Source organism: Zalophus californianus, chromosome 6 (assembly GCF_009762305.2).
Source record: "Zalophus californianus isolate mZalCal1 chromosome 6, mZalCal1.pri.v2, whole genome shotgun sequence".
Lineage (NCBI taxonomy): Eukaryota > Metazoa > Chordata > Mammalia > Carnivora > Otariidae > Zalophus > Zalophus californianus.
Genome location: NC_045600.1, coordinates 31208449 through 31350553, shown reverse-complemented (window position 1 = coordinate 31350553; position 142105 = coordinate 31208449). Strand labels below are relative to the sequence as shown.

General features: G+C 47.3%; 2 protein-coding genes, 1 long non-coding RNA gene and 1 other non-coding gene across 8 annotated transcripts; 1 reads left to right on the top strand and 3 right to left on the bottom strand.

The window, feature by feature from the left end:
• Positions 1–541: 541 nt before the first annotated feature.
• Positions 542–9746, bottom strand: CCDC177 (coiled-coil domain containing 177). The gene is made up of 2 exons (XM_027568770.2): positions 9446–9746; positions 542–8503 (listed from the first exon to the last, which is right to left on the bottom strand). The coding sequence occupies exon 2, from the start codon at positions 8473–8475 to the stop codon at positions 6364–6366; it is 2112 nt and encodes a 703-aa protein (XP_027424571.1). The 5' UTR covers positions 8476–8503; positions 9446–9746; the 3' UTR covers positions 542–6363.
• Positions 9747–33313: 23567 nt separating this feature from the next.
• Positions 33314–39095, bottom strand: LOC113908654. The gene is made up of 3 exons (XR_003515569.1): positions 39016–39095; positions 38311–38383; positions 33314–33434 (listed from the first exon to the last, which is right to left on the bottom strand). It is a non-coding gene; the product is annotated as an uncharacterized LOC113908654 (long non-coding RNA).
• A 114-nt stretch (positions 39096–39209) lies between these two features.
• SUSD6 (sushi domain containing 6) lies at positions 39210–132449 on the top strand. Of its 5 annotated transcripts, none has more exons than XM_027571784.2 (6): positions 39210–39445; positions 81754–81958; positions 120975–121172; positions 122170–122308; positions 125798–126222; positions 128372–132449. In XM_027571784.2, the coding sequence occupies exons 2-6, from the start codon at positions 81838–81840 to the stop codon at positions 128395–128397; spliced, it is 909 nt and encodes a 302-aa protein (XP_027427585.1). In that variant the 5' UTR covers positions 39210–39445; positions 81754–81837; the 3' UTR covers positions 128398–132449. The 5 variants fall into 5 exon arrangements, with proteins under 5 accessions (XP_027427585.1, XP_027427587.1, XP_027427586.1 ...); XM_027571786.2 differs by lacking the exon at positions 39210–39445 and adding an exon at positions 39716–39838; XM_027571785.2 differs by lacking the exon at positions 39210–39445 and adding an exon at positions 81336–81473.
• On the bottom strand, positions 71034–71140 carry LOC113910639. The gene has a single exon (XR_003516149.1). It is a non-coding gene; the product is annotated as a U6 spliceosomal RNA (small nuclear RNA).
• Positions 132450–142105: the final 9656 nt, after the last annotated feature.

Below are 142105 nucleotides of genomic sequence, written 5' to 3'. Positions count from 1 at the left end.
GGGACTTGACTTCTACAAGCCCAGCTGTGCAGCCATCCCCCAGGCAGCTGTGTGCAGGGCCAGTGGGGCAGGGAAGAATAGCATTTTTCTGAGCCTTCTTAGGAAAAGTCATTTGTTGAGGATGAAGTGATGCGAGTATACACCCACCTCTCTCCTTCTGCTCCCACATCTGTTCCTACAATGAGCCATCAGCACTTTCCCAGGCTGAGCCTGTCGCAGACCCTGTTTCTCATTCCCACATGGCCATAGCAGAGACGGCAGCCCACCCCGGATTTCCGCCAGGCATCACAGCCTGCAGTACCAGCACACCTCCCACAACTTCTTCTGTGTGGTTCTGCTGAAGATACTACTATAGAATTTGGTGGCACGACTGAAATGTCCTCTTCCCCAAGAAAGGTATACACATTTTAAAACATTCGGTCATCTTAGCCATCATTTAGGAAGTCTTAAAATAAAATTTTGAGAATTACCACCAGATGTCAATTTTATTGCCAAACATTTGGTAAACAAGGTAATCCCTCCCTCCCCAACCCCAGGCTAAAGCACATCACTAGGGGAAAATACTCCAGAGCCCCTTCCTTTGGGTTGGCTGGGGGGTTGCCACACAGCAAGAGATACAGACAACTGCAAAGGGCTACCATCGGCGCCTGGTGTCCACTAGGACCAACTGGCTGACATTCAACCTACCTCATTCCTTCCTTTTCCACCCAAGTTCAGAATAACAATATCCATGAATCGAGCGCTATTTCTAGGGACTGAGCTGCTTTCCAAGCATTAACCCATTTAACAACTGCCTACCATGTAGGATCTGTTGTCCTCCTTTTACAGATGACAAGAGGAGCCCACAGAACAGTAGGTAACAGTCTGAATAAGTCAAGATCCTTGCTTCTTTGCCAAACTCTTTGCCTTGAAGCTATGGCAGCCGCATGGACTGGATGTTCAGACCTTTGTAGATGTTTGTCATTCCATCATGCTGAGATGCTCCGAATGTCAACCTTTGGGCATCCAAATTCCATTTCCCAGCCAGTCTGTCACATTGAGAAGGGGAAAGGAGAAGTGTAGTGGCAGTATGAAGACCCTTTGTCACCCGCATGGCTCATTGCTGGGTTTGGGAAATATGGACACTATGCTTACAGGCCAGAGCCTGAAGCAGCTCTGGAGCTGGAGGTAGGTGGCATCAGTGGACTCCTCCCAAAGGGCAGCTAAGTTTCCTCAGAGCTTACCCTTCCCTGGAAGAATACAACCACAATTTCCCTCCCTCTGAAAGAACGCTGATGCTGGAACTGGTAGGAGTGTGTGTGCGTGTGTGTGCACGTGCACGCGCGCATACAGACACTCAAACACAGGAGTAGATATGGGTCTACTGTCTGACAGTCCTATGAATTGTGCAAGTGTCTGACACAAAAACATGCTACCACTACTGTACTAGTGGAGAGGAAGAAAGGCATGAAGACTTCAAAATGGCAGCTAATTTAAAAATCACTTTGGACCAAGTCTTTGTTCATATGGGACATGACAGTATTTGATGAATCAAGAAGTAACAACAGTGCAAACAATGATCATCACTATTCCTCAAAAGGAAACCACCCTCCCCTCTATGTCCTAACATCTGCTACTAACTCCACCCTCTGTCCCAGCCCTGAATTTTTGAAGCCCTAGCAGCACCAGGGCCCAGCCTGAAGGGACATGTGAACGGACGCATTGGGCTGGGAGGAGGTGCACCTAGAGAGAGCACCAGAACTCCGTGGAACAGCGGACAAAGGTGAGCAGACCAGGTGCTCTTCTATACAATTAGGTAATTAAAGCACGTGATTGGTCAGAATACAGCAGGTGCTGCATCAGACAACCGAAGCCAAATGTGTACCACATATAGGGCCTAAACAACATTTCTAGAACCGAGAGCTATCTGCTGGGTCCCTGAAAGCTGCTTTCCAGGCTGTGTCAAGAAATGCCAGGTTTCCTTGTGTTCATCTGCCAAATGTTTCCCTGGGACATGCAGGGTGGAGACAGCAGTCGTATGGTGGAGAAAAGGCAAGTCTACAGAGCAACCTACGGGCAACCTCAATCACCTGGAAGTCTTAAGAAGAATATTTGCTTCACTAACCTTTCTCATCAATTTAGTATTGATCAGAAATCTCTTTCTGTTGAAACTTTTAAGCTGGAATTGCTTTTTTAAGCTGGAATGTTGAGCTTCTTGTCTCAGCATGAACAGTTGAATGATGAAGCTGGTACCCTGTTTTAGTGATCTGGGACTCTGCATGGCCTGAGGCTCATTCTTTGGGTTGATGATCATTACCTTTCTTTTTTGACGATCATTATTTATGCTGCCTTTGTTAATGTCATGGCAAATAACACCCTTGAAGGTAATCTTACTCTCTCTTTTTACTGTAATTTAAAACTGATTAAGTACATGACCTTATGAATTTGACCTGATTAATCAAGGCTCCTGGCTAATCAAGGGAAAGGGAACAACAGGGACTGAATGATGGTTTGTTGGCAGATGGCGTGTCCCCAGGAAACTAAAAAGGCTTGAAGTTAGTGCCTGAAGGACCATCAGATCTACCTGTGGATGGATACCAGGGTAGGAAGGTAGTTTAGCCCAAAGGGGACATACAGATGTCTGTTCATGACAATGAAGCATCAACAGTGCCCAGGGTCAGTGATCGGACTTTGTCTTCCCAGCATCAAAAGCAGTACTTGGCACACAGCAGATGTTCAATACAAATTTGTCAAATGAAAGGAGGTTTGCCTACCCGATCTATCCTTCACAGATTTCATCAGATCACCAGTCAGTTGTCCACGAGCCATCCACCATCTATCCCTCTCTCCATCTAGTATTTATATGCAAACCATATGTGAGGTGCTAAACTGTGATCTATAGGGGATTCGAGGCTAAATAATATACAGCTCCTTATGCAAAGTCAGGCATCCCTCTGTTTCAAGGGACTTTTTAAAGGAGAAGGAATGATAACTGGTGGACTTTACAGAGTAGCTTGAACACAAACTGCATTCTGATATGACATGCCTTCACTCCTCCATCCACTCTTCACCTTTGGCAAATCCCTTGAAGGTTCAGTCTGTGAGCTTCTGAAGGGAAACTTCTGTCTTCTTGTCCAGATGTGGTGTAGGCACTGGTCATTGCCTAAGCAGGACGCTGGGCTAGCTTCACCGATAATTCCACCTGAAACAGCTTTGTCCTGCTTGTTTCCTTGGTAATGAACCAAACAAAAGCTTCTTCCAACCCTTCCCACCCCTCCTTACTCCATTTCACGTTCTCTCTTTTCGGAGTCCGGGGATGCTCCAAGAGGGCAAATGTGAAGGTCTGAGACCACTTCAGGGCTGCAATTTCCTGGATGGTAAGAAAACTTCCAGCATGGTGCTCTGAGGCCGATTCTGGGCACTTGTTAGAATGTTTACATCAGGAGAAGTACGCCTTTCTCCACCCACTATCCCCAATGCCCCCAAACCCGCCAACTGTCTCTTGCTGCAGTTCAGAATAGGAACCACTTCTCTCTGGTATCACGTCAAAGAGAATATAAATGAAGAGTCCAACAAAGGATTCTGGAAATTGCCCCTCCTCAAAGGGCAACATGACCACTTATCCTAGGATGTAGCAATGGGTCTATATTCTAGAGGATGATCTGAAATTTAGAACCATTCTTTATGATGACTAGGTTTGGCTTCTGTCTTTGCTTTAATTTTACTTAGCTATATGGATCTCTCTCTCTCTCTTTTGGAATCCAAGTTTTTTTTTTTTGTTTTTTGTTTTTTTTTTTCCTTTACACAGTGCTTTTCTCTAAGTGCAAACCTCTAATTTGGTGACATTCAGATTCAGACCTGGGCCTTTGCATCACACGTGACACTATGATCGGCAATGTGCTTTTCTTTTTTAAGCTTTATTTAAATTCCAGGTAGCTGCAATGTGCTTTTTGAGACCATTCCTTTCGGCCCTAGATCACAACAGTACATTATACTCTCTGGGCATAGTCCGGTCACATGATCCTTTCTGTTTATGCCCCTTGCACCTGCAGTTCTGAAGTCATAGGGCTGAGAAACCACTTTGATTCTGATTCATCTTCACAGTGCTGAGGAAGGCCAAAGTCACAATCCCTATTCCACAGGTGGGGAACCAAGGCACAGAGAGGTGATCTACCCAAAGTCACTCAGTAAGTCAGAAAACAAACTGAACAGAGGGCAAGGTAAGATCACCTGTGTACCTTCCAGTGCGTTATCCAGAAAACCAGATTGCAGTCCTTCTCAAATGAATGTAGGTACTTTGGAAGAAAGTAGTTTTACGTGGAATTTCCTATTCACGTTTCAAAAGCTCTCTAGGAAATCAGGAGCCACAAGGTAAGAACCAGTAAGTATCAAATTAACCTTTTAGTCAAATGCCCCGACTCACAGACAATACCCTTTATTCCAGCTAGCTCACTGATAACCTGGTTACCGGCAAGAAGAAAATTAGAGGGAAAAATTCATCCATTCAAGAAATAAACCTTGGCACAGCTCCTGTGTAACACCTAAGTATTGCTCCCTTCCACACAATGCTTTTGTACCTGCTGGCATGCAATGGGGGGGGGGGGGTGTACGGATGGAGTGTGCATATATATATGTGTGTGTGTAATACCAGACATTTTAGGGACAATTCTGCCCAGCAGAATATACATGAAACATGTCTAATATAGTAGTTCTCTACCCTGATTCTTTTTTTCTTTTTTGGTAACTTTTATTTCCTGATCCTGATTTAATGTAAAATGTAATGTTTTCCGTGATGAAGGCAGAGTCAGTGGGTGGATATGGCCAGGGGGCTGATTTCAGCTTCATGGGAAGAAAGAACTCTAGGCATTAAAGTTGCCCAAAGACAACTGAATGGGACTTTTGGGACCAGGGAGTGGCCTGGTCTTGCAAGTATTTTCCCCCAGAAGCTAAATGATTATCTGCTGCAATGCACTGCCCCTTCCAATGCCCAGGAATCAATATTCCCAGAAACCAATTAGGCCAACAGCAGCCCTCCTGCTTCTCTACTCCAGGTCAAGAAAGGCACAAAGAAGACCAACAAATAATACTGAGGCGGTGCTTTGGATCCGGAAGACCTTGAGGTACCAAGAGAAGATACTGATGGCCCCGTCTGGCCAGTGGGAAAGGTGAGGCACGGAGAGAATGATTCAACACTTCCAGCAAAGGTGAGGGGGAACCAGGAACTTAAGGGGGAACATTCGCTTTTTTCCTCATGTGAGGGAGGAGGGGAAGCTACAGAACCAACAATAGCGACCACAACTCTCCACAGCAAAGCAGCCCCCACAGGAGATGACCCTCAGGGCAGCTGGGACAGTTCCTTCCCCGAGGGAATCCTAGCTCCAGACTCACTGGGCCCACCCTCAGGGACAGCATCCAGGGCTGGAGATTTAGGCAGGATCAGCCTGGGCAGGCACATAAGGTAGCTCTGCTTCGTAAGGCATGGCTGATGTCTTTCGAGGAGTGGGCTCCACACTGGGAGGTGGGCATCAGACACGGCCTCCCCCCAAAGCTACCCTGCAAGAAAGCAGAATCCGGCGGAACAATGCTGCCTAGGGAACTCATCTCCCCCAGGGGCTGGGGGCTTCCACTAAAGCGAAACAGCATCACCAAACCAACCGATTTCTTGTGTCGTTTGGGAGAATGAGAGGAAAAAAAGACAAATTGATCATTATTTGCAGATGATTGTCTAACTAGAAAGCCTATGGGAATCAACCAAAAAAAACTACCTTAACTAAGACCAGAATTTGCTCAAGTGGCAGTTTAAAAGTCAAGCGTACAAAAACCAATCGCTTTTGGGGTCCCTTGGCGTGGTCTAACACCTTGGAAGAGCTGTGCTTTTGTGCGAGTCCTCTGAGCTTTGTGCAACTTGCCATTATTTAAAAAGATGGAGGTGAGCCAAGGCGACGCCTCCTCAGCTGCAGTAACCAATGTCACCTCAGACACCCACATGCGGAAGGTGCCTGGGCTGACTGCTGCAGAAGGGGGCGGCCACTGCTGCACCCTCTCCTACGGGGGCCCTGCAACAGTCCCGACTCAGGCCCCCTCTCCCCGCTCTTTTTCTATTCCACCCCCAAAGACACATTGGGAAGCTTGGCGAGGGCCGCTGCGGGAGCCACCAAGGGGATGTGGTTAAAGATTGTGCTATGTCATTTCCAAATGAAGTCCGATTTTTAAAAGGCCGTGGGCTGACAGCTCTCCTATCTGTCCTCTCATTGCCTCATTGGTCGGGAGCCTGGCGAGGCCGCGGCGCTGGGCCCCGACGGCAGACTTCCACAGTCTGGTCATAAAGGCCAAGGGAGGCCGCGCAGGGTTGAGCGGGGCCGCCTGGCCAGCTCAGGGCCGCGGTCATTTGCGGTCCAGGCTGGCGTGCAGCTGGGCTTCCCGCACCATGCGGTCGAAGGAGCGCGTGTTGGTCTCCTCGCGTACCTTCTCCCGCACGTGGAAGGAGGCTCGGGCTGTGGAGCGGGCGGTCTCCAGCGCGCTCCGCCGCTCCCGGGACAGCTGCTCGCTCCGCTCCAGCTTGCGCCCGATGGCCTGCAGCAGCTCCTGCCGGCGGCAGTCTTCATCCCTCTCCACCTTCTGCTTATTGGCGCGCTGGGCCCGCTCCTTCTCCAACCGGCTCTGGCCCACGCGCCGCGCCTTCTGCTGCACGGCTTCTTCGGCTGCCTGCGTCGCGTGCTGCAGCCGCCGCTCCCCCGCCCGGGCCAGCGCCTCCAGGTGCGCCTGGTGCTCGCGCTCTTTGCGCTCGGCCACCTCCTTGGCCCGCCGGCCCTGCAGCTCCTCCCGCCGGGCCCGCTCCCGCAGCTCGCGGGCGCGCTGCTCCACCAGCTGCTCGTAGTTCTCCTGCGCGCGGCCCAAGCTGGCCTCCAGGGAGCTCCGCAAGCCCTCTCGCTCCGCGCGCTCCTGCCGGGCCCGGCCTTGCAGCAGCGCCTCGTGGCGCGCCCGCTCCGCCCGGCTCAGCTCCCGCTTCTCCCGCTGCAGCTGGCCCTCCTGCCGCTGCTTGGTGCGGGCCGCGCGCTGGGCGCGCTCCCTGCGGACCAGCTCGGCCCGCTCGCGCCCTTCCTGTAGGCCCTCCTCCCGCTGCTTCAGGTTCTGCTCCTGCTGCAGCTTGCGCAGCCGGTCCTCCTGGGCCGCGCGCTCGACCCGCTCCCGCCGCAGCAGGCCCTGGCGTTCGGCCAGCTCCCGCCGCCGCTCCTCGCTGCGCTCGCACTGCCGCTGCCGCCGCCGCGCCTCCTCGCGCTCCTCGCGCCCCCGACGGCCGCGCCGCTCCTCCACCTGCGCGGCCCAGGCCCGACGGCCCTGCTCCAGCGCGCGCTGCTTCTCCCGCTCCTCGCGCTCCCGCCGCTGCTCGGCGCGCACGCGCTGCTGCTCCCACTGGCCGTGGGCCGCGGCGCGCTGCTCCAGCAGCAGGCGTTCCTCCTGGTGGCGCGCCAGCATCAGCGCCGCGATCTTTCGGTCGCGATCCGGCACCCCGCGCAGGCCCCGCTCGGCGCGCACTTGGCGCACGATGCGCTCCACGTGCTGAGCCGTCTGCGGAGAGTGGCTCAGGTCACCCAGGCTGAAGCTGCGGCCGGTGAGCGGCACCAAGGCCAGGGCGGAAGGGCGGCCCAGGGGGTTGGGGGCGGAGGACGCGGAGCCCGCGGGGCAGCTGTTCCTGGCCGAGGCCCGCGGAGGCCAGCGCAGCTCCCTCAGGCTCTCCCCGCTGTAGGACGACGACGACGCGCCAGACTCGGAACTGAGGGCGCCCTCGCGCCGGCGGGACAGCGAATCCAGCGAATGGCTCTTCCTACCTGCCCGCGACGCCGCGGGCGGTGGTTGCGTCCGGGCCGGAGACCGGCTGGAAGAGGCCTTGCGGGCCGCACGCGGCGCGGGCGAGGCTGGGAGGCTGGCGCTGCTGCAGCTGCTGCTGCTGCCTCCGCCCGCGCTGGACACCGAGGCGGCGGTGGCCGCGGGCCCCAGCGGCGTGAAGAGGCGCCGCTTCTCCTCGCGTACGATGCGCTCTCGCTCGGCCCGGCACTGCTGCAGCTTGGCGCGCCGCTCCGCCTCGTAGGCCTCGTACAGGCCGGTGGCCACCCGCATGGAGCGGCCCGGAGCCTCGCGCACCAGGTCTGCCAGGGCCCGTGGCAGCAGCTCCACTGGCTTGACGGCGCAGCGCGCGCAGGCCTCCAGCGAGCGGGGACTGGTCAGCACGTAGCGGCTACCCTCAGCCTCCGGACAGTCGAAGTTGAAAAGGTCGAGGTGCAGCAGCGGAGACTGCTCCCGCCGCCCGCCTTCTTCCGCTGCGTTCGGGACTTCAGTGTTGCGGGGCGCCGCCGCCGAGGCCGAGGTGGAGGCCGAGGAAGCGTTGGGCTGCTGGGCGCCCTGTGCGTCGGGGGGCACAGATGCGGCGGCTGCGTCCCCTTCCGAACCTTCAGGCTCGGCTCCGGCCTTTTCCTCTTCCGGCACCGGGTCCACCATGGCTGAGCCCTGTCCTTTTGTGGAGTCCCTGCGGAGGACAAGGTAGGGACACCGAGGAATACATGAGAGCAGTTCCCCCCGCCCCATTCATATACACCCCCTCCCAATTTAATCAGCTTTGGGATTAGGCTCAGAGGCCCGGTGGAACGCAAATCATAATACCAATGCCCTGAAAACCCAGGCGGGGGGCGGGAGGAGGGGGCGGGGAGTGGTGCAAAGAGAAAAAGCCTCAACCTCCCTCAGCCCGGGTGTGCCGGCCAGGGGCCTGGGGCCCGGCTTCCCAGGGCGTCTGGCCCGCTGGAGGCATCTCTTTCCCGCTGCAAGTTAGGATGAAAAGATCGCGGTGCAGGCAGTAGCCGGCCGGGGAGGCGGTGGAGGATTCCCGGTAGGATTAGTGTATTTGTTTGTAGCTTAGGCGGGGACCGGGGGTGCAGCTTTGCAGGAACAAAAAAAGAAGAGGCCTGTTCATCCTCAAAGTGCATTGCTGCGAGGACCCCATTTGCCTAGGGACGAAGTTTATTTGGGATTAGGCTCAGAGGCCCTGTGATTTGTATGATTAAATTTACATGATGCATATTATATGATTGCCCCCTGCCAAAGGAGACCCGGGCCCGGGGCTGATGGAAGGGCTGAAAGAAATGCCTTAATTATAAAAGGCCTCCCCGGGAGGGGTGTTCGATTCTTGTTCTGTCTTTTGGGCAGGGCTTGCTGGGAGCTATGCCGGTCCCCCCTACCCCCACCCCCGGTGTTGGCTGGGGATGAAGGCGCCTGTGTCCTCTCAAATGCACCCGATCCCCTCCAAGTCTGAACGTGCTAAAGGCACCATCCACCCCGATCTAGCCTCGGACACCTGCCCCTGGATGCCCTCCGAGTCCCCGTACGGTATCCCAGCGAGGTGGGCTCTGGGGATTCAGTTAGCCCGGCCACGCCAGTGCCCGCCGCTCCCGGGTCTCCGGGCGGGGTCACTCACCGCACGTCCCGGGCTTGGGCCCCGCGCCGAGGGCTTTTGTTCGCAGCTCGCCGCTCTCCCTTGCGCGTCTTCAATCCCCGCGCCCGCGGGGTCCGATTACTGCCGGCTGCAGCCGCGGTAGGAGCCCCGGCTGCCACCGCAGCCACGGCCAGCGTCTCTCCATGGGGCCCGCACACATCCCAGACGCTACCTACACGCGGGAGGGGGAGTGGGACAAGGGCTCCCTAAAATCCCGCGGCTCTGCTCCCTTCGCTCACGCTGATTCTTGAAAAAGGAAGCCGGGTTCCATCGCTACTGCATCCCTCGCGGTCTCTCCAATGGTGAAGGTACAGCAGGTCTGGCGACGCCCCCGGCGCCTCCTGGTGGACGTTCAAGGGTGTGGGTTTGTTTGCTTAGAGGGCGAAGAAGAGAAATACATTATATATTTGGTGGAGATGGATATATATGTGTTTGGTGGAGATGGAGATCTATCCATCTCCATATATATATATATATATATATATATATATATATATATATATTTGGGGAGGTGGATCTATATATATTTGGAGGGAGATGGGTATATATGTATTTGGTGGATATGGAGATATATATATTTGGAGATGGATATACACACACGCACACACACACTTGATGGATATATCCACTGAGAAACCCTATTCCATAAGCACCTTAACTGCCTAGAATGAAGGAATAGCTTGGCTTGTTTCTCAAGGGGACCCTGAGAAACATATAAAGTTGATAGTGAATAATTGGATAGAAATAGGGTTCCTAATCCAAACTATGATTTTATTTTTTTAAGAAAAACTAAGAACAGATAGGTTTGAGGCAGGCAGAAAATGTGTGACTAGTGTTTAATGCAAATTTATAGGACTTCCCGGTCCCAGGTTACACACATTAGAACCAATTAGTGCCCTTTAATGAGTGTTATTTTGAGATACCTCCTCCCCACCTTTTTTCCGTTTGGAGTGGGAGGGGCCACAGAAGATAGATGGGTGGAGGACTGGAGGGAGGAGCTTGGCAGGTGGGTGGGACATTAGAGAACATGGCGAGCTATGTTGTTGATAACCTTGATGCTATCAGATAGGCCGTGGGGAGCAAATGAAGGATTGAAAACAGGAAAACGACATGATTGGGTTTCTATTTTTGGAACATAATGCTAGCAACAATGGAGTGAAGGCTTTAGGGGGGTCAACAGGAGGCAGGAAGCCCTGTTAGCTGGACACTACAGTCACCCAACGCAGGGAAGATTAGGACTTGAGGGGGGAAGAGTAGCAGGAGTGGGCCTGGTTGGCCTGGGCCGTGTACAGAAATGTATACCTGAAATAGAAAAAGAATATTCAAAGATAGCTTGGCCCTGGGGGTGTGAGAAGCAGTGAAGGGTCAGAGATGACTTCCTGGAGCAGTGAGGTAGCTGGGTGCACCCAGTGAGAGCATGGAGCCAGGAGGGAGGGTTAGGTGATGTGGAGGGTCTGGGAAGGAGGGGTTCCTTCTTGGACCGCTTGAGTGTGAGGTGGAGCTGGTCAGCAGGTGGAGCTAGAGTTCAGGACATCATCCCTATACACAAGGTTGCTACAACCAGGGGAGGGAGTGAGATCACCCAGGAGGGGCAGGAGGAGCCGCAAGGGAGGCAAGAAGGGCACTGATGAGGCTGATAAAGGAAAAGGAATCCATGAAGGGGACCAATAAGGGCAAGCATGAAAGCCATGGTGACAACAACAAAAACAGCTTCAGTATGGGACTGGGGTTTGATGCCAAACTGCAGGAGGTTGAGGTTAGGGGGAGGTGGGAAAATGAGCATTACTGACGCTTTTGACATTCAGATGAGAGTGCTAGGAACTGTAAAGGGCTTGGGATCTCATCCTACTTACATTCTAACGTGTTAGCCTGCCAGGTTCCTAGATGTTGGCAGAAGACAAGCATGGTCAGAAACAAAGGAGTTTGGTATTACCGGCACAGCAGACAGCATGAGGTTCATGTTTCTGTTGGCTCCCCTTGTGCCCAAATCCCAGGGGGTAATGGAGAGATGGGCCCTGATTTTACATATAATGGGTTTGTGTCACAGGTGAATGACCCTACTAAGCTTCGTAAATCTTAATCTTTTAGTGGGGGCTACTAGCAAACATGTTCAACCTTTGCCCCAGAGGGAGGACAATAGCTTCATCATCCTAGACAGAAAGCAAGTCTTCTCTGACTTGGAGGGAAACTCTATCTTCCAGGAATGTTTGCTGTACACACTTCATTGGAAGAAATGGTCCAGAATAAAAGCCTTTACAAGACATCCAGAAATGCCATGGGGAATTGCTCTTGATAGGGTAAAGGAGCAATTGGTCAGGTGACTAGTAGGAGGTAGGGCTGGGATTTGGACCTGGCTCTGTCTGATCCTGAAATGGATGCCATGCTTTGTGTTTCCACGAGTAAAGTATCTAGAGATGTGGATTTAGGTGCAGATGAGTGGGCAAGCCCACCTCTCCAAACCTTGGTTTTCTCCTTTTTACATAGAATCCCATTCCATTGCCTACCTCAAAGATTAATAATGTCTGCTACGTAAATGTCACCTTTGTCATTGAGTGGGGACAATAATAGCTACCTTCCAGGATTGTCGTCAAACTGGAAAGATATATGCACAGTACCTAGACCAATGTACTGTCAATAAGCAGTAATAAAATAGTTACCATTCATTTTGATAAACCTCATCTTATAGGCGTGGTCAAAATCAAGAAGGAAACAGCTATAGCGTCTGTAAGTTTTAAGGGGAAGCCCCACAAATGTTCCACCTTTGATTAAGGAATAATTCGTCAACTGGGAAGGTCATGGAAGGAGAGGGCATGGGAAGGGGACCCTGAAATAGGACACTGATTTCTAGCCAGCCACTTCAGCAGAACTGACTTGGCAAACAGTGGGGGCACCACTGAATGGCCAGATATCGCTCCCCTCTCATCTCTAAGTGCCTTGGGCATTTCAGAAGATGGGTTTCAAACAGGTTAAGTGCTGATTTCCTTCTGGTTGGGAGTCCTAGCCTGCCAAAGATCAAATGTTAAATCCAAGTTTATTATGGTACCCAGTAAAGACAGGAGCCCAGGTTGGGAACATGCACCTGCCCCTTGTGGGTGAGGTAGTGGACATGATGGTGAGGAAGGTGGGCTTAAGAGTCATGCAGAGTACTCGTTCAAATGCCAGCTCCGCCAGGCTATATGAGTTGAGACAAGTTTCTTAGCTCCTCTGAGCCTCAACTTCCTCAAGAGAGGAGGCCACAGTATGGACTTATTTTGCCTTGCACAGGCCTTTAGAGATGATAATTTGTTAAGTACCCTGTTCCATCCTTTAATATCCTAGCTCACTGGCCGTCTGGGGAACTATGCCAAATTACCATGTACTGGGTGGCTTGAACAACAAACATTTCTCACAGTTATGGAGACTGGGAGGTCCGAGATCAGGGTGTTGGTAGATATGATGTTTGGTGGAGGACCCCTCTTCCAGGTTGCAGATAGCCAGCCCCTTGTATCCTCACAGCAGAGAGAGAGCAAGAAAGCGCAAGTTCTCTCCTGTCTTTTCTTATAAGGACATGAATCCCATCATGAGGGCTCCATCCTCATGACCTGTCTACCTCCCAAAGGCCCAATCTCCAAACACCATCACATCGGGGGTTAAGATTTCACCATTTGAGTTGGAGGAGACACAAACACTCAGTCCACAGCACTCACTTAATTTGGACAAAAAACCCTCCAAGAACGTAGACATGATGTCTCCATTTAAATTCGTTTTTCTCAGCCCCCACCAGGCACCTCAGCTCTATGCACATGCACTTGTGTTGTTACCTTTCCTCTCAGTGTAACCCTATTCACGGAACAGAGATTATTCAATCTAAAGCTCTAAATCAAGAGTTGGTAAACTATGATCTGTGGACCAGATCTACTCACTGGCTGTTTTTGTAAATAAAGTTTTATCGGAACACAGCTATGTTTATTTGTTTACATGTGGTCTATACTACCTGTCGTGCAACAATATATCAGAATCGAGTAGTTTTCACAGAGACTGTATGACTCACAAAGCTAAAATATTTACTCTTGGACTCTTTGCAGAACAAGTTTGCCAGTTCCTGTTCTAATTACTGAAAATAGCTTGTGCCCAGTTATCGATTTATTGCCTTGCACCTCCAGATTCACTCTTCAGTACCTGCTCTGAGGATAGTGGACTGTACGCGTTTTCTACCGGACAGTAAGCACAATGCTAAGGTTTGCCAGTAGAGGGAGCTGGAAGGACATTGCAGGAGAAAGGGGCTTCTCTTCGTGGTTCCTTTTTTTTTTTTTTAAAGATTTTATTTATTTATTTGTCAGAGAGAGAGAGAGAGAGAGCACGAGAAGGGGGAACAGCAGGCAGAGGGAGAAGCAGGCTCCCTGCCGAGCAAGGAGCCCGATGCAGGACTCGATCCCAAGACCCTGAGATCATGGCCTGAGCGGAAGGCAGATAGATGTTTAACTGACTGATCCACCCACGTGTCCCTTCCTGGTTCCTTTGTGCTGTGTTTTGTGCTTTTACTTGTACCTGCTGCCTGATGAGTGGTGCGGGTATGTGGGGCCATCCTGTGGCACCCTGCTCCAGCTGCATGCCCAGAATAGTCAGTGGCTCGCAGCCTGAGCCCAGGCCTGGGGAGCGCCTTCCCCCGCCTTCCTGAGGCAGCACACCACACCAACCTTGTGCTCCAAGTGGTGCCCTGACTCCCTCTCTCCAGCCTCAGTCCACCTTTGAAGATCATTTCCTGCTTGTATGGCATCTTTTGGAGCAGCTCCACCCCAGACTTCTCTGCCATCCCTGGCCTGCAATCACACCTTTCCCAGTGAGCTCTGAATCCCAACTGCGAGGCAAGGGGTCCCCTTCCAAGTGGACCTTCCTGAGTACTCTAACTCCACTTTAGGGAACCCTTGAGAGTTCTCTTTATATCTCTGTATTTACTCTCCTTTTATAGCTTAATGCCTCCTTATACCAGCTTCCTCGGCTTAAATTACTGTGTGTGGTTTCTGTCTCCTGATTAGACCCTGAGTAATATGCAGTATAAAATGTAACCATTCCCAATTCTTGAGACTAAAGCCTTAAGAAGAAGTTTAGGACACAAACCAGCAGGTAAAAGGTAATATTTGTTAAAAATAAAGTGTTTATTTTGTACTTTGTTAGAGTGATATATGTCTATCACAGTAGGAAATGAGAAAACACAGGGGAGAAAAAGAAGGAAAAAAAATCACCTGTAGAAAAAGAATCACCCAAAGACCACCAGCTTGGTTACAACTTGGTGTGTAGGTGGTAGGGACTTGTACGCTGTGGGAGGACAGGTCCCTGTCTGTTTCCGCTCACAACTAATTAGGGCCTGGCCCACAGCAGGCCCACCCTCCTACTGAATGCATCCACATCTTGTTGGGAATGGGGGTCTAACTGGTGCTACTTTGTTCACCATATATACAAGGGAAGTGGCCTTGTCAGGATATTTTGAGCTGTTGAGCCACTTTGATGAGTCATCAGAGTTAAGTATGGTGAGCAGGTGATGCTCATGTCTGAGAACTGTCCCATGGGATAGTGTCCTGGACCATGGAGGTGCGTCGGCAAGGGAATCTAGAGGGAATCAGTTAATCTGATGGGGTTTTCTCTCACTTCTAGAAGGCCATACCTCATTCCAACCATCACCTTCCCCCCCATGACAATGGAGAAGTGTCCTTGTTCCTGAGTGTGACCACGCAGGAGGGCACTGCCCCAAGGGCTTTTTGTCTATGAACAAAATGGGTCTGCTCAAAAGAGTGGGCCATTGTTCAGGAGCTAGCCTTGTTTCCAGTCTTTCTGCCTCTCCTCTGGGCTGTCAGTTTCTGGCATGAAGCCACCTCTGTGATTAGCTCTTTAGACCCCTTCCATTTCAAAGGGGCTACCCTGCACTGGGGGCGCTGCCCCAAGGGCAGAAGTCACAGCTTCTGTCCCCCAGGCCTCTCCCTGTGCTCTCTGCCACACACACACACACACACACACACACACTTACATATTCCTTGTTTTAAATGGACAATCCTAACTTCAAATGTTGTGCGCCATTATTCTCTTAAACTATCATCCTGATATTTATATTCAGAGATTCGGAGATGAGTCATATTCCATTACCGGAGATGGTGGCCCTTTTTTGCATGTTTGTCTTGCCATCGGGCTCAGTTTTACCCATCCAAATGTGTCCATCAATCACACAAGAACAACAGCTTCAGAGGCGCTGAAAACGTCTTGTTACAAAGCACCCAGCAGGGCTAGGAAGCCCAGGGATACCAAGAAGGGTGAGACAGAATCCCTGCCCTGCGTGCCAGTCAGTTCAAGCAAAAAGACCCAAACATTCCAGAGGTTCCATAATAATAGGGTTCAATCAGTAACAAGAGTTGGTAAACAACATAAAAGAAGCAATCACAAGGCAGAACGTCGTTAATGCATTACTAATTCCTGTACAATGTTAGGTGAGTTCTTTCAACCTCTCCGAGTCTGATTCCCTTTCTGGATTGGATTAGTTCGCTAGGGCTGCTGTAACAGGATCTCACCAACCGGCGGCTTACACAACAGAAATTTGTCATCTGGCGGGTCTGGAGGTTGGAAGTGCAAGATCAGGTTGTCAGCAGGCTTGGTCCCTTCTGACATTTCTCTCTTTGGGGCATCTTTCTGTGACCCAGTCTCCTCCTCTTATGAGGACACCAGCCCTCCCTGATGACCCCACTCTAACCTCTTCCAAGGCCCCATCCCTAGTCCCATTTGGAGGGACTGGGGGTTAGGACTGCAATGTCTGATCTTTGAGGGGGCACGATTCAGCCCATAATATTGACGCAGTGGAGACAAGGGTTCCTGACTATCTTCATTCATTCAAATATTGATTGAGTGCCTATTGTTTGCCAGGCACTGAGATCACACAGACAGGGCCCTTTTGGCATGGGACCTGTGGTGGGGAGATGATTACGAATCAGTTACACCAGGGCTGGGAAGGAGAAGGGCTGCTGGGAGAGCATCTAATCAGGCACGAGACTGCCATGGCCTGAACTAAGGCAGCCGCGGTGAGGACAGGGAGGATAGAAAAATGTCAAAGATGGGGCCTGAGTGGCTCAGTTGGTTAAACGTCTGCCTTTGGCGCAGGTCATGATCTCAGGGTCCTGGGATCGAACCCCACATCAGGCTCCCTGCTCAGCGGGGAGACTGCTTCTCCCTCTCCCTCTGCCCGCCCCCCGCCCCACTCGTGCTTTTTTTCTCTCTCAAATAAATAAAAAGTCTTAAAATTTTTAGAAAAATGTTAAAGAGATTTATGAGAAGGTATTAACAAAATTGGTACATATTAAGTGTGGGTCAAAATGCGTAGGTTTCCGGCTTGGACAACTGGATGCAGGGGGAGGATTGTGGATTTGCTGAGTTGGGAAATAGAAGAGTAAGAGGAACAAGTTTCGGCAAAGATGATGAGTTCCACTTTAGACCTGTTTTTAAAATATATTTTAATTTATTTTTCATCATGGTAAGTGCAGTTTAATCCCCACCCCTATTTCCCCCATCTCCCGTCCACCTCCCCTCAGTGACTGTCAGTTTGTCTTCTATAGTTAAAAGTCTGTTTCTTGGTTTATCTCTCTCTCTCTCTCTCTCTCTCTCCTTTTCCTTTGCTCCTTCGTTTTGTTTCTTAAATTCCACAAGTGAGTAAAATCATGTGGTATTTGTCTTACTCTGACTGACTTGTTTTACTTAGCATGATACTCTCTAGCTCCATCCATGTTGTTACAAGTGGTAAGATTTCATTTTTTATGGCTGAGTAATATTCCGTGGTGTATATATATATATATATATATATATATATATATATATATATATATATACTACCTCTTCTTGATCCGTTCAGCTATTGACACACACTTGGGTTGCTTCCATATCTTGGCTATTGTAAATAATGCTCCTATACACACAGGGGTGCACGTATCTCTTTGAATTAGTGTTCTGTATGCCTTGGGTAAATACCCAGTAGTGTGATCACTGGATCGTAGGGTAGTTCTATTTTTAACTTTTTGAGGAACCTTCATACTGTTTTCCACAGTGGCTACACCAATTTGCATTTCTTCCACCAGTGTAAGAGAGCTCCTTTTTCTCCACATCCTCGCCAATACGTGTTGTTTCTTGTGCTTCCCTTTGGACCGGTTTAATGGCTATATCCATCAGGTGTGTAACCCAGTGGTTGAGATCATAAGCTTCTGAGTCTACAAACCTGGGTCCAAATCCCAGCTTGTCCATTTCCTGGCTGTGTGATCCAGGAGAGTAACTCAACCTCTCTGAATTGCCATTTGTTTGCGATAAAATGGGTATTGTAATATCTCCTTTAAAAGGTTGTTGCTGAGGAGGGCCTGGCTGGCTCAGTTGGTGGAGCATGTGACTCTTGATCTCAGGGTCATGAGTTTGAGCCCCACATTGGGCGTGGGGCCTATGTAAAATAAAATAAAATAAGGCTGCTGCTGAGACTTAAATGAGATGAAATCTGTTCAGCACATAGCACAGTGTACCTGTGTACCTGGTGCAGAGTAAACACTCAATAAGTAGCAGGTTATTATTATTGTTCCTAAATTTGGATGAAATGATGAGCAAATCCACGCTTTCTTTGGGTTGATTTCCTTTGCATCTATAGATTATGTCTCTAACTTGGATTTTAGTTCCCCTGCTCCTTTTGGAAACATTGCCCTTTACTTATTTTGCCTCTTGTTCCTGCAGATGAGAGGATTTCCCTGATGCTCTGAGAGAGCAGGGTAGAGGCAGCATTGTTTTGTTTACCCAAGGCAAATTTGAGATGGGCCCTCAATGATCACTTCGCCGTCTGACCTCCAGGTGGCGCCACTCGTCCGCTTATGTCATGGCTCTGGCGCTAACCCTCTAAAGTGAGAAACCAGGCCTGAAAACACCAAACCAAATCCCTAAAACCCAGAGGAGTGCTGAGTGCACTTGAAGGACAATTTCACAAGGCAACTTGAAGACGATGCCTTCCTCATTTGGGCTACAGGAATTGACTTGTACCCACACTTCTCTAAGCAGGCCATAGTGTTTTATGCTTCCACGTCTCTGCAAGTACTATTTGCGGTACTTTTTCCATGCTACTTTGCCACACGAACTCCCTCTTGCCTCACAAGTCAGCTCAGATGTCCCCTCCTCAGTGACGCTTTCCCTGGTTAGACCTTCATTCTGGGTTGGGCACCTCACCACTGTGCTTTCACCACTGCCCCAAGCATTGCGTTTGGATGGATCTACAATATATATATTTTTAACACTTGATTATAGAGAACTTCAAATATTAAAAAATAGAATAAGTGATCCAATAACATCAGTCTTGCTGAACTGTAATTTCTGATTTTCTTATGTGGTTCACCCACTGGATGGTGACCTCTTTGAGACGATCTGTATTTTATGGCATTTGTCCCCAGCCCCTGTGCCTGACATAAATAATAAAGATTTGAGGAATAAGTGGAAGCTTAGTTGGTCCCGCTTCTCTATTCTACTTCCCCCTTTTTCTTTTTGGGAGGCTCTTCCAGCCTTGCCTTTGGTCTTCAAGGCGAGCAGGGAGGCCGCTGTGGGCATTGCCGGCGGCACGCACGACTCCGTGTGGCCCGCTGTGACAGCCTCCTACACCACGTGACCAAATTTCAACTCTGCCTTTTTTTATGAACATGACAAATTAATGTCTCTGAGCCTCAGTTGCATTATTTGTAAAAACAAACAAACAAAAAAAAACCCCCACCAAACCCCCCCCAAAAAAACCAGGAAGAAAGAAAGAAAATAAATTATGCTTGCTCTGCTGAGCTGTTGTGAGAATCAGATAAGATACCCAATAGCTTGGCACATAGTAGGTATGCCATAAATGCTACTTTCCTTTCCTGTGGGTTTTATGTTGACTCCAGGGAAATGACTTCATCCTTGGGGAAGAATGGCTGTTATTCATTATGCAGCTGGAACAATGACAGCGTGGGTCTTCGGGAAACACCGGCTTCCCCTGCCTGGCATGGGAAATGGAATGTCAGCCTCCCTGCATAGCCAATCCCTCTGTATCTGACAAGGGAGGCCAGACTGGCCAAGGCAACATGAGGAGGGGCAGCAGGGGCCCTGCACTGTTCCCTCCCTGTTCTGTTTGTCTTTTCTTCCTCCTCTATTCATTCATCCAATGCCCAATGTTTTTGAGTGCCTTTTGTGTGCAGGCCCAGGGCTAGATGCTCAGGGGTGTAGTGAACAGACATGCTTGACCATGCCCTCACAGAACCTGAGGTGTCTGTGGATGGGGTGGAGGAAGAGTGCACTTTGCAACGAGGGATAAGGGCGACGAATTAAAAGTGTGGACTAGGAGAGGGAATGACAAGGGGATCTAACCTAGTCTGGGGAATAGGAGGGCTTTCTTGGGGGGAAATGACATTGCAGCCAAGATATTAGCCAGGCCAAGCATGTGGGGAGAATGGAACCCTCCCATCCTCCCACCCTGGGCCACCTCTCCCCATCCACGTGTGCACCCCACCCAGAGCTCCCTGTCTCAAAGCTCTACTCGGCGTCTCCCCCAAACCTCCTGGTCTGGAATCTCCTTCTCACCAAGGAAGTCACCCTAAGACAGCAGCTGAGAAATGTGTTTTCTTCAAGGAGCACTTGCCTTCTGCTCAAGGATGCTTACAGAAGAATGGTCTTTAAAGAACAAATTCCAAATAATGAGAATCTCGGGTACTTTTTGGCCAGTGTTTTGGGGGATCACAAATGGCTGCAGACTCTTCCTGAGCACAACCTTCTGCCTCATGGAGCAATCTCTCTTCTCTCTCTCTGTGTCACTGAACCCCTTAGCTTCTCCCCATCAGAGCAATGTGGCAACACCCAGAGCCTGTCCTTCCTGATTTGGCACAGCCAGAGTCCAGGGCCCAGGACAGCCCAGGGGATCTGATGAGGGCACACAGTTGTCTTGTTGCCAAGCAACAGGACCCAGCCCAGCCTGGGGCAGAGAGTGAACTTGACGTCAGCACTGGGTGAGGTCAGCCCACAAAATGATCTGTGAACCTCAAAAGGAAATGAAAGATCACCCAAATGGAGCCAGTCCGCTTTCGTTTCCTTTTCTTGATTAAGCTGGTGGATCAGGGCAACACTAGCAACAGAAGGTAAGATCCTGGATTCACCTTGTGGATGGGGATGGAGAAGCATGTTCCCCATCAGACGATAGCCATGTGGTTCATCTCTGGTGACGGCACTTCCCAAATGTGGTGCCATTCAAGGACTTTCTGCCCAACTTGGATGTAGACAGCATGATCAAAGATGACACTCATCTGGGTAGAGAGACAATAAAAATAATTGTTGCTAGGATTTATACGCCAGGTACTTTTCACCTCGTCACGTACTTTTTACTTTTTAGTGAATGCTCACGGTGGCCCTAAAATGTGGGCATTAGCCAGCTGACACGTGACACAGGAAGAAACAGATTTAGAGGAATTAAAATGCCCGAGACCACACAGCTGGCATTGGTGAGACAGGCTTGGAAAACCATCGAAAGCCCTTCACCAGCACGGAGAGACTCCATTCATTCATTCCTTCACTCATTCACCCATTCACAGAAATTTCCTGAGCTCTTTCCATGTGCCAGCCAGAGTTTGAGGTAAGGTAGACAAAATCCTGTTCTTGTGGAGATAAATCCTGGTGAAGAGAGTGGGAATAAAGAAGTCAACAAATTAAAAAGATAATTTCAGGGGTGCCTGGGTAGCTCAGGTGGGAAAGTGTCCGACTCTTGATCTCGGTTCAGGTCTTGGTCTCAGGGTCACGAGTTCAAGCCCCACCCTAGGCTCCACGCTGGGCATGGAGCCTACCTAAAAAAATTAAAAAGATAATTTCACAGAAGTGCTATCCAAAATAAAGTGGGATCACAGAGCCATTTAGAGGGAATGGTCAGGGAAGGTGTCCTTGAAAAAGTAACATCTGTGTCAAAAGGAGCCTCAGTAAGGAGGATCTAAGGGAGGGTCCTTAGGCAGGAGCGGAAACAGAATACTGGACGTTAATGGGTCCTAAAAGAGCTGTCATTCTAGACTAATTTTCAAGAACTTGACTGGGATACATGTAAGGTCCTGTACTTGGGCTCAGAACAACTGCCTAAACATAGGACATGGTAGATCTGCCCACGCCTACCTGGCTGACAGGGGCTAGAGGTTTAGTGATCCAGGAAGGTTAATGTAATCTAGAGTTATTCTCATCAAAGTAGGGTCTAGGGTGGAGTAGGGGATGGATCCCAATCAGGCTCTATGCCCAACGTGGAGCCTGACATGGGGCTAGATCTCACAACCCTGATATCATGACCTGAGGCCCTCAGGTTTGTTTTTTTTGTTTTTAAGATTTATTTACTTATTTTAGAGAGGGGGAGGGGCAAAGGGAGAAGGAAAGAATCTCAAGCAGACTCCCCACTGAGCAGGGGGAGTCAGATGGCTTACCAACTGAGGCAACCCATGAGGCTCTGTTTTTTTTTTTTTAAGATTTTTTTTTATTTATTCATGAGAGACAGAGAAAGGGAGAGAGAGAGACAGAGAGAGAGAGGCAGAGGGAGAAGCAGACTCCCTGCTCAGCAGGGAGCCCGATGCGGGACTTGATCCCAGGACCCTGGGATCATGACCTGAGCCAAAGGCAGACGCTTAACCATCTGAGCCACCCAGGCGCCCCGAGGCTCTCAGTTTTTAAAATGTTAAAGTGTTCAGACATCAGCCAGGTAATTGTATCTTCTGTAGCAGGTTCTGGCAATTCAGAGTAGAGGGACCATGGCCGCATGAGAACGAGCCTGTTCTACCTGAAGACACTCAGTTCAAACATCTCCGTACACGATGCTGGGCACACATCAGTTTTAGATCTCCAAGACAGCCCAGAGATGACTGGAAGAGCTAACTCTGTGCACGCATGTGGCTGGCTGGCTGGCTGGGTGGACACAGATTCAATCTGAGGCCCAAGTCTCTTCCAAGGCCTGATTCTTCTTGCAAATGCCCTCAGGTGTGGAATGGAGAGGAGGCAATACCATGAAAGCCTCACCAAAATGGCAGGGAGAGGAGTGGCCCACAGAGGGCCTTCCTGTGGGGACAGAGCTTATCTTGGCCCTATCCAGGGCCAGCTGCATGGGCATGAGACCTGTGCAGCCTCATGGGGCCCCACATTCAGTATAACCTTGCCCTTAGTTTAATGCTCTTCTGTTTTCATTGTGGAATTCTATTTTTTTTTAAAGATTTTATTTTTATGTAATCTCTACACCCAACGTGGGGCTTGAATTTACAACCCCAAGATTAAGGGTCGCATGCTCCACCGACTGAGCCAGCCAGGGGCCCCTCATCTTAGAGTTCTTACTAATTTTTAAGCAAGGGCCCCATATTTTCATTTGCACTGGGCCCAGCAAATTATGTAGCCAGTCCTATCCCTTTTGATTACCGGAGAGCGGTGACGTGATTTTTTGCTGCCTTAACACTACAAAGGTGAGAACTGGATCTGCCTGGAAACCTCCCGGGCCTCTAGTCCTGAAGCAGCGATGTGGACCCCAGATTCCTTTGCCTAGAGAAGAAGGGGGAATGGGACAGGAGGAGGGGACAAGAACTCTGGAAAGGTTTTGAGGCCTGCCTGTCCTGACATGTCACTACTTACTTCCTCATTACACAAGGGTGGATCTCCAGGGAAAAACATCCATCAGCAACCAGCACATGCCCGACATTTAGAGCCTGGGCCCAGCTGTGTTTCAGCCTGCCCTATGACCAGGAGGGGAAGGGATCGGGTGCATGCTCTGGGCTGGGCTCTGGGATGAGCATGTTATCTGTATGAGCTACACAGACAATACCGTATCTATAGATAGATAACTATAGACGTAGATCTATATATCTTGACAATATATAGCTATAAAAATATTGTATATTTTACCAAAGACAAAACTGAGGGTTAAATAGTTGGCATGAACCCACAACAGCATAAAAATAGAACACAGAAGGAAAAGGAATCACTTTCTTTCTTTCTTTTTTTTTTTTTGAAAAGAAATCACTTTTAATCCCATTGTCCAGAGGCAACCACTGGAAAGAAACACTTGGTAATTTCTAAGTGAGGAGCTATCTCTGGAAAGATACATAAAAAAGTCACTGAGAATTGGTGGGAGACTACTTTTACTTTTCACTTTGGTACATTTTGAATTTTGTACCAGGTACATGTAATACAAAGATGTATTATTTTATATAAATAACGGTGAAGAGTAGTCTCTTTGGACTATATAAGAAAGAAATTAGAAATTAGTCCTCTAATCATCTGGACTGTTTAGAGTATATAACTTAACCTGACCAGTTTTTATGCCAAACCTCGAGGAAAACTCAGTTTTTAGAATTTCTGGGATTTTAGTTATGGATAAGAAACTGGTAACCCTTATCCTTATTTTATTCAGGAAGAAAGCAAGGCTCTTCTTCCTTGGAGAAGTTAAGTAACTCACTCGAGGTCATACAGCTCGAAGTGGTGAAGCTAAAACTAGAATATGGGTTTTCTAATACCAAAGCGAGTGCATAGGGGAAAAGAGGCTTGTGGGAACTCAGCTTCCTATGACAATGCCCAGAGCCATGTTGAAAGAACACAAGAGTTCCTGCTTAGGGGTCTGCTTCGGGGAAGTTCTATTTAAAGCAAAGTTGTATAAATACATTAAATTCAATTAAATAGTAAATTCACTATGGGTAAGCTTAATTTTAAAGAAAGCATAAGTTATATACTCCTGACCTGGACTAACGTGAGGTCATATATAGTTTTAAACATTTCACCACAGAAAAGTGAATGTGGGCTGCCTAGTGCTGTGACCAAACACCAGTAGGGATATTATATAATTTGCAGATAGGCTCCATATCAGCTTTATAAAATCCAAGGAATTCAGATTTCCAAAACACATCTAGCTCAAGAGTGACAAGAAAGATAAGGTATTTAAAAAGCAGTAGGGCAGAGATTGCTAATTCTTATCCAATATTCGTTCTTACCATCTTGCTTAATATAGAACTCTGATTGACTTTATTGGGACTAGAAGTGTGCCCAGCTAAAATATTCCACTTCCTAGCCTTCCTTGCAAATAGGAGTGGCCAATAAGATGTAAGCAGTTGAGTGGGGCTTCTAAGAAGGCACCCCCTTTTCTCCTGGCTCTTCTTTTTGCTACCAGAAGGTGAATGTGATGGCTGGAGCTATGGCAGCTCTGGTGAGTGTGTTTAAGCCACAGTAGTTAGATCTCTGTTAAAGGTAATACTAACTGAAGCAATGGCCCAGTAAAATGCCTGAAGACCTATAAGTGTCATAAAAGTCCGTAAGTGCTCACAAAAATTGATGTGGTGCTCATGAAGATGTTCTGATAATGTTAAGGACATCTGCAACAGGAAGGAGTGAGCTGGCCATCCCTCAGTTTCCTTTAGAGCCTGAGTCCCTGCCATCAGAAAGAAGCACTCAGGAGTCTCATTGGTGCTCAGTTCTTCAACCAATGATGTCAGTTTCAGGGAGAAAGGGATAAGGCCTCTAGGGTGTCGGTACAAAAGCCCAGGAGGGGCTTTGGCTCCCCTGAGGGTGTGTAGAAAATGATCAGTCAGTGGTGATGGGCTTTCACCTAATCCTGTTCCTGAACCCAGTATGTCCTGAGAGGGCCAGTCCTATGAGGGTTGGGATGGGATAGGGTGTGGAGTTGCTGAGAACCTTGGCTTTGAGGAGCTCTGGTGTGGACTGGACATGTGTAGAAGGGTTAGAGTCAGAGGGCGGAGCCTGAGGTAGACTAGAGGACAGTGCGTTTGGGATGGGCGGGGAGAGAAACCTAAGAGATCTTAGGATGGTTTCACAAAGTGAACACTCAGCGCTTCTAGAAAGACTACCGAGGGCCCCACTGAAAAAGGGCAGGGGGCTGGGCCTGGGGGGCGGGGTGTGTGTGGCTAGAGGACCTGTAGCACGGCTCAGAGGTCAGAGAGGCCATGGGGATCTTAGGTCCCTGAGTTCAGTTGTCTGTTGCGTCCTGGAATTCATTGGATCATTAATTATGTGGCTTCCTCTGCAAAATTGCTACGACCTCCATCAAAACACGAATTGTTTTTGAACATCTATGTCATCACTTGTCCTCTTCCAAGGCATATTACTGAGTAACACACTAGAATCATCTGTGGAGGTGGGGAACCCAGATGGCCGTGCTGCAGAAAGAATGTCTTTGTGAATACGATCACAAAATATTTAAATGCCCTGCAACTAGATGAAAAAGTGCGTTCACAGACACCCCTCTTAACTCCAAATTCCACAGTATACTGCTAGAACTGACAAGTATTTCTGCCTGAGGATTGGTATCAAAGTTGAATTTGAGGGGCACTCGGGTGGCTCGGTTGGTTGAGCACCTGCCTTCGCCTCAGGTCATGATCTCAGGGTCCTGAGATCAAGCCCCAAGTCGGGGCGGGCTCCCTGCTCGGTGGGGAATCTGCTTCTCCCTCTCCCACTGCTGCTCCCTCTACCACCTGCTCATGCTCTCTCCCTCTCTCTTTCAAATAATTAAATAAAATCTTAAAAAAATAACAACAACAACAAAGTTGAATTTGAAGTGTGTAAGTCACATCTGTGGGCTCCTTGAGCCTTCGGGTGCTGGGTGGAAGGTCTGGAGCCCCAGCGAGCGGGTACAGGCCTTCCTGTCTTCTCAGTGTTGTGTCTCCTCCCTCCATCCTCAGCCCTTCCCCGCTCCAGGGACATCAAAGCCGCTCCCCAGACCATACAAAGCCCTTGCTAGAAAAGCCACATAAATGCTGCAGCTCTTTGCTGACTGGGACTGGGAGTGGTGCCAGGCCAGAGATTTCGGGAGGGAGCCCTTCCAAATGCTGGATTAAGCCTCTGGAGCAGATGTTGCCTGTGGCTCGCCAGCATTCAGAGAGCTGGGCAGGCAGCAGGCTTGGCCTGGGATTTGGCTAGCTCACAGAACTGCCAAACAAAGACCCGTATACACTGCACTGATGGGGAGGCCCAGCGAGGGTCAGCTGTCAGGGGTCCCCAGGGAGCCTGCTCAGTGCCCAAGAGACTGAAATCGCAGTGAGTCATTTCAGACGGAAAGAAAGGGCATGAAACAAGTGTTCCCGTGAACATTTCCCTGACACCTCGCCCACGTGCTACTCAATGGATATTTCTCCCTCCCCCAGCTGTACGCTCAGCCTCCCCATATTAAAAATGGGAACAACTTACGGCCTGAAATTTGCAAAGGAGTCAGGCTTTGAAAAACGGTAGGAATAACATCGGCACCAAATCCATAAATCCCATTTTTGCACCCAAAGCCCAGCTGCTAGGACAGAGCTGATCTTACTGCCGCCCACCCCCCCTTTGGAATATAGGTGGTTTGAGGGATCAGAGAGGTATGCCAGCTGGAGGACAGGTCTCTCGGCACGGGCGTGTTCCCATGCCTGAAATGCCACCGCTGCCTGCACGAGGTACCCGGTTAGCTGAGTCAGGGCAAAGAAGAGAGCAAATCCCAGGGGTTTGAAAAGACATAATGAAAGCTACCCTTTGCTGATTGTGCTGATTTGCTCAAGGGCAGGGTTGGGGCAGAGACACATTCTCCCACAGCGTTGAGAAAAGAACAGGGGATTTGGAGTCAGGCAGGCTGGGGTTTGAACCTGGCTCTGACACCGGCCGGGTGGCTCAGAGCTAGCTTCCTTGACTCCTGCCTCCCTGTTACCCAGCGCTAAGCTGGCTACTGATTCCTGCCTCACAGGGTTGTCGTGAATGTGAACGCGCGCGCTCTTTTACCAGGACCTTGTGCACACATGTAATTTATTAGAAGCCACAGCCCCAGAGCCATCCCTGACAATGGGTGTCTGGGGCCAGGATGTTCCATCAGCAGAGCAAATTCTCTTGTTGCCATTGCTCATCTCAGCCCGACCGGCTTATTCTTGGGTGGTGACTTCAGAAGCTGGGCTGACATTCCCTGCAAGCTGCTGAGAGGCTGGAGGCTTGGATTTCACCAAAGCCTTCAAAAGGTATCTGCATTTTGAGGCCGGCTTCCTTTTGTCATGTTTTTTCCATTTGTTCTTAGCCTTTGGGAGAAGCTTTCATCTTTCTAGCTGCTCTGAAATTAATCTTTCTCTGGAAGTATTTCTTACCACCAAGGAGGATCTGGGCCTGCCCCCAAACAAATTTGCAAAGGGGGCAGGACAGAGAAGGGAGAGAACGGTAAAGGTTGGAGGAGAGCAGCCAAGAGAGGAAGTGTGGGAAGTGCAGTTACCAGCGATAGGAGCGGGTATTGCTGGAAGTTAGCGGTAGGCGCTCCCTAAGAAGCTGTGGGCACCAGCGGGTCTCCTGGGACGTGCTCTGCCCAGGCACTCCTGTCCCTGCCAGGGTGCAGAGCAGCCTGCCCGCACGGAGCCCGAGCTGTGCCGGGGAGGCCTATGTTGATTCTAAAATCAGTGCCACCCCACAGTTGCCCTGAGTCTTTGAGCTCAGCTCCCCTTTCCATTTGCCCTCCCGCTGCCTTGGAGAGGCCCCTGGGTTCTCCTGGGAATTGCTCTCACTAAGCCCCATCTCTTGCACTGCCTATCGCTACCCAGTGCAGGGCAGGCTTCCCGGGTATGCCGCCTGTGTCATGGAGCAAGGCCCTGTGCCCAGAAGGACCCTGCCTGGGTGTTTAATGCTTTTGCTTCTGTCTCAGTCTTGAAATTCTTTTTTTTTTTTTTTTAATTTTATTTATTTATTTGAGAGAGAGAATGAGAGACAGAGAGCATGAGAGGGAGGAGGGTGAGAAGGAGAAGCAGACTCTCTGCTGAGCAGGGAGCCCGATGCGGGACTTGATCCCGGGACTCCAGGATCGTGACCTGAGCCGAAGGCAGTCGCTTAACCAACTGAGCCACCCAGGCGCCCCTCAGTCTTGAAATTCTTAATAATTTTATCTGTGAAATAGGTAAGCAGGTGTTTTGTAAGCGAAATCCTGTGGGTCCATGGAGCCTGCATGAGATAAGGTACCTGGATGACAGCACAGGGCAGGGCAACGCAGCAAAAACACAGAGCAACGGGCCTCATGACCTTGCACACGCTCCCCGTCCTGGGACTGTCTGCAGCCCCACTGGGCCCCAAGGTGGCCAGGCCAGACCCGGGCCTGGACAGGGGGCAGTGACAGCAGCAGCGGCAACTGCGGGGGTGGAGGGTGTGGGGGGAGGAGCTCTACAAGAGGGCAAGGACCCTGGGCGGGTGGCCCATTTGCATCCCCGGAACCCAACCTTGGCAGTGTCTGTGCCAAGATGAACTCTCGGATCGGAGCTCCCAGACAGGGGTTGCTGGCACCCAGGCAGTCAACTTTGTCAGTAAGTCATTACCAAATTGAAGCATATGCATAGACATTGCAATCGAGCCTATCAGGGAGTCATTAGAGTTCGTCAAGGAGTTTAGAATCTAAAACTTTGAAAACTGCTGCAAAATGGCAGAGCAAATAGTCACAGGCCTAGAAAGAGAAGTAAGATTTAAAGGTCATCATTGCATTAACTGGAGAAGAACACTCTATTCACAGGAAACTTCAGCTAAACCAGTTATTAACAAGCAAGACGAGTTCAAAATTAATCTGTTCTTGTAATTGAAGATACAATGAAAGAACTCACAAGTAGGTGTTTTAAATTATACACAATGGCCGAAGTCACTTTCAGTTTCTTGTATGACCTCCACAAGTTACAGGAAATGCTAGTGGAAACTTTAAAAGGCCATTGTGTAAACTTACATTTAAGATCAAATTCAGACTTGCATGAAACTGATTTGTATGAAGAATTAAATCTGCTTAGAAAAGTTGTTCCACAAGAGTCGTCAGCTCTAAATGCACTGAAATTTATATTTTGAAATAATTTATCAGAAATACTTTCCAATGTTGTCACAACCCATAAAATACTCTTAACAGCTTCAGTAACAGTTACAGCAGCAGAAGATTCCTCCTCAAGATTAAAAATTATTGAAAATTATTTGTGATCTTGCATTTGCTAAGAGCAACTAACATCACTCTCCATTACAGAGATTGAAAATAAAGTTGCTAAAATTATGCATTTTGATGACCTAATAAATGAATTTACAGAAAAGCAAGCCAGAAAATTCTTGGGATTATTCTAGACCTAACATTAATAAAGTATTATTGTTTATGGCATAATGACAACCCAAATAATTTTTTATGATTTGTGAGTTTATGTTGTTACTAACATATCCCTATTATGTTTAAAAGTGATGAAGTATTTCTATAGGCAAAAGCTTTATATTCTAGTGCCTTTGGCAGCACTTTTGTCCTGCTCTTTGATCAAGAGCACCCATATTTTTATTTTGCACCGAGCCCCACAAATTACATGGTCTGCTCTGCCTCAGTGTCTTTTTTTTTTTTTTTAAGGTTTTATTTATTTATTTGACAGAGAGAGACACAGCGAGAGAGGGAACACAAGCAGGGGGAGCGGGAGAGGGAACACAAGCAGGGGGAGCGGGAGAGGGAGAAGCAGGCTCCCCGCAGAGCAAAGAGCCCAATGCGGGGCTTGATCCCAGGACCCTGGGATCATGACCTGAGCCCAAGGCAGACGCTTAATGACTGAGCCACCCAGGCGTCCCATCTGCCTCAGTGTCTTGAAGGTTCTCTATATTCCAGCAAACCCCATAAACATATAAACTCTTAGATTGTAAAAGTTCATGTAGGGGGGGCGCCTGCGTGGCTCAACTGGTTAGGCAACATGCTCAGGTCATGATCCTGGAGTCCCAGGATCGAGTCCCGCATTGCGCTCCCTGCTGAGCAGGGAGTCTGCTTCTCCCTCTGACCCTCTCATGCTCTCTCTCTCTCTATCTCATTCTCTCTCTCTCAAATAAATAAAATCTTTTTTTAAAAAAAAAGTTCATGTAGACTCTAGAGCAGTGGATCTCAACTGAGGGCATGTTCTGTCCCCCCCCCCCCCCCAGGAGACATGTGACAATATCTGGAGGCATTTTTGGTTGTCACAATTAGGGGGCTACTACAGTCATCTAGTGGGTAGAGATCAGATCTGCTCAATATCCTACAATGTACAGGACAGTCCCCCAGGAAAAGGAATTATCTGGTCCAAAATATCAACAGTGCCACAGTTGAGAAACCATAAACTAGAATCCTCCAGGTATGGTTGTAGACTAGTAGAGTAGCATCCCTGGTGGGTTGTTTGAAATGCAGACTCTCAGGCTCCATCCCAGACCTGCGAAATTGGAATCTGCATTTTAACAAGATCCCCAGGTGATCTGTGTGCCCATCACATTCTGAGAAGCACTGAGTTAGGCAATGTGAATGGTATATTTCAGGCCGCCTTCAGTCATACTATATTAGGCCAGCCCCAGGGACCACCCTGTCCCCGCCACTTTCTTCATAGTTCTTGCACGTCTCCCAAAGTCCTCCAACCCCCAGGCATGTAATAGGCAAGCCCAGGTGCAAAGACTCTGTGGGCAGTGTCTGACAGCACCTCACCCTTGGCACTCGTTCTTAGATTGAACTTGTACCTCTGTCAAGCAAGTATGCAGAGAAAGCAGTCTGGTCTCAGGCCTGGGAAGTTCAAAGCTCTGGCCTGGCTCCCAGCTGCTCCCAGCTGCTCCCAGGCCCCCCTCTGCTGTGATGTGCCTCCACGTCCTTGGGACTCGAGCTCACACACGCCACGGTTTTCAGAGCACAACCTTTGAACATGCTGTGTCCTCCACGTGCCCTTTCCCGCTTGAACTGCCTCCCACTGAGCCTTCAAGGCTCACTCCTCTGCCCCTCCTGGAAGCTTTTAGTTTTCCTCAGGGTCTCCATAGCTACCAGCAGATGGATCTGTGACAGTGGCCCCAAGCTCCAGGGTCTTCAAGGGAAGGAAGTCAATGTAGGTCAGGTGAGGGCTGTGGCAAATGCAGGGCTCCTGACCACACACACAAATGCAGTCCCAGTGTTTCTAGAGCTTTGAATTTTTAAAGAGAAACAGAACATCTGGGTGTTTTATGTGAAATCTGATTTTCAAACACTGGCAACTAAATAAAAAAATTAAACAAACCACAAGGCAGACCAAACCCCTCGGCAGCAGGCTAGAGCCAAAGATGGACAATCTGTTGCGGCTGGGCTGGGCAAACATTTGTCACAGTGTGCTGTTGTCTTCTGTGGACATCTTTGTCTCCCCACTCAGCCTGGTGGCAACTGGAGGTGGAGCCTGGAACAAAGCAGTCCTCAGCACAGACTTGGTGAAGGTATGAGTAAATGAATGAGTGAGTGAGTGAGTGAATGGCATTGCATAAGCTTTGGTCCAGTAGGGTCTCAAACCATGGTTCACGATGGGCGGGGTCACACCCTGTGTGTGGGGTAGGGGTTGTTTGGACACCTATGAGAGTGTTTTGGGTTGTTACAATGATTGACAGAACCATAGGCATTTAGTGGGTGGGCGGTCAGGGTAATAATAATCTCAAGCACTTATTTTGTGCTTACTGTATGCTAGACTCTGTTCTAAGAACTTTAGTGAAGTGAACCCATTTAATTTTCACGACAGCCTTACAAGGTAGATACGGCCATCACCCCCATTCCACAGACACGGGTGGGGGACACTAGTCAGTCTGCAATGGACAGGACAGCTCTGCAGAGCAAGGAACCATCCTGGGCTCCACAGGCTCTTGTACGCCCCACTGGATGTCTATGCAGGAAAAACAACCTGTTCATAATGATCCAAATTATGACTATCATGTAAATTGCAAAAAGAGTGTGTTTTACTTTTCAGCATTTTACCAAGCACTCACCATTTCAGAAGACTTACACAAGGCACTTGAGTCTCTAAAACTGCATACTTAGAGCCATCTGCATTTAGAGTTGCCAAAGTCATGGTGATTCTAGGTGCAAGCATTGTATTAATTAACTGATTTTGCTTGGTAAACTTTTTAAAAAATATTTATTTATTTATTTTAGAGAGAAAGCACGAGCAGGGGGAGGGGCACAGGGAGAGGGAGAGAGAATCCCAAGCAGACTCTGTGCTGAGCATGGAGCCCAATGCAGGGCTCGATCCCAGGATCCTGAGATCATGATCTGAGCTGAAACCAAGAGTCAGTCACTTAACCAACTGAGCCACCCAGGTGCCCTGCTTGGTAAACCTTTTATTGAATAACTACATACTGCAAAAAAGTGAACTAATCATAAGTATATACTCTATGAACTTTTGCAAAACAAACACACCTGTGTAACCGGTACTCAGATCAAGAAACAGAACATTCTCAGCATCCTGGGAGTCCTCTCCTGCTGCCTTCCTGCATGATTTCTCCTAAAGGTAACACCATTCTGACTTCTAATACCCTGCACATTAATTTTGCCTATCTTTGAACTTTATATAAATGGAATCATATGGTGTGTATTTTTTTGTGTGTCTAGCTGCTTTCGATCAAAATCATATTTGTGAGATTCGTCAATGTTGTGTGTGAGTTGGAAGTTTGTTCTTTCTTGTGGCTGCATAGTATTCCACTGTATGGCTATACCACAATATATTTATCCATTCTACTGTAGGTGGGCTTTGGGGTTGCTTCCAGCTTTTTGCTGGTGTGAATAATGGTACTGTGAACATTCGTGTTGATGTCTTTTGGTGAACATATGTGTGCATTTAGTTTTTGCAGTTATGTGTGTAGGCAAATTATGTTATCTGTGATTTTCATTTCATGGTAGTAAGGGAGCGCTATTATAATACTTGCTATCCAAAGGAGGCATAGGTTCTGAGGTAGTAATTGAAACCCTCTGGTTTGAAGCAGGTGCTTCTGTCCATGGTCCATTTGTCTGTTCCACAAGGACAGTCCCTGTGCCCTGTGCTGAGGAGCACCAGGGCTGTGCTTTGTGGACGGAGAGAACCTTGTCATGAGGTAACAAAGCAGAAGCCTGCATACTCACTCCCACCAGTAGATGTCAGCATTCACAAGGGACTCGGGTCGTCTGGCGCCTCTTCTTCCAGGCAGGCTTCTTCTCAGGTTCCTGCCCCTTCTTTTCCCTTGGTAACTGGAGATCCAGCTCTACCTGGGGAAATTAAAAAAGAAAAAAGAAAAGAAAAGAAAGAAAGAGAGAGAAAGCAAGAACGCAAGAAAGCAAGCAAGAAAGAAATCTTCATAGTGAATCTCAGTGGAGGCAGATGGAACTGACACACTGAGGTCTGGCTGTCTCCTAGAGGTACCTCACATGCTCCCTACCCTCACTCACCCTACTGGCTTTGTTGGTGAGTGTATCTAGCCCTGGGCCACCTATGCTGGATTCTGTATTCCCACACGGTGGCTTCTGCAGACACAGGGGCTGGTAAATGTTTAACAACTTGTTCTGGGAGTGGGGTCTGATTGGTAGCTTTGCTAATTTCTGTGATGTAAAAAATTCTACCATGTCTGATTTCAAGCTATCAAGGAGGTGTTATTGAACGTGGAGTTGGGAAGAGATGTTAAGTAGCATAGTACACAGCATTCCCATGATACGTATATAATAGATATAAATAAACTTGGGAACATTATTAGATAAGGATACAATATAGTAAAATAATTGGGAAGTGATACATTTTGGTATTTATTACTTCAAACACAATTTATTTAATTTTACATATATAATTTAATTTTTAATAAAGCCTGTGTTTAATAGCTGGCTCACAAAAATCTTGGCAAGTTTACAGTTGGTTCTCGAAAGATAATCCAGGCAGGTTCCAGCATTGTGGGTAACGGGCTGTGGTACCCCTTTAAAAATCACATTTGTCTTTTGCAGTACAAGTTATGGTTGTATTCCCTAAGAGGTAGGTAGGCCTTTGATACTTAGTAACTATGGCCTTGGCCTTATCTTTACCTCTCTGTACCTCAGTTTCCTAATCTGTAAAATGGAGATAATAGGATTCATACCTACTTCACAGGTTCCTGCAAGGACTGCATGAAATCATGTATGTAAAGCCATTAGCATAGTGCCTGGCAGACATTCTGATATAAGTTGGTCAGAATTCACAGCCCTGCCTCTGCCTCTTCAGACAGTCTGAAGGAGGGGGCCCTTCCATTCCTCCATCCACCTGCAGTTCAGAGCTAGCAAAGCCAATCCACCATGAAGTCACCTGAGAATGAACTGCCCTGGGCAGCCTTGAGGAAGAGTCATCAAGGGAATGCAGTGTCAAATGACCAGGAGCCATGTGGGTGGGGTTTCTGTCTGCAAGAGCCTCAGGCCATAGGCTGCCCCCAGTGCCTTCCTTCTTCCCAGCTGGTTGACTCTCAAAGTCACTGCCCAGCCCTGGGGCAAAGGGCAGAAAGTAGAAACAGGGAAACAGGGTGACTGGAACCTGGTGAGGGGGGATCTGGACAGTTATCTGAAGACAGAGCAGGTAGACACTCTCTCTGCTACCTTGGCTTTTCCTTGAGTGTAAAACGGGAACAACACTTTCATCCAGTTTACCTGATTTTTACCAGATAAAAGTGTCAAAGATTTGTCAGTGCTTCAGAAAAGCGGGGGGGTGGGGGGGGTGGTTGGGTCACTCTCTTATACTTACTGACTGGGCAGCATTAGGTGCACACTGCCTCAGGTGTCCTTTTTCCCAGAACAGGGACTCCTAATCTGAGCAGCCCTGCTCTGACCTCTGACCTCTGCAAAGCCCCCTGACTAGAGGCCAACAGTGCCCGGGTCACTGAGCCTGGCTCTCACAGGTTCCTGACATGTCTGGGGTCATAGGCTCCTGAATATCTGAGGAAGGGTGATGGCACAGGCCTGCATATTCAGACAACCAACCAACCACCTGAGCTCAGAATCTTTCTCCCCAGGGTGGGAACTGCCCCTCAACTCTGCTGGTTCAGCCCTGCCTGGCCCACCCATCTTGGACTCTTGACTTTCTGTGGTGAAGATAGCTTGAATACGTCCAGATCCTCTGGGGTCAGGTGGGTTTACTTATTTATTGTCACAGGGCTTTGAAGACTACTGGAGGAATCTTGAATTAAAACAAGAAACCCCATGCTAACTCCCATGTGCGGTCAGATAAGCTGGTAACCTGCTCGGTGTCTCAATAGGGGGTTAATTAATGTCTCATTTTATGGGGATTTTATGCAGATAACACAAGCTGGTATGCAAGAAAGCACTTTCAGAAAGATCAAGAAATATGTAAGGACAATTTGTGTCACTATTTGCTATTTTTATTGGGGGTAGGAGGGGCCATATGATGTATTTGGAAAAGTATAACTTTTGGAACAAACAAGAATGAATTCTCATTTTGCAACATACATGCTTTGTCTTTTTTTTTTTTTAAGATTTATTTATTTCAGAGAGAGAGAGAGAGTTGGGGGGGAGGAGAGTGAGGGGCAGAGGAAGAGAAAATCTCAAGCAGACTCTGCACTGAGTGCAGAGCCTGACATGGGGCTCAATCTCACAACCCCACGATCACAGCCTGAGCTGAAACCAAGAGTCGGGTGCTCAACCAACTGCACCACCCAGGTAGTTTTTGATGTTACAAAAATCTCTGTGAGACTGTTTCCTCATGTGTAAAATGGTGATAATGATACTTAATTTGGAGGATTGTTGTCAAAATTAGTGGCTACATGTATAAAGTTGTCCTTACCAAGTACCTAGCACATAGTAGGTCCTCAATAAATAGTAGCTGCCATTCCTGCTGTTAAACATAACAATGATAGCAATACAGATACCAAGTATTAATTCCCAACCTTTTCTCTCCTTTACTTCCTGCCCTTGCAGTGATGAGGGGGTAGCTCCTACTTGGATTCCTGGAACAGGGAGAAAGAAAACCATGCCCTCTGACTCATATGAGTGACCAACTCATCTCAGTTTGCCAGAACTCTCCTAGTTTTAGCATCAGGGATCCCAAGTCCCAGGGACCCCAGCAGCCCCAAACTGGGATGACTGACTACTCACCACCAACCTGGGTCCAACTCTAAGCCATCTTCCAGTACCTAGGCTTAGAGTACTAAGATTTGTACTAGAAATCTGGGAGGACCTAGGAATACTATCAACTCAAAGAGCCAGTTTAAATCCTTTTAGAACAGGTAGGGTCTAGATAAATAAATGAAAATAAAAAAATTAGTTCTGGCCTTAAAAGTCATTATGGTAGCTGTAAGATACAAAAAATTAATTCTGAAGACCACATATTATATGATACCATTCATATGAAATGTCTGGAATGGGTAAATCTATGGAGAAAGTAGCTTATTGGTTGTGGTGGGGTAAGAGGGGTGTAGGGAGTGCCTGCTAATGGGTAGAGTTTCTTTTTGGGATCATGAAAATGTTGATTGTGATAATGGTTGCACAGCTCTGTAAATATACTAAAACCCATTGAACTATACACTATAAATATGTAATTATACATTTAAATTGTGATTGTATGGTATGTGAACTGGATCTCAACAAAGCTGTCAAATTAAAAAAACCAAACATTTAAAACAATTTTTAATTTAAAAAAATGGTTCTTCCCACATTAGAATCTCTAAGTCTAAATTATTCTTAACCCTCATTTTAAGAATTATCTTTTCAATGGCATAAAAATATTTAATCTGGGCCAGGAAATATCACCCCAATGTTGCAGAAAAGATGAGCAAGACCCATAGCAGAATGTACAGAGCCTTTTGCTCAGTTCTGTAGGAACTGAAGCAGGAATTCTGTAGGAATTCAGGCAGGCAGGGAAATGGGAGGAGAGGAGAGGCTGGGGAGCCAGCATTTACAAAGGGAGAAAAGAGACTCACCCCTGATCCTGCAATATAAAGCAGAAGGAAATAAAAGCTAAACTGAGGCTTGTCCAAAATGCCACAGAAAGGAAGGAGAGCTCCGGAAGGTTTGCAAAGGTTAAGTGGGGAGGACATTCCAGGCATAGGGAACAGTGTAGGCACAAGCTCTGAGATGTGAAAGTAGGTGGCCTGTGAGAGGTACGCAGGTGGTATTTGGGGTGTGTGGACGGATGGAGGGGACTTGGGGCAGATTGTAGAGAGCATTGGACACAGCCCTTGCTTGGGAGTTGGATTTCATTCTGTGGACACTGGGGGCGCCCAGGAGAGGATTTTTAGGAGGTGAGTTCAGATCTGCAATGAGTCTCAGAAGCCATTTTACAGTGTGAGAGGTGGTGGGTCTTGCATGAGGTCACTGAACTGGTTAGTGGCCAAACTGACTGCAGTACAAAGCCAGGGGCTCGGATGCCCGGCCTAACCTCTATTCCATTACACCAAGCTTCCTTTGTAGGTAATCTGCCCACCTTTTCTTCTCTCCATTTGTCTTCTCTAATTTTTCCCCCACGCTTTCCCTCCTACGCTTCCTGGGCCTGGGGTGTGCCTGGGGGTGTTCCTGAAGCCCACACAGGGTTGCTGAGCTCTGATGCAGACCCAGGCCAGCCTAATACTTGCTTTTCAACCCCCTGGTGATCTGGGCAGTGCAGCCCCAGCAGAGAGGGGAAATGAGCAGGACAGGAAGGATGCCCAGCAGGAGGCATGGAAGAAGGCAGGGCAAGGACAGACATATGGAAAAGGTAGCTATAGCCACAGGTTCTGTGGGGACCAGAAGGGGAGGATTCTCTTGGGGATGGGTGCCTGTGCATGGGCCGGGGAGGGGCACTCTGCTTGTCTGGTTTGAGCTACCTCAAGGACATGCCCTGTTAATTCACAGCAATTTTCTACAGAACCAAGTAGAACTAGGTTAGGTGAGAGGTCCTGAGGGGGGTATCCTGTCCAAAGGGCATCTGGGAGGAGGGGCCTGCCTGACCTAAGCTGCAGTAGGCGGAAGTCTGTGGGTCCAAGCACAAACTCTGGCACTGATTCTCAAGTGGGAGCTCCGGGAACATTTATCGAGCACCTCTGAATAGGCACTGTACAAGGTCCTGGGGCACAAAGATAAAGTCACTATCATCACCATCAACGGGCCACAAGCCCTGTAAACACACAAACGGAGGACTTACCTCCCAGGGCTGCAGTGAGATCACCAACAAACGATGTAGCGATACAGTGCACAAACTGTTCGCATAGTATATGCTGGAAAACAGCCCAAAGAGGCAAGGCTTAGGATGGGAAATAAAGTTAGGAGTATGGTGCGGTCGTAGCACCAACTCTGCCGATCCTTGCTCTTAACTACAGTTTTCTCAACCTGGAGATCTGTCCAGTGCTTTCGATGTGCTGAGAAATCACTTCGGCTTGCTTCTTAAAAATAGATTCTTGAGTCCGATCCTAGCTTTCCTGAATCAGAATGGTTGGAGGCGGGATCCCAAATCTGCATTTTTACACGCACCTACCCCCTGGGGCAATTTCAAGCTTGGTAATCGACGCTACACTGTTTGAGAAGTACTCCCTAATAGGGAGATGATAACCTGCATCAGCCCTAGGTCTGGTAAGCGAGTCAAGAGCTAATAAGACAACATGCGTGAAAGCGCCCTGTGAACCGGGGAGCAAACCAATTATTTGCAAATAATAGTAATCCCATAATCCAAATAACATCCAAAAATTCCACAAAATAATAATAGTAAAAGAACTGGAGAGCGCACTGCAAACGCGGCGCAGGCCGAGTCCGTACCACGGCCGGGGCCACTCAAGCGCAGTAGGCGTGACTGTCCCTTTAAGCGGTCCCCCACGCCCCGCCCCGCCCCGCCCCGTCCCGGCTCCGGGCTCACCTCCCCCGGGGCGTGCGGCCCCCTCCGGCAGCGCGTGCGTGCTGGCAGCCGTCGACTGGCAGGGCCTCCCAGCGGGGCGGTCCCGGCGGCGCGACGCCGGCGCTTGTTGCGTGCGCGCCTGACCCCGCCCCTTGCCCGCCCCTTCCCCTCCCCCCTCCGCGCTTCTACCCCGCCCGAGCGGTACAGCTGGGCCAGTGACGCGGGAGCCGCTGCCGCCGCCGCGTTCCATTCTCCTAAGCCGGCGACAACCTCGCCCCCCCGCCTCCCGCCGCCTCCTCCTGCAGCGCCGGCCAGCGCTAGCCAGACAAGGGCAAGCAGGGCCTCGCCTAGACCCGAGAGGGTTGAGGGCGCGCGCAGGCGGCAGAGCCGATCCCGGCGCCGCGGAAGCTTCGAGCGCCCCCCTCGCGGAGGTCGCCGCGCGGTTCCCGGGGTGAGTTGTCACCGCGGCTGGAGGGCGGCAGGGCCAGGCATTGTGTCACTGGCGCGCCCGGCCGGCTGTCAGGGGCGCGGGGCTGGCGCGCACCTCCGGGGGGGGGGGGACGCCGGGAAGCCCCGGCCGGCCGCCCGGCATCGGCCGCTGTGTGCGCCGGCCCCGCTGTCACCCGGCCGGCCGCGCGCGGGGCCGGGAGGGCGGCCGGGGAGGCTGAGCGGGCAGCGGCGTGGGCTGTGCGGAGGCCGGGAAGAGGACCGGACGGCCGGTCTGCGGCCGGGAGCTGGTGGCCGGGACCCGGGCGCGCCGCCTGGCCTCGCCCGGCGTATGGGGTCGCGCTCTCTGGCCGGGAGTCGGGGCTGAAACCAGACTTTGTGGGTCGCGGGAGAGAAGGTAGGCGGAGGCCCCCTTTCTTATTACTGTTATTTCCCCCTTCGGCCGACCATAGCTGCGGGTCCTGCGCGGGGCAGGGTGGCTTGGCGACGGTGGATTTCCTCAGGAAATAAATCTTGGGAGTCTGTGTGTGGGAGCATTGGAGCTTTCTGGAGCCCCCGCGCCTCATCTGCTCTTTAATCTCAGAAACTTTACTTATTATCCTGGCTGAGACTCACCGAAACCACTTCCTGTTTATATATGTAGACTTTCTTTTTTGCTCCTGGTTTTTAGGGACTCCAAATAATAGTGTAGGTGTGACCCTCCCTCACGGTTTGCCCGGGGGGCTGCAGAAGTGGAAAGTTACCTGTAATGAGATTAGCGTGCTGTGGGGGTGGCACCGTAAGACGAAAAGGGCGTCAAAATCAAGTCTGGCTCATTAGGGGGAAGTTCATGTCTTGGCCAAGAGGCCTAATACTGTTGTTCCCACAGAATGTACTGTTGGTGGCAGGGAGCTCGCTGGGCTTTGTTGCTCTTGCTAACTGGGCGTGTGTGTGCTCTGCACAGAGGTGCACTAAAACTACCCAGTTCAATTAACTGTAGGCATTTACTACCCCTTTCTCCATCTGCAGAGCTAGAAGTGTGTCTTTCCAGCCTTTGCAGTGGTTAATTCATTTCTTGCTCTTTTCATTCCTCTGGTTTAAAATATACGTATGAATGATGCGCGCGCGCATACACACGCGCGCGCGCGCACACACACACACACACGCGCGCACACACACACACACACACACACACCTTTTCTGTTTTGGGAATTCCACACCCAAATTGTCACCATCTAGTGGAGGCTAGTATAGACATGTTCTTGGCGTTGAGTTCTGAATTTTCTGGGCTTTGCATTTTTAGCTAGATGCATATTCAACCAGAAATGAAAATTTTGAGTAGGTCTACTTCCCCTTCAGTAAAGGAGGTATTTAATAAAGCAACAATAATAGCAATAATAGGAACAGTTCTTGAGGACCGTGTACCAAGCTTTGTGCCAAGAACTTAACTTTATTGTTCTCATTTAATAACAGACTTTTGTGGTAGATATTGTTATGATTCCTTTTTTTTTTCAGTTGAAACCAAAACCAAACAAATAACTTGCCCAAGGTCACAAAAATAGCTCATGGTGGAGCCCACACTTTATCTGATAGATTATACTGTTAGCTTCTAATTTGCTTACCATTTAGTAAAATTGAAACTGGAGTCTTTCTAGAAGTTTTTGAAGGCACTACTTCTTCAAGCTCTTTTTCAAATCTTGAGCATCCATAACTCTCCAGGGTACACACTTACGGTATGTGCACAATATTCATTTGTTTATTCATTGTTGCATTAGTTTTCCCCAGTATTTCTGTGATACAGACTGTATGCCAGGCACTGTGCTAGGTATTGGGGATACTGCAATGAATAAGACAGAACACAGCCATGCCGTCATGGAGTTCACAGTCTTTTAAGTCAGTGTATTTTGGTTTATGTTGTTAATTTTAAGTTGTGACCATTTGCTCCTTAAGGAGCTGCTGTCCAGTGAGTTAAATTAGAGGACACTACTGGTATGAGGACTGATGGATAGGACTTGTCCTCAGAGTGACTTGGATACTATAGTAGAAATGGCATATGAAACAAATCCTTACCTGTAGTTAGATGGGGACAGGTCCCTATGTGCTCAGAGTAGGGCTGTCTCCCCCTGCCAAATATTTAAACCAGGAGACCAAACCCAGGGTCAAACGGCGTAGTTCAGCTTATTTGCTGAGGCCTGCCTTCTCAAGTCCCAGAATTTAGGCAGCAAAAAGGAAAAGAAAGGTAGAATGAGATGTTGCAGATGCGGCTGGTAGAGAAGAGACCTCAGCACTTTGTTTGGTTTCCTGGCAGGTCTCCATCCTGTGGTGACTGAACTTGTACTCTTATGTAATGGTGCATCTACTGGCAGGGGATTTCCTCCTTTGCTGTTGCTGGGGCAGCAATTTCTACAGCTACCCTCCCACTCCATACACATAAATGCACCCTCCAAAGGTAATAATTCACCTGGTTTTTTAAAAGTAAGAACTGATTTCAGGTTTATTGCTACTAAGCATTATTTCACTCCCTCCATGCTTTTCTATAGCCCAGAGAAAGACTTGCTTTATGTTTTACATCATTCCTTATGTGCTTTGCCCATATTCTTAGCTGTTGTGACAACCAGGTAACTATAGTTGACTCTTAAAGAACACAAGGTTAGGGGTCCTGACCCCGATGCAGTCAAAAATCCATGTATAACTTTTGACTCCCCCAAAACTTTGCTAATAGCCTGCTGTTGACAGGAAGCCTTAGTGATAACATAAACTGCTGATTAAAACTTATTTTGTATGTTACATGTATTATATATTGTATTCTTACAATAAAGTAAGCTAGAGAAAAGAAAATGTTATTAAGAAAATCACAAGAAAGAGAAACTACGTTTACAATACTGTACTGTAAAAAATCTGCATGGAAGTGGACCTGTGCAGTTCAAACCTGTGTTGTTCAAGGGTCAGCTGTACTGGTGTCTGGCTGTGGGCTCAGAGAATTACAGTATTTTTAAAAAAATTATTCACATAAGCTTCCTCATTTCTGTACTGAAACAAGTGAACTGTGGAGAAGTCTTAGAGCTGCTTGTGGGCAGAGAAGGAAGACCAGAGAGTAGATGTGCTGTTTTCCCCCTCTACTTACCCATGTACCAAGAGACAGTTCACTGAGGCAGCAGGATTAGTGCCCACTTACAGGCCTGCAGTGCCCACTTGAAGGCCCGAATATCAGCAGGTCCAATGGTAGTGGTTGTGTAATTGCCATGTGTGAAGCATTTTACTGAGCTCCTGAATTGACATGTGATCTCCTAGTTGAAGCTGACAAGCAGGATTCATTTTCCCTCTTCCATCTTTTTGAACAGTAAGGAAGTCTTGTTTAGGGATCTTCCCTTAAGCAGTGGGGGAAAGAACAAATAGAGGAAGAAGCCCAGTGCCTAATTTTTTTAATATTTGAAAACAGACCTGAGTGTTGAGTATTAGGACAGTGGGTTAAGGGTAAACATTGGAACAAATGCATATATGATAATAGAGACACTTTCTCTCAGTTTCTCCTCAAGATGGCTTCAGTCTAGGGGTCACCCATATATCCCACCATAGTGAGACTTCATTTAGTGGAATGGTTTTTAAAAAAAATTAATATTCTTAAGTTATGTTGCCACATTGCAGGAGACTTGGAAACTAGAGCAGTGAGAAATGATGCCTATAATGTGGGAGAGCTATTTTCATATCGGTGGGAATGAAGGATGCAGCTTGAGGTTTGGGGCTGGGGGTTTTGTGATGAGTATTTGAAGCTGCAGCAGCTCTGAATCTGAGACCAGTGAAGCAATTCCAGGACAGTGTGGGGGTGACTGTCCTTGAGCATCAAGATCTGTTCACTCCCACTCTGGCTGGGATTCAAGGCAACAGCCATTGTTCCCTTGGATGCTTGTAAGTTCGTGAGTGTCTTTGTGTAAAACCTTTATTTGAAAAAGTAGAGGCACTGGGGAAAGAGGTACCTCTTAAAAGGCTTAGGTTTTAGCAGCAAAACCTGTCAGGCACCTGTAGATGTTTCCTTTTTTTGTGCTCATGTGTGTCTGTGATGGTGTCCTTTTTCTTTCCCTTTTAGTCCTTTGGCCTAGAAACCAGCAGGGCTCCTCTGTTTGCTCTCTCATCTTCTGATTCTTACCTGAGTGTGGAAGTCTCCACTCTGCTGGTAGACCTCCAGTGGTACTGAGCTGGGTCACTTCGGCTGTGAAAGGCCACCTGTGCTTCTGTCAGGGCTTGGGGACACTTGAGTCTCCGTGAAGGTGCTGGTATAGTAACAGCAGAAAATGCCCCAACTGCAGTGAGACTTGGACAGTTTTCACAGGCTCCCATGTGGCCTCTGATGTATTCTCCTTCCTGGGCCCTTCTGTCTCAGAAAAGGAAAATAGCACTCTTGAAACATCTGAAGGCTGCATGCCAAGAATTTATGCAGTATTCCAGAAACAGGATATTATTGAAGCGTTTTCTCAAGCAGAAACAGATATAGTTCCCTGTTACTGTTGCCAGTGTTAGTAGATCCCTAAAATTACCTGATAGCAATGTACTCTCCCCACCCTGTACTCCCCCCTCCCACACATATGTGCAAGTGTTAGACTTTTTTTTTTTTTTTTTTTGTAGAGCCCCATTGCTTGATTTTGGGAAAGTTAGCCTGGGTTCTGATGACAGTAATAGGTTCTCAGGGGTTTGCAGACAGCAGAGGTGGTGACTGACAGTTCTTTATTACTCAGAAGAGGATCTTTTGTGGTGAAAAATTCAGTGACTCAGGATTCTTTTCTCCTGTAGTTGGAGATTTATACCTCAGAGAAGAGGTATAAATAGGGGCTCTTTCCCAGCCTCCCCTTTCTTACCATCCTTTCTTAAGGAGGGGGAAAGTCTCATCTTTCCAAATCCAACCTCCTGTCAGCAGTGACTTGCCTTCACCTGCAGAAGTTTGTAAGATCAGAGCATGGAGTTGGCCTGTGTGTAGACTCCCTCTGCTAGACTTTTGGCTAGACTAGGCTTCGGCTTCCGACAAAGCCAGTAAAATGAAACTGGCTTCTGGGAATGGGATAGGACTGTTTATCCCATTCTTCTTTCTTTGGGCTCTTCTCAGTTGATCTCAATAAACTAAGTGGGTGGAAGTTTTAAAAAAGGGAACTTGAAAAAGAGAGTAAGGTGATTTTATTTATTTTGTATTTTAAGTGGTAACCTAGGCTAACTGTCTGAGGGAAGACTGGGGGGCTACTTTTTTTTTTTTAATTGTTAACACCTTGGGGACAAGATTACAGAAAGCTTGGAGAATAGAGGGGGAGAAGAAACTCATCATGATTCTACCATGCTACCACAAACATCATTTGCATCTATTCTCTGCTTGCTTTCAGTTGGGAATCCCTGTACATTCAATTTTGTATTGGTTTATTTTTTTCATTTAGCATTATACCATAAATATGTTTCTGTAATGACATATAGCCTTTGTAATTATTTTTAATGGCTTTGTAATATTCCATCAACTAGATCAGCTGTAGCTAACAGCTCTCACCATATTCTAATTTTTTTAAAGATTTATTTTATTTATTTATTTGAAAGAGAGAGAAAGAGAGAGAGCACATGAGGGGGGGAGGGTCAGAGGGAGAAGCAGACTCCCCGCTGAGTAGGGAGCCCGACGCGGGACTCGATTCCGGGACTCCAGGATCATGACCTGAGCCGAAGGCAGTTGCTTAACCAACTGAGCCACCCAGGCGCCCACCATATTCTAATTTTAGAACATTTTCATCACCTCAAAAAGAAACTCCATTAGTAGTCACTCCCTGTTCCTCACAACCTCTGTAGCCCATGGCCACCCCGAATCTACTTTCTTTCTCTGTAGTTCACCTATGTGGACATCTCACATAAACAGAATCATACAACATATGGTCTTTAGAAGTTGGCTTCTTTCACTTAGCATAATGTTGAGATTTATCTATATTATAGCATGTATCAGTACTTTATTCCACTTTATTGCTAAATAATCTGTTGTATAGATATATCATATTTTGTTTATCCATTCATCAGCTAATGGACATTTGGATTGTTTTTTGTTATTAAAAATAATGTTGCTGTCAACACCCATGTATAAAGTTTTGTGTAGCCATATGTGTTTATTTCTAAGGGAGGTATTTTAAAATCTGCATCCATATTTCTACTTTGGAGTTAACATTTTGGTTATGCAGTTTGGGGAAGAACAGTGTTATGGCAAAAACTTTTGATTATGTGTTGTTGAGGATATTGCCCTGATTTAAGAAAAGATGCTACCAAGAAAAAGAAAAAATGAAAGGAAGAATTATGTGTGTAAGAATACAATAGCATTGTTTCCAAATCTTCGGTGCTGAACTTTAAAGAGTAATGGGAGTTTACAGATGCAGTAGTGCCTACATTCAGTGCACATGTACTGCTGCTTTAAAAAAAAAAGATTTTTCAGCATGAAACCTCAGTTCTAAATTGCAGCATTGTGTTTTATGGAGTGAACTTTACCATGAACCCCACAGAGCCTTTCTTATCAAATGTAGTTTATAGTTCTCAGAAGCTTTTCCTTTTCTTATGAAACATTCCATGCCAGGGTTCTGTGCACCTGCTTAGAGGCTTCTTTTAGGCTGGGATGGATAGCCAACCATCAAGGTATGAGGGAGGGAGAGGGGTCCTGAGTGTGGTTTAAATGTAGGTCTGAGAAAGACTGCTCTTCAGAACAGCTTTTATAGGGCTCTTACTGGTGGACCTCAGTTGCACCTGAGGTTAAAAATGTAGATCATGCCAGACACAAAGAGGAACAGATGGTACTGCTGGGAGTGTCATTTCCTCTACGGGATCTGCTCCTGGCTGGTTTCACACCATACCAGCTATATTACTGAAATAATGCAGAGCCTCCTCTTGCCCTTGTCCTAATTGGAACTACTAGCATTTGTGATCAGTAGCTGCTCTTGATTTTCTTACTCCTAGGTCACTACCAAAAGCTCTTGAAAGTGTGTGTGTGTGTGCAGGCCACCTCATTTTTTTATTAGAGGATCAAGATGGTTCCACCCCAGAGAAATGTGGGGCACAAGGCACATGGCCTTTTGTCCAATAAGCCAGACAAAATCTAGAAACTTGAATTATCTTATCCTGTACCTGTATTACCTTCTCTTGTACCTGGAGCCAAGCCCAAGGATCAGTCCTTCCAGAAAGTTCCTGCCTCTGTGTGTGTGTGTGTGTGTGTGTGTGTGTGTGTGTGTGTGTGTGTGTGTAAATGTGTATGAATGCTGCCATAATTTCCCTGATGAAGTTTAGAGTTTTGGAGTGTGCTCTACCCCAAGTGCTAGGGGTCTCAAAAGGCTGAGTGAGGTAAAATAAAATTCTTATCTGAAGATTCAAATTCTTGAGTATAATATACAGGTATTATCAAAACTTCTTTGCACAGCAAACCAAGTATGTGGTGAGAGAGACTCTAGGCTCATTAGATGCTAGAGTTGGAAGGATGGGACTTTGGGGATGATCTCCTTCTACCTTCTCACTTTATAGAAAGGAAGAATGCGAAATGGATGCTCAGAGCCGACTTCCCTGAGTGGTGACAGGGCCAGGAGAGAAGTCAGGGCTTCTGATCACTAGTCTAGTGCTCTTTCTGCCCCTGTATGATCAACTTCTCTCTCCTCTGGGCTTGTCTCAGAGAAAGGGCATTGGAGCCCAGAACAGTGTGTGGTTCATGTTGTTAGGAACAAATTCATGTCCTTTCTGTGACTGTGGTTTCAAATCTAATAGTGAAATTACAGAGAGGAATGAGTCTTTAAGTTCAGTTCTTCTGAGGAAGAACTGTTGTTAAAATGAGTGCTGTTGTGCTTAGGCTGGGCCTGCTTAACTATTGTATCTCTGTATTGTGAATGAATTCCTTGCAATTCATAAAACACCACCTGCTCTTGGCCAATGGGATGTGTTCCCTGAGTCATTTTCCCCTTTGGGTCCCCTTTGCCCGGGTGGGACAGTGGCAGGTACTGTTGGCATCCTAGATGTAGTAGGACTTCCTGATAATTAGGAACGGGCGGTCTGGGAGGGCTGCTGCCCCCTCTCCCCACCCCATTAGCAGTGTAAAACCCTTCATGACTGCAGTGTGAACACACATCTCTAACTGTCTCTAATCAGTCCGGAAGGAACCAGGCTTCTTGGGCTGAGGTCATATGTGCTAGCTTTCTCCACCCTGGAAAGCCGGTGAGCAGTTTTGTGCTCAGTGGGTAGTGCTTTTCAGTTGGCCTGCTGAAGACATTTTTAGAGAATTAACAAGTGGTATGTTAGCTGGTCCACACCTTTATCAGTCTTTGATTCTTATCCACCTGCCAGGTGGAGACTGTGCCGTGGGAAGGCCATCTACCTCCTGGTTTCAGTCCTGTGGGATTTTGCATGTTACACGGCAGGATGGCAAGAAAAACAGGCTCTGGGTTTCATAAGAGTTCATTGGGCCATCTTTTTTTCCCTTTACCTTCGAGTCATAATAATTTGTGAGCTGATGGTCTGGTTGGGCTGTGACGTCAGGCTGGTGTGAGTTAGGTAGATGGTTGGTGCAGAAGCCAAAAGGAAGTAAATCTCGTCATTTCTTTGGCAAGTATTTAGTGAATGCCTGTGGTCAGTGTTAGGTATACAGTTGTAAACAAAGAACAAAATGGACATAGTTCTTGCCTTCATGGCTTTAACAGTCCAGGGGAATACCCATGGGTTATTTAATTTGAGAGTAGTATTGGAGGAATCTGTTGTGTAAAGTAGACTTTCAGTTCGATACTCTGAAGGAGTTGCTCTGACTTTTTCAATGACATCTGTGCTCCAGTCCAGCAAGCACCCAGGAAGAGAGGTGGGCTGGAAAAATATCCCTGGAGAATCCTCCTGGCCTTCCAGGCAAGAAAGCAAATTGCCTTTCCCCACAGAGTAAGGTAGGTCTAGGAATTTGGTCTGGTGTGAGGATTCCTGTTTACAGGCTTTCTTTAACCAATCAGTTTTTATTGTGGAAATGTTTTCTGACCCTGAAATATCTTTTCTTTCTTTTTCTTTTTTTTTTTTAATAGAGAAAAGTGGGTATGGGTTCCACAGTGAGAAATTGGGAGAAGGGAAATAGGAGCAGCAGTGTGAATTCTTTAGGGAACGTTTTCCTGTCTTCCCTAGGCCTCAATTTTAGAGGTAAATGTTGACTTGTGATCTCTCTTTTCTTGATTGCTCTGTGGCTTAATAACTGGCTGAGGCGGCAAAGAACCTAATACAGTACTGGTACACATAAGGCTCCCAATAAGCACGCAGCCACATATATTTTACTTCTAAGGGGAGCCATCTCTGTGTTGGCCCAGATTCCAGGCTGAGGTTGGGAGTCACCTGAGGTCAGTCAGTGAGAGCCTTGTCCACTTCGTACTCAGCTCCTGGATTATTTGATTGATAAGTGATTGAGGAGGGATAGAGGATTAAAGTCAAAAGGGTGAGAGGGCAAGGTGACCTTGAGGTTATGAGCTGTGGATGACAAGGAATCAAAAAGTGGTATTAGTGATGAGATTCTAAAAACAGACATTTGAAGGGGAGGCCTGGGTTGAGTGAAAAACAGATATAAACAGGGTGATGAAAAGTGGTTAACATTCACCAACTTCACTCTGACTGATAGCAGGAAAAGAAGACTGCCCAGAAACCATGGAGGTGGGAGGAGGTGAAGCAAGGAGAGGGTACTAGAGGTTCTTCCAAATGATTTAGCAAGGCTAGTGAAAACCAAACTGCAGGGCCCCTTAAGAATTTGGATCCAATACCAGAGTTACCCCTGTTAATTTTCAGGACCAGGTTTTTGTTTCTAGAACTCTGTCCATCTTTTAAAAGCCTCAGGAGGCATCAGTCATGCCCTAAATCCGACCTACAAGTGTGTATCTACAGTTTCGCCTTATTTACTTAATATATTTTTAGCATCCACTGTGAATCTGGTTGCAAACAAGGAAGTAGTAGTAGGATGGCTTGTTTCTGTTTGTTCTCCAGAAATGAGCTCTTTTGGGGGTGGTTCTATTACTCTGGAATTATAAAATGTAATTGTGTAGGTCATCTCCTTTGAAGGTCTATGCATGCTTTTGAAAAATCACATCTTTGAAAGAAGGGCAGCTCTCTACAAATGCCACTGCTTTTCTTGGATGTATGTGAGCAACAGCAGAATGAACAGATTTCAGAGCCTATGGTGTTAGTAAAACTTTCTGTGAATAGCAACAAGGTAGGTATTTTTCAAACAGTGCATCAGAATTCATTTATTAATTGAACGAGTATTTATTGAATGCTCTTTCCCATTTAATCATCTCCCCGCAGGGATTCTTTGCAGCACACAGCCTAACAAATGTTCTCTATTTTGGTTTGTCTTTTTCATTCATAGATTTTTAAGCCCCTTGAGGATGGAAGGGCTGGTTTTTTGTTTTTTGTTTTTGGAAGGGCTGGTTTAAGTCTCCGCTGTGTTGGGCGCCTGGGTGGCTCAGTTGGTTAGGTGACTACCTTCGGCTCAGGTCATGATCCAGGAGTCCCTGGATCGAGTCCCGCATCGGGCTCCCCTCTCGGCGGAGAGTCTGCTTCTCCCTCTGACCCTCCCCCCTCTCATGTGCTCTCTCTCTCATTCTCTCTGTCTCAAATACATAAATAGAAAAAAAAATCTTAAAAAAAATATAAGTCTCCGCTGTGTTTACTTTGCACACTGGGCAGCCATATTAATAGCAGTACAGATTTCTTCATTTTACAAAGTGCTTTCACGTAAGATGTCCTATCATACCGTGAGGAAGATTTTAGTCCCGTTTTACGAATGGGAAAGCCAAGGCCTTTGGTAACGGGTAGACATTTAGCAGCCACTGTGCTTGTAAATAGTGACACTGAGTCAGCTCGGGGCTCGGGCTGAATCAAACATTGGTACCACATGCTGGGAAATAGGAAACCTCCTGGAATTGCAGATTTGATAAATCTTAACTTTCTCATGAAAAACAATACAACAACCCTTTCCTTTTCCCCCACCCCATCTCAGCATAGGTACTCTCAAGGTCAGTATGTTTTTATGTACAGTTGGGACAAAAATGTGGAAGTGTACAAAATTTGAAAGGCAGCTTTCATTTCCTAACTAAAGAAAAGCATTCCTGTATTGTCTGAGGGGCTTTTATTTTTATTTTTGGAGGAGGGGAGAGACCATAGGGTCAAAACCTTGGTATCTAGGAATCCATGCAGTTTGGGGGTTATTAGAAGGTCCAGTTGGGGGTAAGCCAGGGGGTAAGCCAGAGAAGAAGTTCTGAGTTCTTTGGGTCTTAAGGACTCAGTAATGGGGATTTTGAGCAACTCTGTAAAAACTGTTTACAAAGGGGGACTGTCTTCGCCTGAGAACTTGTGAGGGCTCCTGTAGGAACATCCTTCCTTTTTCTGCAGACAAGGGGATCTCGGGTTTCCTGTAGGCAAGGCTTAACCGCCTCTTCCCTAGTGTCCTGCCCTTGTTTTCAGAGGCAAAGATGCGTCTGTGAGGGCAGGGAGGAAGCTGGAAGTGAAGGTCCCATCTCACCCAGGACGGCTTAGATTTGGAGAAACATAAAGCAGTGCTGATGTTATTGGGGCAGGGTGTGCTTAGACAGCCCTGTTTTTCCATGTCGTTGGGAAAGTGGAGGAGTAAGACTGGCTGTGAGCCAGGCACAGTTTCCCCCTTTCCTTTGGTGAATGAAAATGGCGATTGTTTTAAGAAGTGGGTACTGAGTGGGAGGCAAGGGGAAGATAGCAGGCCTTGGGTTCAGACCAATCCTGCTTTCACTGTCACCTCAGCCATTTGCCAGCTCTATGCCTTGAGCTAAGTTTAACCTCTATGGCCCTCATTTTTGTCCTTTGTAAAATGGAGACGGTACTTTTTAACAGTATTTGTCTCCAGGAAGGTAGCTACCAAAATATTAATGATTACTTGCTGTGGAGGATTTGAGGGTGTTGAAGGGTAACAGGAAAATTATAATTTCTAAAACTTTCTTTTTGTGTCATTTGAATTTTTGAGTCTTGGCATATATAGCTTAAAAGTACCCCTTCATGGGATAATTATGAAAATCAGATAAAACGGGATATTTATTTTTATTTCTTTTTAGGCCATATCTTTTTTTTTTTAAGATTTTATTTATTTATTTGACAGAGAGATACACAGTGAGAGAGGGAACACAAGCAGGGGGAGTGGGAGAGGGAGAAGCAGGCTTCCTACTGAGCAGGGAGCCTGATGTGGGGCTCGATCCCAGGACTCTGGGACCATGACCTGAGCCGAAGGCAGACACTTAACCATCTGAGCTACCCAGGTGCCCCAAAACTGGATCTTTAAAACCAGGTACAGTGCCTGACAACTAAAAAGTACTCAAATGGCAGTTTATTTGGGGAAGAAGTGATATTAATTAATTCATGGTCGACCCTTGCTTTTGTAGTGTTAAATTTTCAGTCTGCCTTATGTGGCTTTGGGTAAGTCTCTTTGTTAAGCCCCAGTTTCTTCAACTGAAAATGGGGGTTTATAGTAGTATCTACTACATATAGGGTTTGGAGCAGACATATCAAGCGGGTAGCCTGGTATTTGGCACGTGGTTAGTGCTTAGTAAATACTAACTTCTATCAGCTGTTATCCTCACAGCTGTGCTGGAAGTGAGGTGGAGTTAATGCCCACTTCAGAGTTACAGAGAGTGAGGCACAGAGTGGTTTGGTGACTTGTCTTGAGGCCATGTTGAATTAGCAGCAGAAAATGGCCTTCTCTGTTAACTGCCCTCCCGCTGGAGTCCACACCGACAGCCTCACAGCCCAGAGTCTGTTCACCTCTCCTTCCTTCATCCTGTAAGGCCTGCACAGGGATGGGCTAAGCCTCCCTAGGGGAAGGCCTCTCTCCATACCACTTTGGTGCTGCCTGCGACTTCCTACCTGCTCCATAAATAAGTATCTTCTGCCTGTTTGTGAGACTGAATGGTTGCGCTGAAGTTAGACTTGGTGGGAAATAGGTTTTAAGCTTTGTGCTGTGGGCTCCTGTTCTGTATATTCACATTTTGATGTGGGAGGGGGAGGAGAGGGCTCTGAGTGATTTCTACCCAGAATTGTTTCCAGAAAGTGAGAGATCCTCATCACCAAACTTAGGGGGTCAGAGCTGATGCCACCACTTTTTCACTTTGGGTTTGTACAGTACACTTCTCACCCTTACCTCTTTGGTTTTCTCTTCATCAGACTTTACAACATTGGCCTTTCTCCCTTCTTCATAGGGGTCATGAAGTACTTACCATCTGGTAAAAAATGCAATGCAATGTCAAAAGTTACAGCCACCTAAATTTGCCTAGTGGCCTGGAAGGAGTATATGTATGTATACACATTCTTGCACTTCATAGTTTTGTTTGTTTTTTTGTTTTGTTTTAAATATTTATTTGACAGAGCGAGTGCAAGAGAGGGGACACAAGCAGGGGGAGTGGGAGAGGGAGAAGCAGGCTTCCCGCGGAGCAGGGAGCCTGATGTGGGGCTGGATCCCAGGACCCTGGGATCATGACCTGAGCTGAAGGCAGACGCTTAATGACTGAGCCACCCAGGCGCCCCACACTTCATAGTTTTGACGTTGTTTTCGTGTGTTTCAAATACACCCTTTTCCAAATTTGCATTTAGTGGTGGCTGGCAAACCTTGTATTCCATCTTCTTTGGAATATATACTTGCTGTAGTATTGCATCCACATTGTATAATTCCACATCAGGATCTGAAGGGCCCTGCTATTGAGGCAATCACTTTTAAATACTTAATACCAGTCAAGTCTGTGCACCTCTAGACGAGTCTGCTCTAGATTTCCAGCCTGCTTTCTTTTCCTTATTTGTGGCTGCCTAAAGGCCTCTAGTGAAGTACATCAAAGTGCTTCCTGTTGGCTTGGCAAAAGGAAGATCCTTGGAGGAGCTTAAAGACCTTGTGGAAAGGACCCTCTTAATCTTAGCTAATTGCAAAATGAGACTCTACAGTGGAGAAGCCACCCTGGCACCCACTTTATGAAAGCCCCTCTGAAATACAAGTTGTTCAGGCTGTTTGCCATGTTTCTGTAGTATTTATCTGGTTTTTGAAAGCAGACCTGCTTAAGTTAGTTCTGGTTCGTGTCTGGAAGTGAGGTGGAGCATGTGCCCACTTCAGAGTTACAGGAAGTGAGGCACAGAGGAACTGGGTGACTTGTCTTAAGACCCTATGTTGAGTTAGCCAGGGTGATGCCTGGAAGATCTGAAGGAGATACATATAAAAGAATGAAGCTCTGGGTTTATTTCAGGCCTAATCGTGAACTTGCAGGAGCAGCTTCCGAGCACCAGGGAGAGAGGAATGGCACACTGCCTTGGAGCTGTCATCTAGGATGCCACCTTTTGGGAACCATATTGTAGGCAGTCTCTGGCCTATGTGAAGTTGTGCCTGGGCCTTATCAGAAATGAACCAGATGGTGTTTCTAGTGAAACTGGCAGCTGTTCTTGCTGACAGAATTAATTAAACATTTTTACATGTAAATGTGGAATGATGGGAAGCTTTCTTTTGGGGTTTTAGTTGCATGTGAGAGTGCTGCCCTTACCTTACAGAGGCCTTTTTAAAAATCTTTTTAAATTTAAATTCAATTAATTGACATATAGTGCATTATTAGTTGCAGAAGTAGAGGTCAGTGGTTCATCAGTTGCATATAACACCCAGTGCTCATTATATCACATGCCCTCCTTAAGTCCATCACCCAGTTACCTCCTCCAACAACCCTGTTTGTTTCCTTTGATTAAGAGTCTCTTATGGGGGACACCTCGGTGGCTCAGTCAGTTAAGTATCTGTCTTCGGCTCAGGTCATGATCCCAGGATCCTGGGATAGAGTCCCACATTGGGCTCCTTGCTCAGTGGGGAGCCTGCTTCTCCCTCTGCCTGCCGCTCCCCCTGCTTGTGCTCGCTCACTCTCTCTCTCTGACAAATAAGTAAATGAAATCTTTTTTTTTTTTTTTAAGTCTCTTATGGTTTGTCTCCTTCTCTGTTTTTGTCGTTTTATTTTTCCCTCTCTTCCCCTATGGTCCTCTGTTTTGTTTCTTAAATTCCACATATGAGTGAAATCACTTGATAATTGTCTTTCTCTGATTGACTTACTTCGCTTAGCATAATACCCTCTAGGTTCCATCCACGTCATTACAAATGGCAAGATATCATTTTTTTGATGGCTAGGTGATACTCCATTGTATGCACATGTACCATATCTTGTTTATACATTCTTCTGTCGATGGACATCTGGGCTCTTTCCATAGTTTGGCTGTTGTGGGCATTGCTGCTATAAACATTGGGGTGTAGGTGCCCCTTTGGATCACTACATTTGTATCTCCAGGAGTAGTGCAGTTGGTGGGTTGTAGGGTAGCTCTATTTTCAACGGAGGCCTTTATTTATCCTTTGCTGGCCATAAGTGACCCTCAGCTCTGTGTCTTTCTGTCCCCTCTGGTTACTTTCTTCACCAAATGGGCCATTTATGGTGGGGACGTATAAGGTAACCAGTCTTATCTCTAGTGTAATTTGAAGGTTGCTGATGGGACCTTGTCCTAGAATGCACCTGCTACATGGTTAACCTTGGTGACTAAAATTTTCATCATTTGAGTCCCTTCCTTTGGGTTAAGACATTTGGATGTATGTAACACATATAATACCTATGAACAGTGACAGTCAGAGTCACGAAACCCAGGAAAGAAAGAAGAAAAATGTGGAGAGTGGGACAAGGCAGGAAGTACTGAGTGCATGCTGGGTGCCAGGTACTGTGCTAGGTGCTGTACTCTCATGGGCTTGTCTTCACTTTCTAGATCAGAAAAGCCCTAAAAAGTTAAGTACTATAAATTACTCTGTTGGAGGTAGAACCAAGGCTGGAGTGATTCCAAAGCCTGTGTTTTTCAGGGCAGCTATAACATATGTGGGTTAGAAAGTTGGGGTGAAGGATGAGGTGGTGAGGGAGACAGAGAACAAATACCTGGAGAGAGGAGGTCAGGGCCAGGTGGGAGCTGCAGTGGAGGGATGCATGGGAGTGGATGGTCCTGGGTGAAGGTCTGGGAAGGAGGGGTCGGTGAGCAAAAATAAACCGAAGTGGAAAGAAAAAAAGTATCACTGGTGGGGAGGGGGGCGCGTATACTGTTGAATGATGGCAGCTTTTCCCTCAGGGATGCTCTGTGGGGTTTGTTTAGGGTCTGGGAGACCAGATAGTCTCTGTATTTAGGCAGGTGGCAGTTGGCCCCACAGGAAGCCTTTTAATCCCTGGTGTTTATTGACTGGCCTGTACTCTACTGAAAGGCAACTCCCGTTTCATTTAGGGAAGGCAGCATTGCCTGCCTTTGAGATGCCCCATTTATGGGTCCCCATTTGGCCCAGCAGGAGGGGCTGGGTAATGCCCCGTTATATTATCCTGGTTCTCTGCTGCCTCAGAGGTTGTGCATGGACACTTCGGCCGTTTACCTCTAAGTGACCTTTGGCTGCTCCCTCTCCTGCAGATGCTTCTCAAAGATGAGTTGGAATCAGGACTGGGAAAGGTGGCCCTTTTGTCTCTGTGTTCAGGGTAGCCAGGAATTCCCTAGAATAATGATTCTAATTTGTTCCCTAGCTCCTTGTCACAAGGCTAGGATTGCTCTGTTGATAGCATGGCCAAACCCTACATTCAGTCCAATTCAACATTAATTTATTGATTCATGCTAGTATGTATGGGGGTGGAATACAAAGATGACTGTGACAGGTCTCCAGCTCCAAATCTAGGGGGATAATGAGTTCTTCCTTATAGCAGAAAATGCTCATACACTTTCCGTCTTGTCTGACTGTTGTGAGGACTGATTGTAGCAATAATCAATTGAGACTGCTTTGAAAAGTATAAAGCTCTAGATTCATGTAAATCTTTCTTAACATTACAAGGAAGACTCATAATAAAAGATAACGTGTATGGAGTGCATTCTACATGTCAGGCACTGTTCTAAGTGCTTTATTTGTATTAGCTTATTTAATCTTCACAGCAACTTTGAAGTAGGTTGCTTATACCCTTTTTATGGTTGTGAGATTTAATGCCAAATTGGATTAAAAAAAACCTTTCTAGATTGGCATGGCTGGTAAGTAGCAGAACCAGCCTCTGTTAAGACCCTGTGGAAATCCAGGAGGAGAGGGCATCCTACCACAAGGGGAGGCAGCAGCCAGGACTTACCCTCAGAAACTAGAAAGGAGCAGGGAAAGGTCAGCCTGGTGCCCAAGAAATCATTAGCATTTCTACACAACTTCATTAAATTACTGAAACCGGTTCTGAACTTGGAGCCATGTTTCTCGTATAGTAATGCAGTTGAAATAAATAATTTAAGCCAAGGAGGAAGGACAAAATTGGTGAGCTCACTTATGTGGATGGGCACGTAACTGACAGACTAAAAGACAGAGAGGCCAACCCTAAATCGAGTACATCTTTATTCAATTTACAAATGAGTGCAAAGACCCAGGCAACGTGCTTTGTGTTGCACAAAGTCCTGTGTGCTTTTAAAGAACAAACATTAAACAAACAAACAAACAAACATTCTTCCCCTCTCAGCTTTTTTTTTTTAAGATTTTATTTATTTATTAGAGAGAGAGCGAGAACAGGAACACAAGCAGGGGTGTGGGAGAGGGAGAAGCAGGCTTCCCGCTGAGCAGGGAGCCCGATGTGGGGCTCGATCCCAGGACCCTGGGATCATGACCTGAGCCAAAGGCAGACACTTAACCACTGAGCCACCCCTCTCAGCCTTTTTCTGTTGAAGTTTCTATTAGGGATATCTGAATTTGAACACTAATACGCAGTGTATCCGTCTTTGACCGTTATTTTCCAGAGAAATCAAGCTCATTTTTGAGGCACCTTCTGGCCAAGTTATCTCAGCAAGATTGGGAACAAACATATATGCACATCGTGGAGAGGGCAGTCTCTCCACTAGATGCAAGTCTGTAAAGAGCTCTGGGAGTTAATGTCTCTGAATTCCTGTTTCAGTCCACTCCACTCTTTAAACAGCTTTTTTAACATGCGGTGCCTGTCTCATTAGCAGTTCAGGGGAATTAGCCTTCAACATCTGATGACCTAGTTCCCAAATTTGCAGCAGCTTCAGAAGTTTCTAGAATGCCCCAAAGCAGTGTTTCTCAAAGTGTGCTTAGTTAGAATCACCTGACCCACCTTACATGTAGGGAATCAGTTCCTTTGTGGGTGGGGTCCTGTCGAATGACATGTAAAGAACTTCCTTCTGCTCAGGTTCTGGTCCAAGTCCACCTCGAGAGGGTATAGAGCTGCAAGCGGCAGCGTGAACAGTCTTCAAGGCTTCCTGTTTTCTTTTATAATGAATGGGAATTTTGCCTCCTCTTCCATAATACATCCAGGATCATTTTAATATTTAAAATGAATTACATTAATCTAATACGGAATAAATGTGAACCTCTACCAAGATTGTGTGCTTTGGGGTGAGACTGCTTAGTTTGTAAGCTTGGTGTCATGAATTGCTAACTGTAATGACCTTGGGCAAGTTATTTAACTTCTCTGTGCCTTGTCTAAAAATGGAGATAATCATAATACCTACCTTTTAAGGTTGTTGTGAGGATTAAATCAAATATTGGATGGAAAATGCTTAGATCCATGCACAATGATTATGCAGTCAAGTGCCAGTTAATAATAATGATGCTATTATTACTGTACTGAGCGTCCATGTCATTGGGAGTCTGACCACCCCAGTTATAGAAACTATTCCTTCAGATTGACAAAACATCCCTCTCCTCCGTGACACAGCCAGGCCACAGGCTTATAAAAAGGCCTTTTGCCATCCATAAGAAGCCTAAACAGAGCACTGGGAAAATGCTTTGCCATAACAGATATTCTCAGGTCACACCCTAGTTTTATTTTAGTTGTTTGAGGGCCTTTTGTGAAGGATGACTGTGCTCAAGCTGTCAGAATCTGTCACAGGTGGGAGGGAAGTGCTTGTTTAGAAAATGTCAGAGAAGCCACCAAGTTGCTTTCACCAACAAGTGTTCTTCATTCAATCTGCACTTTTTCCCCCTTTGTTCTTGTTTAATAGCGAAGAGGGCTAGATTGCACTTTTCCTTTGTAAAGTACACATCTCAAATTCATTTTCCCTGTTAACTTCTTTTTAAAAAACTTGGGAAATCTCAAGTTCTACTTACTTCTTGAGGAGAGTTTAGGAAGCGCAGGTACTAGCAGTCATGGAGGGAGAAAATCACCTGCGATTTCCCTTTCCCCTGTTACCATGCTCCTTCTGTCTAGGATGGTCAGGGATGGCAGAATGGCCGGCAGGGTCTTGGAGAGAAGGACCACATTTCTGGGAGCCAAGGTGGCCCTCCTGTGGCTCAGCCTTACAGTGGGCAGCCCCACTTTGGGACAAGCACTTGGCCACACCCTTGTCCCCAAGTGTCCTCTCCCTTTCAGAGCAGTTATGTGGAAGTCCAGCTACTTGTTTCCACTGTGCTGTGTGTTCAGGCATTTGTGGCCTGGTTTATGTTGCTTCTGCTCTCCTGATTTTGTGCTCATTTTTCATATAGCCAGGTGCTGAGGGTTCTTGGGCCTCTTTTCTCTGTAGGAACTGGTACTGGCTCTTAGGGTGGATGCTTCTCTGTCTCAGCCCTGTCTCTCACTAAATAGAGCTAGGGAGGTTCTGCCTAGGAGAACTCATTGTTAAGGAGAGCACTGCCTCAGGGCTTTTTAAACATAATGCTTCCTCCCCCCTTTCTCTTCTTCCCAGAATAAGAGCTGCCAGTAAAATTTTAGTGCAGGACTATTGAGATATATTTATCACCATTGTGATGGACAAAGGAATTGTCAACTCTTCTTATCGATCCCCCTCACCTCCTTGCAAATAGGAATTACAGGAAATCACAACTAGCTTGAAAGACCGTGGGCAGATGGGAGGGATGGAATGTGTAACCCCCATTCCCAGAAATAGGAGAATGGCTGAGCTGATTGACCTTAGCATTCGGCGGGCAGGAGGAGGGTGAAAGCCTGGCTTGAAATAATGTCACCATCTGGGAATTGAAACCCAAGTCTTCCTGCTCTCTGACTTCTTTGTCATAATGATTCCCCTCACTGATCCCCTCCTTTCTAGTCGGTAACCAGCCCCTGCCAATTCTTACCTCTGTAGGTTTTTGTCACCACTCTCCTGACCAGACCTCATCATCTGTCTAACCTCTTAGGCTGCTTTAGTCTTTCTTGCCAGGTTCATCTCCCGTGAACATTGTTCTTATCTCGTGAGATTAGGTAAGAGAATGAAGCCCTGCATGTGTGGGAGGTGGTATTAACCATCCCTTTCCATGGTGGCAGTGCCCTTTGAGGGCAAGGACTAAGTATTCTGGTGCCCCTTACATAGTAGGCTTTTAATAAATTCTTGTTCAGTTGGCTTAGGTCGTGTTTCTTGCTCCAGAACGTTCATTGGCTCCTACTGCCTACTCATCAAAGCAGAATTTCTCTGCCTGTTTTTCATGGCTGCACTAAGTGGCTTTCCTATAAGTATCCAGTTGAATACTTAATACTTTGTGGAATAACTGGAGTCTGCGAGGGATAGATATAGGGAAGCCCTAAGAATTGTCCCATGCCCTGGAGAATCTCAAATGGATTTTTTCTTTCTGTTTTTCTCTGATTCTTGGCCTCTTCCTCTCTCTTTTCCCCACCTCCTCCTCCTCCACCCCCCAATTTATATCTTGCTTACTTCAGCCTTCCGGCCTGAGAAATTCCTTCTTTCTCCATACTTATTCAGCTTTCAGGTCTCCCTCCCTTCAGGTCAGATCTCCCTCCCTCCCTCCCTCCCTTCCTCCCTTCCTTTCTCTTTTTTTTAAAGATTTATTTATTTTTAGAGAGCATGCACCTGTGCAGGAGAGGCAAAAGGAGAGAAACAGGGCGCCTGGGTGGCTCAGTTGGTTAAGCGACTGCCTTCGGCTCAGGTCATGATCCTGGAGTCCCGGGATCGAGTCCCACATCGGGCTCCCTGCTCAGCAGGGAGTCTGCTTCTCCCTCTGACTCTCCCCCCTCTCACGTGTTCTCTCTCTCTCAAATAAATAAATAAAATCTTTAAAAAAAAAAAAAAAGAGAAACAGACTCCCTGCTGAGTCCGGAGCCCCACACGGGGCTCGGGGCTCCATCTCATGATCCTGAGCTCTTGACCTGTGCCAAAGTCTAAGAGTTGGACGCTTAACTGACTGAGCCACCCAGGCACCCCTCCCTTCCTTCCTTCCTTCCTTCCTCTTAAGGTCCTCTTTGACTGTCTTGGTTCAGACCCTGGTTTTTGTTTTCATTATTTTGTCCTTTACTTACAAGTACCTACTGCTTGTTCTTCCTTATTTTCTAATTATTCATACCTCATGATTTAGCATTTTATTGCACCCACATGGAATACTGAAATAGATACTCCTGCCTTATTGTGTGCCTTGATTGTTTGCTGTCTGGGTTTGCAGCCTCCCCAGCTACCCTGAAGTTGGGTGGGACCTTTGCCTTCTTTGCATTTTGCAAGCTATAGATAAAGGACTGACAGGAAATGATGCTGCATGGGGTAGACAGAGGTGACCCACTAGAGGTGAAAGGTGATCTGACAGTGCTTTCAGAGTATAGTTCCTAGCAGAATTCTGCAGGGTCTGGAGCAGAATAGGGACTGGAGGCCCAAAGACCATCCAGGAGAAGTTCTAGGGCTCTGGAAACCAAGACCTGGAAGGGTCAGGCTTGTCACCCAAGAGTTTGTCTCATTCTGAGATTCTTGAAATCATGGTTAACATGGAAAATGTGCTCATACTAGAAGGTTACCAGGGTTCTTGGGGAATTGTGAGGCCAGATGCCTGTGTGGTGAATCTTCCCAAAAGCAGGATGAAAGGTGCCTGGCCAATAGGGAAGCTTATAGCTAAAAAAAACCCAGACAATTAGGGGCAACAGTGAGCAGACCTGTTGGACTCAGGATTTGATTTATTTGTGTTAATGGCATTTGTATTGATTTCTCTGGGAAATTTGGGGGTATGAATGTATTCTGCAAATACAAGCATTTTCTTTCTTTGCTTTGTCACTGATGGAGCTTATAGCTTATGTTGCATTTTCCCTTCTAACAATAGAATCTTACATGAAATTAAAAGCAGTGTCTTCCTTCTCTGACTTCGGCAGAATTTTAAGCATTGCGCCTACCCTCTCCTCAATCCCCTTTTATTTCTCAGACCCATCTAGGACTGTGAAACAGGTTAGTTACTAATATGGCTGTAGGCTGGGACCAGTTTTAGCCAGCTGAATTCCCTGCAATCCAGTTTAAGTCTATGGGGCACTTCTAAACTTACTGGAATTCGAGGTAGGAAGTGTGGTTGCAAAGGCAAAGCCATTTAATTGTAGCTTATATGAAAATAAAACCAGCTTGAATTTTCTTCTCACAAACTTTCTCTGAAACACCTCTTTAGATCTTTTATTTTTGGCAAATGGGTTTCGAGGTGGCAGCCTCATTACTGTTGGATGGAGGGGTATAATAAGCCAGTGGGTGATTTCTCAGAATTCTGAGCCTTTGAAAAATGGTATTCTTTTTGGAAAGTAACAAGTGCAGAAGCCAGGCTGCCTGTTTCCGATTTATTCCTTCTTCTTATCCTGTTCTCAGCTAGTAAATACTGTGGTCTCAGTCTGCCTAAAAACAATGGCTTATATTTGCTTAAATTTCTATAACAGTTTGGAAATGAAATTTAGCCCTTTGATGATGATAATGGCGATGATGGTGATGATGATGATAGGCACTAAGTAGCAGATACATTTAGTTGTGAGCTAGTTCTTTCCAAGTCTCCTGGGAAGAAAATCACTAACTCATTATATGAAGGTCATGGTGTTGAGTAGAGGAAGAAACAGCCTTGCCTATAGAGAGATCATCTGCCCAAAGGTTATACTTGAGAGAAGTACTTTGAATGAAGTGTGTTTTCTGTTTGGATTGGGTGTGTTGTTCTTTTGAGAATGCTTTTTACAATGGTATAATGGTTCCTCTGGAACTCATAGCAGGATTCTTTTTCTACCCTCTCCTGTATTTACAGCTGCTTTTTCCCTAGGGGAGCATTCATCTGTTTTAAAAAGCAGAGAGAGAGAAAACAAGAAGTTCTGTCAGTGATGTTTGGAAATGAAGTGCATTTGTCTTTCAGGAAGGCAAGTTCTTAAGAGTTGCTGTTTGGATGAAAGAAAAGGAAGTCTGGCTACAGTGTTATCCCCCAGTGCACACAGGCGCGCGTGCGCGCACATCCCCCCCCCCCCCACACATACACCCCCCTCTCCACCCAGAGGTTCCTTGTGGCAGATATGAAGGAATTTAGGACGCAAGGTACCCATTATGGTCCCTTTGTTGTATTAGACCAAACATTGCTGTTCAGCCCCTGAGTAAGTCTGGCACTGGTACTCAAAGCCAGGATTGTACTTGGATATGAGGTCAGAGGTGGTATCCAAGGGCATTTGGGATAGGCAAGAATTCTGATCTTGAGGATGTTTTCATCATACTGATGCTTTAAGGCCTTGGAGCAGAGGTTTGCCAGGCATCTAGATGAGGTTAGTAAATGGGCTTTAGTGCCCCTTAGCCTCTTTCCACAGTTTCCACCAGCTAGCTGGTTGTTGGCATGCATCTTTGTTTTGTTATGAGAAGAGGAGGAATTCTGCTTTGCAGTTGAGTAACTGTGCCTTCTATTCAGATTCTATAGCAGGTTACACTTGCAAAGCTAATGAGTACTTCCAGGGTGCACACACGGATCCAGAGTGGGTGGGTGGCAGGCTGGAGGCTGAGGGACCTTCATAGAGCAAGTGCTCTATGAAGTGCTCCAACAGCAAGTGCTGTTGAAGGCAGTTATGACACTAAGGGCAGCTGTGCCCTGAAGTTCCAGTGGCTTGGCCCCCTGGCTGCTGGCCCATCCCCCAAGGCGAGGCCAACGGAGGCCTTCAGCTTCTCTAAAATGACTGCTTCTCACAACTTGTTTAGTATGATCAACCAGACGAGGGGTGGGCTTCCTGGGGAAAAGGGTAGGAGAGTCTTAATTAAGCTTGCCTGCTTTGGCAGTCACTCAGACTCATCTCCTGTTTCTGTGTTGACTGAGAGTCCCCTCCAATTTTCTGAACAACCCTCCTTCATTTCCAAGGGGGGGGCCCATTTTTGTTAAGCCTTCCCTCAAAAACAAACAAAAACTACAACCTACCTTGATTATTGCTGTGTATGCCTTCTGCCTCTTTTCCAGCAGAGGCAGGTAGCCACTCTTGCTTTTTCATGAGTTGCTCCTGCCACGCTGGAGTTCCTGAAGGCTGATGCTGTGGAACTTCCTCATCTGGCAGAGGCCTGGACATGAGCCGAGCCTTGGGTACTCCGAATGGACAGAGCACAGTGGAGAACAGTGCTGGGGCTGGCACTAGGTCTGATGGAGCTTGGTGGTTGGATTCTGATTGGGGGATATTTGAGGGAACTCTGCTTAAGTGAAGAGGTAGGAGAACTGAGTTCTGGTTCGGCAGCCAGCAAGCCATGTCCCTGGCCAAGTCATGGCCCCTTTCTGGACCTCAGTTCCCCTCCTAAAATGGATAGATTGGACTTTACAAGATGACCCCAAGACCCCAGGTTCCTTTAGACAGTAATGTGTTAGGATCCCCACACAGACCCATGAGTCTGCTCCTGGTCAGGGTGACCAGAGGCCAAAAAGGCAGAAAAACTTGCACTTTCCAGTTCTCTTTTGCCTCCAGGCTTTTGCACATGCTGTTCCTCTCCCTGGAGTGCCCCTTCTTACAGTCAGTGTCAGTTTAGACCACTGTTTGCCCCTGTACTGGTGGGGTGCCCCTGCTCTGTGCTGCCATATCCCTCTGTGCTCAGCACTTATCCCACTGTGTTAATGTCTGTTTCCTTGTGCTTCCTGAGGACAGAGACCCTGTGCTGTCACCACTGCACCCCCAGTTGGCCGGTGCGGTGCCTGGAATGTGGTATGTGCACGCAAATGCTGAATGATTAACTGACCCCTCCTGGGCCAACACATCTAGTGCTCTCAGGGTTCTGGGTTTTCCCCACCTTACCAAGCCCTCTTTCTGATGAGCTGTGTGTGGGTGCAGGAGAACCTTGGATAATGCTGAGAGTTGTTTTATAGGTTCATCTCAGTGTGGCAAAGCATTAAGTGATGTTGCCACCCCACCCTGGGGGTGCTCTTTCTCAGTGTTGCTTTGACCTGGGATGGATCTGGACTTTGCCCTGCTCTTCCCCATCTGCGGCCCTGAGGGAGGGGCAGGCAGGCACGCGCAGATTGCTGTCGCTGCCAGCTGCCTGGGGCTGGGCCATCTGCTGCTGGTGACAGTGGGTAGGGTGAGGGGTGAGCAGCAACCTAATCTCCTTCACTGCGCGGACTACTCAGCAGAGTCCAGCCCCCTTTCCCCACATTTTGTCTTCTGTTCCAGTGCTCTGTTACGCTACTCGTCATTGAGGTCTTGCTTTTGTTCCAGCTGCTGCCCCCCACCACTCTGCTAGGAGAACCCTTGCTGTGTTTTTGTTTACTCTGTGTGTGTGCCTTGCCCTTTAGCCTGAGCCCCCAAGAATCTTTATGTAATGTAAGACAGCCGCAGCAAAAAGAAAAAAGCAAAAAAAGCAAAAAACAAACTTTAGAAATGAAACCTTGGACCCCTGTTGGTCTCTGTTCAGATGTAAATGATGAGACTCTTCCCATCAGAGTTTGTACCTTTGGGTTCACCACCCCATTTTCTGTCCCTCCTCCCAGGGAATCTTTGAACAGTGGGGGTGGGCTGAGTCACTTACAAAAGCTCTAATTTTGCTTGTGTAAGTCTTGCCTCTTTCTGGCCTTGTGTGGACATAAGAAAGAGGCAAGGGGAAAGTAAGTAACCTGTCCCTGTCACTCTTGACTCTGGGTTTGGAGGTTTTGAGCTGTGTGTGTGTGTGTGTACGTATACATGTGCACAAGCTGCACCAGGAGGTAGGATAGGGGGAATGTAGATAGAGTCTTACAGTCATCTTTACCAAGTGAAGAGGTGACAGTGCAGAGGACAGAAGGGCAGCATACCCTAAGCTGGGACTTCTCAAACTTTAACAAGCATAGGAATCACCTGCGGAATTTTATTACAATGCAGATTGTGATTCAGGAGATAGGGATGGAGGCTGAGAGTCCAGCAAGTTTGTAATAAGCTCCCAGCTGATTGCCTGTGCTGCTGTTCAATGACACATAGTTTGAATAGTAAGCCGCCCTCCTCCCCCTCCTCCTCCTCTTAACACTGATTAAAAAGATTGATCTGCGGAGGGCAGGAGGGAGGCTAGTAAAAGACTTTCATAGTTTAAACCTGAGGGCCTGGGCTGGCCTTTCAGCCAGTGTTTACAGAGCCCTTTCCCATGGCCCTTGCTCGTGCCTGAGTTCCTGGCTTCTCTGGAGCTCCCCTTGGCCCAGTTTGGTTCCCACAATATAAGAACCTCTGTCCTTCAGATCGTGGGTGTGCATACTCACAGTAAGACAGTGGATCTTTCCCCTTTCTCTTTGGCTTATTGTAAATAGGTAAGGCCAAACCTAGCATTTCAAATAGAACTTTTAGAACTGGAGGAACTCTTAAATTATCATTTCCAGTCCCTCTGTTTTACTGAGGAGGAAACGGGCCCAGAAAAGTTTTGTAACATGTTCAGAATTAGCTAGTGGCAGAGCTGGAGTTAAAAGCCAGGTGTCTGAACTCCCAACCTCCCCTGAGGGGCTCTGAGCCCGAGTTAGGGACTATGGGAGGATCAAAGTGTTGTTCTGGGGACAGGTGTTAGGACAAGAGGCTTTCTAGCCTCTTGGTGTGAGGGAATTTTACACTATATGCACAACTAAGATGGAACTACTGGGGTCTGTTACAACTCAGCATTCACTCACTTATGCCAGGGTTTTCACCTGCAGCACTGTTGACATTTGGGGGCAAATAATTCTTTGTTACGAATTCTTTGTTTTCTTTAATTCTTTGTGAAACATCATAGGATGTTTAGTGGCCTCCCTGGCCTTTACCCACTAGATGTCAGTAGCATCACCTCCCCCGAAGTTATAACAATCAAAAATACCTCTAGATGTTGTCAGATACCATGGGAGGGGGCTAAAATTGCCCCCAGTTTAGAACCTCTAGTTCAGGCAACAAGTATTTTGGGGAGGAGGGTCCCTCTTGGGCACCTACGCTTGGGGTTTTTGTTTTTTTTGTTGTTGTTGTTTGTTTGTTTTTACTGTATGTTGGTCACAGGGTTACATAGGGCATTTACAGTTTAGTGTACAGTTTAGTGGGGAGACCAGACCAGCCAATGCATGGGACAGATAAATTGCCACCTTAATGGTCCTTCCAGGATGCAGAGGTGCGGGCTGGACTCTAAAGAATGTGGTGCCAGCCCAGGGTACTTAATGAGGAGATTTTGCTGCCCTGGGCTGGATTGCATAGCTTAAGAATTGAGTAACTCTCATTCATATCTTTAGTTATTCTTACCTACTTCTGCTCAAGCAGCGCTCTTCCGTTCTGAAAAAACATTTCATCTGAACCTGTAGAGGCCAGTCAGGCACATTAACCAGCAGATATGTATACCTGAAGGCAGGGCGCCTACTCAGGCCTGGTGCTGGTAAGGCTAACTCATTCCTTAATGAGATGTACTTTTTATTTCTAACTTGATTTTCTTTTGCTCTGGGGTGAATCCTCTGATAGACCTTTCTTGTCTCTTTACCTTTGTGTTAAGCAGTATTGATATAAGTCTACATAAGAACTACAGGCTTTAATGTTCTGAATATGTAGGTATAAAACATGGTTAAGTGCCCCTCTGCGTGAACCTAAGAAAGGGTCTTTACCTCTTTTCATTCTTCATACGATACTGTACTTAGAAATGTTTTTAAGGCCACTGAGCACTTCCTCTCTCCATCTTATGCTCAACACAGGCCTCCATGAAAATGTTACTTCAGAGCACAAAAAGCATTAGTGATAGGAACTTCATCGTTCTTGTCAGTTTTTCCTTAACCAGTGCCAGACTGTCGTTTTTCCCACTACTTTCAACATGATGCTCCATTGCCTCCTGGGTTGCATTGTTTCTAATAATAAACCTGCTATAATCCTATGCTCTTTTGAAGGCAGTATGTCTCTGCTTACCCCCACCTGTTGCAGCTGCTTTTAACATTTTCTCTATCACTCGTTTTCAGGATTTTGACTATGGTGTGCCTTGTGTTTTCTTTTTGTCCTTCTTGGGGTTTGATGAGCTCTTGAATCTGTGGGCTTATAGTTTTCATCAAATTGGAAGATTTTCTGCCATTATTTCTTGAAAATTTTGTGTCTACTACCCCACCCCAACACACACACACATTGTGTGTGTATGTTATACATATATATATATATATATATATATATATATATATATATATATATATATATGTAAGGCTGCCTGATAGTGTCCCACCACTGACTGATGTTGTGTGTGTATCATTTTGGATAGTTTTTGCTCTGTTTTCGAGTTCATGATTTTCTTCTTCTACAGTGTCTAATCTGTTAATCCTATCCTATATATTTTTCCTTAAGATATTTGTATTTTTCCTTCTAGAAGTTCAATTTGGGTCTTTATTATCTCTTCCATTTCTTTCGTCATCATGCTCGTGCTTTCCCCTCTCTCTTGAACACATGGAGTATATTTACAATAGAGATTTTAACATCCTTGTCCACTAATTCTGTCATTGGGTCAATTTTATGACTATTTCTCTTGTTTCATTATTCTCGTTATGGTCATAGTTTTCTGCCTCTTTGCATTCCTGTTAATTTTTTTTTTTATTTGAACCTAGATATAGTGAGTTTTATTTTTCTGGGTGCTCGAACTTTTTGTATTCCTTTCAGTACTTTTGGGCTTTGTTCTCAGAAGCAATTCAGTTACTTGGAATTTGTTCGATCCTTTCATTTCAAGGCTTGTTTTCTTGCTTTGTTAGGGTGGGTCCAGAACAGCCTTTAGTCTAGGGCTGGGATGGTCCCACTACTAAGGCCAAATCCTTCTGAAGATTGCATCTGATGCTCTGTGTCTTAGGAGATTTTTCCACTTTGGCCAGTGGTTGAATGTCTGAAAACTATTATTTCATATGTTATAATTGGCTTTCTCATTGTTTAAGGAGAGAGACTAAATCTGGTCCCTGTTATTCCATCATGACTGGAGATAGAAGTCCCTCAGATTGTCACCTCAGACCAGTTTTTAACCTTGGATGTCTTTTTCCTCCTGTGTTCACTTGTTGAAAAATGGATCCATTGAGACAGATTATGAGAATTCAACCAGAATCGGGTCATGTCAATTTGCCACACATTTATCGGACACCTGTGTCCGAAAAAAACAGCATGGTTCAGTACCATGCTATACATGGTACAGTCTGTAATTTTACCTGTATTTTAATGCTGCACTTTCTAGCAGAAGGCTGGGTGTGTGCTTCCAGATGTTATCCTGACATGAACAGGCACATATACACACACTTTGAGTCTCCTCCTTGCACCTCCTGACCAGGTTCCCATTTAACCTGGGCAGCTAACTGAACTAATAGGCACAATGGATGAACAAAGAGCAGGGGCCCAGCTGCCCGTGCATGAGTTAGGTCCAGATAGCCTTATGTGGGGAGGGGAGGAGCGTTAACTCTGTTTGTGCCGTGGCCCTTCCACCTTACCTAGTCTGACTCTGTGCCGGATACTGTAGTAAACTCTTCAAAAATGTGTGAATCATGGATTCTGAAATTCTACGAAACAGATATTGTTACCCCCATGGTATATGTGACAAAACAGAGGCTCACAGCAGTTAAAACGGTACACCTGGGACTTGGAAGAAGCAAGAGGCAGAATCAGGATTTGAAGTTCCTTTTGTGTAACTTTAAAACCCACATTGAATGATCCTGTAAGTAACAGTTTCATTTCCCTCTTCTGGGATCCAGCTTACTTCCATGTTTTGTCTTCAGCATTTTGCCTATATATATAGTTTTGGCTATATAGAAAGTTTTCACTTTCTACCTCATATTGTAGTTATTTGTATATGTGTCTTATCTCCCCCAGTAGACTGTAATCCCTTGTAGGGTATATGCTTTTCTCCATTCTTGTACCTTTCATAGAATCTAGAATATGTAGGTGCCTGATATAGGTGTTGAATGAAGTCAGTAAGTTCCTTAAGAAAGATATTTGTGAGGAATGGGTCCAGATGCCTTGTCTGGAGGGAAATACCAGATTCCCTCATTAATTTATATGTTTCTTTCTCATCTGCTGTGTTTATCATAATCCCTCTTACCATCTTCCGGGATGTAACCTGGACTTTATGAAGTTCTTTGTTTGGTACCTCTGCCTGAACTTTGACTAATTTGAGGTAACTTTTAGAGTGTGTGTTTGGAGATTTAAGGGAGTATCTGTTGTGAATTAGATTCCTTTCTTCTCAGGTCCTGATTTAGAGCCCCACATCTGGAGAACCAAGTATGATTAGAGCTAGAACTGGAGCTAGAACTGGAGCTTGTAGGCCTTGGTGGAGGAGGGTATAGGTGGAGGCAGAGGCGTGGGACTAATCAAAAGGGGAAGGAACAATAGGCAAGTTCCTGTTTCTTGTTTTTGCTTGGGGCCTCATAGTCCAACCTTGACAACTTACAGGAAGTTTGGGTAATTTGCGAGGGAGAGGACAGGAAGAGTCATGGTTTGGTTATAGATTCAGAGGCTTCTTGGAATTTACGCAAGATGGAGGAGAACACTTGGAACCAGAAGACAGTGTCTTGTTTGGCTTAAGTGCATACCTAATTGGGGCTGCTGCTATTAAACTTCAGGAGATGGAGGTAAAGAACAGGCTCCTAGAATCCTGAGCCTGAACCAGAACCTCAGAGGAAAATAGGTGGACATTTGAGTAGAAAGGAGGAAAATGGCAGGAAGTGGAACCATATTGAGAATCTTAAGGCCTGAGAGATGCGAGGAAAGGTCACTTCTGGCCCTGCTGCTAGGTTGACTGTTTCTTTCCACTCATGAATCTTACAGATGTAGCAGTTTTGGGGTAGGGGTGATGGGATGGAGAGGGTTTTTTGTTGCTGTTGAACACTAAGGAAGCAGGTAGCTCTTTTGATATTCCTCCCCAGCTTCTCCCTAGTTTGGCCAACCACAGCATGTGGGAGTGTCAGTTCAGAGCAACTCTCCAAGCTATCTGGGCAGTTCAGGAATCTTAACTAAAATCCTTGGGTTAACTGAGTAGGCACAGCTTATAAGATATGAATTCCTTCTAGCCGCCCTCCAGTCTTTCTTCTCCCTTCTTTTCCAACCCCCTGCCCCCAATAGTTTTGCCTTTATTGTGTCCACTTTCTCACTTTGAATTCATATTAAGATCAATATGATCTACCCTCACCACTCAAATGAAACTGCTCTTGATTATGTCATTAATGGTCTCGTGACCAGAGCAGTCTTCATCTTACTGGACCTTCACTGCCAACTCCCCCTACATCTTCCTTCACTGTCTCTCTCCCTCCCTTAACATTTATGATGCACAGGGCCTGGTTTCCTTGTACTTTTTGGAGTGTCTTTCATGGGTTCTCCTTCCTTGACACGCTCCTTTAAAAAGTTATTGCTCTTCCCAGGATTCTGTCCGTGACTTTCTTCTCTTCTCACTCTAACTCTCTTAGGTGAGTCCCATCTATTGTGCATGATTTCAACCATCACTTATAGGCTGCTAACTCCAAGCTCAAAGTGCTCTGCAGAATTTCATACTCATTTCTTATGCAGGGGCCATGCTAATCTTCTCTGGATTGTTCCAGTTTTAATATATGTGCTGCCAAAGTGAGCACCATACTCATTTCTGTTTTGCCTGCTAGACCTTTCTATCTGAGTATCCTTGAAGTAACTACAATTCAGCATGTCCAAGAATAACCTGAACTCAGTTGATTACATTCTTCACTAAAATCTGCTTGTCCACCTGTGTTCTTTCTCTCCTTTGGTAGCTTTCACCATTTACCCTGTCACTTAGGCCAAAAACCTCGGCACCACTCTCTATTTTTTTCACTCATCCCATCCTGTTAGTTTTTGGCATCTTCTACAGCATTTGGCACATCATGGACATCAAATGAATAAATAAGAGGAAAAGTTTATTAATTTCATCTGAATTTAATTATGGTTTAGCTAGCACTTTGGTTTTGATAAAGTTGAATACCCATGGTTTCACTGTGACTTTTGGGAAGGGCATTTGCTTTTGGCCACATTCATATTATATTAAGGGGAGGCCACTTTTTTCTTTAAAACAGGAACACTTTGTAGAGGGATTAGTCATTATTAGAAATGAATGGATTAGGGGCGCCTGGGTGGCTCAGTTGGTTGGGCATCTGCCGTTGGCTCAGGTCGTGATCCCAGAGTCCTGGGATGGAGTCCTGCGTCGGGCTCCTTGCTCAGCGGGGAGCCTGCTTTTCCCTCTGCCTGCTGTTCCCCCTGCTTGTGCTCACACTCTCTCTGTCAAATAAATAAATAAAATCTTAAAAAAAAAAAAAAGAAATGAATGGATTGGATTGGCCACTGTGCTATCTTTTAGGGCTGCTCTAAGGAGCTGCTGACAGTTAAAGAAGAGGTGGGTGAAGTCAGAATGTTCTGGCCCAAAGGGCCTTGTCCTTGGTGTTCGTGGGAGTAGAAGCAGTATATCATGGGTGAACTTGCCACATGCTGTGGGTTTAATGCAGGAATAGGGAAGACATTTCCATTGGGGAGGGTAATATGCCCCTTTTTATTCACTGATGGATTTCCTAATTGTATCCTAGTGTTTGTGACATAAATGCTGAGGAAGTGTAACTGTCACGTTTTGCCAAGTTTATTTTCCTTCCTTTCTGTCTAGCCCCTTAAATAAAAAAGGAGATGGTGACTTAAAATCATAGGATTTTAGAGCCAGAGAAGCTCTAAAGGGAGTGGTCATCTAGCTCAACCCTTACATATTCAGAAAATTATGATAGTAATAATGATAGATGGTAATAATTCGAATACCTAGCATGTTCGATGACTCACTAAATGTCAGATGTTATGTTAAGTGCTTTGTATGCGTTTCCCAGTATAATACTTACCCATGAGATAGCTATTATTAGTGCTATTTTATAGATAAGGAAACTGAGGTCCAGAATGATTGGATAACTGCATTGGAGTTAGGTATGCTGAAGCAGCTATTGTGCAGAAAGATGAATTATCTTGCTTGCTCAAGGTCATGTTTTCCAGTTAGAGGCAGAACATGAGTAGAATCCAGATCTCCTGACCCCAAATTCAGCATATATTTTTGTTTTGAGCCGAGAATTCATTCTTTGTGGTCATTTGTGTCTCATTTCTTGCTCAATCCCTCTTAATTTTAGTGAAATTGAATGAAGTAGAGGAAAGGGTGGTTTAGAGTTGGGGTTTGGTTGAGTTTTTTAAAGTTTATTTTTAAATAGGCAGCCTTCCCAGACTGACTGGGAATGTAGCAGAAGGCCTGAGAACCAGGAAGTGACACAGACCTGTTTATACCATCCCATTTGGGGGCCTTTGGGAAGCCTCCACAGAGATGGTAAAAAGTAAATATAAGTGTATTAGCCCGTTCTCTTGGGTTTGCTATTTTTGACATGGAGGAGGTGTTTCCTGCACAGCTATGAGTATTTTGGAAACCAAAACCTAGCACCTAAACATCTTGATTGAAGGTATATAGATAGATATTTATTTCTCGTTACCAGACACAGCATTCAGTGGGGGCTGGCAGACAAAATTACCATTTTTTTTTTTTTTTTTTTTTTGGTCCCTTTCTCTCTGCCATCCTTTTGGTGAATTGCTTTTCTCCATTTCTTTTTCTTTCTTTGTAATTAGCACTATGCATGCAAATCTCTCCTGAGAGCTCACTAGGTATGTGCATGATTTTCAAGGTCCGGTTCAACCTTTCTCTTTCACCTCTCCCTAGTCCCACTCAGCAGTCTTTGTTCCTATCTCCTCTGCATTCTCATAGCACTTCATACAAACAAACAAACAACCCTTTTATTGGACCCTCCTAACACGTTCACGGTGTTATATAGATAAACATAGAATTCCTCTCACGTAGACTGTGAATTCCTTGAGAGTAAGGAATTCATGTGTGTGCCGCACTTCATCTCTGTGATCACCCAAGCCTTGCACTGAAGACAGCCAGTAAATATTTGCTGAATTGCAGGATAGTCACAGCAAACACAGAGCCCTAAGAAGTCAGATTTAGCAAATCGGCTTCTCAGACTTTATTTGCCCAGTGGGTATTGAAGCCTGCTCCACTCAGCTCTGATGAGAACCAAGCAGAGAGGTGTGATGACACATAGATATATCTCTGGGGTCTAGGAGCCAAATATAGCCCCTTCTGCCAAGCACGTGTTTTGCTACCTGGCCCTTACTTCAGGATTTATGCCCCTTTCCTCTCCTGTTTTATGTCTGCTGCGACTTTGCTTTCTTGTATTTCCTACACAAATTATGTCTTTTGGGTTTATCTCTTTTTCCCCTTCAGTGAACAAGTAAATGTCGAGCACTTTGGGGCATAGAACGAGGCAGAGTTGGTGGTCTCTGCAGGAATTTACTACCTGCAGTAAATGCAGCATATAACAGTTAAGTAACTGTGAGCAGGCCCTAGGGAGGGATATGATTGGTTGTCCCATTCATGGTCCAGGCAGTAATGCTTTGGGTTCAGAAGGGCCTTCCATGCTTGTGGGCTGAGTTGAGGAGTTTTCTCAGAAGAGATGCAACTAAACTTGACCTTGTATTTGGAAAACAGAAGATCAGGAAGCCCTTTGCAGTGGGAAAACAGGAGGAGAATAGATTTCGGCCCCTTGGATTTGATTTATCTGTGAAATGGGGGTAATGGCACCTAATGAGGTAATGAGTGTGTGTGTGTGTGTGTGTGTGTACACATATATGTAACAAACACGTAAGCTCTGTGCCTCATCCTTCCCTACAACATGTTCGGACTGGAAAACCTCCTAGGTCCCCCTGGACACAAGTATTGCCTTAGTGTAGTCACATATATAATTATTTAACTTGGGGGGAGGGAATGCTAAGTTCCTTTAAAAATATATCTTTCGAACGTCATGGGGGAGAACCTTGGAGGTTCACTGACTGTGTTTTGAGCCTAGTTTAGGGCATACGTTTCTAGCCCAGCTGAAACAGTGCCCTTCGGGAATCCGGTGGGTGCTCAGTTACAGCCTTTTAGAGCAGGAAGGGGCCTTAGCCAACATTAATTTGAGTGCCCACTGTCCCATACGCCATCCTGTATCCTTCACGTTTATCTCATTTCCACCTCACAACAACCCAATGAAGTGTGGGTATCCAGTTTGTAGATGAGAACTGAAAATAATTTGCTCTGGACTACCTAACTAATATTATCCAAGGAGAGCAGAGATTTTGGCCCAGTCTGCTAGAATCTTTCCACGATCCCAGCCTCCCTGAGAAACCTTTAGTTGAACTGTTTCATTTTACTGATGAGGAAACAGAGGCACAGGGAGGCGGTGTGATTTGTCCTAGTTCAGCCCATCAGTCATTGGTGAAGCTGGGACTAGAGAAGAAGTGGTTTCCTGCCTTCAGGGTTGGAAATTTACGGCCTGAGCCAAGTTCCTGCTCCCAGCCACTCTGCCTTCATTCTCCTTTTTTTCTGTCCAGTCTTGAGTCTGTGTTGTTTTGTTCTTCTCTCCTCTCTTGAGGCTTTTCTTTCTGGGCTCCTACAGCTCTGCAGTGATCTGTGTGCCTGCGTGCGCGTGTGCGCGCACCCGGACAGAGGCTGGGTTTTTTTTTGTTAGAAGTTTGTTATTTTTGGAAAGCATTTTAGGAACACTGTGTATGGATGGCCTATACAAATGTGCTGATGGATTGATTAAGCTCTGAATGGGAAAGTGGAGCTTCCTGAGTTTGCTGCAGTGCAGAGGGAGATGGATGCTGAGATGGGTCTTGGGAGGTGAAGGGGGAGAGGACTGCTCATGCAGAACGAAGAGGATGGATTTAACATTTCTTCCTTCCAGTTAGAACTTTTGTCGACTTATGTTTTCAGAGGAAATATTTCTGGGCCCCTCCTATTCCCTAGAAGACATTCCAGATTCCTTAGAACTGAAAGGGCATTTGGGGATCATCCAGGCCCACCCCCTGAGGACCAGGAAGAATAATTTACTTGCCTGAGGTCAGTCCACTGTGGGTTGGTGGAGCCGGGACTTAGAGCTGTCCTGTGCATTTAGGTCCATGCTGCAGCCCTCCTGCTGGTAGGTTTTAGAAGAGATGTTGGAGACTGTTAAAAGAGAGGCTTAGGGGTGGGGCTGGGGTAGTGTGTCTGCTGCTCTGCTGTCTGAAGCCCGAGGAGTATGGTAGGGGTAAAGTGTGACAACAGGAGGATGTGGGGAGCAGTTCTGGGGAAACCAAAGATACAAAGACTATCAAAGCAATTAAAAACAAACCAACCAACCTCTAACATCTACCCTACTCCGGCTTAGGTGGCTTATGAGGAAAGCTGAGGGTTATTTTGGGATTTCTAGGAGGTGAGTTTTAACAAGAGTTTGACTTTGTGTCTTTTGGGCTTTGGAGCTGGAGATAAAAAGGAAATGGATAAGGTAACATTCTGGCTGTCAGGGATCTCCAAGTCCAGTAGAAGAGTTTTGTGCCTGTTGAAGCCCTCACATGTTAGTGGCACAAAAGAAAGGGGAAGATAGGTTAACAAGATTGGAAGGAGTCACGGGGGAGAACAAAGGAAACTGAAGACATCTAGAAGTAACTTCATTTTTTCATTTTGGAGGGAAGAGTGGGAGGCATTAAGATCTGATTGCCGTTTAGATAGCTTTTGCTGCTGTAGCCCAGCTGTTTCCGGGTGAGCAGGAGGGAAGTGGAGGAGACGTGGAAGGGAAGAAAGGGAGCAGTAAGGGAGGCCTTCCTGGCAAGGTAGCCACTTCTCTTATCACACCCTCTGGGGGACTTCGGACTTCACAGTTAGGACTTCTTATCTTTACACTCCGAAAGGTAATTGGTTAAATTCTGGTCACGTTTCACAAACTGCTGTCTTCCCCCTCACATAACAGCATTGGGATTGGTGAAGATGGATAATCAGAGGAGCAGACTTTCTTGTTCTAGACTCTCCACTACCACCATCCCCTTTCTGGACTAAGTCTGAAGCAAGAAAAGGATTTATGTTGGTTTTACCCATCCAGTTCCCTCTCTTAACTAACGGAGAGATGGGTCATGGTTTAGGAAATAATCTGTCCTGAAAATTACACGTAGACTGAGGCTGATCTCATAGAACTGTAGAGAAACCCACTTTGCACCTGGGAGCCAAGTTTGACAGAGTCAGGACTCTTGTCTCCACAGAGGAGAGAGCTCAGTAGAGTGTAACATGACCCTGCTACTCCCACAGGACCGTGACATTCTCCACAGGGGTAGGCCCCAAGGCAACCAGGCACATGGGCTGAGGAGATCTGGGCCCTGAGCTGTCTCAGGGGCAGGGTGCCCTGGCTGTTTCATGGCTGGCCTCACCTGCTGCTGCTGCTTCCCTAGGCTGTGAGCCATTTTTGAAGGTGACTCCCTTAATCTTCTCAGGCTCTTTGGTTAACCTGGAAGCATCTGTGGCAACAATAAGCAAGCAAACCATGTGGACTTTGGGCTCGTGTTACAGGTTACCCTTTACTCCAGAATCCTGTCATGTTTTCATCATCATTTTTTTTATGGGCAGTTTCTCAGATAGCCCTTGGCTCCTAGGCCAAGACGGTAGATAGAAGGACCCAAGTCTTGCCGGTTTACAGAGCTGTCCTTTGTATTTTGTCCTTTTTGAGCCTCACTAGAGAGTAGGGAGGTAGTTAAAGCAAGCAACAGCCCCATTTTATAGATAAGGTTATAGAGGCAGAGGTGAGGTAAGTGGCTTCCCCAAAATCAGAGCCATGGATCCTCATAGAGGATTATTCTGAAGGAAATGAGCGTTCATGATGTTCAGCAGAGCACAGTCATCTAGCTTTTAATGTTCTGAGTTCACAGAGGTGGGAGAGACCAGACGCTGACCTTGAGGGCTTGACATTCTAGCTCGTGGGGTCTCTTTTTACCACATACTCTTGGGGCAGCAGCACCAGTCCCAAGAAGGAATATCAGAAGGATGAATGTAGATTTTCCACGACTCCTCCGGTCCCCATATTTTAGAGGGGAAGAGATGTGTTATACGCAGAGAAGCTTGGATGTTGTGGTGAATTCTCTAGCTGACAGAGAACTTCGAGCCTTTTTTTAGATGTGGAAATGGAAGCCAGGGAGCCTTCATGACCAGCCAGTTGTTTGGTGGCAGAGAGGGGACTGACTTGCAGCCCCACTTCCTCTCGTCTTACCTCGTAAGTTTAAATGTTACATGCCTTGTGAGGGTGGATGAGTGCCAGCTTTGAACATGAGGCTTAGTTCCAGGCTCCTCTTTAATCACAGTTTTTTCCCAAAATTTTTTGTGGTAAAATGAAATTGGTCATCTTAACCAGTTTTAAGTGTGCAGTTCAGTGACATTAAGTACATTCACATTGTTGTACAACCGTCACCACGATCCATCCATCTCCAGAACTCTTCATCTGGCAAAACCGAAACTCTGTTCTCATTAAGCATGAACTCCGTATTCCTTCCTCCCTCAACCTCTAACAACCAGCATCTACTTTCTGTCTGGGGAAGAAAGGTACCAAAGGGATACTCAAGCGAAATGGATTCTCCTCCTCCTCCTCCTCCTCCATCTTCTCTTTCTTCTTCAAGTTTTTGTGTGTTTCTCTAGGGGTAATGAATATCTAGTTAATTTGTTCTGAAGTGTTTTTCTTTTCACTTGGTCTAAACTCACAATTCAAGAACAGGTTTTATTTTATTTTTTTAATTCTGTGTTCAAAGCAGATCCCTTCTTAAAATGATGAGATGTATATAGGTGACCCTTTCTCCACAGTAGCTGGGTTCTCCCATTCTGAGCAATACCCTGGGGTTGTAGGGCTTCCCTTATCCCTGTATTACTTCTGAAGCACTAACTCTTGGCCTAGCCTTGCATGTAAACACTCCACTGGCTACCCTCTATTCATCTTTCTTCTTTGCAGAGTTCCCATCCTCATTACCCCCATCAGTTCTGCACTTGATCAGTTCTTGGGCTTCATGGTGGAATTGTTGGTCCTTTGGCCCAGGTAGCAGCTTAAGCAGTAAGGGAGGAGTCAGCAGTTGTTTCTTTAAAACAAAACAGGAGGTCATATGTGTGCATTTTCTTCCTAATACTATATTGGTTCCTCCCCACAGTATTCATGAGTTTGGCAAGCATTTGTTCTCTGTCTTTTCTGTTAAGTAATTCAGAGTCCCTGACTTTAAGGAACGTTGAGTCTGGTGAGGTGAGACAGATAAACATGTAGATGTATTAACCTGTTAGAGAGGTATAGTCATGGCAGGGTGCTCAAGACACTTTGGGAGTAAAAATCCCTTCTTAGTCCTACTGGAGGTGGGCCTGGCGTGAAGTGTCAGAAAAGAATTCCTCCAGGAGATGACCCTGTGCTGAGCCCTGAAAGTGACTGTATTCCGGGCAGGAGAAGCAATCAGGTTTATTTGAATGTCAATCAGTTTGTTGAGGGAGGAGACAGGCGGTCTGTAAGAAAACCTTGCTACATTAATTTTATCTATTTGAATAGGTAATACATGCACAAGATACAAGGCTTAAGGAGATTAAAGGGGACCACATACAGTGAAAATTGAGTTCTTTTCCTGTTAACCACTCACTTCTCCTCCCTGAAGGCAATCGTTAGGTACTGATTCTTGTGCATCATTCCAGAGATTTTTCCGGGCATACAGGGTGTGTGTATGTGTATCCCCTTTAAAAATACATGCGTACTCACAAATGGTTTTCTTCACGTGCTAATTTTGGAAGTCATTCCATATATGAGTACAGACTGACCTGCCTTGTTCTCTTCAAACCAGGGCATAGTATTCCATTGCATGTGTGTATGACACCTCGTTTAACTTGTGTCACTTCAATCCTTGTCCAGTACAAAGCATGCAGTGACTGTCTTACTATCTCACATCTGTATCATTGCTCATGTGATTTTTGAGGACAGGTTCTAAAAGCAGAACTGATAGGTTAGAGAATGTGTGCATTTTGGGGACAGATGTATCTGAAAGAGCTCCACATTAATTATAAAATACTAAATTTAAGATCTTTACCACTTGGTGCCCCCCTGCCCCGCCTCCAAAATCCTTGCCAGAGTGATCTTCCTAAATGAATTTGGTCTTGTAACTTCTCTGTTTATAATCCTGTAAGCTCTACATAGTTTTCACTGTGAAGTTTAAATTCCTTAGCTTAGCCCTTAACTCTGCTTCTGCCAAGAGTGCTGTGCTCCCATTATTCTGTTCCACTTGTTATTTGGTACCTTCTTTTTTTCCTCCTTTTTCACTAAACATATGCACTAGCAGTCAGCATCATCTCCTCTGGGTAGTCTTTCCTGATTACCTTCACTTGTGCACAGAACATGTAGGCACCATTCTGATCCAGCCTCATCCATTCACTGCAAAAATATTTGTTGTGCACGTGCTGTGATGTGGCACAACCAGGTATTATGCTCAGTGATCCACTGTTTGTTGCCTTGAGGGGATGATGACTATCTGGTAGAGCTACCTGCTGTGAATGAATCCAAAATGGCAGCACCAAAGGGCCTGTTGCTAACTGGGCATATTCTTTAACCTCTTCTGACCTTGGTTTTGGCATCTATCGAAGGAGGAGGTGAAGCCTAATGACCTCTAAGGTCTTATTAAGCTCAGGCCTTATTAATAATGACAACAGCAATAGCAGGCCGTGTTTACTGAGGACTTGCAAAGTACCAGGCACTGCCAAGTGTTGTCTGATCCTGATCTTTACATCAAACCTATGAAGACATATGGTTATTGTTCCCATTTTACAAATGAGGAAGCTGAGGCTAAGAGAATTATTTGGTCACATGGTCATAATGGAGGAAACAGATTTGAATTTTGGCATTCTAACTCGACTGTTCTTAACTACATAAATATATACACATTCCACATATTTACACACACACAGTTTTGTGTACTATTTTGGGTCACTTATAGAATCTACCCCCAGACCTCTTCAGGAACCATCCCTTTTCTAGAGCTTTAAAGGCTCAAGTTGGAGCCTGGGTAAGAGCTGTGGACAGAAGACTACTATAGTCACAGCTCTTTGGGGGTAGTGAGTAAGGTTAGCTCTGTTCTTGAACCCCTGGCTCATGCTCATTGAAGACCTTCATAGCTGCTTTTCCTTCATACTGAGACAACTCATGTTGCTGTTTGCAGTCACTCTCTTTAGCAGGGGATGCAGGCCTGAGTCAAGCCTTCAGACACAGATGGAAGGCAGGGCTGGTTAATACCTCTGGCAGAATCGAAGGGGCACCCTTTATTAGCGTTGTCGATGGCAGGCTCCCTTATCTATTTACATAAAGCCTTATTAATGGAGAAGGAGGTGTGTGTATGGAATTTAAAAAGGTACTGTAATCTTATTTGAATACCTGTTATAAACAAGGATAAATGAAATCAAATGAGTTAACCAAAATATAATAGGCCTATATCAAAATGTATTTTCAACTTCTCTGAAGGCATGTAGAAAATAATCCCTAAAAGTCTTGACCCCGATTTTTTTTTTAAAAGACTGGTTCCTAGTCGTCTGAAGTCATAGTCTGAACTAGAGGCGGGGGGGGGGGGGGCGGGGGGGGGCGGGGGGGGCGGGGGCAGTTAACAATTACAGTCCGTCCTCCCCCTAGTCGGTGTCAGGTACCGTCAACAAGTGTAGCCTCTGGGGTCACAGGTGTGTCAGGTGAGCCTGGATTAATTGGTCCATTTTTGAGATTCATGGCTGTGCAGTCAGCGTCACATCCTCAGGGGCTCATCCAGCCTCTGGCAGTTGAGCAAGCCTAGCCATGGGCCCTTGGCTCCCGCTGCTGCATTCCTTCTCTAGGCGGTGTATTTCTCCCTTTAAGACACGTGTTCCCTATTTTTTTTTCCTTTGGTCGGTTGAACTCGCTCTGAGTCCAAGTGGCCACGGCAAAGCCTGACTCAGGGGTGTAGTACTCTGTCAACAGCTGCCTCTCTCCTGCTCTCTGTTCGAGGCTTGGAGGTGGTGGGGCAGAGCCTGGGCAGCTTCTGAAAGCTCTGTGGTGCCTGACAGATCTCCAGGTGAGCCTGCGCTTGTCTCCTTGCCCTGTTGCAAGGATCTGGCTCCTGGATGTGGACGCTGATGGCAGCTTGCTGCAGGCCTCGGCATTTCCCCAGATACACGTTGAAAAGCCACTTACGTGCCTGTCCTTTCTTGGCAGCAGGAATTCATTTACTAGAATTCTTTCAACTTTGTATGTGATTATAGCTTCCTTACCAAAGTGCCTACTTGCAACAAACTTATGGCTGAAGTTTTCACTTATGTCTTTGTTTTTTTGTTGTCCTGTTTTTTTTTTTATAGGTAAATCTACCCGTGGCTGACTTTAGAATTCTTACTTCTGGCTTTTAAATTTTTTCTTTTTAAAATAACTTGGACGGATAAAAGATGTGCCATGGCAGGATAGCACCAAAGAGCACTGCAGCGTTGGCCGTGGCCTCCGCGGGACATGGAGTGTTCCTTCCACTGGTGATCCTAAGCACCCTCCTTGGAGACAGCCTTGCCTCAGGTGGGTTCGGGCCTGCCTCTGCGTGGGGGAGGGAAAAGACTTGTACCATTGTTAATCCCAAAGCCGGGATAGGGGACTCTCCCATCTAGCGGCCAGTTGCAATGAGAGCAGAGAGGGGTGGTGGGCTTTTGTGCTGTGGAATAGCGGGGGGCCAGTCCTGGGGGTGTGGCAGTAAGGGGCCTCCTGAGCCAGCTGGAGGGAGGGGTGTGTATGAACATACTGGGGATGACGTTATCGGCCCTCTCCCCACAGCTGGAGTCACCAGGTAGGATAGAGCTGTAGGGTTCAGAACATGATAGGCAGCAAGGGTGCAGGTTTGGGAATCAGACTGCCCGTGTTCTGAGTCCAGTGCTGCTGTTGCTGGCTCTGGGACCTGAGGAAATCTCATTTCTGTAAGCCTTAATTTCCTCAGCCACAGAATGGGATAATACTAGTACCTACCTGGGAGGGTGGTTCTGAAGATTGTCTAACACAATAGGTGCTTCATGATTGTTAGCTTTTTATTGTTTGTTCCTTGTCTTTTTATGTTTCTCTCAGAATAAGTAGAGTTGAGGTCTTGTGATTTAGTGAAAGCAGGACCTGGTCACTGACACTCTAAACTTCGTGATCTTGGGCAAGCCACTTAGCCATTCCATGGCTCAGTTTCTCCATTTATCAAATGAAGGGGTTGACCTGGATACCTTTAAGGTCATATCCAGTTCCCTCCGTCTGTATTTTCATGACTCTAAGGACTTTCTGATTGAAGCTGGTGAGCTGCAAGAGCCCTAGCAGAAGCTAGAAATGCAACCGTGAGCCTTTTTGAGTTTGTATGATCCTTATTGCCTTCCACAGTGCTCTGAAGACCCTTCTAGGTTCTCTTCATGTGGTCCTCTAGACCTGGCGTTCTTTTGGAAGGGGCATATTTGGGTGTGTACTGTAGGCCTCTGGGTGATGCTAGAGAACCTCTATAGAGCCTTTGTATCTGTGAGCACCAGTAGGGGTCTCAACTGATTATGATTTAAAAAAAAAATTTTTTTTTAAGATTTTATTTATTTATTAGGGAGAGAGAGAGAAAGCACAAGCAGGGGGAGTGGGAGAGGGTGAAGCAGGCTCCTTGCTGAGCAGGGAGCCTGATGCGGGACTCGATCCCAGGACCCTGAGATCATGACCTGAGCCGAAGGCAGACGCTTAACGACTGAGCCACCCAGGCGTCCCTGATTATGATTTTTTAAAAAGATTTTATGTATGTATTTATTTGAGAGAGAGAGCATGCACGCACACAAGTGGGGACAGAGCAGAGGGACAGGGACAAGCAGACTCTGTGCTGAGTGGGGAGCCCGGTGCGGGACCCGATCCCACAACCCTGAGATCACAACCTGAGCTGAAATCAAGAGTCGGACTGAGCCACATTTACCCTTCAGCTATTATGATTGAACTCAACAGTAATGCAGCCCCTACCGGACTTCATTAGATATATAAGGTGGCAGTTTTCTTTGGACAGCGTTCCCTGGAGAGGGATCTTGAAGGATGGGGGCAGTGTGGTATATTGCGGTGTATAGAGTCCCCCTAGCTCAGTGCTCTCTCTCATTCTCTGTCAACTCCCACCACCCACTTACCCAACACATACAGATAATGGTGCAATGAACTGCTGGAAGAAATAGTTATGCACTTGTTTTTGCATTGTAGCCTTCTCCACCACCCACATACAGATTTCCTCTTCTACTGTCTCCTCTTCACCCTGTTCTGACACTTAAACCTTTCCCATAAAGCCTAAGACCTCTTTGGCTGTGAGGAGCTCCTAGCATAGCCAAGGAGGCCATTAATGATCAGGACCTCACAGTGTGGGCATTGTGGCTGTTTGAAGTTCCAAAGGAAAAGAAGGCCAGAATCCACCAACGTACAACCAGGTGAAGCAGGGCTATGTTCACAGGGCTTGGAGCCACAGCCAGAGGGGGTCTCTAGAAGTGGTAGTCACAGAGCCATAGGATGTCAAGACCCTGTCTTGTTCACCACTGTATCTCTAGAGCAGAAGTTGGCAAGCTACAGTCCCTGGACCAAATCCTCCCTGTATGGCCCATGAGCCAAGAATGGCTTTATATTTTTAAATGATCAGAAAAAAGATCAAAATATTTCATGATACATTAAAATTGTAAGTTCACGTTTCAGTGTCCATAAAGTTTTATTGGAACATAGCACTGTTCATTCATATATATTTTGTCTGTGGTTGTGTTTGTGTTAGAGTGGCAGTGTTGGGTAGTTGTGACATAGACTGTTGCCCCCAGAGCCTAAAATAGTTAGACTTTAAAACATTTGGCCCTTTATACAAGAGGTTTGCCACCCTACCCCTAGCCCAGAACAAATGGTGCTCAATAAGTATGTGCATGAATGGAATGAGGATTTTAGAGGTCATGTACTTACCTAGGTCCTAGGGCCAGGACCAGGACCTGGCTTAGTGCCTGCTACACTACCAAGACCGCCTTTTTCCCAGGCTCCACTAGGGAAGCTGTCCCATTGTGTGACCTGGCAATATTAGGGCAGAACATCTGCCTTTGGTTTCTGAAGTCTTTAGCCTCTTTAGCTTCATTAAGCCATTCCACCTACTGCCACCCTCCTTTTTTATGGGCTCCACCCCTGCCTCCCCCCAATCTCCCACCCTATTTTCCAACTACCCACACCTTCCCAACTTTCCATCCAAGGTCTGAATTCAATTATCAGGGACTGATGGTTTCAGACTGGCTGGATAAAGGGATTATTATTCTCCAGTGTGGAAAAATGTATGTCTTTAGTGTGGGCTCAGAGCAGGATGGAAAAGTTGGCTCTGTAGTTTTTTTCCCCTCCCCCATCTGTACAGAATCCTCCCTCCCCTGCAACCCTCCCCCCCCCCCCCCACCGCCAAGTCTTTTCTACTCCCTCTAAAACGTGTGCTGGCACAGAGTAGGATGCAGGCAGGGGAGGGGGTGGTCCCATTACTTAGATCCAGCGCACCATGTTGCTGTGTGTGTTTCCCTCTCTGAAGTGGCTTCTCGGGGAAGGAGGCACCCACTCCTTGGCCTGAAACCTGAGCACACCTGTATGGCTGTGCCTGCCATAAGCAGCTTGCGAGACAGGCTTGCCAAGAAACCAAGACTTGCAGATACTCTGAGGTCGAGGAAAGGCAGTTCAGTTCAGGAAAAGTCCCCTTTTCCTCTTGGTGCATATATTACCTGCTCCTGTAGCTGCACCTGAACACCCACTCCAGAAGCATTTTAAAAGGAGATGCTTGTAAAATACACAGCCTTTGTTACCCAGTGGGCCCTAGTAGACCTTGATTGTGCTTGTGTGTGCATGCACACTTGTGACTGGGAGAATCCCACTGGACATAGTTAAGTGGGCATCTTGTAGGGGGGCAATTCATCTGTATCGTCTCTGGTTATAAATACCACAGTCACCCTTAGTCTTGGTAATAATTGCTTAGGTGTAGAAGAAAATAATCATGTAGGAACAGGCACTAGAGAGTTCTGGTGCAGAGTTGTGCCATGATCGAGGTTTAGTTTTCCATCTCGGTTTCAAGAGGCAGTAGGTCCGGCTTCCCTCTTGGTCATTCCTTAAACAGAGATGGAGAAAATTATTGAAGGTTTTCCTTTTGGGGCGTGGCAATAAGAAGCATATCTTATCTTCACACCTGGTTCACACCATGCAGGCAGAAGATCAGAAATAAAGATAAAATCTATGTGCGGAGTACCCAGCATGCCTCTCTTCTTGGGCTAGAGAGGAATTAGGGTCCCAACTGTGTAGCAGCCTCTCCCAGATCTCACAACTCCTTCCTTTTACCTGTGATTTTTTAAAAAATATTTATTTATTTGTGAAAGAGAGCATGAGCAGCAAGGAGGGTCAGAGGGAGAGGGAGAAGCAGACTCCCTGCTGAGCAGGGAGCCCAGTGTGGGGCTCCATCCTAGACCCTGGGATCATGACCTGAGCTGAAGGCAGACGACGCCTAACTGGCTGAACTACCTAGGCGCCTTTACCTATGATCTTAAGAAACTTGCTTTATTAAAAAAGAAAAGGAAAAGAACAAAAGAAAAGAAACATGCTTTATAACCTTAGGCAGATCACTTGACCTCTTTGTGTCTCCTTCAAAACGGAAACAAAGTCCTTAAGGATGTGAGGTTGGTGTTGTGTAGACTAATAAAAATGATTGGAGGGCACTTGGCACATAAAATGTGCGGTGTAATTCCCATATAATGACAACAGAGTTGGTGCATGACCCACTGTTGAGTCATGCTGGGCAGGAATTTTTATGCAGATGACATCTTTTGCTGTCTTTAAAAAAACAAAACTAAAGATGCAAAGTCATTTTTTCTGTTGAGGATAAGGAAGTGGGACCAGGTGTCTGACTTGACCAGTTGAGGAAGGATTGGTTACTTCTGGAAACCCCTTTGCTTTCCAGAAAGCTCATGTTTGCATAGTGTGATGGTCTCAACCCGGCCACTTGCTGACTCATGTAAAAAGCTTTTGATGTTCATTCTCTCCCTTTCCTCAGGATATTTACTGAAAAAAAAAAACTCTGTATTTTATTTGTTTCTGATTTTTTTTTTTAAGATTTTATTTTGAGAGAGAGAGAGAGAGCACATGAGTGAGGGGGAGGAGCAGAGGGAGAGGGAGAAGCACACTTCCCGCTGAGCAAGGAGCCGGATGTGGGGCTTGATCCCAGGATCCTGGGATCATGACCCGAGCCAGAGGCAGACGTTTAACCCACTGAGCCACCTAGGTGCCCCTGTTTCTGATTTTTTTCCCCCTTAAAGTGTTTCCATGACACTGTAGGCCATGTTAAACATCACACAAGCACCTAAAGCAATTTTAAAATAGCAGGGAAAGCAGCCATCTACATTTCTATGCAGCAGAGTGAGAAAGTCTGGCAGTGTTCATCGAAGATGGAAAATATTGAGAACATGGCTCTCAGGGGTATGATGCGGTTTTGGCCCTTGACTTTGCTGTGGCTGGGAGATGTTGGGGGTGGCCCTGGCTCACCTTGCCATCTCTGAAGGGACCTGGGGTCAGAGATAATGTACAGTGAGCTGAGAGGAGAGGACAGGCAGGAAGCTGATGCATATAGAGCATCATTTATATGTCAGGCTCACTGTGTATCATCCCATTTAAAGCTCTCAGAAAGGATGTGCACTGGGTGGTCATGTAACCATTTTACAGATGAGAAACTGAGGCGGAGAGAGGTTACATAACCTACTCAGGCAGGCACTTGTCGGTGGGGAAGCTTGCTGGGATTTGTGCCCAGCCTGTCTTAACTCTGCTGCCCATGGTCTGCTGAGAACCACACTGCCTGTGCTGAGTGGCAGGTTCTCTGGACCCATTTCTCTGTCTCCCTATTGGAGCACTCAGGGCAACCTTCAGAGGATTCTTTTGACAGAGAAATAAAGACACCATCTGTGTTTTCTCCCCTGGATAAAGGATGAAGGAGTCATCACTGGGTTACCGTGTTTGCCTCTGTGGTAGTTTCTGTTCTCATCTACAATGGCCCTTGGTTGTTTGGTTCCCAGTTTAGGAACAAGGTTTGCCAAGGCGGTTCTATTCTTGGAAAGGAACAATAGGGACCACAGCAAATTGTTTGCTAAATGAGGATGTAGTTCCCAAAACATCCGCAGAGCATCTTCCTGTCAGTTGTAAACACTGCTGATGAGGTGATGTAATCTCTCCATGGTGTAATTACCTGTGACTATAAAAAGACTTGGGGATTGTGGGAGGAGGCTAGATGGGTCATTATAGGCCTTGCTGAACTGTGGCATCACGAAAAGACGTTGAGAAATTACCCTCCTCAGGCTAATTGTTGTACCATGTTTAGAACATTGCAAACACATGGTATTGGCCTTGAACTGTAAGTTTTGAGGAACAGAAACCAGGAGTCCACCAAACTGAACATCTGAGTGGGTTGAATTTTGTTAAAGCCCTCAGTCAACACAGATTCCACCTTCTAAGCAAAGGTGCCCCACTACCCTGGCATAATTTGTGAGCGAGGATGTTATCCTTACCTGCCCAACTCCTTCTGCAAAAGGGATCACAGGGTGCTTTAAAACAAAAAAACAAAAACAAAACAAAAACCCAGAGTCTGCTTTCAGAGTTCTTAATTATTCTAGTAGGTTTGCAGGTTTTCTTTTCCTCACCTCTTACCCTCTGGGAGGTTCCTTTCCTCTGCATCACTCAGGAGTGTGAGCCTGTGGAGAGTATGAGCAGCCCTCGCTCCCATTGTATATATAAAGCACTTAGGACATGGCCTGGCATACAAAGAAATAGTTCCCAGGTTGAAAGATAAGATTGTAGCATCATTTGTTACAGCCTACACTTCTGATGCCACAGCTGCTTAGTTCAGACAGACTCAGGGTAGGAAGGTGCTCCTTGTTTCTTCCACATATCTTGGATTCTGTTTGGTTCAATCCAATACATACTGAGTAGAGTTGGATACATACTGCATGAGTTATTCATAATTCGTAAGTTCCTAATTCTCAAATAGTACATGTTGACATCCTACCTATGAAGACAGGGAGGAAAGGGCAGCAGCGCCCCTTCTCGATGTTGTTGCTGGGGAGGGGAGGGGGGCCAGCTAGGTAATCTCACAGTAAGCCATTCCCTTCATAGAAGCTGCCTTGTTGTTTCAGAGCCAGGGTTCCTCAAAGCTGCTGTTTGTAAGGAACTTTTGGAGTCATTTTTCAAATGCCAAGAGTCTGCTCTTTTATTTGTTTGTCCGAGGTTGGGGGTGAAGCACAAGCAGGGGGAGCAGAGGCAGAGGGAGAAGCAGCCCCCTCACTGAGCTCCTGGGACTCGATCCCAGGACCGTGAGTTCATGACCTGAGCCGAAGGCAGACGCTTAACCGACTAAGCCAGCCAGGTGTCCCGGGTCTGCTCTTTTAAAGACATTTTTCGTTTCATTAGCACCGTGATGTGGTTGATTGAAGGATTAGATTTTAAAAGATTCCTAAACACATCTGGGAGAATACGTCTGAAGTTAAAAATAAGAACTGTCTTATCTTCTCTCCATTTGGGAGTCCTTTTGCCTTCTCCTACTTTTCTTAGCTCTATTTGATAGCATTTCTTCTTTGAAGAGCCTTTTTCTACCTAGATTCATTTGCTTCCCCTGAGATGGAGATTTTCCCTATGTTTAACTTCTGTGACTTGTTAACTCTGCCAGTAACCAAATCTTACAGTACAATTGTTTAATCATTCAGAATTCTGGGAAGTAGGGCAGGGAAGATAAACAGGTTCTCTTCAAGGTTTCTTCTTTGCAAAGCTTTTTTTTTTTCTTTTTTTCTTTTTTAAGTTCACAAAAGTATTTTAGGCATTTCAACCCGAGAGGGGAAATGTGTCTCAGGAAGTTATGACCAAGTACAAACAGGGTTATAAAATAATTCTGTAGCTTTTGTTATTCTGAGTAACCAGCAACACTTTATAAAATATGAAAGGGCCTGACAGTCAGTTCTTCACATGTAGTAGACACATGTCTCCTTGGGAGAGGGCAGGACCTGTGTGTCTATTGTCACTGGCTCAAGTTCTGACAGTTGGGCCTTGTTGACTCTGGCTATGATGGGAGGCACAGGAGAATGTTGTTGAGTTCATCACCCACCAGATGAGGACTGAGTGGGCGTGAGGAACAGCCCAGCAATGTTTACTGAGCACTGGTCATGACACAGTGAGGTGTGGCACCAGATGAGAGAGAGGCGTTGGTTATTTCTGCTTCCCAGTTGATCTTACTACTTTGGAGGCCAGATTGCAAAGGACTCAGTTGTGTCTTGAGCCAGTGCAGCCCTACTAAACCTCCTGATGACCATGCATGGTTGCTCAGAATTGCTGATTAATGGCCTATGAAGTTAGCTGGTGACTTCAGTAGGCCATGTGGCTCTCTGCTTCATACCCTTCCCTCCACAGTAGACCCCTTCAGTCCCTGATCTCTGAGGTCCTGTACATGTCTCTCCATCTCAGTGCTTGGCATGTGTTTGCATATAAGCTCCTTGAAGACAAGGACAAAGTTGCTCCTTTGCTATAATCAGGCCAGTGATCATCCCAGGTGGACCCAACAAGCACATCCTGGGAAAGGTACTCTATGGGGTTAGGGGCCCCTTCCAGCAGGATTGTGCAGAATCATGGCTTGTCCTGCAGATGAGGACAAGGTAGTCAGGTGCACGACTCTGAGATGCAGCACCTTGTGGGCCTCTGCACTGATTTATGGTTCCCCATAAGATTCCACCCCCTGCTTTCTGGGGAGAACTGAAGAACCATGTGAACGGATCTTTATGCCTTAGGGGATGCAGGTGCTGAGGCTCTTCTGAGGAGAAAGGAGTGGGACTGGGAAGGCTGCCTAGAAGAGTTCATTGCAGTATGCTAACTTTCAGCCTGGGTAAAGAACTTTGAACCCAGTGTGGGTGTGGATCCCCTTAGGTGATGGGAGGCAGGAAAGATCACGAGGAGGAATGCATGCTGGCTCTGAAACGTATCCTGACACTGGGGAGGGGCTGGAGAGGGAAAGCTTGAATGGGTTTGGCTCCCCTTTTCCCACCCATAATTCCCTCTACTCATCCCTCAAGTCAAGGCTAAGGGGACTCCTTTTTCCCCTTTCCCTGAACATTAGCACCTTCAAAGCCTATTCTCATTGTTCTTCCAGTGGCTAGATTCCTGTGGCCGGAATTCTGCCTCTTCCCCTTCCTCCCAAACCTCTCTTCATCCTTCAAAATCCAATTCAAAGTCACTTCCTCTAGGAGACACCACTAATCACCTTACTACTAGAATTAATAGGGTCTGGGGGAAGGAGAGTAGGCTTTGTGTATATTTCTTGTGTGGAATTAGTAGGAGCTCCTAGTCCTTTCTCTTGAGGATGTCAGAGATTTTCCTATGAACAGGATTCCAGTTCTGGGTTCTGGGAACCTTGACTGTCTTTGGAAGGAATTGGACAGCTTGTTAAAACTTCTGGGAACTGAAGGGGTTACCTGGGTGGCTAAGTCGGTGAAGCGTCTGCCTTTGGCTCAGGTCATGATGCCAGGATCCTGGGATTGAGCCCTGAGTTGGGCTCCCTGCTCAGCGGGGAGTCTGCTTCTGCCTCTGTACGTCTGCCCCCCCACCCCCCAGCTTGTGCTTTCTCTCTGGCGCTTTCTTCTCTCTCAAATAAATAAATAAAATCTTAAACAAACAAACAAAAAAACTCGGAATTACAGCTTTGGGAAGCCTGAACCCTTTGTTCTGCAGATCATGATACACACACCCTATAGACTTGCTCCAAGACCTAATGACTCCAGGTTGCCAGGGTTGCTGTGGTACATACTGGGTCTGGTATTTTCGTAAGCAGCATTGCGTCATTTAGCAAGCACATGTTGATATAAGGTGGGCAGGGAGGACAGCAGGAGATCTATAACACCATGGAGGGCTTTTTGGGGCCAGGCACTGGACTGGATGGTGGGGGATGTTCTCACTGGTCCTTGGGTCCTTGTGGTACGCCGGTGGGAGAGCGCAGCTGCAGCCAGGGGCAGTGCAGTGTGCTGGGAGGAGCGCAGAGCTAGGGGTTGGGCACGCTGATGTACTCACAGTGCCTTGCCGACGCTCCTGCTGCGTGCCAGGGCTGTGCCTGCCGCAGTCCGGCGTGGTGCAGGCTGTGGTCAGGGCAGTCACTGCGCTACGGGAATGCACGGAAGAGGGGTTCCTGACTCGGATTGGGAGGGCCCCAGTAGCCTTTTCTGAGGGAGGGAAGTCTATACCCAGAGCTGGAGGTAAATAGGATCCTGTGAGTAGGGGAGATGAGATGGCATAGTAGGGTTAAGAATGCAGGCTTTGGGGCCAGACAGGCTGGTTTGAATCCTGGCTCTGCCACTAACATGTAGATCACTTTGAGCAAGTTTCTCAAAGTTGATGTCCTTCGGTTTTCCTGTGTGTGAGATTGGGATGATAACACCGTGCCCGTATAGGGGCACGGTGTTCTCATCATTGTTGTTATGTGGCACCTCACCAGTGGCAGGGACAGACAGCATGGTGGGGGCAAGTGTAGGGAGGACAGGGAGAGAGTCAAGTATGGTGTCTGCTCTGCTTCCTTGACTCTTCCTTTGGACCCTGCTCGGCCACTTCTGTTGAAACCCAGGAAGTCCAGCCGATATACTCTGTCCCCTAAACTGGTGTGTCTCTCGCTGTGCTGGATAAAGGGTTGGTCTCTATCCTGGTGGAGTAGGATTGGAAGCTGAGGTTTCAAAACAGAAATAAAGTCCAGCCTTAGTCTGAGAGCTCAGAGATTGGGCTGAACATCACCAGCAGCACAGTTTGGGGGAAGCATCTGGGAGGCGAGACACTGCTGATGGAGCCAGTGCTTCTCCTGCTGAGTTGTCCCACTTGTTGCAGTTGAGGAGGAAGAGGAGAGGGAGTAGGAGGGAGGGAAACAAGGTCTGAGCCAGAGTGTCTTAAGGATCAAAGGGTGAAAAGAGAAAACAAACACCAGCTAATGGATTCAGGGTTGAATGAGTCTAAACAGGGAAATAAAGAGGGCTGGGGGAGGGTGTTGGTTTTGGTACAAGTTGTAGGAAAGGTTGGGGCTGAGAAGATTGGTAGTTGTGCCCCTGTTTGCCTGTGGGAACCGGAAGTGACCGGCTAAGTGAGGCCCCTTCCAGCCTGCTGGAGGGGTGGGGGTCACTCAGGACAGACCTCTCGTGCTCTGCCTGTGCCCAGCCAGCCCATGGGAGGCGTGTCTGACAGGGACTCCTTAGCCAGTCTGCCTCACAGCACAGGGTCCCACGGGAGTCTGGCTTACGTCGGAACCCCACGGGAGGCTCCTAATTGATTAGGACGGGAGACGAGAGGAGCAGCTGGCTTCTGGGGTGTGCGGACACATTCCAGGAGTCTTCAGCTTGGATCGGAGCTGGGGTAATTGGATATGTCAGGGTGAGGACCGTCTGTGATTTGGTGTGTTTGGGGGTGTAGAGAACTCTTGTGACTGCCAGCAGAGATACGTCTCGGGTTTCTTTAGAGTGGCTCTCAGCAGAGGAACTCATTCTCCACGCTCTTGTTCTCTGTTCTTTGTGGTTAGGCAGTTCAGAGGTTTCGAGGTCCCTCTCCCTGGCATTTAGAAATTCTGTTAGCGGTAATGGCAGACCCTGGCCATTGTGAATAATAGGATTAGATGAGGTAATATATGTAAAAGTGCTGGGTAAACAATAAAAGTCTATTCTAATGGAAGGGATTATTATAAGGCTCCTTTTTTTAGTTGGCATCTCTTTTCTGAATTGCTCAAAGTACTTGGTTAACACTAACTGGTTAATCCTTCACTTATCCCTGGGTGGGAGGCTGGCATTTAGTGGCCCCCTTTGTATACAAGATCAAACTAAAGTTTCCAACAGAGCCCCAAATCTTTACTTTGAAGCCCAAATCTATGGAGTCTAAATCTAAAGCTTGGATCTCAGAATGTGATGATGGCTCATTTCTGGGAATAAAAGAAGGTGGAAGGAGAAAGGGAAACATTTAAAAAATTTTTTGTTGTTGTTTTTCTTCACAGACAACCAGTCCAGTCAGACAAGGTTGCCATAGTCAGTATTTTTGAGAGATGTGGAAGTCTGGCATCCATTTTTCTCTAAGAACCACAGAGCCCCTGTTGAGAATAAGGCCCTGGGATAAGCCAGAGAAGCAGAAGGCTAATCAGTGTAGGTTTGGAACAAGGAAAGCAGAGAGGGGGCTGGCAGGGTTCTTAGTTCTGTTTTGTTTAGGCTGTGGTTGGCAGTACCTGAAGTGCCAGAGTCTGACACACACCACTGGAACCTCACTTGCTGCTCCATCGTGTCCCAGGGAGTGTCGAGGGACACATAGCAGGTGCTTGCTGTAGGTCTCAGGGTGAAACCCCATGGAGGGGCTTCAGAAACTTCCCTGAGTGTCTGGCCCAGGCCAGTTTTACTGCAGAAACAAGTACCTGCAGCCTGCATTTGGCGGGACGGCATCTGGGCAGATCACCCCCAGGTCAGTGCTGCGGTCAGGGAGAGGCCTAGGCCCACTGAGCCACCTTTCTCCCTTCTGAAAGGTCTCACTAGTCGGGAGCTGGTGAAAAGAGGTTCTGTTTTACAGTTCACAGTGCAGGGTTACCTTTCTCCCCATGCCCATGCTTTCCTGCCTCTGGTCAAGCCTTAAAGGACAGTTGATGTACTTTCTTGCGTAAGGTCTTGAATGCTGGAAGCAAGAGAAGAATATGCTGAGTTGGGAAGCTTCTCCTTCTTCCAGTGGCAGCTACTGGGCTCCTAGGCTTGAGATTCTAGAGGTCATTCAGGTGTGTCAGTTAAGAGTCACATACTTGTGAGAAAAGCAACAGGTTGAACCTTACAGGTTATATGCTCCATTGGGTCTCAAATTTGAGCATGCATTAGAATCCCCTGGAGGGCCCAGATTGCTGGGCTTGCATCCAGAATTTCTGATTCAGCAGGCCCAAGAATTTGCATTTCTGCTAAGTTCTTGCATGCTGCTGCTGGTGATCTGGGGACCATATTTTGGAAACCACCAGTTTACACTTGGGGTGAACAAACCCATCTGATCCTTTTCAGAGCAATTTTTGGTAAGAGGGATAGAGAGGTCTTGAACCTACTGTGGGGAGAAGTGGTTCAGAAACAGGATGTTGCAGGCAGGTCCACGTAATTTGGAAACTGGGAAAAAGTTAAATAAGGGAGGAAGCTCATAGTTCTGTCTCTGACCTTCTGTGGGCTGGTTCTGGTCCTTGCCCACTATCCTGCAGAGAGAGCACGGGAGGGGGTGCAGGGTAGACCTGGCGAGCCTCTTGGCTAGGTCACCCTGGGCACCCTCCCCCCACCCACTTCTTATTCTGCCCTCTTAGGCAGCAGTGAGCTCTGGAAGTCTGCATTTAGGAAGCCTTTCCACAGCTCGAGGCCTGGGGTCCGAAGAGCAGAGCCCTGAGTCGGGGATCCCAGGCATCAGCACCAGCACTGCTTCTACAGAGCAGTGACTGGAGGCCCCTCATTTTGCTCAGTGGTGATGTGAGAGTTGGACTAGCTTTCCAGGGTCCTTTGAGCTCTGATATCTGGGATTCTCTAATGCCTCTTCTGACAGCTCCCCCTCCCATGGTCAGGAACTTTTGCTTACTTGTTATCTGTTTTTTATGTTTTACCTGTGTGAAAACTTCTGTTGATAAGCAGTACTGATCAGAATCCCGTCCAGAGACTGCCTTGCCGAAAGTGAAACCAGAGAAAAGTTTGGGAATTGGAGTAACTTTTCTTTCTAGAGAGTCTCTGGCCTGTGCCGTTATGCTGCTTCCATACAGCCTGTGTCCAGAGAGGAATGACTTAGCATTCTTGGCGGGTCCCAGTCCCTTTACTGCACATCGTCACACTTGACTGCAAGGTTTCACAGGCTTTCTGTTCCGGTCTCGTTTCCAGGGTGCTCCGAATTGTTGCTCTGTGTCCTCCACTGTCAGGCCTGGTGCTCGTGGTAGGCCTGGATAAATATTTGCTGGGTGGACGGCATAGAGGCGTGTATCCCTGTACCTCTTTTCCTTTCCTTCAGTTTCTTCCTTCCTTCTTCCAGCTTGGCATAATTGTCCTCCTTTGCCCTCCCCCCTTTCCTTCCTCTGTACTCGTTTTACCTCACCTGCAAGCTGGCAGAGCTAGCCTGCCCTGTTTGTGTATTGAGTGTGGTGGGTGTTGGGTGTGCCGGAGGAGATCACAAAAGTCCCTTCAAGCCATCTGTGTGAGGGGCACCTCCCGAGCTCCCCTGTCTTTTCCTTTTCCCTGTTCTCTTTGCCCATTTTTCTGGGGTAGCTAAAAGTTACAGAATGTTTTCTCCATCCTAGGGGGAATTTGCTCTTCTTCAGATTGAGTTTGACCCCATTTTCCGCCTTTATTTCCTGCTGTTTGTATTGGCAGGCTAAAGGACTCCTGGCTTGGAAAGAATTAGCTCGTCTGCCTCAGAACTATTGTCTGACCCGGTCTCTCCAGCCTGTCTGCAGGGGCAAACAGAAGATTTCCCAGCCTTGGCTAATTGTCACTTAGCCCCTCTGATCCTGCCTGGGTAGCTTTCAGGAAGCTCAACTGAACAGCCCAAGGTTTTCATTGAAACAGGGAAAGATTGAGATTGATTTAATTCATTTTAAGTAAAATCATCAGCCTTTTGACGATTCCATTAATTTCCTCCCTTCTGAAAACCCTCGTTAGTGGTAATTGGAAATCTTGACTCTGTTTCTCATTTCCCCCGACTGCCCTGCTTTAATCTGAGGCAGCTGGATACCGCACTCTGCTTTTTCATTTGCTGGAGGAGTGGTTTGAAGACGATTTTAATGACAGCCTTTGACAGTACTTCCAGAAGCCGAGACTGTGGCTCACAACCACTTGGGGGCCTCAGTCTTGCTCACCTGCTCCTATGATATTTTACTTAGTTCTTGGTGTACAGATAGGATGGAGTCCCCGTGGCCTGTCATCCCAGGGAGTAGATGCAAACTTTTCATCACTCAGCCTTGTAGACCTCCTTTGGTGTGCCAGTTCTGGTTACTGAGAGTTTCCCTGGCACCTCCTCCCTGCCCTGGTGGAGGTGCAGAGGCCTAAGTAGGTGAGGTTGCCTGCAGACCTTGGGAGCTGTGGTCTCTGAGGCTTTAGTTCTTTGTATTTTTATGGTTGCAATCCCTATTTCTGTGCTTTTCCTTTGTGGGCTGTAAAGAGGAATAAATCACTTCTTGAGATCAGAGAAATAAAGGGTGGCAGTAGTTGTAAGAGCTTACCACTGTTGGCAGGTGACAACGTGTAAAGCACTTTCTCGTATATTATGTCATGTTGGTGTCCTCACAGTAACAGACTGCTCATAGCCAGTCAAGGATAAAGCTGGGATCTGAACCCAGGTCCTCCCATTGTAAATCAGATACTTTTTGTACTGGTTTTGTGTGCGTGTGTGTGTTTTAGTACTGACTTCCCCATGCCATTGTCTTTAGCATTACTTCAGCCACTTAAGTTTTAAGAAGCTATTATATATACACTGGGCCCTCTGCCAGGAACTGAGGCCCTCACATCTAATTGAGGGGAAAGGTGTAAGACAATACATTCAGGTACTGAGTGCTATTAAAAAGAAGAGAATTCATGCTGACATTGTCTAGGAAGGATCCTAGAAGAGCTGGGGCTTCCACTGGGCCTGGTGGGAAGGGAGAGCTGGGAAGGGCAGTTTGGTTGGTATTTGGCTGCCTGAGACTCTGGGGTAGAGAGAACATGGTGAGGTTTTGGTCCCTTTATCAGACTTAGGAAACCAACATCCGCTGGGGTGATGCTTTTCCAATGTTACTGTACTTTTAAAATCTGATTTGCGTACCCTGTGCCCACAAAAAATCATGTGGTTGTTCTGGGGTGCAGCCCTCCAGTCTGCATTCTTTAAGAGTTTTTCCACAAGACAAACAAGTCTTCTAGCCCTTGATTTCCCCTCCCTGAGGAGAGGAAACCAAGGGTACATATTTGTTTCATTATTTCCCTTCTAGAGGCAGAAGCTGTTTAACCAGTTGCCCCCATAGTTCTGTTGCAGGTGGGAAGGGTGGCCCACACTTTGAGAAACACTGTACCCTAAGGGCGTGCTCATGCCTTCCGTGTTGTAGGGAGGGGACCTGGGTTTGGACGTCATAGAGGTCCCACTCTTAGGATAAAGTAAGGAAGAATGTGAGGAGTGGAGGTTAAATGATGTAATTTGACTCTAAACAGCAGCTGAGGCAGTCTGGCTTCTCCCTTGACTTGAAGACAGGGAATGGGGCCATTGAGGCTGAGTCGCTTGAAAATGAAGTCCATGCTCAGGGTTACTGCATGTTCCTCTGGCTGTTGAAAAAAGCATTTTTGCAGGTGCTATTTGGAAACGTAGCTTTCAGATGAGTGTGTTGGGATTGGGGGTGGCGGTCAGGGGTCAGCGGGTGGAAACAGGTCTGGGATTTGGGGTCCTGTACGTTAAGAGCCCAGGAAAAGGTAATCCCAGGTCTTCCGTAGGATATAGCAGTCTTGGTGAATCCTGGGATTTCTGTCTGTATTTTGGGACCAAATGGGACCTAAGGTGGTTAGGAAGATTAGAAAAGTTACCAAGTTAGCAAAATACCCTGTTAAGAAATGATATATATATGCCTTAGTTTGGGGATGTTGTAAAATACCTACAGTATAGTGAAAAGTATTGACACTTATATGTGCAGTAGGTTCCAGGTAGTAGCCACTTTAAATCTATTATCCCATTTTCATTTGTTTCAGTGAAAATTTTGAAACGTTAAAAACATTAAAAAAATATGGAGACCAATATCATATGTGGGGACTTAATGCCCAGATGTATTATTTTGCCATATTTGCTTTAGAAGTGTCCAAAATTCATATGTATCCTTCCAACCATGTTTGTATGTTTTTACATACTCACATGTGTATTTACATGTGTTTTGTATATTACATATACAGGTTTTGCATATTTATACTTGGATTCCTAAGCAGTATAGAATATTGTTTTGTATGTTTTTAATTTCCCATAGGCCCCCCACCCCGTTCACTCAGCATTGTTTTTGAGATTTAGCCATGTTGATACGTTGGTTTTACCTGCAGCATTGCCGTTGTATTGTGTTAATATACCAAAATATTTGTAACCATCCTCATATTGATGGATATATAGGTGACTTCAGTTTTTCACCGTTAGGAACACTACTGCAAGGAGCATTCTTGTACATGTGTCATAAGCGTGTACATAAGATTTCTTTAGCATACATATATCTAGCAGCAGGGCTGCTGGATTAATAGAGGTGCACAACTTCAGCTTTCTACATATTACCACATGGCTCTCCAAAGCAGTTGTATCCATTTACACCGCTACTGATGTATAAGAACATTCTTAGTTCTCCATGTGCTTTGCAATACCTGGTATTGTGAGATATAATTTTTGCCAATTGATGGACATAAAATGAAATCCCCATGTGGCTTGGATTTTGTATTTCCTTGATTACCTTGTCCCAATTTGTAGATTTTTTTTTTTTTAAGATTTTATTAACGTGAGGTTCAAACTTACACCACCAAGATCAAGAGTCACATGCTGTATTGACTGAGCCAGCCAGGCCCCTCACTTTCTCTATAGCAGTGGTTCTCGAGGGTCCTTAAGATCCTTTCAGGAGGTTGACAAGGTTGAAACTGTTTTTGTAGTAATACTAAGATGCTGTTTGCCATTTTTGTACTCATTCTTTCATAGGTGTGGGGTAGAGTTTCTGGAGGCTACATGACATGTGTTAACATGATTCCTGCGATGCTTTTTGCTGTTATTTTTTAAATGAATTTATGGGGGCGCCTGGGTGGCTCAGTCATTAAGCATCTGTCTTTGGCTCGGGTCGTGATCCCAGGGTCCTGAGATCAAGGACCTGCTCGGCGGGAAGCCTGCTTTTCCCTCTCCCCCACTTGTGTTCCCTCTCTCACTGTATCTCTCTCTGTCAAATAGATAGATAAGATCTTTTAAAAAAATGAATTTATGAATGCGCAATACAATTTTTTTTAGTTTCATTTTCAACTATGATATATATTGATAGATGTAGCACATAGACAAATCTTTGGGGAGGTCCTCAATTTTTAATAGTGTAAAGGGGCTTATAAGCAAAGAGTTTGAGAACCATTGCTGCTTTCTTTACAATGTCAACTTTATTAATAATTTTTACCCTTCTGGAATGTGGTGGGGTTTTTTAAAACTTATTTAAGAAATTGTTTCCAATTTTCATAAAGATGGGCTCTTATATATTCTTCTAGAAGTTTTGGAATGTATTTTTGTGAGTGGCATCTGCCATTTCCCAGCCACTAGGAATAGTTTTTAAATTTCACACTCTCTTCAGAAGCATTTACATAGGTTGAATAGAACATTTTCCACGTAGATCCTCACAATGGAATTTTTTTGAGATTTTTTTTTTCTGGGGGGGGATGGGGGAAGGATTGGCAGGGATTTAGGCACCTTCTTCAGATCCCTTTCATTCAAGAGAGTCTCCTAGCATTTTGCAGATCATTGAGATGGTGTACACTCTTCATTTTGGATCCTTGTGTTCATTAGTTCATTGTAGCTTGCTGCCCAGAGGACCAGAACTTACCAGTGACAGGGATTCTAGAAGCATACCTCCTTTCAAAAGCCCCCACTGTCCACTGGAGACACGTGAGTTTGTGTTAGCATAGAAGCACCAGAGCTCTTCATCCTGCTTGTGTCTGTGCTGGGTGGGTGGGCCGGCAGCTGGTGCGTTAGCTGTAGTCTGGGCTGTAAATGATGGCCCCTTACAGCAGAAAACACTGCTAACATCCAGGGCCTCATCGTCTCTCTCCAGATTCCTACTGGTTTCTCTGTCTCCACTGCCTTCCCCACCTCCCTCCCCACCAGTCTGTCTTCTACCCTGCTGCCAGAGTAACTCTCAAAATTTCAGACTTAGAACCAGCCTTCTCTTCTTAAAACAAAAGAAGTCAAACCCTCGAAGGGCTCACTCGAAGACGTACATTAAGGTTCATACTCCTTAGCAACATAATTCTCATCTGTGCTTTCAGCTTTCTCTCTAGCCACTTCCCTGTCCTGTGCTCTGTCCTGCACTTCGTCATTCCCATAATACACCATAGAATGTGCCCGAGGTGCCTTGCGCTGTTCCCTCCATCTCAAGTGTTGCTCTCCATTTGTGTGTTGGAGGAGAGCCTGTTTGACTCTCAGACCACACAAAACTCACAAGTATGAATTCTGAGAGGATGCTTTTGTTTTCATCTTCGTCTCCCCACTGACTCAGTCTTTCCAATAAAATGAAGACTTGAGGTTAATTTCTGTTAAGTCTCTGTTTCACTTGTGGCTTTGTTAAGGCACAGCTGCTATGTCTCCATCCCTTCCCCATAAGTTCCTTCCCCATAAATTCTATTTTGAAGATTGACCCCTGTCATTTTGCAGTCCAGTTGTTTAGTAGCTGCAAGAGAAGGGGATTTCTTTTGTGTTAAGTAGCCACCGCAGACTTCCTAATAAATCATCCAGCACATCCTGCCTACATGAAGAGGATGCACTGAACAGAGGATGGAAACACCTAGTCCTTCACTTTTCCTACCACCAGTTCAGCCATTGCTTTTTTTTCTTTTGAGGATTTTATTTATTTACTTCACAGAGGTAGAGCCAGAGAGCACATGAGGCGGGTGGGGGTTGGAGGTGCAGAATGGCAAAGGGAGAGGGAGAAGCAGACTCCCTGCCAAGCAGGGAGCTTGATCCCAAAACCCTGGGATCATGACCTGAGCTGAAGGCAGTCGCTTAACCAGCTGAGCCACCCAGGCGCCCCAGCCGTTGCTTTTTTGAAATATAATAAATTGACATTTATTTTAAATTGACTGGTATACTTAAAAAGTGGTACATGAATTGCATGTACGTGTTAATGCTGCTGGCAGAAGGGCTATGCTCAGAGATGATGCTGGGTGGTGCTATTTTTCCCATTTAGCCACAGCCAGCCTCCTACCTCCCCCTTGGACAGCCTAAAAAATAAAATTTCATGAACCCTGGAAATCTGTTAGAGATGCAAATTAGGGAGATTAACTTTTTATTTTCTGAAAGAGCTTTATGGCAGGAGTCCACAAGGTACCGAGAAAAGGGGTTCCTTCTGCTTTGAAAGACTGCCAGCCTGAGTGGCCTTGCTAGAAGAGGGTTGGGGGTATGAGTTGGGGGGGGGGGGGTTGAGACTGGGAAGGCCCTGCAGGGGGAGCTCAAGGCAGAGGCTGGCAGGTCGCAGGAACCTTCTTCATGTTACTGTATCTGAAAGAAGTTGACTTTCTTTGGCAATTTGTTTATAGTTTATAGCCCTTTTGTTAGTTCTAGAGAGTGGTCACTAGATTAAGTGGGGAAATTAAGATAGCACAAGGGGAAGAGTTATTGTTCCTTGGGTTATGTTGCTGATAAGGGCAAAGCTAGGATTTGCTCTGTTGCACACTGCCTTCTAATTTATGCAGACAGGCTAGGTGGATATGAATTCTCAAGTTCAGGAGAAGGGGCTTATACCACAGGAGTGAGGTGTGAATGCTCACCAATGCTGTGTTGCTAGCTATGGAAACACTAGGTCTTCATATGGACATGGACCTAAGAAGTTTCCGTTGTGGGTAATGCTTTTCTTTCTTCTTACTTGAGGAGCAGTCATGTTTGAGGGGTAGTAGTTACAAAAGTGGAATATGAAGAGTACCTTAGATAAGCCTTGCAGATCAAACAAAATGATAGGGATGGTCTCCTTCTACCCTAGTTTGTCCATGCCCCCTTGCCCGAAACCCAGGCACTCTGGAATATGTAAGAAAACAATCCTTATATAAACAAACCAAATGTATGAAATATAAAATCACCACCCCCCACCCCCATCCAAAGTAGTTATTGCCAAAAGACTTTGCCAACCACCAAAGGTGTCACTGTCACGTTGTTTTCAAATAGCAGGTGTTTCTGGTGGATCTAAAATATGGTTGCATTCACACCCAGCACTGTAGGATCACATTTGGTGTTGAAGGCACGTGAGGGAAAGAGGAGGTAGGGGAGCTCCCGGTGGCACCTCAGGCCGTATCAAGCGAATAATTAGCTTGAGCCTCCAGCTCTGAACACTGTGCTGAGTCCTACCTCTGCCCATTAGGATCTGCCTCCTTTTTCTCCCTGCAGTTTCTCCTGTTCACTGTGCAACAGGCTCCTTTGCCAAGCATGAAGAGCCTAGATGTCAAATCCTTTCTGTCCTGGCAAGAATGCTGTTCTGTTTGTTTTCCAAGAAGCCTTTTTGCACTTGGGGAATTTTTTCTTTTCCCTTATGGGAAGTTGCTTCATCATTTCCCAAAAATATATCGCACCTCTTGTTTAAACAGGGTGCCCTTGAAGAGCTTTGGAGCCTGAAGGGGGTGGGCATGTTGTGAAATCCTTTGTTCGAAGCTTTGATGCAAGCCGGAATACTGGCTGTTTGCAGGCAGAAGTCTCAGTTTGCCAGGACTGGGTCCAGGAGTGGGGTGTGGGCAGGAGAGACTCTCAGGGAAGCAAGAGCTGGGGTCTCTTAAAGCAATTAATCAATCCATGTTGTAAGAGGTCTCAGCCATTCCAGATACAGGCTCCATCAGGTGTTTTTTCAGTGCCTTAAATATGCCCAGGCAGGTAAAGGCAGATTCTCTGCCCTTTTGAGATGCTCACGGTACCTTGGAGGGGCAGTACCAACTCAGAGATGGTATGTAACTGTGTGCTAGGTTGTGTGGCCATGGATGTTTTAGCTCAGAGGAAGGAAATTCCTATAGAAGGGAGCATTAAGATCATCCATGCACAGCAGGTTGGGTTTGAATTGATGGAGGGAAAGTGGATAGTGAGGAGAGGGGAAGTTGAGAAGAGCCAGAGGGCTGATCTGAGGCCATGGTCATGGGTGAGTAAGGCCAGTGCAGGTACCCTAGTGGGACTCGGCATTGGAGAAATGGGACGAGTCCCTTTGTGGAGAGCCTTGCATATCCAGCAGAAACATTTATACATAAAGAAAGAAATTGGCAGGCTTTCGAAGATTCTAAGAAGAAAGCATTGGAAAAATATGAGTTTTTGTTTTTTTGGGAGGGGGGACGATTAGCCTACTAGAGTAAATTGGAGTGTGCCTCCCGGTGGGCAGTAGGAGGGATTCCCAACTCTATTCATACTTCTTGGAATGAAGTCATGCTGTTAGGTACTGGAGGGGGAGGAATGGCCTGGTAGAAGGCTTCTTCTGGCTCTCATGAGCATGGTCCCAGGGGCCTATGCCGATGGCCCTCTGCACCTCCCCCAGCAGGGCACAGCAACTCAGGCCATAAGGTTGTTGCTGGCTGAGTAAGTAGGACCAGCTGTTGAGTGCCACCCTGAGTAAAGCTTTGACCAACCAGGCCCTGCTCAGTGTAGAAGCAGTGTCCCCTGATGGGCCCCATGGGACCAGGCATAATGTGCAGCAGGTTCCAAGCCTCCAGCATCATTGTAGAATGTGATTTACTAGGGATTACTGCTCAGGTCCAGTTGACGCCAGTCACCTCATGCCTAATCAGCAGTAAAAGTGCTATTTCCAAAACCCTTGCCAGTGTTGAATACTGTTATCTTCCCCTGTGCCTGTACCCCCTTAACAATTTTAAATAAGGAATTTGGGTAACTTTGGATTATAAGTAAAATCAAAGAAGACCAGTCAAAATGTGCTCTTCTTAATAGAGTATCTATCTAGTAGTTGCTCTTAATAAAAAAGGAACTTGGGAAAATAAATTTTTGTTGAGAGATTGTAGCAGTTGAGGACAAATAAGCATAAACATGTTATGCTTATCGCCAAGATCTATTAATTTCCAGTGGGAGGGAAAAGTGAATGGTTGCCAAGGGAGGTACTGCCCAGTTCTCTTAAGTCAGGCAATGAATGACAGTTTCCATACCAGCTGCTGGGCCTGGGCTGGGCCTGCCCCTCCCAGCCAACCCACCCCAAGTTCCCTGGCACAGACCCACCGCATGGCCAGTGTAGACATTGTGTTTGCAGCCCTGGGCAGCAAGCAATTCCTCTTTGAGGATCACCCCAGCCTGTTGCCAGGCTGGGGTTCCACTGCCAGCCTTGGTTCTCTCTGCCTAGGGGTTTGGGCCTCTGGCCCAGAACAGATACTGGGGGGAACACTTGGCTGGAGCCTTGAGTCTTCAGCTGCCACCTCATATTACTGTCTTTAAAGACCAGTGCTTTCTTCCTGTTTTCCCCAGGTACTCTGCTCTGGATTGCTGGTAGATAAACTGCTAAAACCATTCTGAGTAATCACTTCATTATAGATGGGGGAGAGGGTGCTCCCTAAACCAGGGCTTGACTTTTAGGGGCCCTGCCCCACATTTGTGGAGAGTCTAGTGGTCCTTATGTTTGTTTTTCTCTGTCTCTCTGAGAGGTGAGGCAAGATGGAAAGATTGAGGGAGACGGGTAGGGGGGAGAAGGCAGCAGGCCCAGAGTTCAGAATCAATTGCTCTGCAACCTTTGTGCAGTTTGGGGGGTGTATGGTTTCATTTGATTCTGCAGAAGGGCTGCAAATACACGTGGGCTAGCACCAGAGGACAATACCCACTGGCATGGAGATTGTGAGGCACACTGATTCCATTTCCCATAGGCCAAGTTGCTCCCAGTTGGGGAAGGAACCATTGTTCTACTAACTTACTCCACTGCAGGGTCTGGCAGGAGACATCTGCCAAGATTCTACCGACTCCTTGATTGCACGTGTGACAAGCCTTTTCTATCAACAAGGCATAGAGGCTGGGGAAACCAAGGATGAGCTATCATCCTGAGGAACAGGCTTGTGGCAGGTGCTGCCTAGTGTGACTTCCCTTGGTGCGGTGCAGGCTGCAGCCCTGGATGCAGCCCTGGCTTCTGTGTAGAATGCAGGTGGGGGGGTGGGGGGGGTGCTGGGCCCAGAGATCCTTGATCCTAGACACATTCTGAATTTGTATCTAGGCCTACCTCAGAATTTATTGTCTCTGAGTTCACCGAAACGATTGTGGGCCTCTGGGGCCAGGGGAACAAGGAGGCAAGGAATCCAAATTTGATGCCTTGTGAGGTGGTTCTGAAGCAACACAGAGCCGCCAGCTTTTAAACATTTGTCTTCGGCACAACATGTACCCTGGTATGTTGTAAACGGACACCCCAGTTGCCTTTGTGTAATGAATTTGGACTTTTGTGCAGCAGTTGGGGAAGAAACTGTGGAGCGGCCTCGAGGTGTGGCTGCCTGCCTGCCCGCAGCACGCTCTGAGCGGCGCGCTGACTCCCTCTGCACAGCCACATATGCGGGAGCGGGGCCTTGAGTGTTTGGGACCTTCCTTTCGCAAGGAGGAGTTGAAAATGGAAAGAAGACATTGCTAATGGTAGTTTCAAGAAGGGTGGTTCTTCTAAAGTTGATAGAATTGAGGAAAAGATTTCGAAAATTCAGTGAGCATGCCGGAAGCAGGAAATCCTTTGTGTCAGGTGAATACTTGCTGACAACAGCCCTGCTCAGTTGCGAAGACGAATAAACAATTAAAGAATAAAGTATCAAATTGACAAACTACATTGTCCAAGATCGTATCTAAAAGGCAGAGTATAATTAGGCATTTTACAATCCTGTCTGGCTTTGAGAACATGACTTCCTTATGATACACGTAAACCTATTATTTGACTTTGGGGGCCTTTTCAGGGAAATGGGGGGACTACCTATAACCAGTTTCTGGAATAACTAAGAGTTATACAAAAATGAAACCCTCTCTTTAAGTGCACAAGGCCCTTCCAGAACTGTGAGAGTCCGTCCTTGGGAATCCATTCTATTGACCTACTTCTCTGATGTATTAATGCCTTTATCCCCTGCATTGTATTCATTTATATGCTAATTTCTACCATCTCTTTTCCATTTAGATACATTATGATTTTAAGCTGTCAGGTAGGCTTCTGTTTTAAAATACTGGGCTTCTCAAACATTGCTAGCCTTCTCTAACTGGTAAAGCCCCAAGTTCAGGGAGGTAAGAAGAAAACCACCACCAAAAGTAAACCAGCTAGCTCCTAGGCTGTGACCTTTTTCGTATTCTCCAGTTGCAGCCTCCGTCTTTGCATGTGGAGTTGTACGTATGTGCTTGAAGCAACTAAGTTTTTAAGAAAAAATAACCGACACCCCACACCAGGGTACTATAATAGAAGGAGAAAAATCTCTTTAATTATAGCAGTGTTGCAGGCTTCTCCCATGGCTGGCTGGCCACGGCATGGAGTTGGTAGGCATACAGTGTCTTTCATACTTGCCATTACAACATGTTAATTAAGAGAATTCAGCTGTGGCACCAGCTGGGGATGTCTGGCTCTGTGGAAGATTGCAATTAGATGCTTTATTTTCTATTTTCTTTCTCCCCTTTCAACTTTGGTGGAATGCCTTTGAGTAGGGGCTTTTAGTCTCAGCAGCATAAATACTTTAATGTGCCTAATTATGTAATCGTACACTTACACTCCTCTGTGTACACACACATGGTTTTATGGATTTTTATCGCCTTTTCTCATACATGAAACACCCTGCCTGCTTTTTTGGTTGGTATGGTGGAGCCAGATTCCTTCGTGCATTTCAGGCAGAAAGAAGAGGAGGGTCAGAGGCAGTTGTGATTTTCCTCTGCTTTTAATTTACCCCTCTGCCCCCTCATTGACCCATTGACCCTTTTATGGGGAAGTCCTTTCTCTCTCAAATAATTAGCATCTCAATAGTTTCCTAGCAAAGTCAAGGTAATTTAAATAAAATTGAACTTTATAATATTGTGTCTTTCCGTTAATTTGCAAGCACTGTCTTCCAAAGTGTGTAGTGTTATTTTTCCCAGTCCTCTTCCAGGCAGGCGTAGGGCATTAGCCTGGACATGAGAGCGCATGCATGCAGGCACAATGGAACCCATTGATTTCTAGCATGCAGCCGGTGCAGAGAGGTCCTGTAACCCCAGCTGTTAGAACCAGAACCTGGGAGCAGCTGCCTTCTGAGACCCAGTCCTGTGTGGATAGGCCATCTGCTGCCATGCGAGTGAACGCTGGGAAAGAAATTGACCAAAGGACATCTTTGTGTTCCTTTTCTCTGCTCCAATCCCTCCATTTCTTTCCTGGCACCCCCCCCTCCCCCCGGCAAATTTAGGAAGCATGATGAATCTGTACCAGAAAACTCACATGGTTGTCCTCTCTGTCCTTCCCTGTCCCCAGTCCACCACACCAGTGTACCCTGCTCCATTGAAAAATAGTTTCCACAGCAGGCAGGCACATTTATATGGCTGGCTGCTTCCGCTGGATTAGTTCTAGAGAACAGGCTTCTGTTTTATTTTTAGCAACATGACTTCGCATTTTAGAATGGGAAGGGTCCTTAAAATCTCATTTTATGGAAAAGGAACCCAGTATTTTTCATTCCTTAGCCTTGTATTCAGGGTCTTCCCTGTCCTGGTGCCAGCCTGATTTTCTAAATGTCCAGCTGTCTCCTGTTAAACATGGAATCTCTTGCCGCTTCCCACACACAGCTCTGCTTCTCTCCCTGTGCCGGTGCTGTCATCTCCCCGCTCTCCCTTTATCCCATGGTCACGGTCCTGCTTCCCGCAAAGGTCAGAGTTCTGATACCATTTGTTCCATCCTTCCTGATCTCTTCCTCATTAGAATCTAAGTCCTTCTTCAGAACTTCCTGTCGTATGCCATGTTGATTTCTAATGTGTGTCCATTATGGTTACTTACTAGACAGTAAGCTCCCAGAGAGTAGGGCCTGTACCTTTTTCATCTATACATTTCTTCCACCCTCCTTCTCCCCTTGCCTGCCACGGTGCTTTGGGACATAGTAAAAACTTGTGGAAAGAATGACTGGGTAAATGTAATCCTGACGTGAACTCTAGGAGATAAGCAGAGTAAATATTTCTATTACTATCACCTGGTTGGGGCTCCTTATCTATGTCCTCAAAGAGTCTAAAGTCTTCGGGAACAGAACCATATATTACTTACTCTTGAATTTCTAGCACCAACCTGGCACATTGGTAGGTATGTGTTTAATAGATATTTGTTAAATTACTGAAGTATAATTCCTATTAGGAAAGTGAAACCCAGGGAGATTAAGAATCAACACTTGTAAATGTTTTTCACTCTCTTCTGGGTGACAGTTATTAAACCCGTTTTTTGTTTTTTTTTTGGAAGACAAAAAGTTAAAGGGTATTTTCTCTTCCACCTGTGTGACATCTGGACATAGTTAACTACTGACACATAGAATGGGTGAGGCTGCAATAGGCAATATCTTCTGACCAGGAATCTTGGACTGGTCAGTTAGAAATGACTTGGCAGACAGAGTCAAGGGTCCAAAGGCCAGGAGAGGCCAGTGACAGGAGCAGAAGCCTCAGCATGATTAATAAGAGCACAGTTGAGATTCTGCTGCTGACTCTGACCTGGCCCAGACTTCACTAGTCTGTTTTGAGGCCGCTCTGTTTAAGTGATCAAGGAGTCTCAACACTATGCTAGAGCCAGGCTGGTAAATACACAGGCTAAATCAAAGGGGAGGCAAGTCCTAGTCTTGTGGAAAAGCACCTTGAGAGCCATGTGCCCTGCTTTTGACCTCGCAGTGGATTTTAGTGGATTCCCGTTGTTTTTAAAGTTTCTTCAAAGAGGCTTAAATACGGCCTCAGAGAAAAGCAATTGGGAAGGATTCACCTCCTGTGCCTGGGAGGAGGAAGGGAGTACCCCTGTGGCAGGCAACCTCTCCATCGACCGCAGTGGCCCCATCTGGTTCAAAACTTTAGAAAGACCCAAATGTCGAAGAGTGGAGAACAAAAAAACGTTGGGAGATCTCGTTCAACTCCTCATTATCCTTATCAACTGATGGTAGCACAGGGTGGTAAGTTCCCTTTCTAGGAGGTACAAAGGAAATCAGCAAGGCTTGATAAGCTGCTTTTCCTGTGGTGGCCGTGTGAGATAGAGTGGTTTAAGATCCAGTGTTTCAAGAAGAGAATCCCATCCCCCACAAGAGAGGAGAAAGAATATCCAGATCGTAACTGCGGATTCCCATCTACCTATATGCCCATTGTCACCATGTGCCAAGGTTGTAAGAGCTTTATTACCCCCACTCTCCCTAAATAACAATAACAACAACAAAACAAACTTTTTTTTTTTAAGATTTTATTTATTTATTTGACAGAGAGAGACATAGTGAGAGCAGGAACACAAGTAGGGGGAGTGGGAGAGGGAGAAGCAGGCTTCCCGCAGAGCAGGGAGCCCGATGTGGGACTCGATCCCAGGACCCTGGGATCATGACCTGAGCCGAAGGCGGACACTTAACGACTGAGCCACCCAGGCGCCCCAAAACAAACTTTTTCCTTTTATATTTCCTGTCCCTGTCTTATAGTAGAGTCAGACCCGACTTGAGCCCCCACAGAATGTACAGGGCTTACTTCATGGTGTGCCTTTGTTAACCTTAAAAATAAAAGTCCGTTATTTTACCAGCAAAAATGGGTTTACTCAGGAATAACAGAATTGCAATTTGGGACATGCAAATTATGGCAAAACCATAGACAAGTCCAACAAACAAAATAGAGGAACTTTATTTTATGGAGGAGGAAGTTGGGAGGGGTTGTTTTGAACAAAAGTCCATTGGAGAAAACCAAGAGTTCACGGTGATGACGATTTCTCATTGACCGAGTTGCAGGGGTAATCAGTTTCTTGTAGGAGATGCAATATGCATATTTCCCTTTTGGGGCCTGTAATTGATGATTTTTTACATTGAGATGTTCTGCTAGGGGTCTTTGACTGATAGTTCTTCTGGTAATGGACACTGAGTGGTAGGGCTATCCATTCCATCCTCCCCTTCGAGCATCTTGAGCCTACTTTAGTGAGATTTCCCTTAGTTTTCACACCTCAGACTCACAGTTAGTTACACCTTATATGTCACGAGGAAACCCAGTCACATCTTTCTTCAGAAAGACCATTCAAATCTTTACCCCTCAATTACTGGTGAGTGTTTTTCAGGGAACTATGGTGTTTTGTTGGTGGATTAGTTCATCACCTGTTCTCTGTCACCATCTGTAGTTAGAGTTTATACCGATTATTTCCTTTCATTCTTTTGAAGTTGGGTAGGGTCTCAGTGAGTAGCAGTGTCCTTTGAGCACCTGAGAGAAGCAGACTGCTGCCTGACTCACTGTCTGGTGGCACATGGCAGAGGCTGATTATTTGGGGCTTTGGCAGAGATGCCCCAGTGACCCTGTGTGTTCCTGGAGCTGGCCGAAAGTCAGCCCACTGTCTAATTCTAATCCACCTCCTCGTTCTGTGTTTAGTGACAACCTTCCTTTCACACATCCTTCTAGGAAGATTTGCATTCTTAGCAGAAAATGCCTCCATACCTTCTCCTCTTGCAGTTTTGGTGACTGCAGTCCCTAAATAGCTTGCTTATTGCATTTAGAGATGAGTGAAGGAAACTGTCTTGCCTGTTTCCCCACTACTCCAGAAAAATGTAGGCCCACTTGAGATATGAGCTGAGTCCTCTGGGCACAAGTAAACTCCCCTGTTCACATTCTTCTCCAGAAAGGAGTCACTGCAACTTTTGTCAGTCATACCCCACCCCCATGTCATACCTTTGTAGGTCTTGGGATAAATTTTTCTGCTCGCATCTGTAATCAAGGAGTTTCTCTGTAAGAGGGAGAAGGGCAAACCAGAGTTTGAATCCAGACTCGTAATGCTTAGTAGCCAGGTAACCTCAGACCATTACTAAATTTTTCAAAGCTTCAGTTTCTTCATCTGAGCAAACTGAGTATTCTATCACCTTCCTGGTAGTACAGGAGAATGAAATAGGACGGCAGCTTTAAAGTGCCCAGGGTGGTATCTGGTGATACATGTATATTCATTCTCTTCCTCTCTTCTACCTCTACCCTGTTGGACAACAGAAATCATTAAGTTGTGTGTGTTTTTTTTAAGATTTTATTTATTTATTTAACAGAGAGAGGCACAGCGAGAGAGGGAACACAAGCAGGGGGAGTGGGAGAGGGAGAAGCAGGCTCCCAGCTGAGCAGGGAGCCCGATGCGGGGCTCGATCCTAGGACCCCGGGACCATGACCCGAGCCGAAGGCAGGCGCTTAATGACTGAGCCACCCAGGCACCCTCAGAAATCATTGTTTGTCTTAAATTTAAATTTGTGTTTCTTGAAGGCTTACTGTGTGTGCTTGGCCCTGTCCTTGGCATTAGGAGTTACCAGTAGTGTTGGAAATGAAGCCACAACTCTGATCTTTGTGCCTGAGTCCAGCCCTGCTTCAGACTCCAAGCCAGACTGCTAATTATCGCCTGCTTATCAGTGACCCTTCTGGAGTTGGACAGTGTCCTAGGCAGCAGACGGGGGCCCTCCTCCAGAGCACTAGCCTGCATCCTCTCAGAGGTGGGGAACTCTGAGGGGGGAGAACAAACACGGGTGTAGCTCAGTGAGATGATAGGGTGAAGGAGGTGAGACCCGAAAGTAGCCGTTGCTGAAAAAAAAAAAAGAAAACATCATCTGCGTTCCCTTAACCCTTCCATCACTACCACTGTCAAGGGGTGAATAGAAACATTGTTCATGCACATGGGGTGGCCCGGCTCCCTAGCTTTGCTGTCCTCCCACTGTCATGGGGGCTGTGCTCTGCAGGTCACTGCACTGGGTGACACCCGGGCCTGGAGGGAATAGGAAGAAGGCCAGTGGTCCTCCTGGCCGCCCTTCTTTTAGCTGTCATGATAGTAGGAGGGGGAGAGGTGGAGGTACCGCCACAGCTGGCAGCCTGTTCCCTGGGTCCCTGAGCTGCGAGAACAGGAGGACGTAAGAGGGGAACAGGCCATACGGAGGCCATTTGTCAGGCAAGAGAGCAGCCCAGGCTGCTCTGCTGAGAAGGCAAATAGGGAAAGGGGCTGGTGTTACTGAGCTGGAGCAAGGGGGAAGCAAAGAAAGACACCTCCCGCCCCAACGAAGTGCCCACCCTGCTCTGTTCTCTGCCTGTCCTGTCTCCAGATAGCCAGACAGTCCTACGACAACCTTTTTTCTTATCTTTGCCAGAGCCTTTGCCCTAACCCATTCCAAAAACCAGAGGTCAAGGCCTAGTTTGCTATGTGAAAACGAATGTAAAGTTTATCAGTTCCTGATATGTGCCAGACATCATGCGAGTATCTTTTAGGTAAGCAGTTTTGTCATTCTTCTAAAACACTACTTGTGGGTGGGCATGACTGTCAAGGAGTAAGGCTCGAAACAGTTCAGGCAGTTGACAAGGTTGCAGATCGGGCCCCTGGGTCAAACCTAAATTCATCTGGCTGACATCCAAGACCATGCTCTGACCTGTCCTGGCCCTGATCCTGTCAGGTCAGGAGTACATTTCCATGGTATATACCAGATTCAGAGAACATGAGATGGACCTTGCAGAGGTATTCTCTCTGCTGTTACCTGCTCTTGCCTCATGTCAAATCAGAAACCATATGGCCCTTTGCGTTTAAAAAACATGACAGTACCTTGAAATGTGGGCAGAATTTTGCAAGTCAGAGTAGTTTTCTACTAAGCATCTACTGTCCGCCAGATTCAATGCCAAGATCTGGGGATAAAAAGAATGAGCAGAACACATACTTGCCCTGGGGCCCGGGTGGGTGGGTGGGGTTAGTGGGCAGGTGGGGAAAGGACTGACCTATGAGGAAGTGATTGTTGCAGAACCAACAATATGGTGATAGTTTATAGAGAAGAATGAAGACATTCTGGGAACAAAGGAGGAATAATAAAGCTACTGTTTATTGAACACTTAATGTGTCACAGACCCAGTACCAGGTGCTTTACCTGTGGACTTGTGATTAATCTGCACAACCACCCTGTAGGTAGACACCTGTACTTTAGGATCCCTATTTTACAAGCAAGGGAACTGAGGAATCGGAAGATGTGCCCAAGCCCACACGGGGGGTAACCGTTGGCAGTGTGACTCCCCTGCTCTCATTCTAGACCCATGCTGGTGAGCGTTACCCTGTGCTGCTTTGTTCTCCCTGGCAGTGCTCTTTGGAATGGTTTTTCTGGAGCGGGTGACCTTGGGACTGAATCTCCAGCGATGGGTGGGGTTCCAGCTGACACATGTGCTTTCAGGTCAGGGGTCCCGGCAGAGGAGAGAAATAGCACTTCTTCTTTCAGAACAACTGAGGGCTTTGCTGGCTGCTTCCAGGTGCTAGGAGTTTCAGATCTGCAGCAAGGTGCAGTGAAGATGTTCCTCTTCATTGGCTCTGAAGCCATGGCTTGCATTTCCCCTTTCCTGCGAGGTGGAGGGAGGGAAGGAGGGACCCAGACCCAAGATAAGACTGACAGGCTCTGAAGCCAGTCCCACTTTTGAGTTACCCATCTGTCTCCTAGTGCAGGACTTCCCCTAGGCCTCTCTCAGGGAAAATGGGGGTGGGGGCCTGGGAGGAGCAGTATGGCAGCCTAAACTATGGGTGGTGGGTTCCCCCTTCTTTCTCCACCCCAGCCCCAGGGCCACACCCTGGGAAAGGCTTGAGCTGTGGCAGTCACCCTCCCCCAACGCGTGGGAAGTTCTCATGAGAAAAGGGATCCCAGCTGGACAATGGCTTCCTGTCTGAGTGCTGGGAAGGTTTGTCTTAGAGAAGAGGAAGGTTGCAAATGGCATGAGAAATTGTCTCTTCCCTCTCGCTGCCTCCCGTTTGAGACTTTTGACTATTTGAGTGGGGGGTCAGGAAGGCCGAAAGCCAGGGAGAGCCAGGGACAGAAGCAGCTCTTGGGTATCCCTGAGTAAGTGAACTCCTCTTGCTGTTTACCTGTTCCCACTACACAGCTGAGGCAGGAATCTGCCCAGAGGGATGCGGGAGTTTCTGCACAGACAGCCTGCTTCTCCTCAAGTGCCTCACACCTTGTCCTCTATTTAAAACCACCATGGCTGTAGAACTTTGATGAAGGAACTGTGAGGAGGTGGTGAGGCCAGCCACTCAACCAACTTAAGACAAATTTGCAAATGTGAGAAGAAACCTCAGAGGTCACCTGGTTCGTGTCAGAGAGACACTGTCCACAGGCAGTACCCAGACTGTCACTGGGCTCCCTTTCCAGGATGTGGGTAGGGGAGGAGAAAGTGGGCTCAGAGACCCTCTGTTACTGCCTGGTGTCGTGGAGAGGGAAGTCAGCCTTCCTGGGTTCAAATCCTAACTCTGCCCCTTTCCTGCTTGGTGCCCTTGAGGAAGTTTCTTAACTTCTCTTCACTCAATTTGCGCATCTGTATAATGTTGTAGTAATACGTTTCTTACAGGGTCTTTGTGAAACTTAAATGAGTTACACATGTCAAGTGCTTGGACTGGTGCTTGGCATTTAGTAGTTGGTCAATAAATGTTAATACTGAGATTTTTAAAGGCGGCCTCAGAAGAAATCTTTTGTCTGTAGTCAGATGTGATCACTACCCCCCCCACTCCTGCCTCTTTACATTTGTCTGGAATGTCCACTCCCAACTTTCTTGGGAGGTTTTCATGAGAGAATCACCTCCTATTTGAGCTAGCCTTTTCACGCTATAGTATGACTTGTCCTTTCACATACAGAGTAGCTAGATGTTCCAAAAGCTCCAGGCCTCGTGTATCAGGGGATGAGCCACAGAATGGAGCCTAGGAGCCAGAGTGCCTATTGACTCCAGCATCGTCATTTACAAATGTGTGATTTGTGGCAAATTTCTCAACTCAGCTGAGCCTCATTGTTCTTAGGAGAAAATATAGTACCTGCTTCATGTTAAGAGAGAGCTCACAAGAGTGCCTGGCACATGTAATATGCTGTCTATTTGCAGTAATTACTACTTTCCTTGTTTTATGTAAAAAAAAACCCAAACCAAAACACCAAACTGTAGATTTGAATACCCTTTTTGTCTGTTTTTACCTTGCTTTTTCTCTGGCTCTGCTCCTAACCCTTGAGGGCTAGAAGTGGAATTGGACCTTCACATATCAAGAAGGAATTTTGAGGGGTGCCTGGGTGGCTCAGTTGGTTAAGTAGCTGCCTTTGGCTCAGGGTCCTGGGATCGAGCCCCACATCAGGCTCCCTGCTCAGCGAAGAGCCTGCTTCTCCCTCTCCCTCTGCCTGCCACTCTGCCTACTTGTGCTTTCTTTCTCTGTCAAATAAATAAATAAAATCTTTAAAAAAAAAAAAAGGAATTTTGAAAGCATGGCAACTGTGCCTTTTAAAGCAACCTGCAGGGCTCCTCAGTGCCCAGGGCTACCTTTGTCCACATCTGCTGCTTTTCCTTGTATCTCCTGCCCTGGGCTGTGGCTGGGAACCCTCTCCGCTGCTTTCTGATCCCCAGAGGCCTCCTCTGGCACTCAGACACGGATTCTTCCCCACATTCTGTGCTGTCCAGGACAGTGGCTCCAAGCCCCATATGGCTACTGAGAGCTTGAAGTGTGGCTCGTCTGACTTGAGATGTGCTGTAAGTGTAGACTTACTAATGAAAAAAAAAAAATCAAATATCTCATTAATAAATTTGTGTATCGATTACATGTTGAGATGTAATAATCACTAATGTATTTTACATATAGTAGCTTAAATAGATTATTAAAATTAATTTCATGTGTTTCCTTTTACTTTTTCAGTGTGGCTACTAGAAAATTTAAAATTACCTGTGTGGCTACATTATATTTCTCTTGGACAGTGCTGTGCTAGATATGTGATGTCCATCTGTTCCTTCCCCCCTCCTTATTTTTTTGATTCTGTTTCTCTTCTTTGCCCCGGGGTCTCACCTTCCACCAGTTGCCACCAGTGCTCAGATGAATAAGAGGTCTCGGACAAGGACAGCCCAGGCTAATAGAAAAGCTAACCTTTTACCACCTCCTTCTTTGATTTACATTAGAGTTGCATGCATGTGCGTCTGTCCTCTCTAAATTGTTAAGCTTTTGGTGGGCCCGGTCCTGTCACATGGACATTTATGGCCCTCCTAGGGTGGCTGGTGGGGAGAGGCGAGCTCGAATCCTTCGATGGAATTACAACCAAATAGGGACGTTTCCAGTACTGCCTCCAGTGGTGTCCCTGGTGATTGCACCTGCTGGGTTTGTGTGCTGGGTTTGGGGGAGCCTTTTTCTTCTCTCCTGGCCCCTGAATTCCCAGGAATTCTTTTCTCTGGCCATCCTTTCTTTGGATGCCTTGATTAAACACCACTTCTCTGTGCTCAGTTGTGTTCTAAATGTTACTCCTCTGATTTAGTCTAAAGCATTATTTCAAACCTGGGAGTGAACACTGACAGTTTCTTAAGCCTTCAGTCCCTGTTTGGAAGTATGGTTTTCTTGATAACCAACTCAGCCAGAAACCTCTTTTGTTGAGTCTTTTTAAAACGCACCAGGTAGGGGCACCTGGGTGGCTCAGTCGTTAAGCGTCTGCCTTCGGCTCAGGTCATGGTCCCGGAGTCCTGGGATCGAGCCCCGCATCGGGCTCCCTGCTCCTTGGGAAGCCTGCTTCTCCCTCTCCCGCTCCCCCTGCTTGTGTTCCCTCTCTCGCTGTATCTCTCTCTGTCAAATAAATAAATAAAAATCTTTAAAAAAAATGCACCAGGTATTTAAACGTCTCTTTCCCCTCCTCAGGCTGGCCTTAGAACTCCCTACTCCCCACACCTGATTCTGCAGGGGCTCAAGTGCTTCTTCAGTTTTTTAAACTGAACAGTTTGATCCTGGGCCCCTTCCTGGAGCTCCCTTTGATTTGCTTGTTACGGAATCGTACAAAGTTTGTTTTGTTTATTGCCTCTTTCTCCTAAAAGGCTGGTCCCCAAAACAGCAAAAGCAAAACCCATTTAGAAGGGCCGATCAAGGGTTCTTGTTTTCTACTGAGGGTTTTAGGCTGCAGTGACTTGGAGGTGGAAGGATCAGCCAGCTTATTTTGCATCTTCTACCCCCATCTGTCTGCTCCCAGCTGGTTGGATGGCCTTTCGCTGAATGACTACCGTGCACCAGTCACTCTGCGGCCCCTGAAGAACTGCCTCGCTGCGTCCTGCGTGCAGTGGAGACCTAAGGGGCTGTAGGAGATCATGGAAAGCAGAGAAGGAAGCTAAGGAGAATTAATTGATTTTTTTCCTATAAAATTTCTATCTTCTGGCTTTCTCCCTCTTTTTTTAAAATTATGCAGGTTTGCCAAATCAGATGAGTTCATTGTCGTCTTGAGGTTGAGAACAGAGCTCGAAACTCTCGAACCTAGGGTTGTCAGAGAGAGAGCCCAATGCACAGATTAAGTGAGCCTCCTGCCCAGAAGGGTGGCTTCCAGAAGCCTCTGGATGATTATTTGCTCTTCCTGATGTTCTTCCCTTTCTTGTTAACCCAGGCGTCACTGAGAGGGTCCTCTCAAACACCTGCTCTTTGCCATGACTCTCCCACTCTGCTGTTTGGGCAACAGAGCCATATTTTTGTGTGTGTGTGTGTTCCTGGTGTCTTAAAATGACCTTGCCTCCACCCACCCACCCCCCTTTTTGTTTTTATTTCTACAGCCTCCTTATTTCCTTGGACCCGGGGCAACCTCTTTGCAACGCTGAGCCCGATGTATTTAGCTTGTCCCCTTTGCCTGACCGTCCTAGGTAACATAACATAACATAACCCGTGTGCACTTATCTCACCAGGCTGGCATTGCTGTGCTGCTGACATACTCTAGGGCTCCCTCCAACCTGTCCATCTTTGATCAGATTCAGCTCCTCTTGTAATTCTGCCCTTCTCGAGACCCCTCAAAAGCTCCCCTTGTCCTTTGAACATAGTACAAACATCTTCTGTGGCAGTCAAGGCCCTCTGCAAGATGGTTTCATTGCTCGGCACTTTTTTCTGAATTTTCCTTACTGTATTATGCAACCCAGCTAGCTGGGGCTGCTTGATCTTTTCTAGGCTTTACTTGCGCTTTCCTATCTCTGCATTTGCTTAAACCTTCTTCTGATGAGATAAAGCCCCCACTTGAAATGCCGCCCCCTCATGAACCTTGCCTGGTCTCTCCCACTCAAGATGTGGTCTCTCCTGCTTTGTGCTCCCTGTCTTGTAGCACTAATCACGTTCTTTGAGGTGTATTAGAATGTCTATGTGTGGAGTATCTTTGGAAGAATATGAAAGAAATGGGTGCAGTGCCTTTGAAGAGAGGAATTGAGTGACTCAGGAACAGGAGAGGGTTTACTTTTCACTGTACACCCTTCTTTTTGAGTTTTATATCATGTGTATATATATCCTATGGTTTTTTTTTTCAGTAAAGGTATTATTTACATAACAAAGATCCACTCTAGAAAACATTGGGGAGTACGTTTATAACCTCAGAGGGTACGTTTATAACTCCAGAGAAATGTCCTTGAGACACAAAGCCCAGAAGCCATAAAGAAAACAACTTTTAAAACATATGTGTATACTTGTCATAGCCGTCTTTAGCTCCAAGTACCTGAAGTGCTTATCTTTATCCTTTTTCAGAGCAGAGCACAATGACTCCTACATAATAATCAATAAATATTAGTTGAAATGAAATGAAATTGCAAGTCACTTCTTTGTAGACCTCAGTCTTTTTCACTGATCAAATGAATGCTGGGTGATCTCCAGGGTTCCTCTCATAGATTCCATGCAGATGTGTGCTTTCTGGGCAGGGATACCAGCAAAGCGGGAGTGGCTTTAGAATCTGCAGCTCTTCCTCTGAGACCATCTTTCCCAGCACACTGGACCTGTGAGTGGGTCCTGCCTGCTTTCTGGAGCTGCCCTGGAGTACTCAGCGTTAATTATGCCTCGGAAATGCCCCAATTAGACACAGTCCTAGGAGAGCTGGGGGATCTGTGGCAGTCTTGTTGCCCTGAACAAAAGAAGGAAAGTGTAAAGAGTAAAGCCGTTTGTAGAGGTTTCTTTGGAAATCCAGCTGGCCAACTCTTTGAACTAGTTGGCCCAAGTTGCAGGAGGCACCAGAAAGGAGTGCGGTGGGTCTGTCCCCTCCTGTTCAAGACTTTGGGTGAGGTGGGTGGCGTGGGAAGAATCTGGAGAAGGCATATCCCTATAGGGGACTGGGGGGCTTATTTGGGCTCATCTGTTAGTCTCAGAGAAGTTGCCCAGACCTCCCCTGTGGATCCCTGGGGCACCCACCCTGGCATTGTCTTCTAATAAATCTTTGCAATTGAGTCTTTTCTCCCCACCTCAGCAATAAGCAGCTTGTAGGCAGGGAGCCGTCATCTCTTTTTTGACATGACCCCCACCCCTCCCCCGCCGCCTGGCTGGCTGGCAGCTTGCTTACTAGCAGTTTGCAGGTTGAAGGGAAGTGGTATTTGGTGAGAGACTGTAAGGGCATCTGTATGCGAGGGAGTGGTGGGCAGGCCCGTGAACGGGAGAGGGCACAATCAGACTCCAGGTCTTTTAGAAGAAGTGGAACAACAAAAAAAAACCCCAACAGTTCTTATTTTCATACTGATGTTCTTGTGATAGGATAGGGGCAGGGTATCTGTCAGCAAAATCAGATGTCCTTTGGAGACTTTTATCTTTCTTGTATTAGGATGGCTTTTGGAAAGTTGAAGTTCGTGGTACCTGGCCATCCTGCCAGCGTGTCTTCTCCCCGAGCCCAGCCTTCCAAACAGCAGTTCCTTTCGTGCCCCTGCTGTGCCCCGCCTCTCACGGCGAGGCCCACTGCACGGTCCATCCTGCAGTGTCTGTCCGGGATTGGAAGGGCGGGCCGTGGCGTCGGAGTCCCCCTTCTCCTCGGGCTGCTCAGACCTTGCTGCTCGTCTGATTTATTACTACAACTTATCTATACCAGGGTTCCCATCACAGTTGGGCTCCGTTTGCCATCCCCCTGACTGACCTGTTTGAAAGGGAGGTAACCTTGACATTCACACTTCTTAAAGGCCCGCTCAGCTCATGGGGTAGAAGCAGTGTCTGTGGGTGGAAAGGGCACAGGTCTTAGAATCAGAAGAGTCCACCAGGGAGGTCTGCCCTTTATGCCGCCTTACGCTTGGCTACAAGTCATTGAACTTCTGTGGGCCAGTGTCCTCATCGACAAAGGGCAGTCATGATACCTATCTCCTGGAGCTGTCAGCGTAAATAAGATAGGAGGTGAAGGTGCTTTTAAAGCTAAACAGTCCTACCTGAAAAATGCAGGCTTTCTATGGGATAGAGACAAGCGCTGGCAATGACCACTCCACTCAGGAGGTAGGGGCTGGAGAGGGGGCCTGTGAATCCATCAGAAATCCCCTGCCAGGCCATGAAGGCACATTTTCATCACACAGTGGAGTCCTTGCTGGTATTGATGTTGGAAACAGGGCTGATGTGTCTCCTGCCCAGGCTGACAGTATTTTTACCACCTTTCACTCTGATTCATTGTGTGTCTCAGTAGGTTTTATCAAAACCGTATTATGTGCTAGATCTCTGTGAGTTCACGACTTTGTCAGAGTCTGTCACTCCCTTATGAATTCAGTCCTCTCAAGGCACGTGCCGAGGAGAGGGGCAGTGTTGCAAGCAGCCAGATTTTCCGTGTGGCTAGTGTGCTTCCCTCTGTCATTGGCAACCTGAATTTCCAGAGTTTGGCCAATAGCCTTTCCAAGGGAATGGCTCTTGCTTCCTCCTGTGTTACCTGTTGAGGCCTGCAGAAGCATCCTGCTCAGCGTCATGGACAGGATTCCCACTGGAAAACCCCAGCACTGTATCACCATTAACTGTCTGTCTTTGCAGTGTGCTCCCTGCCCCCGGAGCCAGAGAATGGTGGCTACATCTGCCACCCCCGGCCTTGCAGAGACCCCCTGAACGCGGGCAGCGTCATTGAGTACCTGTGTGCCGAAGGCTACGTGTTGAAGGGCGATTACAAGTACCTGACCTGTAAGAATGGAGAGTGGAAGCCAGCCATGGAGATCAGCTGTCGTCTCAACGAGGGTCAGTCTGACAGATGGGAAAGCGGGGGCTGCTGGGGTTCTGTTTCCTTTCAACTGACGGGCAGTGGTGCCCACTTCCTCCAGAGCACCTGTGCCGTGGGGCAGTATAGTTCCTTTGATGCCCTGCGGCCTCCCTTCCTTTGGGATTTCAGGTCTTTGTGCAAGACGTCTGGGGTTGCTGGTGCGTGTCCCACTGCAATTCAGCTGAGCCACCAAGGGGCTCGGTAGCTTTACTGAGGCATCTGTTCTGCTATGTAAAGTCCCTTTGATGCTCAGCATCTCCTGTTTGCCCAGCCAAGTGCTGGTGACCTTTGACCGTGTTCTCCTAACACCTTCTGGAGTGTCTCTTTTATATTATTTTTCTTTGAATGGAAATGGACTATTTTGTTATAGAGCTACAGTCCAGCTGGACAGAAGACCTTGCCCTCACCCCCTCCTACCCCCTCCTGTTGTGCATGACAGGAAAATCCAACTGCCTGCAGGAAAGCGTGTGTCATACAGCCGTCTTTGTGCTTCACACTCGGGCTCCAAGACCATGGCAACCCAGGGAAGGCTGGGGACCGGCCTGAGATTTACAACTGAAGCTATAGGATCTTAGAACAGGGGGTTATTACAGCTTGGTTCTTACCAGTTTCCCTGCCACATGGGGGAAACATGGGCAGGACCTCGGATGGTGGAATGCCGCGGCCAGGGAAGTGGCCGATGTCCACCAACCCGCTACTGAGGGCAGCGTCAGAAGGGGTTCGTACAGGTCAGATCTCTGGGGGTCGGTGAGGTTAGGAGTGAGATGGCCCTCACAGGGCTGAAGTGAATTTTAGATTTGGGAACAGGATAGGGAAACGGCTCCTTTCCTTGTATGTAAACACTGCTCCACACATCGACTTCCAGGTGGCCCCGGCCGTGGCACTGGGCAAGGAAGCTTGGACGAGATCAGCCGTGGGGCTCACGTGTTCCAGGTCCGGGTATGACACACTTCTGACAATGGTTTATTTCTGTAGACAAAGATGCCCGCACGTCCCTCGGGGTCCCCACGCTGTCCATAGTGGCTTCCACTGCCAGCTCCGTGGCTCTCATTCTCCTCCTTGTAGTGCTCTTTGTGCTGCTGCAGCCGAAGCTGAAGTCGTTCCATCACAGCAGGTGAGCCCGTTGGGGGGGGGGGGTACTGGGGGGGCTGGCCTCTGACAGCACAGGGGTTGCTGGTGAGCCCGGCAGCCTATTGTGTGTGTGCCCAGGGGAAGCGGGGTGGGGGGGCGCTCCTGTGTGTTCACTCCTGGATGTGCCTGGCCCTGTGCTTATCACTTTGCACACAGTAGCTTAATCCTCACAGGAGCATTGCAGATAAGGAAGCTGAGGTTCAGAAAGGTTAAGTCAAGGTCATCCCTCTAGAGGATGACCGCCTGGAGATTTAAACCTAAATATGTCCAGCCCCTGAGCCATGTCATTTGCCCTACATTGGTGGTTCTCTAAGTGTGGTTCCAACAGCGTCAGCATCACCTGGGGACTTGTTAGGAATGGGAATTTTCAGGCCCTACCCCAGACCAACTGAATGAGAAACTCTGGGGCTGAGGCCTAGTGACTTAGTTTCTGAAGTCCTCCAGGGGATTCTGATGCAGGCTCACGTTTGCGAGCCTCTGCCCTCTCCCTCTGGTTCCCAGGCCTGCTGCACATAGAGGCGTCTGCTGGGAGTTAACCACACATACCAGCACCTGGGCCTCCATGCCCAGATACTCTGATTAATTTGGTTTGGAGTGGAAGCCTGGCATTAGTGTTTCTTAAAAAACTTCCCCGATGCGGCTAGGATCGGCAGCCACTGCTCTGTACTGCACTAGAAACAGAAGAAGTAGGGGTTTTGCCTGCCTTTGTCACTTTCCTTTTTGCAGTTGAATGCGTTAGCCACAAGTCATCCCAGACTGGGTAGATGAGGTGGGGGGGTCGGGGAGCAGATGTTTGGGGGCTGGCCCCGCGTGCATCCCTTAGGAGGGACTCCGCTCCAGGTCTGTCCCGCCTCTGTGGTTGCTTGGCTTGGCCCGGCGGCCCCTCTTTCTCCTGAGAATGGTTTGTGTGCACTCACAGCCCTTCATCAGTCACCGTTGCCATCCACAGGCGTGGAGGAACAAACAAAACTGTGTTAAATAAAATGCTTCCTGGTCTGGAATTTACAGACAAGGCCCAGGCTAAGTTGAATCCTGATGTACTAGGTGTGATTTTTCTGTCTCCTTTTTATTTTTTGTTTGGGGGAGCAGGTTGCAGCTATTTTTTTGAAGGTCGTTAAACAATTAGTAGAATAAAGAGGATCTGGAGGGGACTGTTTACTTATGCTGTTTCCACATAAAGTCAAACTGATCTAGTCATTTCATCCAAATTAGGGAGTATTTTTCTCTTGTAGTTATCTGGTAAATGTGTTAAAAGTAATGGGCTGATTTTTCCTGATTTGAATGGAAGAACGATTTGGTTTTTAATATGGGCTCTGTTTAAATTTTCTTCTGTGTGCACATACTACGTTTTAAACAAACAAACAAAAAGTGTTTTGAGTAACAGAAGTTAAACACATACCAGAATGCACACTGCTTTCTATGCTCCCTTGCTGTCAGTTTCCCTTCCTTCCAGAAACCTCCATGCATTTCTTTTTTTTGAAAGATTTTATTTATTTATTCATGAGAGACAGAGAGAGAGAGCCAGAGGCAGAGGGAGAAGCAGGCCTCCCACAGAGCAGGGAGCCCGATGCGGGACTCGATCTCAGGACCCTGGGATCATGACCTGAGCTGAAAGCAGACACTTAACCCTCTGAGCCACCCAGGCGCCCTCTCCATGCATTTCTGAGTACCACTTCTGTCATCCTCATTGTCTGTGCTATTTGAATTGGGCGACACAGATTTTATCTGCAGGTACAGATGAGGAACTTGAGAGCTAATAACAGCAGTCCAGTCCTCGACCTTCTGTGTCTCTGACGTGAGGCACTGAGGACACACAGCACAGATGACACAGTGTTCCAGGCAAACAGTGACTTGGGATCTTTATCCCAAGGAAACAATTCAGTCCAGATTGTGGGACATTCTAGGAGATGACCAGCCTGGACTCTACAAAAAATGTCAGTGTCGTGAAGGAAACTCTATAGTGGACTGTCCTAGGGGAAAGGAGATAAAATAGGACTAACTGCAATGCATGATCCATAATTGGATCCTCAAGGAAAACAGACAACAGCTGAAACAGATCTCTTTTGGGGTAGTTGGGAAAATTTGTATTACAGTCTTACACCATTGTTCAATTTCAGGGATGTAATGATGTTGCGGTTGTATAGGAGAGGAGGTTCTTGGGAGGACTGTGCCAAATAATGTTTTTTGTAGCAAAAAGATAACTTACTTTCAAAATGATTCAGGAAAAAAAGTGTGTGTGTGTATGTGTGTGTATCAAAAAGTGATCTCAAAAGTGCTTGCATGAATAAATCTCACACACATAAAGTTGAATAAAAGAAGCCAGATACATGTACACACATACATACATTCATTGTATATCCCATTCGTATCAAGATAAAAAATATGCAAAACTCAATTGTGGTGTTGAAGGGTTCATGTTTAGGCAGTAAAACTATTGAAATAGAAAGCAAAGGAATGATTTTCTTTCTTTCCTTTTTTTTTTTTAAGGATTTTATTTATTTGACAGAGAGAGAGAGAGCGAGAGAGGGAACACAAGCAGGGGGAGTGGCAGAGGGAGAAGCAGGCTTCCCGCCGAGCAGGGAGCCCGATGCGGGGCTCGATCCCAGGACCCTGAGCTGAAGGCAGACGCCTAACATCTGAGCCCCCCAGGTGCCCCAGGAATGATGTTCATGAAAGTTGGGATAGTGGTTACTTTGGCTGTGAGGGAGTAGGAGATCATAGCGACAGGAACAAGGGTGTCAGGGGTGCCGGCAGCATTCTCTGTCTTGACCTCAGTAGGTGTTACACTGCGGTTACCTTTGGGATAAAACAAGCTGTACATTTTTCTATTTTTGTGTGTTGTTTGTGTTATAATTTACATATAATTTTTTAAGTTAAGAAAAAGTAGCTGAGTCAAAAGAACAAAATTCCTTAGATTTCAACTCCAGTGTCTCATTTCAAGACCACAGTGCTGCTTCTCCCTCCTTTTTTTTTTAAAAAACCGCTTTATGGAGATTTAATTCACATACCATAGAGTGTATCCACTAAAAGTATTCGGACAATATATTCACAGATATGTGCAAGCATTATGCTCTTACTTCCTACCTGTGCTTACTTCCTACCTGCATGATGGCATTATTTTTAGGTCTCTAGGTTCCTAGTTTTTGCGCAGGATGAGAGAGGGCCTGGGTGCCTGTGTACCCAGAGGGTAAGAACAGAGTCTCTGGAGGCAGATGGAACTGGATTCACATCCCAGCTTCCTCCCTGATCAGCTGTGTGACTGGGCAGGTTACTTGACTTCTCTGAGCCTCATCTGCACTTTTGGTGAATCTGTACCCGAAAGGGCTCAGGTGAGGGTTCAGTGGGATAAAGCGCTTAGTGTTGTGCCCGGCACATTGTAAGTGCTCAAAAATGGTCGGTATTGTTGGTGTTGTGGTATTTATTTGTGTGTGTATTTTAATTCTTCCTCTGTCTTTTCCTCCTTTGGCTGCAGGCGCGACCAGGGGATATCTGGCGACCAGGTGTCCATCATGGTGGACGGAGTCCAGGTTGCGCTCCCGTCCTATGAGGAAGCTGTGTATGGCAGTTCTGGTCACTGTGTGCCACCTGCTGACCCCAGGGTGCAGATCGTGCTGTCAGAAGGGTCTGGGCCCAGTGGGAGGAACGGGCCAAGGGAGCAGCAGTTGCAGGACCAGGGGGCCTGTTCCTCTGCAGGTGGAGAGGAGGCCCCAGGCCAGTCTGGACTATGTGAAGCCTGGGGCCCTCAGAGCTCAGAGACAGTGATGGTGCATCAGGCAACCACCTCTTCCTGGGTGGCCGGCTCAGGGAACAGCCAAGTGGCATACAAAGAAGCCCCAGATTCGGAGAACAGTGACATACAAAGCCTTTTATCCCTCACATCGGAGGACTACACAGATGGTAGGTGGTCTGCACTGAGCATGAATTATGAGCTGCTACTTGGTGGCCTTGCAGGGAGTGAGGAAGGACTGTGAGCCTCTCTAATAATTGGGTATTGGGGGGCAAAGGAAGATAATACCTGGGGGATTAGCCTACAAAGTCAGGTCTCACCCTGAGCTCCTGGGGGGTGCTTCGGGCTCTGTATAGGAGACGTTTGACTGTTGTCTGTGAATCTTGATAGTTTGGAGTTTCCAAAACTATTTGTGGCCACAGAGCTGTGCTAAATCAAAGGGAGGACAGCTGGTTGGAGGCGGGAGCGGGGTCTGTTCTGTATAATTTTTATGTTCCTGAAAGGATAGGAGTGACAAGGAGGTACGGGGTCACATTACAGAGAAAACGAGCTGGTCTCTCTTCCAGGGCATTTAGCAGTTTCATTTGAAACAGGGGTGTGCCACTCCTGTGTAGTCGGTTCTCTTGCATTATCTCGATTAAACCTCACAGTGATCCTGAGAAGTAGGTGTTATTACCATTCCTGCTTTACAGATGAGGAAACTGAGGCCAGAAACTGTCACTTGCCCATTTGTAAGTGGCTGCGCTGGGATTTGAAGCCAGATGGATCTGGCTCTGAAGCCTGTTTATAACCCACAGTGCCATGCTGCCTCGCAGGTGACTTCGGGTTCTCCGTGGCAGGCCAGCTGTAGAAGGAAATTGCCACTTCCTGACCTGTCTGCCTTTTCTGGAGCCTGGAGAGTTGAATATTGGGATTGACCCAGTCACTTTAAACAGTATCTTTACATGAAACCCCAGTGTGGTTCAGGATGCAGCCTAAACCTAGCTGTTTCCCTTTGGACAGGGAGGCTTCTGCACTAACCAGGCTCCTTGGAAAGCCAGCGAGGAATCAGTGTGTGCCCTGGGAGTCCTGGACCCAGTTAATGTCTGAGGCTTAGAGTATCTAAAAGCAAAGAAGTTGGAAATTCTTGAATGCAGATCACATTTAGGAGTTTCCTGAAATCAACAGCATGCCTTCTTTTGGTGGGATAGGGAGCTAGGAAGGGGTCGCTACACAGTTGACCCAGGTCTAAAGGTGGAAGCCAGTGACCCCGTGGATAGCCAGCTATATGTATTAAGTGTCTGCACTTACTGACACCTGTCCCAAGTGCACTTCTCGGCCCTTACCTTTCCTCAGGAGGCTTGATGGCGCCTGCTCTTCTCCCTTCTTCTCCTTGCTACCTTGCTTTGTTCTGTTTATTGAACAAGCATTTTTGAGAACCCATCTTGTGCCTGGTGCTAGTTAGGTTTCTGGGGGGATAGAAAGTAATTTGAAACCTGCTGTCTGCCTGCATGGATGGTCAGTCATTTGGGAAGATCAGGCCTATATTTGAGAAATAATGGAACCAGAAGTTGTAGGGTCCATGTCAGAGTGAGGGGCACAGAAAAGATACAGTTTCTCCAGCTCGTTGCCGACTGACTGAGCCGTCTGCACCTGATGGCCCGGTAGGAAGTCAGGACCTCGAGGCAACCAGGTGGACATAAAAGGAGACCAAGACCCAGAGAGGGGAAGTGAGTTACTCAGTATCACACAGCTGGTGGATGGCCGTAAGGTGGAGGTGGGACCTAAGCAGGGCTCCACAGCCTTATAACGTGAGATTAAGGCTAGAAAGAGAAGCAACTAGACCAGCGGAGTCAAGGCAGAGAGGAGGTCCAAGGTAGTGGAACCAGAGGGGATTCGAATACTAGACTGAACATTCAGATTTTATCACAAACGTAGAGGGAGAGATGAACAAGGAAGGCCTGAAGAAAGGGCTGAGGGGTTTAGACTCGTTAGAAGGGTATGAGTGAGGCTTTTTTTTTTAAATTAATTTATTGATTTTAGAAAGAGAACGTGAGTGGGGGGAGGGGCAGAGGAAGAGGGAGAGAGGGGGGAAGAAGCAGACTCCTCGTTGCGCGTGGAGTCCCATGTGGGGCTCGATCTCATGACCCTGAGATCATGACCTGAGCCAAAATCAAGAGTCAGACGCTTAGCCGAGTGAGCCACTCAGGCGCCCCTGAGTGAGGCATTTTATTTCTTCAGACCAGGGCCTGCATGGGAACCCTGAAGTGGGGTCAGCTGTGCTGCAGAGAGAGCTCCAGCAGGGTAACCACTGTGCTTTCCTGTCTTCTCTTCCTGCAGATATCCCACTGTTGAAAGAAGCATGAGCGCTGTCACGGGCCTCTCCTCTCTGCGACGGTCCTCTCTGTCCTTCTGCCCTCTCCTGGGGTTTTGAGTGCCCTGTACTCCAGCCACCCTACCCGGATACCTGAGCTGCCACCTGTGTATCTGTGTATCTCTGTATGTCCGAGGGCCTCCAGGCCTGCCTTGCTGGAAGCTCGAGGAAGAGTCTCGCCATCTGCCTGCTGGACAGCTGGAGGAACTGGCCTTTTGCCTAGCCTGGCCTTCCCATCTGTGTCGGGGACATATTTGAATGCGCTGGACTGAACTCTTCCTTTCCCAGGGCCCTCTGGGTCCCCCCCAGCCAGCTCTCTGGCGGCAGACCCCACCAGCCTGTGCGGGCCTGAGAGCCGCTGTGTTTACTTGTGCCTTCCCCCCAGCCCCTCCAGTTCCCCTGTCAGGTGGGCTTGTGGCTGTCCTACAAGCCTTAGTGGCTGCCCCGTGGCCTCTGCCACACAGGGGGCTGGGGCTGGGGCTGGCCTCTTACCTCGGAGGGCTGGCACTGCTGCCCTTAGCAGGGGCAGATCCAAGGGTGGCTCTAATTAGGGCAAGAATGTGGGTCCCTGGGCCTGCCCTTAGTTGACACCGGTGGCACATTTCTTTGGCTGAAGATGGAGGATGTGGGGAAAACCATGCCAAAGCTATGCCAGCACCCAGCTGTCTGGCTCCGAGGTGCTGGCTCCTGGCCCTGTTGAGTTCCCAAGAAGCATGGAGAAGATCCTGAGAGAGGGAAGGAAGGTGGCTGATAATGGTTGTCTTCCTGATATGCGAGTCCTCACTTCCTACGTCCAGCATTGGCCTTCCTGGCCGTAGTTTTCTCTGTTTCACTGGAGTGTAAGGGGAAGTGGCCTGCTGCCTCCTGGGCTGAATCCTTGGCAACCTCCGCTTCCTTGCTGCCCACAGGGCCCGAGGTGAATCATCGCTGGGACAGGAGGGTTGCTGAGGTGCCGCGGAATGCCCGTGTGGCCACCGGCATTCAGGGCAGGTTGCCCCGTTCTGGGTTTGTGGTGACGCAGGGGAGCCTGAGAGGCACAGACCGAGTCCCCAGGCAGCTGCAGGCGGCTCCAGCCCCGGTCTTGAGGGTCCTCGTCACCACAGTCACGTGCCTTAGTAACTGCGCCCAGAAGCATGCTGCTGCTCGCCGCACCGCTGCTTTCCCTCCTTGTGTTTCCCCGGCCTCCCTCCCACATGTCACAGCGGACACAGGACTCCCTGCTCCCCCCGGCACCTGGGCGAGGGGCTGACAGCCCCCGACACCCCACCTCGCTGGTCTGCAGTGGGTGAAAGCTCGCCAAGCAGCCTGGCCCCGGAAGCCCTGCCGTCGAAGGGGGTGGGCTCCACGCTCCCCGATGCTTCTGGGGGGGCTCTCGCTCTGCCACCTGTGGGTGCTGGCCAAGGCTGGGGTGGCAGGGCTCAGCCAGGCTACTGCCATCCTCAAAAGATGTGGCGTTGAGGAATGCTTATTTCTGTTTTGTTTTTGAAGCACTGGGCCTGGGAGACTTGTCGCTGACCCTGCCGGCACCTCTGCTCCTGCCCAGGCTGCTCTGTTTGGGGTGGTGAGAACAATAAAGAGCCCAGTTTATTTTCAGTACCTGACCTAACAGGGTAACTCCAGGCGTGGGCGGCCGCTAAGATTAGGGGAATGGCCTCCTCTCGGCCTCCTGCGTCACTCTCTCACGCACTTTACCGCCCGCTCCTTCCCAGCCTCCTGGCACCACTGTAGGCTTCCTTCGCTCAGGGTAAGGGCAGTGCCTGCTGGGCCTGTGGGCAACCCCCTTCCTCCCTCCAGGAGCCGGCTGGTTCCATATGGAGCAGGGTGACGGAGATGCTGGAACACAAGCCTCCGAGAGACCTGCAGATGACTGGGGAGCCTGGCCTTGGCCTCCGAAGAGGCCATTTCTGGAGACGTGCCTCCAGCAGTCGCTAGCACTGGGCCCATCTGGAGGGTGGGGTCCCTATGGACCCGAGTTGCCTCTTCACGCACGGGGGGGTGCCCTTGTCTTCCTCCAGAAAAGAAAGCAGGGACAAATGGTGGAGGGATCCAAAGTCTCACTGTTGGGCTTGCAGCCTAGAATATTTTTTAAAATGGAAAATCTTACCCCTTTTTATACCATTACTCTGGGTTTTCCCCCCTAAGAGACTGCACTATTTGTTTTGGGTTTGTTCAGCCACATAGGTGACCGGCTTAGCCTTTGGGGGAAAAAAAAAAAAGAAAAGCCTTTCTTCTGAAGCCTTCTTCCACCTCGCCCACTGTTAACACCATCCTGGGGATCACAAGCCCAGACTTGCCTACCTGGTTAGGAAAGAAAGTCTGGATAAGTGGGAACCTAGTGCGCACACACTCCCTTACCCCCTCTCTCCCCCCTCTGCGTCATTGGCTTTGCTGAGGCCCCCCCTCCCATGCCCCTGTCCCGGGAGCCCCCTGGGCCTCCCATTCACCTCGGACTTCCCTGGAGCAGTTTCTTAGCCATCAGCCAGGTGCTGCTGTTTCTAGGGCTTCTGGGCTTTGTCCCTTTTAAGGGATTAGGGACTCCACAGCTGCCTTGCGGTGGAGCCCGGTGGGGAAGACAAGGGCCGGGAGACAAGGGCCGTGGCAGGGAGCAGGTCGTTAGGCGGGAGGCTGCCAAAGGAGCCTAGAGCTGGTGGGAGAAACGCCCAGGGCCTGGCTTTCCAGGGCTCACCTCTAGGGGAGTCCAGCAGAGGGCTTGTCCAGGAGAATGGCCCGAACCAAAGGACTAAAAAGTGTCTTTTTGCACACATGAGCTGACTCAGTGCAGGTTTTATATCCTGGTGACTTGCAGTCACATGCCAGCGACTTTCAAGGGCCAGTATGTGGTGAAAATCGCTTAAGATTTCTGTCCCTTTCAATGCCTTAGTTTAGCAGATAGGCTCTCTGTTTTGCTATTTCTGAATTTTGTGTGCTGTGTTCCTGTTTCACTGGTGTGAACTGTGAAATGGGCTGAATCCTAGCCACTTTGCAAGTTCTTTTGGCTTTACATGGCATTTCAATGTGCATTCTACTAACACTCCATTTGCAAACAGAACTTAAGCTCATGTTGTCTTCCCCATTCATCCCTTCCTCCTACTCCCCCCCCCCCCCAACTTTCAAGTTCTTTGGAGAAGCCTGATGGCAAGACAGACAAAGGTAGACTTTTCCTGCTTCTTTAGTGATGGCACAGGGATCCACAGGCACTCGGCCTCTCCCCTCCTGGTTCTGCCTGAGCTCTCAAACCACCTGCTTGCCACAGAGCAATGTCTCTTCCGTTCACAGGGAACACCGTCACATAGAAAATGGGATATGCTGCAAACACTTCTACATCCTTGCCTTTCCTCCTTAAAGAGAATAAAGGACCCAGAAGGGAAGTGGTACACAGGCTTTATAGTGCAATTCCGGATGTGCTTGCTGAGGACAGTGATGCTGGGGGCTTCTCTCGGGGGGTGCTGCTTGGGGCCCTGGCTCTCAGTAGAGGGCCAGTCGCTCCCGGTGCCCGGGGAGGGGCTGCAAGAGATTATGCTTGGCAGAAGCATGGACCGAGTGGTAGAGTAGCTGGTTTCCTGGACAGGGAAAGGCAGCAGGCTCAGCTTTGCTGGGAAGCAGCTCCTCTTAATCTCCAGTTGAAAACCTAATAGAATTTTGAATGAAAACCCCCAGGTTGAGCCCCTCCGTCGGGCAGCAGAGCTAACTGGAGGGCATGTAGGGGCCAAGCACTCAGATTGCCAAGCAGGAGGAGAGATGGACTTGGGTTGCATGGCAGCCCACCACACCCTGCCCTGGCTTCTTATCACACCACTATGGAATCCTTTGCAGAATGGTACTCCTATATAATGGTTTCAAACGACACATGCATCATTGACTCTGTGCAGGATGTCACTCAATCAGTTTGGGTTTGCTTTATTTTATATATATATTTTTTGGTATCCTGTACATTGCAGTGGGTGTGAAGATAGTATTTTAATATTTGTACAAAGTTTAATTTAATTTTAATTGTTCTATGTATATAACTGCATTTCTAAATAATTAAAAAAAGGTTCTTATGAAGGCGGTTGTGAGAGATGTGATCCTTCCAGAAAGTTTTTGCAGAAACCCGAGATCGAAAAGAGTGCATGTGGTGGGAGCTCATGATGGGATGAAGCGCCAGCTCTAGGGTGGGGTGCCTAGCAGGAGCGGACGGGACAGGGAGTGTGCCATTCGGGGAAGAGAAAGCACAGGCCTTGGTGGAAGTAGATTCATGTCTCCTCAGAGGTCCTCAGTATGGCAGCCACTGTGCTGCACTGGGACTGTGCGGAATCTCTCCCGTGCCAGGAAGGCGGATGGTTCCAACAGCATGCCTCGATGATCCAGGAAGCTATGCCGGGGGTCGGTCAGCAAACATCCTTTAGATGGATGGCAAGTAAGCTGGGATGCAGAGGGCCCGCACAGCCAGGCTAAGGGGCGGGACGCCACACATGTGCCGAAAGCAGGTGCAGTGGGGGAGGAAGAGGAGTGGGTGTCAGGGCTGAGGAGGGGGTAGCAGCAGAGGCTGGGTGGCCCTGGCCCTCTGGGCCCTCCGAGTGAGGAGTGGGGAGGTTTGACTTCATCTTCTGCGTGGCTGGAAGTGCTTTGAGCAACAGTGACTTGGTGAGCTCCCCTTTTCTGGGGCGAAGCTCTCCCCATCTCTTAAGAGGGATGTTCAGGGCAATAAAACACTACCGGAGAGCACGTAGGAAATTGTCGGTCTCAGGAGGAAGGCAGTGTGAGCAGCTAGCAACCCCCTCTCTGAGCTGGGGAGACGGAAGGCATGGTTTGCGGGGGGAAATGAGGGAGTTCTCGGACCAGAGGGCAGAGCACACAGAGGTGGAGACGCCATCCCCACGTAGGAGAGGCCGACCGTATCTGAGCAGCTGCAACAGGTGGTAAGGGTGCGAGAAGAGGGAAGATGGCGAACTTGGGGTAAAAAATCGGGCCGCTCTTGAAGTTGCTCTGGGGATAATTAATGGCCAGGGTGTGTTTCTCTAGTACTTCGGGTCAAGTGGGAAAATGTTTTAGGAGCATCCGCGCCAAGTCTCCACCTTAGTAACTAAGCCCCAGTCCTCAGGTCGAGTCTGCACAAACATCACTGCCCTTCGCTGCAAGGAGGCGAGGGGACGAGCGTTTCGCCAACTTCTCAAAGTTGCGGTGAGAGTAGCGGCTACGTGCAAGCGCTCACCCGGTACCGGGCAGAGTTCTGCGCGCTCTTGAGTGTGTGAACCCACGGAGCCACATCGCGGGCTGTACAAGGCACGTGCATTATCGCTCCGAGCTCCAGCGCGCATATACTGAAACTGAAGCACAAAGAAGTGGATTAACTTGCCTGAGGCGGGGCCGAGACTGAACTCAAACCCAGGCAGTTCTGCGGAAGTGATCTCCTCCGTGTGCCGTTCCCAGCCCAGCAGCCAGACTCGGCCTGCCTCCCAAGGCCCTCACCGCCCTCCCTCTGCCTTTCAATCTCTGTTCCAACCAGTGAGCTTCAAGCGGAGGGAAAAGCAAGGTCATGGCAGGGAAATGACACACCGTTCACTGGGGGACACACGATAGACACGCATCCCAAAGACTGAGGAGTGACCGGCGCGGGGTGGGGGAGGAGGCATTTCAGCTACGCAGACCGTGATCGGAAAAAAGTTCACAAAGCAGCAGGAGTTGCTCCGCCACAAGAAAAAAAAAAATACGTAAAAAGGAGAAACTGCTTCCTTCTGTGATAGGTACATCTTCTTTGTTGCTGGAGAATGGACAGAAGTGTGTCCCATCAGGTAAGAAATGCTGGGGAAGGCAGCCTTGTCCACGTGGGGTCACCCATGGGGTTGTTACCTTTCTCTTGAAGACAGATGGGGGCGGTGTGAAGGAACAATGCTGGGCGGGGAGGGCTAGCTTTGAAGTGCTTTTGCCTCAGGTGGGGACAGGTGGATGGGAGGAGAGAAAAGGAATGTAGGAGAAGGTTGTTCCAAATCATACTCTCATTCCCACAGCCCCACCAGCGTGGGGAATTACCATTTTTTTTAAATATGCCAGTTGGAAGAAAATGGTATTGTTTTGATTCACACTTGTGTCATTATTCCTGAAGCTGAGTTTTGGAAGTATGGTTTGTCTACCCTTTATAACAAAAAGACATATTGAAAATTGTGCAAGTTGGGTGTTCAAGATGTCCATGTTTGAGATGAAAAGTCAAAACTGTAATTTCTCCTGTATAATTAAATAATGCATGATAGATGGATACATAGATACATAGCTAGTTCACTCCTGTCAGCTCCCTGGTGGTAGAGGAACATCTCAGGGACCCTCCTCCCATCGCATGCCAAGAGGTGAGCAGCTATTGGGCATTTCCCATTTCCCATGATACTCCAGTGCCCCCAGCAAAGAAAATTTCACAACCTAGGCATGTCCTGAGCAGCCCATCTGGGGCAGCTTGAACTGTTCCTGAGCCTGGGGTAGTAGATGACTCTCAACCTGGCAGAGCACTGCGAGGGTTTGGCAAGGATGGACTTCCCCACACACAGCTTCCCTGGAGGAGCAAGTAACCTGCCTTCAGCAAAGGCAGCCTGTTTGCAGGTTAAGCCTGTGGGCCAGGGTTGAACGTCTGGGGTGATTTGGGGTGTGTGAAGGAAGGACTATGACTCAACGCAAACACCACGCATGAGGGCTGCTGTGACTTCTGGGGTGGTCCTGAAGCCTTGAAGTTTCCAAAGACATAGGGACTTTTGGTGCCTTAGCCTGTCTATGGGATGGAAGGCCATCCCCACTCCTGCTCCAAGCATTTATTTGTTCATTCATTCAACAAACTTTTTTTTTTAAAGATCTAAATCTACTTTATACAAAGCCTGGTGTTGGATTCCAGGGGCCCAATAGTGAATAAGACTCAGTCTTTGTCCTCAAATAGTTTGCAGACTAATAAGGAGAAACAGCTACCTAAAACATAAGGCAGTACTTAAGGAGTATCTAACCGTCCACCAGTACAGTGCCTGGGTAGTGAAGAGGGAGGAAGAGTTCATTTCTTAGGGGGTTAGTGAAGATTCCCCAGGGAAGGTGCCATTTATTTGACATCATGAAGAATGGATCTTGTTGCAGTACTGTAGGTAAGGAAGTAAGTGATCAAGGAGCTGTGGCGTGGGAAGTGTGAAGAGGACTTTTTAGGCCATAGAGACCCTGTAGTAGAAAAGTACCAGCTTATACAATTATGACTCACCCAAAATTGCCGTTTTGGCAGGTTAATAAAAAAGGTCAGATATGGGCAATTTCAACCTAATACATAGTTGTTTTAAGATCTGTCAAAATAAATAACTTTCTTCTTCCTTGACTAAACTTTAATTATTTTAATCACAAGAAAGAAAGTTCAGCACACCCATAGACAAGTGCCTAGAGACTTCCTGTCCCAGGGTCTGTTCCGCGCACAAACAGAACACCAAGCAGAGGGGACATTCTGGTCACAGTCCACCAGCAAGGGGCCCCTGCCAGCAGGGGGTGTCTTCAGAAATCACGGGAGCGATTCAAGTCTCCAGCACATGGGCCAGTTCACTTGCTCTTTGGGGTGGACGATGGAAGGGAGACCCACTGCCTGCAAACAGGTTTCTGCCAGCAACAGCCAGGTAGCAATTCCAAAGTTAAGAAGTGTTTTTGGTTTTGGGTTTTTTTTTTGTTTTTTTTTGTTTTTTTTACCCTTTTGAATTGCTTCCTTTAAGACAGAGATTGAAGAACAGTAGTTGCATCCAACTACAACACTCCTTTCTTGCCAAGTGCCTCTATTCGTCCTTAGAAACATTCAAAAATGATCAAGCTATCTTATAATAAAAGTAATACATGTTAAAACATCAGAGACGAAATTTTCCACCTATGATAGCGGCAGAAGAAAAGGTTTAAAAATATCAAGTGGGAGTGTAAAGTGTACATTCTCTTTGCAAGGCAATTTGGCAACAACAATCCAGTTACAGTGCAGTTCCTGGCCCTTCTCTTCCTGAACAAGTCTCTTCTAAAGCCATTCGGTCACAACATCCGAAAGGGAAACAAAACAGCAACCTTTCAGGGGCAGACTGGAATTGTAGGTATTTGTGTGCACTCCTGGTTTTCTATCTACTTAAACAGATGCAGAAATAAATACAGACGTAGTACGTGCTCACATGTACACATACGCACAGATACTCCCTAGCTCTCTCCAGAGGGCTTGGCAGCACTGGCCCCTCAAGAGCCATGAGCACACCTAGAGTTCAGATCTTGGCTTTTAAATACAATTTTCCACTAAAAGGAACCACGAGTCTTTGGAGAAATGGCTGAATCCAAAGCCGAGGCAGGAAGATCATGTGGTGGGCCTGAAAGCAAGAAAGTGTTCAAAGAGTGATGAGTATATGCCCAAAAGACTCCCACTTGGAGGCGCCTGGGTGGCTCAGTCGTTAAGCGTCTGCCTTCGGCTCAGGTCATGATCCCAGGGTCTTGGGATCGAGCCCTGCATTGCGTTCCCTGCTCAGCGGGAAGCCTGCTTCTCCCTCTCCCACTCCCCCTGCTTGTGTTCCCTCTCTCACTATGTCTCTCTCTGTCAAATAAATAAATAAAATCTTAAAAAAAGAAAAAAAGACTCCACTTGAAGTTTCTTCTACTGACTAAATCAGGAGCAACGTGAGCATCAAAGTAAATAGTGATGATAATGGATTCTAATCCATCGAATAAAACAGGAGACCATGAGTCCATATAGATAAACAGAAGCCTGATAGACATTACTTTAATCAAACAGGACAAATCAAAATCATGCACCACCTAATGGGATGCAAGGAGAGAAACCAGCGTCATTTTCATGATGTTCCCACAGAAATGCAACCTAAATCCAAACATGAAAAAAATGAGACAATCCAAATTGAGTGATACAAAAGAACTGGCCTGTAATCTTTAAAATGTCAGGGTCAAGGTAAGACTGAGGAATTGTTCCAGAATGAAGGACACAAAAGAGACTTGAATAAAAAGAAATGTAAGACATGACTTTAAACTGGACAAACGATATTATTGGAACTATTGGCAAAACTTAAATGGGGTGTAAAGATACCACATCCATGTTAATTTCTAGATTTGTTGCTTCTATTGTGGTTATGTAGGAGATAGTCCTTGTTTGTAGGAAATACATGCTAAAGTCTTTGGAGGGGATTGGACAATGTACTCCCAAATGGTTCAAGAAACAAAATTGATGATTGTTTCTAAATAAAATTATTTACTTTAAAAAATATTGCAATATACCATTTGACCTAGAAATTCTGATTTCAGAAATTTTTTCTACAGATATCCTTGTTCATATGTCAAATATCTTATGTGTACAGGCTAGTCACTGCAAGTGTCTAATAAAGCCCGAATTTAAAAAGAACCTAAATAATCACCAATATGGGGTTAAACACATATGATACATGCAAGCACAAAACAGATACAGAAAAGAGAATAAAATAGCTCTGGACCAATCTAATCTACACAATACCTTGTTGTATGGAAAAAGCCAAGTGCAGAACAAGTGTATGAATACTATCTTTGTGTACACAAAAGAGATACAAAGAAATGTGTCTAAGTGCATGTTTTTCTATGTACAGAGGATCCTTCCTGATCCAGGCAGCATTAGGTGCCTCTGGGAAGGGAGAGTCACTCGGAGGAAGGGTCATCTTTTACACCTTTTGTAATTTTGAGAATTTTGAAGCAAGTGAATGTATTGCCTGTTTAATACATTGTTTCTAAAAATGCAAAATGTGTGTTATCTGGGATCAGAAGGAATATTCACAAGAAAATTTGCGAATTTATCTGATCTTTGCTCTTGTTCCAAACTAGCAATCTGCCTTCCGGAAAGGAACACAGAGCTCCTCATAGGGCCATGTTTAAGAACTATAAGTAGTATGCATTGCCTGTTATTTCCATCTTCCTTCCCTGAGAAAACAAAAATGATTTCTTGGGATCCTTGGTGTTATGCATCGGATTGTCTTCCCCCGAAAATTCGTATGTGGAAATCCTATTTGGAGGTAGTGTTTTTAAAGAGGTAATTAAGTTAAAATGAGGTCATTAGGGCAGGTCCTAATCCCAAATGATTGGTGTCCTTATAAGAATAGGGAATTGGGACACATACATCCGGAGGGAAGATGATGTAAAGACATAGGGAGAACACAGCATCCACAAGGCCAGGAGACAGGCCTGGGACACGTCCTTCCCTCACGGCCCTCAGATGGAACAGTCCCTGCTGCCCTCTTGATCTGGGACTTCTGGCCTCCACAACTGTGAAGAAATACATTTCTGTTGTTTAAGCCACCTGGGCAGCAGCCCTCGCAACCTAGTACATCCAGTCTCAAAATGGGGGTCTGACCAAGGCTCTCCCCGACAACAGTGACCTATCCAGGCAAAGAGGGAGTCAGGGAGGGAGGCGGCGAGGGAGGTATGTCAGTCTGCGCCCAGGTGGAGCAAGACTTTTTAAGATTTTATTTATTTATTTGACAGAGAGAGAGCACACAAGCAGGGGGAGCGGCAGGGAGACGGAGAAGCAGGCTCTCACAGAGCAGGGGGTGGGACACGGGGCTCGATCCCAGGACCCCGGGATCATGACCTGAGCCCAAGGCAGACGCTTCACCAACTGAGTCCGCCAGGAGCAGGACTTTGAATGCCGTATTAGGGATGTGGACGTGGTTCCACAGGCAAGTGAAAGCTTTGTAAGGATTTGAAGACTGAATGGTGTGCTCTGAACATAATACATTAGAAAAGAATTTGGGGGACAGTGAGTTGGAGTGAGAGCCAAGCTGCAGACCACTGCGGGCGTCCTGGTGAGAGAGGAGGAAGGGCAGGCCTTGGATGGTTAGAGTCCAGGCAGGCTTGAGTCTGTCTGGGAGAAATGGGAGGAGTGCTCCCCTGTTTGGGGCGATCATTCAGGTTAAGAGGTCTGACCTCTCAGGGCGCCTGGGGGGCTCAGTCGGTTGAGCGACTGCCTTCGGCTCAGGTCATGATCCTGGAGTCCCGGGATCGAGTCCCGCATCGGGCTCCCTGCTCAGCGGGGAGCCTGCTTCTCCCTCTGACCCTCCCCCCTCTCATGTGCTCTCTCTCAAAAAAAAAAAAAAAAAAAAAGGTCTGAGCTCTGTGGTTGACTGTATGAAGAGAAACAGACAAAAGGGTCAAAAAGACTGTACATCTCCACGGCAAGGAGAAGAAAAGCGGGCAATAGAGAGAGGAAGGAAAGCTTTGATTGGAAAGAGGATGTCAGGGGCCAGTGCAGAAGTCAAGGAGTGTGGGACTGAGGAGCCAGGACCCAGGGAAGTGTTTCTCACCCTTGTTTGGGGGGCTGGGGTGGGGGGGAACAGAGCCAGGGAATTGCTTCTGGGGCAAAAATAGAAGCAGCTGGCCCCCATAGCAAGTTGTAGAGGGAGTTGAAGGAGCAAAGAACAGCCTGCCTGGGAGGGCAAAACCAGGTGAGCAGTGACCCAGCTCCTCCTAGCTCTGTCCATAGCAACCTGAACACTAAGACTGCCAAGGCGAATCGGGATTGGCGGGGCCGTGTGCAGGGAGAGGGTCTGGTTTCTTGGGGACACGGCCTCCGTGGCTCTACCGGATCAGGATGCTGGCTGGCTTGGTTCTTATATTCCTGGGATGGAGAGTCACAGTATTTCCAGAGACACAAGCACTCACCCACCCATGGGCCTGCTCTGACACATCAGTGATTAACAAGGGTGGGTTGAGCACCTACTATGTGCCAAATTCTGTGCTGGGCACTAGGAATACAGAGGGGCACAGATCCACATGGCTCCTGACTGTGAGAACTGGTCTGGTCAGCCGGATCCGGAAGAGCTTCCTTGAGGAAGCCATGAGATGCAAAAACGCACAGGGCTTAGCTAGGCAAGGAGGGTTCCACGTAAAAGGTCCAACACACCAGGGGCTCTGAAGTAGGCAGGGCTGGGAGCCAGAAGGAGAGTGGGGTGAGACCATGCTACAGGGCCAGGCAAGTCTCCTCGGCCATGATCAAGACCTTGTCCATCACCTAAGAGCACTGAAGCCATGGAAGGAGTTTCGCAGGGAACTGAAATAATCTGGTGTGTCTCCAAAAGGTTCTTCTTACTCTGTTGCAAATGGATGGAGGAAGGTAAGGGCGGGTGCGGAGAGATGAGTCAGCACTGAGCCTCAAGAATCCCCTGGTCACACAATAGGAGCTTACTAAAATGTAGATTTGGATCCAGTAGGCCTGGGGTGGGACCTGAAACCCTGTGTCTCTAACACGTTCCCAGATGGTGTCCATGCTGCAGGTCCACAGGAGAAATCTCAGACGTCCTTTGGAGGCAGACTCTTCAGTACTTGGCAATGGATAGGACAGAGGGGGCAGGGGGGCGAGGAAAATATCAAAACTGGCTCTCAGATTCTGGGTTCTCTGAGATGGGAAGACTGCAGAAGGAGCTGATGGGCCTGAGGGACGTTAGCCACTGGAGAGGTCAAGTTGGGGGTGAAAACAGAGTTCAGGGAGCTGGAGTGGACTGACACCCTGTCTTCCCTCCCACAGCCACCGGTCTGCTGAGATAGCTGTCCTCACACTCAGGACACCCAGGCCGGCCTGCCCCAAATCACGATTAGGGAGTCCTGTGCTCGCGGCCTTCCCAGGCAGGGCCTGCACTTGGCTCCCAGCCCTGGGCACCACCAGCCTCGCCCTCAACAGGCCACTCAAACTCAGAGGCCGGGAAGGGGGAGGGGGTTGGCAGGACAGTTTGCAGGGGAGAGGATCCAATTTCCTCTGTGACAGAACAAAAGCCACTTTCTCTGGAAAGAACTTAAAGGTGTTGGACGTGTGATCCCCGCCTCGGATTTGCAGAGTCCCTTTAGCAGCCCCCGGGGCGCAGCGAGCGGGGACGGCTCAGTCCGCTGGCGCCATCTAGTGTGCATGAGGAGGTGATGCTCTGCTTGTCAGAGAGGGGAGGCTTAGGCAGGCGGCAGGCGTGCGGTGGGGCAGGCGGGCGGGGGGAGATGGACTGGAAGGGGAAGGTGCAGCCTGCAGCTGAGTCTGGGGTCGCTGCGGCCTCCTAGGGCAGCGGAGGGGGCAGGCAACTCAGAGGAGTTTCTGATCAAGGAGTCTTGGGCTCTGTATTGTCTCCTAGGGCTGTCGGAAAAGGTTGTCATAACTGGGAGGCTTAAAGCAACAGAAATTTATTCTCTCAGAGTTTTGGAGGCTAGAAGTTCAGAATCAAGGTGTCAGCAGGACCGTTTTTCCTCTGAAGGCTGCAGAGGGGGAATCTTTCCTTGCCTCCCCTTGCTTCTAGTGCTACCAGCAGTCCTTGCTCTCTGATGGTTTATAGATCTCTCCAGTCCCTGTGTCCACCTTCATGGTCTTCCCTGTGTGCCTGTGTCCAAATTTCCGTCTACTTATGAGGACACCAATATTCGGATTAAAACCTACCCAATCCAGCATGACCTCATCATAACCTGATTACATCTGCAAAGACCGTATTTCCAAATAAGGTCACCCTCACAAGGACTGAGGGTTCCAACTAGACAGGATCATCTGGGGGACACATGTCAATCCAGAAGCGACTCCTCTCATCCAGCAGCTGTTTCCGCAGCATCTGCAAAGTGCCCGCCCGTGCTGGGGGCTGGGCTGCTGAGGCCGACTAGCAGACCTGTTCCTCCTCCCTTGAGGTTTTCACAGGTGGTTCTCTAAGTCTCCTCACTGATCTGCCACCCCCTGGTTCATCCGTGACTCCTCAGCACCC

What these genes read in the sequence shown, in the direction of transcription:
- CCDC177 (XM_027568770.2), bottom strand. Translation starts at nt 8,475, where the DNA reads ATGGTGGACCCGGTGCCGGAAGAGGAAAAGGCCGGAGCCGAGCCTGAA.
- SUSD6 (XM_027571784.2), top strand. Translation starts at nt 81,838, where the DNA reads ATGTGCCATGGCAGGATAGCACCAAAGAGCACTGCAGCGTTGGCCGTG. An exon ending in TGGAGACAGCCTTGCCTCAG is followed by an intron (nt 81,959 to 120,974) that starts GTGGGTTCGGGC and finishes CTGTCTTTGCAG; the next exon opens with TGTGCTCCCTGCCCCCGGAG. An exon ending in AAGTCGTTCCATCACAGCAG is followed by an intron (nt 122,309 to 125,797) that starts GTGAGCCCGTTG and finishes CTTTGGCTGCAG; the next exon opens with GCGCGACCAGGGGATATCTG.